At 35.9% G+C, this 144179-nt stretch overlaps 4 protein-coding genes across 10 annotated transcripts in view; 1 reads left to right on the top strand and 3 right to left on the bottom strand.

Annotated features, from left to right (window-relative positions):
• LOC131101788 (adhesion G protein-coupled receptor B1-like) overlaps positions 1–19072 on the bottom strand; it is a 75034-nt gene extending 55962 nt beyond the window's left edge. For 2 of the 3 annotated variants that reach the window (XM_058047140.1, XM_058047142.1), the window contains exons 1-3: positions 18247–19072; positions 17952–18080; positions 14378–14504 (exon numbers count right to left, since the gene is read on the bottom strand). The gene's annotated coding sequence lies outside the window, so the exon portion shown is untranslated. The remainder of the gene's footprint in view (positions 1–14377; positions 14505–17951; positions 18081–18246) is intronic. The other variant, XM_058047141.1, reaches the window with a different exon arrangement.
• A 26892-nt stretch (positions 19073–45964) lies between these two features.
• Positions 45965–55373, top strand: LOC131102321 (homocysteine-responsive endoplasmic reticulum-resident ubiquitin-like domain member 2 protein). The gene is made up of 9 exons (XM_058047890.1): positions 45965–46071; positions 46402–46601; positions 48573–48650; positions 50722–50835; positions 50975–51090; positions 52051–52152; positions 52243–52533; positions 53248–53362; positions 54784–55373. The coding sequence occupies exons 2-9, from the start codon at positions 46470–46472 to the stop codon at positions 54955–54957; spliced, it is 1122 nt and encodes a 373-aa protein (XP_057903873.1). The 5' UTR covers positions 45965–46071; positions 46402–46469; the 3' UTR covers positions 54958–55373.
• Positions 55374–59428: 4055 nt separating this feature from the next.
• Positions 59429–119460, bottom strand: LOC131102318 (sodium bicarbonate cotransporter 3-like). 3 transcript variants are annotated; one of them, XM_058047886.1, is made up of 25 exons: positions 119281–119460; positions 107083–107164; positions 103788–103937; positions 100220–100358; positions 96915–97075; positions 95840–96028; positions 91783–92175; positions 84446–84561; positions 81803–81960; positions 81488–81575; positions 81226–81372; positions 79593–79699; positions 79356–79530; positions 77408–77541; positions 75766–76011; positions 74214–74319; positions 73173–73334; positions 71518–71631; positions 71235–71396; positions 70911–71162; positions 69000–69068; positions 68761–68934; positions 67662–67799; positions 66032–66132; positions 59429–61957 (listed from the first exon to the last, which is right to left on the bottom strand). In XM_058047886.1, exons 1-25 carry the CDS (start codon positions 119320–119322, stop codon positions 61876–61878), a joined length of 3687 nt encoding a protein of 1228 aa, XP_057903869.1. In that variant the 5' UTR covers positions 119323–119460; the 3' UTR covers positions 59429–61875. The 3 variants fall into 3 exon arrangements, with proteins under 3 accessions (XP_057903869.1, XP_057903867.1, XP_057903868.1); XM_058047884.1 differs by having other exon boundaries at positions 84482–84561; XM_058047885.1 differs by lacking the exons at positions 59429–61957; positions 91783–92175 and adding an exon at positions 64123–64534.
• Positions 119461–131802: 12342 nt separating this feature from the next.
• eomesa (eomesodermin homolog a) lies at positions 131803–136429 on the bottom strand. 3 transcript variants are annotated; one of them, XM_058047888.1, is made up of 7 exons: positions 135609–136429; positions 135167–135482; positions 134809–134963; positions 133554–133675; positions 133285–133443; positions 133141–133202; positions 131803–133060 (listed from the first exon to the last, which is right to left on the bottom strand). In XM_058047888.1, the coding sequence occupies exons 1-7, from the start codon at positions 135850–135852 to the stop codon at positions 132280–132282; spliced, it is 1839 nt and encodes a 612-aa protein (XP_057903871.1). In that variant the 5' UTR covers positions 135853–136429; the 3' UTR covers positions 131803–132279. The 3 variants fall into 3 exon arrangements, with proteins under 3 accessions (XP_057903871.1, XP_057903872.1, XP_057903870.1); XM_058047889.1 differs by having other exon boundaries at positions 135167–135528; positions 135609–135735; XM_058047887.1 differs by having other exon boundaries at positions 135167–136429.
• Positions 136430–144179: the final 7750 nt, after the last annotated feature.

Genomic DNA, 144179 nt, shown 5'->3' with positions numbered 1-144179 from the left:
GGTAACCAGGATATCCCCTTATTGCCGTGACAACCGCACGACTCCAAGCACCTGCGTCGGAACGCGTCATCAAAGCTCCGAAGCTGACAGAAATATATATTTTTTTAACCCGATAATTGTAGAGAGAGGTTGCCATTTCAGATTGACTCACATGGTGGTCTCTCGCTCATGTCCTCCTTCACTACATCCATAAACCTCCTCTTTGGTCTTCCTTTACGCCTCCTACCTGGCAGAATCCTTCTACCAATATAGTCACTATCTCTCCTCTGGACATGTCCCAACCATCTCAGTCTGGCCTAAAGGACTTTATCTCCAAGGCCTTTAACATGTAATGTCCCGATGATCCTATCCATCCTGGTCACTCCCAATGAGAACCTCAGCATCCTCATCTCTGACATGTCCCAACCATCTCAGTCTGGCCTCTCTGATTTTATCTCCAAGGCCTCTAACATGTAATGTTCCTATGATCCTATCCATCCTGGTCACTCCCAATGAGAACCTCGGCATCCTCATCTCTGACATGTCCCAACCATCTCAGTCTGGCCTCTCTGACTTTATCTCCAAGGCCTCTAACATGTAATGTCCCTATGATCCTATCCATCCTGGTCACTCCCAATGAGAACCTCAGCATCTTCATCTCTGACATGTCCCAACCATCTCAGTCTGGCCTCTCTGACTTTATCTCCAAGGCCTCTAACATGTAATGTCCCTATGATCCTATCCATCCTGGTCACTCCCAATGAGAGCCTCAGCATCCTCATCTCTGACATGTCCCAACCATCTCAGTCTGGCCTCTTTAACTTTATCAACAAGGCCTCTAATGTGGAATGTCTATCTGATGTACTCGTTCCTGATCCTATCCATCCTGGTCACTCCCAATGAGAACCTCGGCATCCTCATCTCTGACATGTCCCAACCATCTCAGTCTGGCCTCTCTGACTTTATCTCCAAGGCCTCTAACATGTAATGTCCCTATGATCCTATCCATCCTGGTCACTCCCAATGAGAGCCTCAGCATCCTCATCTCTGACATGTCCCAACCATCTCAGTCTGGTCTCTCTGACTTTATCTCCAAGGCCTCTAACATGTAATGTAATGTAATGTTATGCAACTTTTTTTATGTAGCAACCAAAGCCTCCCTGACACTGTTCAGAGAGGTGTACCTCAGGGCCCCCCCAAGTACTCAGTCAGGTGAGCAAGGAGGTCATATCATTATTTCTCAAGACCTTTTTTAAGACCTTTCAGACCTTTGGCCATGCAGTGGAGTACTTGGATTCACGAGACAGAGCGTTGTCCTGCATGGAAATAACAGTCTTCTAAAAACATTTATACTTTTTCCTGTTCCACTGTGTGGAAAAAAAAGTGTCAGTAGGGTTGGGAATTGAGTTTGATGCCATAGTCACCCTAAAAAGGTCCAACAAGCTAACTTTTAAAACGAGACTTTCTATAGGAGTCCACAATTCAATACACTCCAGGTCCAGTACAGTTCTGGAATATCACAGCCCTGGAGGATCGGTTCCTGGGTTTAATTTGCAAGTTTTTTCTTCTCTTTCCATGTTTCTTGCAACCCTTTTGTTGCACTTGCAACAAAACATTTAATGGTTCTGTGGTCACGTCCTAATATCTTGGTCATTTCTGCCATTTCAGAGTCTGTTAAATCTATTTTCTGGCCCCTATTTTGCCAGAGGAAAAGACGATACTCAATAATTGTAATGGTAATGGTAATGGTTATATTTCATTTGAACATGCATCAGATTACAATTGAATGCATCCCATAATCAGTTCACAGTTCCACATGTCCAAAAGGAGTAGGAAGAAGCAAAGCTTATTAAATCCTACCCCTCCATCTGGTACTTTTACAATCAGTAACTGTTACATTTGTTCACTTCCTGCTTTCCTAATATAATTGGAGTTTGTTTTTTTGTTGTTTTTTAATTTTTTAATTTGAATTTTTACCTTAACATTTTCTTTAATTTTAATTTTAATTTTAATTTTAATTTTAATTTTAATTTTAATTTTAATTTTAATTTTAATTTTAATTTTAATTTTAATTTTAATTTTAATTTTAATTTTAATTTTAATTTTAATTTTAATTTTAACCATACAATGACATAATGGGTACCATAGTAACTGTCAATATAGTGATATATATACTTCATCCTTGTATTTAGCAAACATCAACTGTATTGGATGGAGTATTGGAGTATTGGATGACATTTTTAGGGAATTGGTTATTTTTAGCCTTATGCATTATTTTAGCTGTTTAATTTTAATTTTAATTGCCAGAAGGCATCTGGCGGTGAAACTTACCAAGGGACATTTGGTTTTACAATCAAGTGACTGTTACATTTGTTCACTTCCTGCTTTCCAAATATAATTTAAGCGTTTATTTTAATTTTTATCCTAAAATAATTTTAATTTTAATTTTAATTTTAATTTTAATTTTAATTTTAATTTTAATTTTAATTTTAATTTTAATTTTAATTTTAATTTTAATTTTAATTTTAATTTTAATTTTAATTTTAATTTTTCTTGAATTGGCTCATCGTTGTGCATTTTTTGAGGTCCTTCCTCAATCCATTCCATAGTTTGATTCCACATACTGAAATGCTATGGCTTTTTAACGTAGTCCTAGCATAGAAGTGTTTCAAATGTGCTTCTTCCCTGAGATCATATTTCTCCTATGCACACACTAAAGACCGCCCTCAGTAAACACATCACCTGGTATACGTAAACCCAATAGACATTCAAATTTATTCATCTTGGGGTTGGAAAATATGCATAAGAATGAGAATGGAAGACTGTCGATTGTCATGTATTTACTGATACCAAAAGGTGTAGTATTGCCCACTTTAAGTTTCCAGTGTCTGTTTCTTATGGTGCCTCAATTTTGAAGAAATTTTGAAAAAACCTCTATTGCCTCCACTGACCTAGTTTTCAACATAATATGCAATCATCTAATCATCTCAGCATTTCAACTGATGACATAGTCCTGTGTACTTTTGATAGTTGTCAAAATCCATGAATGTAATATAAGAGCCATTTTTTAGGAATTGCTGCAAAGTGTGATGGGTGTGTTTTTTTTTTGTGGGGAGTTTCTCACAGTAACATCTGGACACTCCTACAAGACCTTCACACGCCGCCTGGTACCATATTCACTGTTGGTACTCGTTAAAACCGACACCTTTTCCCACCCTCAGGCTGACACTTGAATGTCACATTCTGGATTCCCTTCATATCTGACATGATTACAGATTCTGTCATCTAGTTTGTCAGCTGCTGATGTCCTTGACCTCTGTGAATCAGTATGATGTGGCAAAATGGTAATGGTTTGATTTCATTTGAACATGCATCAGGTTACGATTGAATGCATCCCATAATCAGTTCACAGTTCCACATGTCCAAAAGGAGTAGGAAGAAGCAAAGCTTATTAAATCCTACCCCTTCATCTGGTACTTTTACAATCAGTAACTGTTACATTTGTTCACTTCCTGCTTTCATAATATAATTTAAGTGTGGTTTATTTATTTATTTTTTAAATTTTAATTTTTATCCTAATATAATTTAAGTATTTTTAAAAATTGGGAAGGACCTCAAAAAATGCACAACGATGAGCCAATTCAAGAAAAATTAAAATTAAAATTAAAATTAAAATTAAAATTAAAATTTAAATTTAAATTTAAATTTAAATTTAAATTTAAATTTAAATTAAAATTAAAATTAAAATTAAAATTAAAATTAAAATTAAAATTAAAATTAAAATTAAAATTAAAATTAAAATTAAAATTTAAATTTAAATTTAAATTTAAATTTAAATTTAAATTTAAATTTAAATTAAAATTAAAATTAAAATTAAAATTAAAATTAAAATTAAAATTAAAATTAAAATTAAAATTAAAATTAAAATTAAAATTAAAATTAAAATTAAAATTAAAAATAAAAATAAAAATAAAAATAAAAATAAAAATAAAAATAAAAATAAAAATAAAAATAAAAATAAAAATAAAAATAAAATTAAAATTAAAATTATTGTAAATAATTCTACCAAAAAGAAGACAAACCTGCCAGGAGTATGTTACTATGCGTTTTAAATTAAATTTACGTTTTAATCGTGTGTTTTATGAATTTTAAGGGTATTGGATAATTGGTAATTAAAATTAAAATTAGGTTAAAAAATTTAAATTGTTGTAAATAAAATGTAAGTTGTAAAATTAAAATTAAAATTAAAATTAAAATTAAAATTAAAATTAAAATTAAAATTAAAATTAAAATTAAAATTAAAATTAAAATTAAAATTAAAATTAAAATTAAAATTACTGTAAATAATTCCACCAAAAAGAAGACAAACCTGCCAGGAGTACCTTACTCTGTGTCTTAAATTAAATTTACGTTTCATCGTGTGTTTAATGATTTTTAAGCGTATTGGAGTAGGAGGTACATGTTTATGGTATATGAAAAGGTATGTTAACCACTGCTTTAGATCATGAAGCCATCATAAAGTCAAGACTCTCCTGCAGTCGGGCGCTCACACAAGCCAAACATATCATGCATTAGGTGTTAAGTGGGCCAGGGCATGGTGCGATTGGCCTTGTCATGTGTGAATACACCCGCAGTGGCTGAATATTTTCAATTATTATTCACTCCTGCAAAATGGACTCTGGTAATATCTTGACCTCTTGACGGCCACATGAATATGCATGAAGAAACGGACACTTATACACACACACGGGGCCATGTGATGTGTCAGAAATGAGGCGAATAATGTCTTCGTTTTGTATCTTGGAGAAAGAGCAGTGCAACAGGGCAAGAGAAGGAGGAGGAGGAGGAGGAGGAGGAGGTGCAGTGTCAAGTTGAAAGCAATGGAGAAAGTAATTATCATAAGCAATGGTTGGGTTTGGGCTGTGATATTAGCCATGCACATGGTATGCTATACTGTAGTTTCATATATTTCAGACTATTATGCTTATTTTTAATTAGAATGTTGTATTGTATCGTGTTAAATGATGATAAAATTTCAGATAAAGATGCGCATTTCGAAGTGAGCCCTGAAAAAAATTCGAGATGGCTCAAAACGCTCGGTTTCAGTGAGTTTTTTCTAACACTGTCTCTCTGTGATGTCACAGATTGCCGGGCTTCCTTATATGGGCATGCTCACAGCCGTCACCTAAGCACTGCTTCTCTGATAACGATGTTAGCAATGTATCCCAGGGAGTGTTTATTCGGCTGTAAGCTACATTTGTTTACAATTCCTAACGAGGCAAACATCAGGCAGAAGTGGTTGGAGTTTCTGATTCCCTACTAGCAAAATAAATATATTTGTCTGTGTAGCATTATAGAGTGTGCATACAGGGAACAGGATTGCCAATAGTTGTTTCCCACGACAATTAGTTTTTTTACACAACGTGTAATGACCACATGAAATGTTAGCGATGCTGTAGAAAACGCTAAAATGCTAAAGCTACGACGTCTTGAGAAACTTCGGACTGTCCAGTCGCTACTCAAGTATCGGATTCGGAATCAAACCCATGTACGTATCTTAAAAGACTGCCAGAAGTCCTCTTGAGCACTTAACAGTGTGACCAAGAAGCACGAAATCCATGAAAAATACAGCTGAATAGGTGCAGATTCTGGAAGATCGAGAAAGCTTTTTGTACGGGTTATTGTGTGTAGCTGCTCTACAGGAGTCCACAACTTTTACAATACTTGTTTTCTCCACGGCAAAATAAATTTGATTCGCTTTACAATAAACTATTGATTGATTCAACTGCAAAAATACATACTGTGTACCATAAGGATGGAGTTTTTCCCCACAACTTTAAGAAAACATCATACAAGTACACTAGCAAGTACACTGGCATCATACAAGATGGTATCTAATCGAACTAATTCCGGGATACCCTTTCTCCTCGTCTAGGGATTACTTCTATGGACAGTAATCCTCGGAACAAAGAAGGATTTTCCAGCCTCCTGGTAGTCCTGTCAGTTTGCCATGAAAACCCAAACACAGAAAGGAATACAAATCTAGCAAACTGTCTCCCTGTGACATCACAGGGAGCCGAATTTCCTTATATGGGAGCACCAGATTTCACCATTGCCAAAACTGTCGACCCGCACTCACGCCTGGCTTCTGAGCTCCACGACAACCCACTGGTGCTTCTGACAAAGTGTGTCTGACAATGAGTGATCCTCCTTGGGCAGGAAAAACACCCTCATGTCCGTCTTACACGGTAAACCAAGGGTTTCTTTTCGAGTAGCTCTCCAAAGGGTTCATTCATGGAATAAATTTAAACAAAATCTAAGGAAATACTGCTGGAATAGGTGCAGATTCTGGAAGATCTAGAAAGCTTACTGTGCCGGTTATTGTCTGTAACTGTTCTATAGTAGTACACATCTCAATACAAAGGGCCAAAAATGAGCTGGAGCCTATCCCAGCTGTCTTCAGGGCGAGAGGCGGGGTACCTCTCCCTGGACTGGTCGCCAGCCAATCACAGGGCACATAAAGGCAAACAACCATTCACACTCACATTCATACCTATGGACAATTTGGAGTTGCTAATTAACCTAGCATGTTTTTGGAATGTGGGAGGAAACCGGAGTACCCGGAGAAAACCCACGCATGCACGGGGAGAACATGCAAACTCCACACAGAGATGGCCGAGCGTGGAATTGAACTCGGGTCTCCCTAGCTGTGAGGTCTGCGCGCTAACCACTCGACCGCCGTGTAGCATAATAGGCCTCCTTTAAGAAAATAGTTAAAAACAGAAGGCAAAGCTCAGCACAAGAAGTAGCAACTGATGCTAAGTACAGTGGAACCTTGGTTAGTGTCATTAATTCATTTCACAGGGTCCGACTCCCATAAGAAAATAATGTAAATCCAATGAATCCAAATTAGAAATAACCATTTAGTGAGTCTTTCTAATGCCTGCCAAGACCATATTGGCTGTCTCCAAGGGAGCGTCTAATGTAGTAGCCCACGTTTTTGAATCATGTACGTCCAATCTTCTCACTTACGCACTTTGTCTGTGGTTTGTGGTTAAAAATAACATGTCATAAAAAAAAAAAAATATCAACCTTGGAAGCATGCTTCTTTTCCACCCCCCCATCAAGCTCACATGCGTCATTATCAGAGCTGGTACATGAGCAGACCAGAGAAATTGTCCCCCCCCCCCCATAAGAAAAGGAAAGGAAAAAACTTTAAAACCAAAATAATATAAAAAAATATATAATAATAATAATAATAATAATAATAATAATAATAATAATAATAATAATAATATATATAATATTATATATATAATATATGAATAAAATAATTGAAGACTGAAAAGCATTGTATTGTAATGCTGCTATATAATAATAAAATAATAATGTAAAATAATAATGTAATATATAATATGTATATAATATTATAATAATAAAATAATAATGTAAAATAATAATATAATATTATATATATATAAAATATCAATAAAACAATTGAAGACTGAAAAGCATTGTATTGTAATGCTGCTATATAATAATAAAATAATAATGTAATATATAATATGTATATAATATTATAATAATAAAATAATAATGTAAAATAATAATATAATATTATATATATATAAAATATCAATAAAACAATTGAAGACTGAAATGCATTGTATTGTAATGCTGCTATATAATAATAAGATAATAATAAAATAATAATATAATATTATATATATAATATATAAATAAAATAACTGAAGACTGAAAAGCATTGTATTGTAATGCTGCTATATAATAATAAAATAATAATATAATATAATATATATATGATATCATAATCATAATAAGTATAATATAATATTATATATACAATATTATATATATAATATATAAATAAAATAATTGATGACTGAAAAGCATTGTATTGTAATGCTGCTATATAATAATAAAATAATAATATAATATATATATGATATAATAATCATAATAAGTATAATATAATATTATATATACAATATTATATATATAATATATAAATAAAATAATTGATGACTGAAAAGCATTGTATTGTAGTGCTCTTGTTTACCTTCTAATCAAATGTATTGAGAGCCTTTGTAATTAGAGTCACTGCAGAAAGTACTGTACAGCACACAAAGTAAACAACTGTACATTATGTCTTATTTATGTCTTATTTTCTCTTTATTATGTCTACTACATTGGGTAATACGAGTGTAAAAAGTGACTATAGGGGTGCTATTTCATGTCTTGGGGGCTCTAATGTTAAAAAACTTATTTCAAAGGTTTGTACGATGCTGTAACTATAAAAATATCAGATTTATAAATAAAGAATCCTAGTTTGCGGAAAATGAAATGATCACTAATTAACCCCAATAAACAAGGGATTACTGTATGGAGAAGAAACGTGTCCTGTTAATTAAATGCTTCATCTCACTCTCGATGGGTTTTGTTTATGTTTGTTAAACTGTTCCCAACCGCTTTGACCACACGGACCACGTCATTAACCTAGAGTACATTAAATGGAACTTTATTGATCCCTTGGCTGTGTACCGTCAGTGTCTTTTTCAACCGGTACAGTGGTTGCTAACGAGTTGTTTTGGTGATGGTAATGGTTTGATTTCATTTGAACATGCATCAGATTACAATTGAATGCATCCCATAATCAGTTCACAGTTCCACATGTCCAAAAGGAGTAGGAAGAAGCAAAGCTTATTAAATCCTACCCCTCCATCTGGTACTTTTACAATCAGTAACTGTTAAATTTGTTCACTTCCTGCTTTCCTAGTATAATTAAAGTTTGGTTTATTCATTCATTCATTCATTTTCTACCGCTTTTTTCCTCACGAGGGTCGCGGGGGTGCTGGAGCCTATCCCAGCTGTCTTCGGGCGAGAGGCGGGGTACACCCTGGACTGGTCGCCAGCCAGTTTGGTTTATTTTGGTTTTAACATTTTTTAATTTTAATTTTAATTTTAATTTTAATTTTAATTTTAATTTTAATTTTAATTTTAATTTTAATTTTAATTTTAATTTTAATAATACTTAAATTATATTAAGATACAAATTAAAATTAAAAAATTACATTAAAAACAAACTTAAATTATATTAGGAAAGCAGGAAGTGGACAAATGTAACAATTTTAATTTTAATTTTAATTTTAATTTTAATTTTAATTTTAATTTTAATTTTAATTTTAATTTTAATTTTAATTTTAATTTTAATTTTAATTTTAATTTTAATTTTAATTTTAATTTTAATTTTAATTTTAATGCTTTCCTAATATAATTTAAGTTTTTTTTAATTTAAAAAAACTATTTTTTAAATATTTTAACATTTTTTAAATTTTTTGTCACGTACCGAAGCACGATCTTGTCCTTTCGGTCGATGAAGGTAGATGGTTCCGGTTCGGTTCTCTCTTCACCAGATTAGACCACCTGAGTACTCGAGTACTAGAACCCTTCCACTTGGGGGTGGAGCTCACCCCCAAACTGGAGATAGCACTACACCCTTTTTCTGGTTCAAGAACCATGGACTTCATGAACTTCAAGGTGGTGATTCTAATCCTGGCCTGCTGGGTGTAGTATCTGGTACTTTTAATAAAACTGCATTATTCATCATGTAATGATCGTACGGAGGTGGGAGGATGTATTGACTTCATGGTTTGCAGAACCATAAGTAACCAAAAGTGCTCCTGATCTGATCGGATCGGATCTAAGCCTTGATACTTGTTGCTTTGTTGAACAAAGTTTTCCGTGTATACTCTGTAGTTCTGCCTTTTTAAACATATTGTTTTCATCCTGGGAACATGCTGTTGTTGACGCAATTCCGTTATCGCCTCCTGAGCACCGCGGGCTTCAGCTTAAACGACTGACCTAATTCCCCCACGGCCTTCTGTCTGCTCGCAGCCTTCATTTATTATCTGGCCCTTCCACCTGGCTAATGGCCCGCTGTGATCACACTCTTTAGGCTGCTGGTTTACCGGTCTAGCTGGCTGCTTCAGAACGGAAACTGCTCATGGCAACTGTTAGTTGACGGATCCAAATTGCCAGGATGCGTGAACGCTTATCTTTTTTTCGAGGTGTCAGGCATGTAGTTGACTTGTACTGCGGTGGTGAAGATAGGATAGGAAGTGTCATGGATGGATAGGTATGCTATGTCAGTTCACCTATTTTTCTTGCAACCCTTTTGTTGCACTTGCAACAAAACATTTAATGGTTCTGTGGTCACGTCCTAATATCTTGGTCATTTCTGCCATCTCAGAGTCTGTTAAATCTATTTTCTGGCTCCTATTTTGCCAGAGGAAAAGACGATACTCAATAATTGTAATGGTAATGGTTTTATTTCATTTGAACATGCATCAGATTACAATTGAATGCATCCCATAATCAGTTCACAGTTCCACATGTCCAAAAGGAGTAGGAAGAAGCAAAGCTTATTAAATCCTACCCCTCCATCTGGTACTTTTACAATCAGTAACTGTTACATTTGTTCACTTCCTGCTTTCCTAATATAATTAAAGTTTGTTTTTTGTTTTTTTTTATTTTAAATTTTGATTAAAATTTTTATTCTAATACAAATTTAAATTTAAATCAAAATTAAAATCAAAAACAAAAACAAAAACAAACTTTAATTATTATTATTAAAAAAAAAACTTTAATTATATTAGGAAAGCAGGAAGTGAACAAATGTAACAGTTACTGATTGTAAAAGTACCAGATGGAGGGGTAGGAAATTTTTATTTTATTTGTACTCCGGTTTCCTCCCACATTCCAAATTTTAAAATTTTAATTTTAATTTTAATTTTAATTTTAATTTTAATTTTAATTTTAATTTTAATTTTAATTTTAATTTTAATTTTAATTTTAATTTTAATTTTAATTTTAAACAAAAAAATCAAAAAAAATTTAAATTAAATTTAAATTTAAATGATGTACCTTATCCTGGCGCCGTTTGGCTGTAGTGTTTTTGTATCCTTATTAAAACATAGTGTTTTACTCCTCTTCATAGTCCTCCATGAACCGAAGATGCACAAAGTCAGAAAACATGAGGGGGGGGGGGTCTGACTTAGCCAATCGGATTGTTGTGGCTGGCTACACGTACTGAAACATACGACATGAGTCGACAACACCATCTACTGGTATCAGTCGTAAATACAATATAAACACACATACAACAGAGCACCGATAGATCGCTCCAATTCACCACAAGGAGGCAGAACACTATGACCCTTCATATGCAGTTTTAAAAAATATGCAAAATTGCACTTAAAAAAAAAACAGTGAAGCGGCAAATCCGTGAAAGACAAACTACGATGTAGCACTTGGCTACCTTTGGAGTGTTAAGTTGCTGTGATGAATTTAATAAAGAATAATGTCAAAAAAAGAACTGCGGTTTATTTTAAATGTAATTAGAATGTTGCTAAATTTAGTGGGTGTGGCTTAAATACAACGATATCAGACATCCTTACCATTGATTTTTTTTTTTCTGGGACACACGTAAACTGACCCAAACAATTGATCATATGAGGGAGACACTATCTAGACCAGGGGTGGGCAAACTACGGCCCGGGGGCCACATCCGGCCCGCCAAGTGTTTGAATACGGCCCGCCCAATCTTTCAAAAGTATTTAATTTCAACTCAACATACAACCTGGCATCATGGCCTGAGCCAACCTTTTGATGGTTGTATCAATTTCGTTGTTTGACATGGTCTGTTGTTTACAAAGTGCTCCTGAAAAAAGAGACACAAGCACATGATAATAATAAAAAATTAAATAATAATTATTATATTATTATTATAACTATTATGATTATTATATTTATTATATTAATGCTAATTATTATATTAATTATATATAATAATATTGTTATATTTGCATATTTTACATAATAATAATTATTATTTTAATTTTATTTTAATTATTCTAATATTTTATTATTTTTAAAATATTTAAATATAAATATAAAATAATAAATAATAATAGCAGATTGCATGACAATTTTACAGATACAATAATACCAGGTGGACTGTTACGTGTAAAATATATAGTCTGCCCCCCCCCCCGGAAATTTTGTTATATCAATGCGGCCCGCGAGTCAAAAAGTTTGCCCACCCCTGATCTAGACTGTATGATTATTATTATGATTATGAACGGTCAAAGGAAATAAAAACCATGAAACAAAAAAAAACCCACATCATTCAGGTCAATATGTGGAAGTGTGAGTCATTCTTCATCACGAGTGGTCAAAAGAGGACTTAGTCAGACTTCCACCGTTGTCCGCATGTGGGTGTCCGACAATCGCTCGACGATCTGTGACATTTACAAAAGGCAAACCTTTTATCACGTAAATCTCACACATCAGCGTTTACATTAGCCATTTTGACCCGACTTCCTGTTTTCATTGAAGGGTAGCGGTAATGTTGACACCTGTGTTGTTGGATGACAGCTAAGAATGCTAATAAGCGACTTCATTTTACGGTTCGGTAGGTAAGTAGGTCGATACTTTATTCATCATTCAGTAATTTGACAGCGGAACCCCGGTTAGCATACGCCGCGGTTAGCCTGTTTTTCAGTTAGCATCGAAAAGTTAGCCTCTGTTTACATACGTATATTGCCCAGTAAGTATTTTCATCACAAATTAGCTTGCTAATGCAAAGTTTAAGTCAGCTCAGTCGCTCGTCTATGATGTCATTAGCGGTTGACTCGCTAGTAGTTTGCTAACACAGTTAGCTAACACAGTTACACCACAAATCTCTGCTTATTTTTTTTTTTAACCAGTGCTTCAAAATAGCACTGGTTAGCGTGCAGACCTCACAGCTCAGAGACCAGGGTTCAATTCCACCCTCGGCCATCTCTGTGTGGAGTTTGCATGTTCTCCCCGTGCATGCGTGGGTTTTTTTTCCGGGTACTCCGGTTTCCTCCCACATTCCAAAACCATGTCCATTATAGAAAACAACATGTCTATTAGTTTATTTAGCCATGTTTATGCTTGCAAAAAAACACTAAACTCATCACACAGTAACTTAACACTCTAAAGGTGTACCTAAAAATATACAAAGAAGTACCAATATGATTTTTGAAGTTTCCCATTCTGCATTGTGTCTGAGCAAAGCAGTTCATTGGAGGACATGCGGCATAGGAAGTGGTTAGTGCACAGGCCACACAGCTAAGAGACCCGAGTTCAATTCCACTCTCGGCCATCTCTGTGTGGAGTTTGCATGTTCTCCCCATGCATGCGTGGGTTTTCTCCAAGTACTCCGGTTTCCTCCCATGAGTTTATTTAGCCATGTTTATGCTTGCAAAAAACCACTAAACTCATCACACAGTAACTTAACACTCCAAAGGTGTACCTAAAAATATACAAAGAAGTACCAATATGAGTTTTGAAGTTTCCCATTCTGCATTGTGTCTGAGCAAAGCAGTTCATTGGAGGACATGCGGCATAGAAATTGGTTAGTGTGCAGGCCACACAGCTTGGAGACACAAGTTCAATTCCACCCTCCGCTATCTCTGTGTGGAGTTTGCATGTTCTCCCCGTGCATGCATGGGTTTTTTGCTGGTGCTCTGGTTTCCTCCCACATTCCAAAAACATGCTAGGTTAATTAGCGACTCCAAATTGTCCATAGGTATGAATGTGAGTGTGAATGGTTGTTTGTCTATATGTGCCCTGTGATTGGCTGGCGACAGCTGGGATAGGCTCCAGCACCTCCCCGCGACCCTCGTGAGAATAAGCGGTAGAAAATGAATGAATGAATGCTTCAAAATAAGCCAAAACGTAGCCAAAAAAAAAAGTTGCAAGTGGCAGAATTTTGATAAATAAGATGAGAAACAGTATTGAATTCAAGAAATATGACTAATGGCAAAATACAAAAAGTCCCAGTGGGTCACGTATGTCATCAAAACAGCAACAACAACAAAGGAGGACGGTAATCAAAGGTTCCCCTGTATTAGTTATTAGCGTGTCTTTGTTTTCATTTACCGACCATTTATAGAACTCTACGTAAGTGAAGCTAAGAAAAAGCCTTTTATTTTTAGCCTGTTATCTTAATTTTAGTCAGAAGTCTGAAATATTGAATGATAGCAATTAGGTGTTCCTGGAGTCTATTAATGGTTTCCCATTGCAGGTCTACCAGTTTGCCTTTGCCTTGCCCAGTCCATGGTGTACCCAAAGACAGCTGGGATAGGCTCCAGCATACTCCTGTGACCCCTAGTGAGTATTATGCCATGTAACAAAACTGTATTACAGTAAAATACAACAAAATGTATAAAAATCTAAACACAAAATGCAAAGTGGGGAAAACAATACTAAGCAACTAAACTGAAAGCGCTGATAGCAGGAAATGAAAACATAAACTACACAAAAAGTATGGAAATATGAAGTTACTCACGAGTTACTCAAGGCGCAGGAAACAGGCGTGGGTCAGGAAACAATCTGGCAACAGGTCTGTCACTAGTAGTCCAGGTGTAGTTGTAGCAGGTGTGTAATGAGCTCCTCCCAAGTAGGACGGCATAGTACTGCAACAAACGACAAATAAACGGCTAATAAATTAAGCGGCATAGAAAATGAATGAAAAAGTTAGAACATGAATGAAATGTGAAATGTGAATGAAATTATGTCATTGCAAGGAGGAACTACCAGGAAAACACATTGTGGAGGAAATACCAGGAAAAGGCTTAAAAGGTGTCATAAACTGGTAGCCGGAGTGCAAGGTCCCGGAATCAGACTGTGAGTCTTACAAGTGGGGCCCTCCTTCGAGCCTCATTTCCTGGATGATGAAGGCGTTATTGACACGATATTGACTGGTCTGGCCTTGAATCGATCAAGTGTGTCTGGGATATCAACATGGGATCCACAACTACGTCACTCGAACTCAGACTGTCCAAGAGACGACGATAAAGATTTTTAGATTAGACTGGTAGCCAGCCAATCACAGGGCACATATAGACAAACAACCATTCACACTCACATTCATACCTATGGACAATTTGGAGTCACCAATTAACCTAGCATGTTTTTGGAATGTGGGAGGAAACCGGAGTACTCAGAGAAAACATGCACGGGAAGAACATGCGAACTCCACACAGAGATGGCCGAGGGTGGAATTGAACTTGGGTCTCCAAGCTGTGTGGCCTGCGCACTAACCACTTTCTATGCTGCATGTCCTCCAATGAACTGCTTTGCTCAGACACAATGCAGAATGAGAAACTTCAAAACTCATATTGGTACTTCTTTGTATATTTTCAGGTACACCTTTGGAGTGTTAAGTTACTGTGTGATGAGTTTAGTGTTTTTTTGCAAGCATAAACATGGCTAAATAAACTAATAGACATGTTTGTGGAATGTGGGAGGAAACCGGAGTACCCGGAAGAAAAATCCACACATAGATGGCCGAATGGTGGGATTGAACTCAGGTCTCCAAGCTGTGTGGCCTGCGCACTAACCACTTTCTATGCCGCATGTCCTCCAATGAACTGCTTTGCTCAGACACAATACAGAATGGTAAACTCATATTGGTACTTCTTTGTATATTTTTAGGTACACCTTTGGAGTGTTAAGTTACTGTGTGATGAGTTTAGTGTTTTTTTACAAGCATAAATATGGCTAAATAAACAAATAGACATTGACATGTTGTTTTCTATAATAGACATGTTTTTGGAATGTGGGAGGAAACCGGAGTACCCGGAAGAAAAACCCACGCATGTACAAGGAGAACATGCAAACTCCACACAGAGATGGCTGAAGGTGGAATTGAACTCAGGTCTCCAAGCTGTGTGGCCTGCGCACTAACCACTTTCTATGCCGCATGTCCTCCAATAAACTGCTTTGCTCAGACACAATGCAGAATGGGAAACTTCAAAACTCATATTGGTACTTCTTTGTATATTTTTAGGTACACCTTTTGGAGTGTTAAGTTACTGTGTGATGAGTTTAGTGTTTTTTTGCAAGCATAAACATGGCTAAATAAACTAATAGACTTAGACATGTTGTTTTCTATAATAGACATCTTTAGTGTTAGACAATCTTTAGTGTTCCATAAGTTAAATTCCCGTTACATAACGACATACAAAATTTGCACACTTGAATTCTCTCACTGTCAGACATCCTGATGACCTGACCTTATTTATGTCTCATATGCAACAGCACAAGGTTGCTGTCAGAAAGAAGACGTCAATAAAGAGGCAAGATTATGTGAAGGAAGTTATAATATGTAAGAAAGAAATGGAAGAAATAATGGAAGAAAAGCAGAAACTGAAGAGCTGAACTGCCTGTGAGCGATCGGGCAAACAAGGAGGTCACCGAGAGCGAGCGGAAGTCGTGGGCGAGGATGATATTGTCTTGTGTGTGTGAGGAGGGTGAAACGTGAAGCATGTTAATGAAAATTTGCCAAAACAATGCTTGTCACAGATCACTGAGTAATACAACCGATGAGGGATGAGTCCGCACGTTTGACTTAATACAACCCATTGCTCTTTTTGTATTGAGAATATTTTACATTAACCGAATCAAGTCATTGCAATTGTCAATCATGGATACTAGTTCATGTTTATGGGATCAGCCACACCCTGGACTGGTGGCCAGCCAATCACAGGGCACATATAGACAAACAACCATTCACACTCACATTCATACCTATGGACAATTTGGAGTCGCTAATTAACCTAGCATGTTTTTGGAATGTGGGAGGAAACCGGAGTACCCGGAAAAAACCCACGCATGCACAAGGAGAACATGCAAACTCCACACAGAGATGGCCGAGGGTGGAATTGAACTCGGTTCTCCTAGCTGTGAGGTCTAATAGGATTTACAGAAAGTGTGCAAAACAAAAGTAAATATTGGGCACCCCAAGAAAAATATGCCGAAATTTTACATAAATGGTCAAGAGAATGGAATTGAACTCGGGTCTCCAAGCTGTGTGGCCTGCGCACTAACCACTTTTTATGTCGCATGTCCTCCAATGAACTGCTTTGCTCGGACACAATGCAGAATGGGAAATTTCAAAACTCATATTGGTACTTCTTTGTATATTTTTAGGTACACCTTTGGAGTGTTAAGTTACTGTGCGATGAGTTTAGTGTTTTTTTGCAAGCATAAACATGGCTAAATAAATTAATAGACATAGACATGTTTTTGGAATGTGGGAGGAAACCGGAGTACCCGGAAAAAACCCACGCATGCGCAAGGAGAACATGCAAACTCCACACAGAGATGGCCGAGAATGGAATTGAACTCGGGTCTCCTAGCTGTGTGGCCTGCGCACTAACCACTTTCTATGCCGCATGTCCTCCAATGAACTGCTTTGCTCAGACACAATGCAGAATGGGAAATTTCAAAACTCATATTGGTACTTCTTTGTATATTTTTAGGTACATCTTTGGAGTGTTAAGTTACTGCGTGATGAGTTTAGTGTTTTTTTGCAAGCATAAACATGGCTAAATAAACTAATAGACATAGACATGTTTTTGGAATGTGGGAGGAAACCGGAGTACCCGGAAAAAACCCACGCATGCACAAGGAGAACATGCAAACTCCACACAGAGATGGCAGAGGGTGGAATTGAACTCGGGTCTCCTAGCTGTGTGGCCAGCGCACTAACCACTTTCTATGCCGCATGTCCTCCAATGAACTGTTTTGCTCGGACACAATGTAGAATGGGAAACTTCAAAACTCATATTGGTACTTCTTTGTATATTTCTAGGTACACCTTTGGAGTGTTAAGTTACTGTGTGATGAGTTTAGTGTTTTTTTTACAAGTATAAATATGGCTAAATAAACTAATAGACATAGACATGTTGTTTTCTATAATAGACATGTTTTTGGAATGTGGGAGGAAACCAGAGCACCCGGAAAAAACCCAGAAAGAGTGCAATAATTATTTAAACAAAAGTAAATATTGGGCACCCCAAGAAAAAAAATGCAGGAATTTTCATAAATGGTCTAATGGCGGAGTCATGAACGCTGACCTTAAATGAGGCAAATGAAGCCTGCGGTTCTTCGGATGTTGTTGTGGGGTCTTTTGTGACTTCATTGTCTTGCTTTCGGTGTCATTTTGGCTGGATCGTCACTCCTGGGAAGGTTCACCGTGGCTCTCACTGTAGTTGGTTGGAGTCCCAAAGTTGATAGATCTCAATTTATCTTGGTTAAGTTACATTTTAAAAATGGTGGCAATCACTTTTTCACATAAGACAATTTATGGATAGTAACAAACTCCAGGCTTAAGGCCTAAATAAGACATTTTAATGTATAAAATGTACTCACCACTGATGAACCATGAACAGATGGATCTATCCTGCTGTGGCAGCGTTTGAAAAAAGTTAGACAGGATTATTCAAAAAAGAATGACCCGATTTCATGATGCATCGATTCAGTTCTCGAGCATCGTCACGGAATGAGTCAGCGATCACGTGAAAAAAAAAAAAAAACTTTTCTCAGTTTTGAATGGCCGTCACATTGTAGTCACGGCTCCAAGGACCAAGCTATCTCGATATGCTCCAAATCGGATGCTTCACTTCGCTTTAAGCCGGTTTGGATGACTTCATATTTCAACAAGATGGATCACCGCCCTATTGGCAGTTGACGGTTGGAGCTTTTTTTTTTTTTTAATGGAAAAGTGTCCCAGTGATGGATCGGTCGGATCCCCAAACCTCACCTTGTGTGAGTTTTTTTTTTGAGAGATTGTGTTTATGTTCCGCCAATATCCGCTAAGCCTTAGGACATGAAACATTGAATAACTATGAACCAAATATGGTGGCCACATTGGACACAAGACAGGAAATAGAAACTGATTATGAGTAGAATACCTGTGACTTGGTTGAAGTTTTTTTATTGCTTTTCCTTCATAAAATATTGCATAATTAATTTTGTCAATTTCTTTTTTCTGTTTTAACTGTGTCACTTTTAACGTAATTCAAGGACCGCCAAACAAAACTTAAACATATACAAATTGTGCTCTGTTACAATTTTACTCATATTATCACTTATTTTTAAACATTTCCCAAACATTTTAACCAACTTAAGTTGAATAAGATGTGTTTTCTGTGGAGAAAAACAATGAATTTACTATATGCTGCCTTATAACACAGAGGCGTGGCTTATCTCTTCAATAGCAGCAACCAGGAAGTGAACAGGAAGTTATGCATTGAAGAGAAATTTGTAAAGCATGTACACATGCATGCACACACACAGTTTAGTTGCAAATATAAAAAATGTACTACCTGGGCTACAAGAACCGTTTTAGGTGTTATTGATGAACTGCATGTTAGTTTGCTTCTGACTAGTTTTGCAATTTTTTTTGCAGGAAAGATGTGAAAGTCCACAGGATTCTGAAATGATTACACTCCTGTTTTTCTTCCTCCTTCTCTATCATAACAGGCTGCATGACTGTGGGGATGCTGCCTTATAACAGAGAGGCGTGGCTTATCTCTTCAATAGCAGCAACCAGGAAGTGAACAGGAAGTTATGCATCGAAGAGAAATTTGTAAAGCACGTACACATGCATGCACACACACAGTTTAGTTGTAAATATAAAAAATGTACTACCTGGGCTACAAGAACCGTTTTAGGTGTTATTGATGAATTGCATGTTAGTTTGCTTCTGACTAGTTTTGCATTTTTTTTTTGCAGGAAAGATGTGAAAGTCCACAGGATTCTGAAATGATTACATTTCTGTTTTTAATCCTCCTTTTCTATCATAACAGGCTGCATGACTGTAGGGATGCTTTCTTATAACAGAGAGGCGTGGCTTATCTCTTCAATAGCAGCAACCAGGAAGTGAACAGGAAGTTATGCATTGAAGAGAAATTTGTAAAGCATGTACACATGCATGCACACATGCAGTTCAGTTGCAAATATAAAAAATGTACTACCTGGGCTACAAGAACCGTTTTAGGTGTTATTGATGAATTGCATGTTAGTTTGCTTCTGACTAGTTTTGCAATTTTTTTTGCAGGAAAGATGTGAAAGTCGACAGGATTCTGAAATGATTACACTCCTGTTTTTCTTCCTCCTTCTCTATCATAACAGGTTGCATGACTGTGGGGATGCTTTCTTATAACAGAGAGGCGTGGCTAATTTCTTCAATAGCAGCAACCAGGAAGTGAACAGGAAGTTATGCATTGAAGAGAAATTTGTAAAGCATGTACACATGCATGCACACACACAGTTTAGTTGTAAATATAAAAAATGTACTACCTGGGCTACAAGAACCGTTTTAGGTGTTATTGATGAATTGCAAGTTAGTTTGCTTCTGACTAGTTTTGCATTTTTTTTGCAGGAAAGATGTGAAAGTCCACAGGATTCTGAAATGGTTACATTTCTGTTTTTCTTCCTCCTTTTCTATCATAATAGGCTGCATGACTGTAGGGATGCTTTCTTATAACAGAGAGGCGTGGCTTATCTCTTCAATAGCAGCAACCAGGAAGTGAACAGGAAGTTATGCATTGAAGAGAAATTTGTAAAGCATGTACGCATGCATGCACACACACAGTTTAGTTGTAAATATAAAAAATGTACTACCTGGGCTACAAGAACCGTTTTAGGTGTTATTGATGAATTGCATGTTAGTTTGCTTCTGACTAGTTTTACATTTGTTGGAGGAAAGATTCTGAAATGATTACACTCCTGTTTTTCTTCCTCCTTCTCAGGCTGGCTGAGGCTATCAACAGGCTGCTGTTGCTCATCGGGTTACCATGGGAACAGCAAACCATTTTGTAGGTAGGTGCCCAGCTGTCAAGGACTTGTATGTGTCACAGATTTTCCAAATACCAAAGGAACACGTGAAAGGGATACCATTTGTGTCGAGTCCCTGCATCAAGGTGACTCATATTGTCACAGAAGACAATAAGCTAGACCGTGTACTTTCTTAAGTAATCCCCAGATACGTATTATGCAAACGGCGAAATCTGCCGTACTTAAAAACCGGAAATCCGGTTGAGTGGACGCTGGCGCCCAAGAGTCTTAGCGATTATTACCATCCGACATCAGCAATATTGAGTCCCTACCTATCTTCATATCAAGACTCGAACTCACCTGTTCAAGATGGCATGCTCACTCTAGAGCAACAGGTACTTCTGGAGAACCTCGGAAGGTTTGGCCTCTGTGTGATTGCCACTTTATCGTACTATACGTATGCCAGCAAGAACCAGATTTGTCCGCCGAAGACCAGGTCGTCCAGGCACCCGACCTTGATGGCTACACAATGCACCGGACCCTTATGCTTGCCCCCGTAGGTGGTGGGTCTACGAGGGGGTGTGTTCTGGGCATGCCCAGCCGGGAAAAGGCCCTGTGGAAGACCTAGGACACGCTGGAGGGATTATGTCTCACAGTTGGCCTGGGAACGCCTTGGTGTCCTCCCGGGGGAGCTGGAGGAGGTGGCTGGGGACCGGGAAGTCTGGGCTTCCCTACTGAGACTGCTCTCAAGGAAGGAAGGATGGATGGATGGGTGGATGGATGGATGGATGGAAGGATGGATGGATGGCAGGAAGGAAGGATGGATGAAAGGAAGGAAGGAAGGAAGAAAGGAAGGAAGGAAGGATGGATGGAAGGATGGCAGGATGGAAGGAGGGAAGGTAGGCAGGAAGGAAGGATGAATAGATGGATGGAAGGAAGGAAGGAAGGAAGGAAGGAAGGAAGGATGGAAGGAAGAAAGGAAGGAAGGAAGGAAGGAAGGATGGAAGGAAAGAAGGATGGATGATGGATGGATGGAAGGAAGGAAGGATGGAAGGATGGAAGGAACGATGGAAGGATGGAAGAACGATGGAAGGATGGAAGGAAGGATGGGAGGAGGGAAGGAACGATCGAAGGATGGAAGAACGATGGAAGGATGGAAGGAAGGATGGGAGGAGGGAAGGGAGGAAGGAAGGATGATGGAACGATGGAAGGATGGAAGGAACGATGGAAGGATGGAGGGAAGGAAAGAAGGAAGGAAGGAAGGATGGAAGGAAGGAAGCGTGGATGGATGGATGGAAGGAAGGAAGGAAGGAAGGAAGGAAGGAAGGAAAGAAGGAAGGAAGGAAGGAAGGAAGGAAGGAAGGAAGGAAGGAAGGAAGGAAGGAAGGAAGGAAGGAAGGAAGGAAGGAAGGAAGGAAGGAAGGAAGGAAGGAAGGAAGGAAGGAAGGAAGGAAGGAAGGAAGGAAGGAAGAAAGGATGGATGGATGGAAGGAAGGATGGATTGAAGCAAGGGAGGAAGGCAGGATGGAAGGATGGAAGGAAGGATGGATGGAGGGATGAATGGATGGAGGGATGGATGGATACCAGAACGTACAATGGCCACTTCCTCCCCACGTTTTCCTAAAAAACATGGCGGCCGTTGTGACTGATGCTTTACTGAGCTGCCTTGCAACAATCTGGTTGCATGTGGTTCCAGCATCTGAATCCTTGTGCTCCACCTCGCATCGTATGGAAAAGGATCTGCAGAGGAAACAAAAGGGAAGCAGTTACAAAATAAAAGACAGGATATTAAAGCTGCATTCAATGGCTCTTTAAAACCTGCAGAACTTTTCTAAAGACTTTGTCCATGACAATAACGATTGACCCGCGGTTTGGCTTGACAATTTTACCAGCCAATTTGTCAGAGGTGGGCTCACTGAGGCCATTTTTGTGGAACTGGATGTGCTTGAAAAGCACTAAAAGAACGTATTTTTCGATTCCTGGTGAGCTATAGGCTTATTGACAATATGGAGTCCAACAAAGGATAATAACATAAGTGAAGTCATCCAGTGGCGCTGAAATTGTCTGCCTCATTGAATATTTGATTTCACACCACACATGGGAATTGACACATTACACATGCTGTCCACTGGATAGGGACATTAGCATTACACAGAGCACACACAATTGGAGTCAGCTTGGTCGCCAAAGTGCGGACCGGGGTCATTGGCGGCCAGCGGCTGTTATTTTCATTGGGCCTCGGCTGAGCCTATCATTGGTATATGAACTTTGCTCCTTTACCCTCCAAATATTTCATTAATTCATTCATTCATTTTCTACCGCTTTTCCCCACGAGTGTCGCGAAGGGTGCTGGAGCCTATCCCAGCTGTCTTCGGGCACATATAGACAAACAACCATTCACACTCACATTCATACCTATGGACAATTTGGAGTCGCTAACTAACCTAGCATGTTTTTGGACTGTGGGAGGAAACCGGAGTACCCGGAGAAAACCCACATATGCACGGGGAAAACGTGCAAACTCCACACAGAGATGGCCGAGGATGGAATCGAACTTGGATCTCCTCGTCGTGTGTCCTGCGCACTAACCAATTTCTATGCCGCATGTCCTCCAATGAACTGCTTTGCTCAGACACAATGCAGAATGGGAAACTTCCAAACTCATATTGGTACTTCTTTGTATATTTTTAGGTACACCTTTGGAGTGTTAAGTTACTGTGTGATGAGTTTAGTGTTTTTTTTGGCAAGCATAAACATGGCTAAATAAACTAATGGGAGGAAACCGGAGTACCCGGAGAAAACCCACGCATGCACGGGGAGAACATGCAAACTCCACACAGAGATGGCCGAGGGTGGAATTGAACTCGGGTCTCCTCGCTGTGTGGCCTGCGCACTAACCACTTTCTATGCCGCATGTCCTCCAATGAACTGCTTTGCTCAGACACAATGCAGGATGGGAAACTTCAAAACTCATATTGGTACTTCTTTGTATATTTTTAGGTACACCTTTGGAGTGTTAAGTTACTGTGTGATGAGTTTAGTGTTTTTTTTGCAAGCATAAACATGGCTAAATAAACTAATGGGAGGAAACCGGAGTACCCGGAGAAAACCCACGCATGCACGGGGAGAACATGCAAACTCCACACAGAGATGGCCGAGGGTGGAATTGAACTCGGGTCTCCTTGCTGTGTGGCCTGCGCACTAACCACTTTCTATGCCGCATGTCCTCCCATGAACTGCTTTGCTCAGACACAATGGTACTTCTTTGTATATTTTTAGGTACACCTTTGGAGTGTTAAGTTACTGTGTGATGAGTTTAGTGTTTTTTGCAAGCATAAACATGGCTAAATAAACTAATAGACATAGACATGTTGTTTTCTATAATGGACATGTTTTTTGGAATGTGGGAGGAAACCGGAGTACCCGGAGAAAACCCACGCATGCACGAGGAGAACATGCAAACTCCACACAGAGATGGCTGAGGATGGAATCGAACTCGGGTCTCCAAGCTGCGAGGCCCATGCGCTAACCACTCGACCAATGCGCAGCCGTCAGTATAAACCGTAAGACAGAAATAGGAACAAGACTATACTAAAACTGGACTGGATAGCCAACATTGAAAAGGATTCATTATTATTTTATTGTGTAAACAAATATCCAAATATAGCCCAATATGTATTCATGTTGGCTTCATGATTACGTACGTTTTTATCATGAGTCATCTAAGTCATCAGTCAAGATTTCAGATCAGTTCCTGCCAGGACTAAAGCAGGACTCAATAGCGTTTATTTTTCCTAGCGGGCTTGATTGGTTGTCAAATTTGACACCCAATTACCCCTCATAAAAGGGCGCCCCTGTTTGAAGAAAACAGTCTGAATATACCAACACTGTCATTTTAAAAAACAGATTGACTGAGCCATTTATAGAGACGGGGGGGGGGGGGCTGCTTGTTTTTATTTTGCACTGGACACCGTTAGCCAAAATACATGCAACAGTAATTGTTTGTATGTCTTGAAAATTGGACGACAAATTGGTGACTACAATTTAGGAACCCTCGTACTGGAGACGACTCTGGAAATCATATTTTTTATTATAATAATAATAACAACAACCAGCATGTATTTATAGAGCGCTTTCAATCAAAGTGCTGTACATTGAAGTAGACTTACAAAGCAAACACAGTCAAAACGGTTGAAGTATCAAATGAAACAGTAAACATGTCTTTAAAAAGATTTCTTGTATTCCGACAATTTATTTTCTACAGTACTTGTCCTCTATTCGGGTCAGGGTGACTTAATGGGTGGCAAGAACCCATTACGTTATGGCAAAAAAATGATTTTTTTTACCTATTTATTCGAAATAGCACACCTGCGCCTTGCATCTATAGCTTGGTATATCTATATATCTATATTGGTATACTATGGTACCCATTATGTCATTGTAAGGTCATATCACCTCGTACTTCGGTACGTGATAAAAAAAAGAAAAAGAAAAAAATGTTTTAACTATATTAGGAAAGCAGGAAGTGAACAAATGTAACAGTTACTGGTTGTGTTTTTGAAATGTGGGAGGAAACTGGAGTACAAATAAAATAAATAAAAATAGTAGTAAAAAAATTAAAAAAAAATTAAAAAATTAAAAAATTAAAAAATTAAAAAATTAAAAAAATAAAAAATTAAAAAATTAAAAAATTAAAAAATTAAAAAATTAAAAAATTAAAAAATTAAAAAGACAAAAAACAAAATAACTATAAACTATATTAGGAAAGCAGGAAGTGAACAAATGTAACAGTTACTGATTGTAAAAGTACCAGATGGAGGGGTAGGATTTAATAAGCTTTGCTTCTTCCTACTGCTTTTGGACATGTGGAACTGTGAACTGATTATGGGATGCATTCAATTGTAATCTGATGCATGTTCAAATGAAATTAAACCATTACCATTACCAAAAATAATATGCATACTGAAGCAAGTTTTATGTATTTTTGGCTGAAATTAAGAACCTTCAAGCATAAAAATGGCTAAATCAAACAAATCCAAGGAAATACAGCTGAAAAGGTGCAGATTCTGGAAGATCTAGAACGTTTTCTGTGGTGATTATTGGGTTTGGTTGCTGTAAAAAATAAAAAATAATAAAAATTAAACAAATAATTAATTAATAATATACAAAAAATAAAAATAAAAATAAAAATAAAAATAAAAATAAAAATAAAAATAAAAATAAAAATAAAAATAAAAATAAAAATAAAAATAAAAATAAAAATAAAAATAAAAATAATGTGTCTTTTTGATGTGCATTATTTCCATTATTTGCAGGCTTTTGCACCTATAGTCTACATGCATGATCTTGGTATCAGAATAAAGGGAAGCATTGATACTGTACCTCGGTTTTTGTTACTAACTAGCTATTGATATTGAGCAAGTACCATAGCAACATAGAACCCAGCATCCCCCCCAACGTTTTATGGCAGTTGAACCCTGGAAAACAATATTTATCACACAAAGACGTGGATATAAACCATAATTTTTTTATGATTTCTTTTAGCTATCACTGGATGCCATTGTTCCTCTATTGTTCCTCTATTGTTCCTGCAAACTTAGTATGAAAAGACAACCAATTTGCTATGGTTAGTATGCGTCCTAAAAAAAAAAAAAAAATATTTTTTTGTTCCCTGGTAAGTGTCTGTGTCGTGCTGTGTTAAAGCTCTAACTTTTTAATGAGCACATTGCCAAACAGCGATCTGTTCTGTAGAACTTGCTGAAAGAATACCAAAACTTATGAAGGATGATGATAGCATCTTTGAACGCGAGAAAGGAACTGGCTCTTATGAAATGGACAGTGATAACTAAGCAGTGTGGTGGTCTCATTATTGACGCTTTCTTTTCCCAATAAGCCTGTCTCTCCTTCATTTGCAACGCCACAACCACAGCGATAAAAATGATCTTTTTAAGAGCTCTTTCATTTAAGTTTTCTATTTGTGTTAGTCAGGAAAACAAGGTTTTGAATGGGTCCCAACCATCTCAGTCTGGTCTCTCTGGCCTTATCTACAAGGCCTCTAACATGTAATGTCCCTCTAATGTACTGATGTTCCTGATCCTATCCATCCTGGTCACTCCCAATGAGAACCTCAGCATCCTCGTCTCTGACATGTCCCAACCATCTCAGTCTGGCCTCTCTGACTTTATCTCCAAGGGCTCTAACATGTAATGTCCCATTCCTGATCCTATCCATCCTGGTCACTCCCACTGAGAACCTCAGCATCATCATCTCTGACATGTCCCAACCATCTCAGTCTGGCCTCTCTGACTTTATCTCCAAGGCCTCTAACATGTAATGTCCCGTTCCTGATCCTATCCATCCTGGTCACTCCCAATGAGAACCTCAGCATCCTAATCTCTGACATGTCCCAACCATCTCAGTCTGGCCTCTCTAACTTCTCCAAGGCCTCTAACGTGGACTGTCCCTCTGATGTACTCGTTTCTGATCCTATCCATCCTGGTCACTCCCAATGAGAACCTCAGCATCCTCGTCTCTGACATGTCCCAACCATCTCAGTCTGGCCTCTATGACTTTATCTCCAAGGCCTCTAACATGTAATGTCCCTATGATCCTATCCATCCTGGTCACTCCCAATGAGAACCTCAGCATCCTCGTCTCTGACATGTCCCAACCATCTCAGTCTGGCCTCACTGACTTTATCTCCAAGGCCTCTAACATGTAATGTCCGTCTGATGTACTGATGTTCCTGATCCTATCCATCCTGGTCACTCCCAATGAGAACCTCAGCATCCTCATATCTGCTTCCTGTCTTTTCCTCAGTGGCACTGTCCTGGGGCCAAACAACATGACTGGTCTCACTACAGTTTTGTATACCTTTCCTCTCTGATGAGACAAAATGTAATCTGGCATCCTGATGGCGCTAACCACTCGACCACCGTGCAGCCCCCATTCAGCATCATATGGCTAAATGTTATTTTGTGTGTTTCTAAGCCAGAGGAAATAAATGTAAATGTACGCCTTTGCAGCTGCATGACTAAACAACTGAGTCGTCCTGCTGTAACCTTCTCATCCGTACTGGCCAGTGTGCAAAAAAAAAAAACAGCCAGGAGACGGCATCCCCAGCTCTTCTCTGCCCCCCTCAGGTCAGACTGTGCACGGCAGGACTTCCGGTTTTCAAGGATATTAGTATTCCTGTTGCGGTGCAAACCTCCTCCCTTTTGTGCTGTGTTTTTATTGAGTCCTTTTCATTGAATCTCGGGGTTGTCGTGGCATGAAGCATTGGTTAAAGCTTTTACTTCAAAGTCTGAAAGAGGCTCGGCGTTAAATAGGGAATAGTGACGGGGGAAAAAAGTTCAGTTCTTTCAAATCTTATGTAAATAAAGTTCACATAAGACGGCGGATTACTTAATGACATCATACAATACGTGAACGTAGAGTCTTGAACCAGTCATGATGTTATATATATATCACTATATTGACACTTACTATGGTACCCATTATGACATTGGATGCTCATATCACCTCGTACTTCGGTACGTGACAACAAAAAAAAAATGTAAATAAAAAAAACAAAAAAACAAAACGAAACAAAACAAAAAAAACACCTTAAACTACATTAGGAAAGCAGGAAGTGAACAAATGTAACAATTATTGATTGTCAAAGTAATGTGGTATGTGGGAGGAAACCAGAGTACAAATAAAAATAAATAAAAATAGTAGTAAAAATAAAAATATAATAAAACAAAACAAAAAAAACTATATTATGAAAGCAGGAAGTGAACAAATGTAACAGTTATTGATTGTAAAAGTAATGTGGTATGTGGGAGGAAACCGGAGTACAAATAAAAAAAAATAAAATAAAAATGGTAGTAAAAATAAAAATAAAATCAAACAAAACAAAACAAACAAAAAACAACACAAAACAACAAAAAACAACAACTAAAACTACATTAGGAAAGCAGGAAGTGAACAAATGTAACAGTTATTGATTGTCAAAGTAATGTGGTATGTGGGAGGAAACCGGAGTACAAATAAAAATAAATTAAAATAGTAGTAAAAATAAAAACAAAACAAAACAAAACAAAAAACAAAACAAACAAACAAAAACAACTTAAACTACATTAGGAAAGCAGGAAGTGAACAAATGTAATGGTTATTGATTGTAAAAGTAATGTGGTATGTGGGAGGAAACCGGAGTACAAATAAAAATAAATAAAAATAGTAGTAAAAATAACAATAAAATAAAACAAAAAACAAACAAACAAACAAACAAAACAACTTAAACTACATTAGGAAAGCAGGAAGTGAACAAATGTAACAGTTATTGATTGTCAAAGTAATGTGGTATGTGGGAGGAAACCGGAGTACAAATAAAAATAAATATAAATAAAAATAGTAGTGAAAATACAATTAAAATTAAAAAATATATATATAAAAAAAAAACCAAAAAACAACTTAAACTATATTAGGAAAGCAGGAAGTGAACAAATGTAACAGTTATTATTGTCAAAGTAATGTGGTATGTGGGAGGAAACCGGAGTACAAATAAAAATAAATATAAATAAAAATAGTAGTAAAAATACAATTAAAATTAAAAAATATATATATATAAAAAAAACCAAACAACTTAAACTATATTAGGAAAGCAGGAAGTGAACAAATGTAACAGTTACTAATTGTAAAAGTACCAGATGGAGGGGTAGGATTTAATAAGCTTTGCTTCTTCCTACTCCTTTTGGACATGTGGAACTGTGAACTGATTATGGGATGCATTCAATTGTAATCTGATGCATGTTCAAATGAAATCAAACCATTACCATTACCATGGATGAAGGATGTGGATAAATACACAGTATAGGTCAGACAAACCCTTTCTACCGGATGTGTTGCATAATGTTATAACACAGGTTTTTGTCTAACACAACAGCCTCTCTGGTGCGGCGCTCTAGCAAAACCTTTGCAAGCAGATGTGAAATGAGGTGTGTGTGTGTCACTGCGACATTTATGTGCAATGCAGGTGCAAAATAATTGCTCTTTGCAGCAAGATAGGCTGACATACATACTGTACAGCAGAGGAAATATTCAACAAGTACTTCCACTTTTATGGACTATAAATGTAGTTAAAATGTTGTATTCTCCTGTTAAATTATACCATTGTTCTCTTTTGTACCTTCCAGTTTGCTTCTCTGCTTCACTTTTTATTGTTAATGTTAATGTTATTGATGATGATGACAGGTGTTCAATGCTGTTGACATTCACAGCCACCCCCATTGTTTGCATAAAGAGTACTACCTGGTACTCGGCCGAAGCAGCAACAACCTCCTCTGTTGCTAACTTATGCTAGCTAGTAGTGATGTTCTTGAATGCTTTGGTTGGAAAAAAAAGACTCAATAGCTTTTGAAACCGGGCTGCACGGTGGTTGAGTGGTTAGCGCGCAGACCTCACAGCTAGAAGACCGGGGGTTCAGTTCCACCCCGTGGGTTTACTCCGGTTTCCTCCCACATTCCAAAAACATGTCTATTATCGAAAACAACATGTCTATGTCTATTAGTTTATTTAGCCATGTTTATGCTTGCAAAAAAAACACACTAAACTCATCACACAGTAACTTAACACTCCAAAGGTGTACCTAAAAATATACAAAAAAGTACCAATATGAGTTTTGAAGTTTCCCATTCTGCATTGTGTCTGAGCAAAGCAGTTCATTGGAGGACATGCGGCATAGAAAGTGGTTAGTGCGCAGGCCACACAGCTAGGAGACCCGAGTTCAATTCCACCCTCGGCCATCACTGTGTGGAGTTTGCATGTTCTCGCCGTGCATGTGTGGGTTTTCTCAATTAAAATTAAAATTAAAATTAAAATTAAAATTAAAATTAAAATTAAAATTAAAATTAAAATTAAAATTAAAATTAAAATTAAAATTAAAATTAAAATTAAAATTAAAAAACTTAAATTATATTAAGTTAAAAATAAAAAATGAATGAATGAATGTAATCAGTATTGTGCATGGTGTTCGAGTGGTTAGTACGCAGACCTCACAGCTGGGAGACCAGGGTTCAATTCCTTTTTTTAAAAAATTAAAATTAAAAATTTAATTAAATTAAAAATAATTAAAAAATTAAAAAAGACAAACATACAAACTTAAATTATATTAGGAAAGCAGGAAGTGAACAAATGTAACAGTTACTGATTGTAAAAGTACCAGATGGAGGGGTAGGATTTAATAAGCTTTGCTTCTTCCTACTCCTTTTGGACATGTGGAACTGGGAACTGATTATGGGATGCATTCAATTGTAATCTGATGCATGTTCAAATGAAATAAAACCATTACCATTTATGCGATGGGCCGAGACTCTAATAAGGACGGATGAATGCTGGGATGCACCGCAAGCAAACCTACAGATGACATAGAGATGTTAGCAGATGGAATAATGAGACGATGCTGATGTGTGTTGTTATGGAAACAAGGCAGCTGCCACACTCTGGAGCCGCGAAATGTTAGACAGGAACTGTCCTGTAATTGCCTGCCATACAGGAAGTAGCAGGTAAGTAGCAGCGGTTAAAGTTAAGACGTGCAACAGCTTCCCAACTGGTATCATAATACTGCTGGCTGCTGTCAGGATGCTGTCAATGATGAAAAACACTTAGCCATTAAGCAAGAGTAAGGAGTAGCTCTCTCAGTGGCTGAGGCTCCAGGTGTACCAGGATACTACAAAATAAAAGAACGTGGAACGTGACGCATTAGGCCATTCGCCCCCAAAGAGTCAAATACCACTGCTAAATCTTGGTGAGCAAGGTCATGCTGGTAGTCATTTTGGAACCAGCGGGGTGTAGTGATGATGGACCACAATTACCAGGAGGCATAGCGTGTCCTCTTTACTCTCCCGACTGTCTGACTTTCACCTGTTTCCTCCCCATGAAGTCGTTTTGGAATTCCAAGCAACTCTCAGATGATCAAGCACTTATTTCCGAGGTCAAGGTGACGGAACCTGCAGACTATTGGTACGTGACTAAAATTAAAATTAAAATTAAAATTAAAATTAAAATTAAAATTAAAATTAAAATTAAAATTAAAATTAAAATTAAAATTAAAATTAAAATTAAAATTAAAATTAAAATTAAAATTAAAATTAAAATTAAAATTAAAATTAAAATTAAAATTAAAAAAAAAACTTAAATTATATTAGAATAAAAATTAAAAAATGAATGAATGTAACCTGTATTGTGCATGGTGTTTGAGTGGTTAGCGCGCAGACCTCACAGCTAGGAGACCAGGGTTCAATTCCACCCTCGGCCATCTCTGTGTGGAGTTTGCATGTTTCTTAAAATTAAAATTAAAATTAAAATTAAAATTAAAATTAAAATTAAAATTAAAATTAAAATTAAAATTAAAATTAAAATTAAAATTAAAATTAAAATTAAAATTAAAAACAAACAAATATTATATTATATATTAATATTATATACTAATAACATTATATTAGGAAAGCAGGACGTGAACATTAAAAACAACTTAAATTATATTAGGATGAAAATAAAAAATACAAAAACAAAAAAAAACAACTTAAATTATGTGTTACGTATATATATATATATATATATATATCACTATATTGACAGTTACTATGGTACCCATTATGCCATTGTATGGTCATATCACCTTGTACTTCGGTACGTGACTAAAATTAAAATTAAAATTAAAATTAAAATTAAAATTAAAATTAAAATTAAAATTAAAATTAAAATTAAAATTAAAATTAAAATTAAAATTAAAATTGGATAGAAATTTAAATAAAAAAAATACAATTACTAGGAGGCATAGCGTGTCCTCTTTACTCTCCTCTGACTTCCACCCATTCCCACCCATGAAGTCGTTTTGGAATTCCAAGCAACTCTCAGATAATAAAGCACTTATTTCCGAGGTCCAGGCATCAAACGGAACCTGCAGACTTCTTAAAGCCATGGGAGAAGTATGTCACCTCTGGTGTGTGCTTATGTAGAGAAAGACCACATAACCCACACAATAAGTGTCCCAAGTTCCGTTTGTCTCGGTCCATGGGAAGTGGGTCAGATCATAAAGGTGAACATCCAAGTGGGCTTCAGTTTATGAAGTTCCGTGGTTACGAACGCGCTTCTCTAAATTACACTGGTCTACAAGACAAAGGTCACTAAGGTCACTCATAGAGAAAGAGTAAGTCAGAAGTATCCAAGATACAGTATTTGGGGTCCAAATACTTGCAGAAAAGTGGACATGTAAACAAATTTTCATGAACAAAAATTTACTTTTTTGGAAGCTATAGTGCAGATCATTATAAGCAGCTGGTGGCAAATCTCCTGAAGTCCTACAAAACCTGATGTCTTAGGATATTTCTGGTTTATTTCTCGACACATTTTGAAACAGGTCGAGTCCGAATAGTTGTAGATTTGTGTTATTTACGACCTAATTTTGGTCTGAACGCACATTGTTGATTTGTTAATATTTGGTTGTTTATATTTCAATGTCAATATTATATTTAATATATATTAAATATAATATATATTAATATTTCAATGTCCCGTGTTTGATGCAAAGTCTAAACGGGCAATTTTGTGGCGTTGAAGGAGTTGAGACCTTCAAACGTAATTATTCTAGCAGTCACTTTTATTGCAAATGTTGATCTGAATTGGGGTTCGGACGGGGTAGTAGAGATATAATGCCTTCATCAAAGCAGTCAAAGGGTTATTGTTATTGTATGGCAGGAATGAGCCAATGAGGTCACTTCGGGTGCCTTGAAGGTAGAAATGTGTGAAATAAATGCAGGCATAACAGTACCCCCCCCATGGTTTTTGCTCTCACGAGAAAAAGAGAACGCAATTATACTCCAACGTCATCAGCAGTGCCGTAATTATTTTTTAAGGCTTTGTTCCAGTTGCCAGGAAACGCTGGAAAAAACATTCCTGAATATGATTACACAATGCTTGGTTGCTGTATATCTAATACAGTTTTATATGTTTTTTTTTGTTTGACAAACAACCATTCACACTCACATTCATACTTATGGACAATTTGGAGTCGCTAATTAACCTAGCATGTTTTTGGAATGTGGGAGGACTCACCACTTTCTATGCCGCATGTCCTCCAATGAACTGCTTTGCTCAGACACAATGCAGAATGGGAAACTTCAAAACTCATATTGGTACTTCTTTGTATATTTTTAGGTACACCTTTGGAGTGTTAAGTTACTGTGTGATGAATTTAGTGTTTTTTTTGCAAGCATAAACATGGCTAAATAAACTAATAGACATAGACATGTTTTTGGAATGTGGGAGGAAACCGGAGTACCCGGAGAAAACCCACACATGCACGGATAGAACATGGAAACTCTGAGGGTGGAATTGAACTCTTGGTCTCCTAGCTGTGAGGCATGCATGCTAACCACTCGATTGTATGCAATAGCATATTCCAAAATTTCAAAATGGTCCTTGCATCCTTTAATTTTTCCAGAATGTGGCCTTTGGACACTCCAGGCCTTACAACAAAGTTGAGAATCGAACCCATAAGAGCTTCATACATCTTTACATGCTTAAGTGATTATGACATCATTCATCTGAAGATAATCTTAGGTTCGCTGCCCACATACATGCTGTTTAAATGCACTCGAGTGAGTCATGTGTCACCCACATACATGTAGTACAGTACATGTGACGTCAGGCTGTGAGGCGCAGAAACCGTGTGCTGTTTTTAGCGACACAACATATTTGTTTTTACAAATATTCATCCACAAAAAAAGCTATGATTTATTTAATTTTGGGAAAACGTCCATAAAGTGAGGGACGACCATCGCGGTTTCCATAGTTTTTGTCGTTTGATGTCATAGGGTTTTATCAAGCGTTTATTCCCACTTTGTCAGTCCTTGAACGCACCATAGTTGCGTGCTTTGAGATAAAATAACTATAACTATATAACTACATAAAAAAATACTAAAATTAAAAAGAAAAATAAATAAATAAATAAATAAATATATAAATAAATAAATAAATAAATAAATAAATAAAAATAAAAAATAATAAAAAATAATAAAAAATAATAAAAAATAATAAAAAATAATAAAAAATAATAAAAACATAAAGAAATAATAAAAAAATAAAAATAAAGAAGTAATAAAAAAATAAAAAAATAACAAAAAAGAGATAAAATAACTTTCCACAAATAGACATATATGTGCACCTCTCTATATGAATGCATAAATGTTTAACTCTGAGGATGAGTCCGTCCACCCCACGGAAACTCCCAGAAACTGATTTTGTAATCAAAACCTAAAACCCATCAACTGGCTGGTAAATCAACAGTTTTGTCGCCAACGATCCGGTACAGCGTCCGCATGACGTCCGCAGCGCCATGCTGCGCCAATCTCCTGTCAATCAACCTTCCCTCACCCAAGATACCTGAACATAATAAACAAACCATATGTTTCCCTTACGGCCCACACATGCAGTCCCTCTGGTTCCTTTCACCATCAACGTCCAGTGACGTCATTCGCAGCTCAGGCCTTTCACGGCGTGTTAGTCATATTGTCATTGTGCGCGATAACTGCAATCAACCCACTTGACTTGCTTTCTCTCTGTGGACTGTGACAGTATGTGTGTGTATGTGTGTGTGTGTTTGCACGGTTAATTTGCGTCTGAGTCGGTATGAAAAAGGGTCTGAGAGTTCCTGTAGCGGCGGCTCCGGTGACGTCAATTACATTGTAAGTATGGCGACGGTTCAAGCGAACGCTGGTAGCAATCACTCGTCTGAGAGTTGCACCTCAGTCCAACAATGCGAGTACAGCATCGGCTCGCAATCATCATTCCGTATGTCGCACGCTGGGTCGTTCCTGAGAGGGAGCTATTGTTCAGTTATTAGCGTCACATGATACATGTTGTTCTGCTTTGATGGATTTGAAAGTTTACCTTGGGAAAATCATTACATCCCAGTCAGTTTTCTAAAGACAGCCTCTTCAGTACTGGAAATGTTGGATGAAAAAATATTGAAAAACCAAAACCTACCACCTACCAAAAGACAGATTAGACAAAAAATTTTGTTTCTACCTTTTTCCGTTCTTCAGTAATCAACATGGGTAAGTTTCAGGAAAATATCAGTTCCCAACTAAAAAGAAAAAAAAAAACAGCTTTTTGTGAAAAGATACATTTCAAGCATAACTCCATATTTTTCGCTCTTGTGACAGCTCAAGTATGTAAACTATTCCAACATAAACAACACAAAAAAATTAAAATTAAAATTAAAATTAAAATTAAAATTAAAATTAAAATTAAAATTAAAATTAAAATTAAACAAACTTAAAGTATATTAGGATAAAAATAAAAAATTAATGAATGTAACCAGTATTGCGCATGGTGTTCGAGTGGTTAGTGCACAGACCTCATAGCTAGGAGACCAGGGTTCAATTCCACCCTCGGCCATCTCTGTGTGGAGTTTGCATGTTCTGCCCATGCATGCGTGGGTTTTTTTTCCGGGTACTCCTCAACAACTCCAAAAACATATTATAGAAAACAACATGTCTATGTCTATTAGTTTATTTAGCCATGTTTATGCTTGCAAAAAAATACTAAACTCATCACACAATAACTTAACACTCCAAAGGTGTACCTAAAAATATACAAGGAAGTACCAATATGAGTTTTAAAGTTTCCCATTCTGCATTGTGCAGAATTAAAATTAAAATTAAAATTAAAATTAAAATTAAAATTAAAATTAAAATTAAAATTAAAATTAAAATTAAAATTAAAATTAAAATTAAAATTAAAATTAAAATTAAAATTAAAATTAAAATTAAAATTAAAATTAAAATTAAAAAACACTTAAATTATATTAGGAAAGCAGTAAGTGAACAAATGTAACAGTTTCTGATTGTAAAAGTACCAGATGGAGGGGTAGGATTTAATAAGCTTTGCTTCTTCCTACTCCTTTTGGACATGTGGAACTGTGAACTGATTATGGGATTCATTCAATTGTAATCTGATGCATGTTCAAATGAAATCAAACCATTATGTACGTATATCACGTTTTTATAGCACACCAGCTAACTGACCTAGTTGAGTCACTTCTGCTAGTACAATAAAAATGAATGAATGAATGAATGAAGAAGCATGACTCAACCGTCCCTCTATACATCTGGCACCTCAGCTTGCAGGGCATGAAGGCAATGCTCAAAATCAGACAAGGTCAATTGCATGCTCCTGAACCATAGAAAATCCTACCCACTGATGCTTTAAATGGGAGTGTTAATGACTATGTGGAAGACGGTTTCATTCACAGTGACGGTATTTAAGTCGCAACATCTCGCAGTGGGTCGTTAGTTCACATCAAAAGCAGCGTGAGACCTCAAGCCAAATCCGTACAAAGGAGCCATTACTGATGCATGTGCTGCACATGGGGGTGCGATATCGGGCTATTTCTGGTCACCTCCTAATGGCCCCTTACAGACAGCGTGTTCTTAGCGGGTTGTGGACATGTATTATTGAAACGGGAACATCTTGGAGGACACAAAATGGCTCTTACACAACTAAATGAGTGGATGCGTTCACTAAAAATAGAGTACTATATCGACTCCCAAACATTAACAATAAACAGTAAGGGGTGAGCAAACAGTGACTCATGTCTTAAGATAAATATTTATAATCTGATATAATAATAGAGAGCCAGAAATAGCTACTTTGCAAATGGAAAATATACAAATACTTAAAAGTAAAAAGGCCTGTGTATTACTGCTGGAACCTCGCTATCAATATCCATCCATTCATTTCTATGCTGCTTATCCTCACTACGGGGGTATGCTGGAGCCTATCCCAGCTGTCTTTGCATGAGAAGCAGGGTACAAACTGGACTGGTGGCCAGCCAATCACAGGGCACATATAGACAAACAACCATTCACACTCACATTCATACCTATGGACAATTTGGAGTCGCTAATTAACCTAGCATGTTTTTGGAATGTGGGAGGAAGTCTTCTAGGTCCTGAAGCACAGCAAAACAACCACAGACCATCACACTACCACCACCATATTTTACTGTTGCTATGATGTTCGAGGATTTTTTTTTTTGGTAGACAGTAGAATTCATGGTTCCATTTATCACAGCAAGTCTTCCAGGTCCTGAAGCAGCAAAACAACCCCAGACCATCACACTACCACCACCATATGTTACTGTTGCTTGTGGGATATTTTTGGTAGACAGCAGAATTCATGGTTCAATTTATGACAGCAAGTCTTCTAGGTCCTGAAGCAGCAAAACAACCCCAGACCATCACACTACCACCACCATATTTTACTGTTGGTATGATGTTCGAGGATTTTTTTTTTTGTAGACAGCAGAATTCATGGTTCCATTTATCACAGCAAGTCTTCCAGGTCCTGAAGCAGCAAAACAACCCCAGACCATCACACTACCACCACCATATTTTACTGTTGGTATGATGTTCGAGGATTTTTTTTTGTAGACAGCAGAATTCATGGTTCCATTTATCACAGCAAGTCTTCCAGGTCCTGAAGCAGCAAAACAACCCAGACCATCACACTACCACCACCATATTTTACTGTTGCTTGTGGGATATTTTTGGTAGACAGCAGAATTCATGGTTTCATTTATCACAGCAAGTCTTCTTCTCGGTCCTGAAGCAGCAAAACAACCCCAGACCATCACACTACCACCACCATATTTTACTGTTGCTTGTAGGATATTTTTGGTAGACAGTAGAATTCATGGTTCCATTTATCACAGCAAGTCTTCCAGGTCCTGAAGCGGCAAAACAACCCCAGACCGTCACACTACCACCACCATATTTTACTTTTGCTTGTGGGATATTTTTGGTAGACAGAATTCATGGTTCCATTTATCACAGCAAGTCTTCCAGGTCCTGAAGCAGCAAAACCACCCCAGACCATCACACTACCACCACCATATTTTACTGTTGCTATGATGTGCTTTTTAAAGCCACATGTAAAGGGAGACACACATTCCAAAAAGTTCAACTTTTGTCTCCTCGGACCTCAGAGTATTTTCCCAAAGGTCTTGGAGATCATCAAGCAAAATTGAGACGAGCCTTAATGTTCTTTTTGTTCATCAGTGGTTTTGGTCTTGGAACTCCGCCCTGCTATCCGTTTTTTCCAGTTCCTTAACTGAGGCAAGTGAGGCCTGCGGTTCTTTGGATGTTGTTGTGGGGTCTTTTGTGACCTGTTAGCTGAGTCGTCGCTGTGCTCTTGGGACCCTTTTGATTGGCCGACCACTCTTGTGAAGGTTCACCACTTTTTCATGTTATCCATTTGTAGATAATGACTCTCACTGTGGTTGGCTGGAGTCCCAATGCTTTAGAAATGCCTTTATAACCTTTTTCCAGACTGATAGATCTTAATTAATCTCATTAACCATCAACAGTCACCGCTAATACTTTGTATGGAAAATAAACAGTGGGTGACTGATGATGTGTCACATTAAATCCCACTCAAGTTCCTTCCCGATGCCTCAGTTGATTAAATGAATAATACTACCACAATTATTTTTTTTTAAAACGTCATTCCACTACCAAAAATAAAACAACATTTCACCAACAAAGTGTGTTGGTAGTGGGAAGCGTGACAGGTTGTAAACCTCCCACAGACGCCACTTTCAATGAGCGTCAATGTTTATTCACATACATGTCACACATGTTCAAACTTTCCTGAGGATGGACTATAATTATAATGTCAGTCATCATTGGGATAATGGGCGCAGATGGAGCCTATCCCAGCTGTCTTGGAGCGAGAGGCAGGGTACACCCTGGACTGGTGGCCAGCCAATCACAGGGCACATATAGACAAACAACCATTCACACTCACATTCATACCTATGGACAATTTGGAGTCGCTAATTAACCTAGCATGTTTTTTTTTGGAATGTGGGAGGAAACCGGAGTACCCGGAGAAAACCCATGCATGCACGGGGAGAACATGCAAACACCACACAGAGATGGCCGAGGGTGGAATTAAACTCGGGTCTCCAAGCTGTGTGGCCTGCGCACTAACCACTTTCTATGCCGCATGTCCTCCAATGAACTGCTTTGCTCAGACACAATGCAGAATGGGAAACTTCAAAACTCATATTGGTACTTTGTATATTTTTAGGTACACCTTTGGAGTGTTAAGTTACTGTCTGATGAGTTTAGTGGTTTTTTTGCAAGCATAAACATGGCTAAATAAACTAATAGACATAGACATGTTGTTTTCTATAATAGACATGGTAATGGTAATGGTTTTATTTCATTTGAACATGCATCAGATTACAATTGAATGCATCCCATAATCAGTTCACAGTTCCACATGTCCAAAAGGAGTAGGAAGAAGCAAAGCTTATTAAATCCTACCCCTCCATCTGGTACTTTTACAATCAGTAACTGTTACATTTGTTCACTTCCTGCTTTCCTAATATAATTTAAGTTTGTTTTTTATTTTTAAATTTTGATTTTAATTTCTATTCTATTTTAATTTTAATTTTAATTTTAATTTTAATTTTAATTTTAATTTTAATTTTAATTTTAATTTTAATTTTAATTTTAATTTTAATTTTAATTTTAATTTTAATTTTAATTTTAATTTTAATTTTAATTTTAAGTCATTCTCAAAACCTTAAACTGTAGTACCCATGACCCATGACTGTAGTACCGTTTTGTTTTTTTTTTTACATTATTAGTGGAACATTTTTCCCTTCATTACATGCATATCATCCTCTTCACGCCCTTTTCAAAAGAACCACGTTCAAAGTCTCTTATCTTATCTTATAAGGGACAAACCACTTCCTGTTGCTGGGTTACAATAATTCCGCCATTAGTATTCACTATTGAGCTGCAGCCGGAAGCAGAGGCTCCGCTAGACAATGACGGCCAATGCAGGTCATTGTAATTGCAACAGCAGAGATCCTCGACAGGAAGCTTTCGTTTCAGACCATTTCGCTGTAAAAAAAAAAAAAAATTGATGTGTATGGCGACGCACTGCAGCATGTTGTGTAGCGTTGCATTGCTAGTACGGTGTATGTCATATAAAAAAAATAAAGCATCTCATATTGCATTTTTCTTTTAATCACCATTTTTTTATGTTTGCACTGTTTTTCTGTGAGGCCGACCGAAAAGCGTCATTGCAGAAGTGCTCCATATGTCAAGTTCAGTTACCATGGTGATGTGTTTCATGGTTGAAGAGGAGTTCCCTGCGTGAGGGTGGCAAATACTCAGCATGAACATCAATTATCTTTTTGTATGTGTGTGAAATATATTTCTTGTTTTGGTTTTTACTTCCGTTTTGGGATTTGGGATCATCAAAATGAGGATGTGTTTCCTTCAAAAGATATCAATTCCCAATGTACATATATACATATATATACATATATACATATACATACGTACATATATACATACATATACATACGTACATATATACATATATACATATACACACATATAGATATACATATATACATATACACACATATACATATACATATATACCTATACACATATACACACATATAGATATACATATACACACATATACATATACATATATACCTATACACACATATACATACACATATACACACATATACATACATACATACATATATATACACACATATACATACATACATATACATATACACATATGTACATACATATACATATATACACATATGTACATATACATACATATATACACATATGTACATATACATATATACACATATATATACATATATACACATATATACATATATACACATATATACATATATACACATATATACGCACACATATATACACACACACATATATATATACATATACACACATATATATACATATACACACATATATATACATATACACACATATATATACATATACATATACACACATATATATATATACACATATATATATACATAGATACATATACATATATACATATACACATATATACATATATACATATATATACACATACATACATACATATACATATATATACATACATATATATACATATACACACATATATATATACATATACACACACATATATATACATATACATACATATATACATATACATACATATACATATATATATTGCTCCATGACTTACACAAAATAAACACAGTTATGACACTGATCAATTGTTACTTACTGCTTGCTCTTCTGATTCTTCCACACGACCAAGTAACATTGGAAAAAGGCATCGAACTTCAGCAAGTTTGTCAGCTAGTCCAGCTGCATACTGGTCCATGTTCATGAAACAGTCCTGTGTGAAATGCCGTTGACAGATTAAAATGGATTTCTTTTGCAGGAACTCCAACCAATTGTGCCTGATTTAGGGATTGTAAACAAATGTGGCTTTCCCTTAGAAGCCATTGCTAGCAACGTAAACAGAGAAGTAGAGCTAGGGGGAAGGGCAGAGAGTGTATCGCGCTTACAGCCACACCCATATAAGGAAGAATGCTCCTCTGTGACATCACAAAAGGAACAGTTTTGCAACGCCTTCTAAAACGAAGTGTTTTGAGCCATCCCTGACTTCTTTTAGGGTTCAATTCCAAATGTGTAAACCTCATTATCGAAAACTTTGGCATCGTTTAACATGAGAATACAACATTCTAATTACATTTATATTATTATTATATTACATATATATTATAATTATATTATAATACATTTATATTACTTTTTTTTTGCAGGGTGGAAAATGTATATCATTCTATGAATGAACAGGTAAGTTCCACATGGCGGACAAGGTTTACATCAAATTAAAAACAACCACAAGGCTCGGATTCAAACCCCCGGGGGCCTGAATGTGGCCAAGCCTGTATAACCTACAAACCTATTTTTTTAGACATCAAAAAATACCTATTATTTAATGTGTTGCATGGTCCAAAGTCCTGCCATGTCCTCTGCGATATAAATTCCCATAGTTTGGAAGTTGTTTGGAAGTGATGCACTGCTCACTTGTGAAAATGAATACACACTGCCACCTAGTGGGTAGGAAGGTTATGCATCTCATTGGGACAAGAAATGAAACCATATTTGCAGCATTTTGACACAAATAGGTAACACCTGAGACATATAAGATGTACAAATGACATTTGATTTATTGTTATATTTGTATTAGGGGTGTCCAACATATTGAATAGTTAAGAAAAAACTACGCTCTTACATTTTTCATTTCGTTTAAACAATTTTTTATATAGTCTTGTTCTCATAAAATGATGACTTTATTTCTATGATATTTTTTTCTACAACCTAACTTTATTTTATTCTTAATGTAATATTATGATTTTATTCCCTTACTTTATTCTTGTAATTTTTTTTTCCAACCTAATTTTCTAAACATTAAATTACAACTTTTTGTTTGTTTTTCATAATATTACGGCTTTAAAAATTGTATTAAAATTTAATTTAAATTTAACTTTATGCTACTTAAATGTTGTTATTTTTTTCTTCATAATAATAATGCAGTGTTATTCTCATAACATTATGACCTTTTGCTCATTAGATTCAAATTTTTTTTCAGAATATTTTTTCTTTATTCTGATTGTTTCACTTTTTATTTTATTTTGTTATGAGTTATTTTGTTTTTCTTGTATAATTGGGACTTTTTCTTATTAGAATATCACTTTACAAAGGTAATATTAGGACTTTTTTTCTCGTGAATGTACAACTTTATTTTCATAAATTTACGGCTTTATTCCAGTAAATTTACGTTTTTTGATCACTCTGAAATTTACAACATTTTTGTCTTAAATTACGACTTTATTCTTGTTCTGTAAACTTACAACTTTTTTTCTTGTAAATTTATGACTTCTTTTCTTATGAATTTATGACTTCATTCTATTAATGTAAATGTTAGACTTGTAAATTTTTTACTTTTTTTATTGTAAATGTACAACTTTATTTTTGTACATTTCCGACTTTATTCTTGTAATTTAAGATTTTTTTGGGGGGGGGGGGAATTTCCGACATTTTTTCTCTGAAAATTTTTATTCTGAAAAAGATTTTTTTCTCAAACGCTCAGATAATTTTTCATGGAAAGACTTTTGGCCTTGGGGAAAAAAAAAATTCTTGTGCATGTACGTATTTTCATACGACTTTATTCTTATAAATTTAAGACTTTTCTTGGAAATTTTTTTTTTTTTCCCCAGAAAATTCCAACTTTATTCTGGTAAATTATTGGAATATTTTAATACTCTGTTGTAACAGGAATTGCCTAAGACAGCTATGACATAGTGGGGATTTATGTGACTTTCGACAAAATTAAAAAACACAGAAAGGATATTCTTCACAAGATTTTTGGCTCGTCTTTGGCTCGACTTTATGAGAGGCCTCGACAGCATAGTTTGAGTTCGCTGTCAAAACGCGTAATACGACGCAGCGCTACAGTGAAGGACGTCATTGGAGTCGACTGTGCATCACCATTTTTTTTTTCATTGCGTTAAATACCGACATTGTTGTATAACTGTGATGAATGACTAAGCCACCATTCTGCAGGATGTGATTCATGAGGCTTTCAATGGGAAATGGTAAAAACACATTTCAAAGTGTTTTAATTACAGAGGAAGCAGACGCAGACATCGGTGAAATTACCACAAAATTCCGGCTCAAGGAAAATATCCTTGTACTTTATGGTTATGTAATGACGCCATGACAGACAGGCGGCCATTGTAGGGTAGTACCTTACCTTACCCATTAGGCGGCTGGGATAGGCTCTGGCTTAGGGTAAGTGGTAGATTTTCGGCGGGGTTCTGTTGCTTCTCTTTAATGCAGCGGCGTCCAAAGTTAGACCATTTGGGGGCCCCCATTTCTAAAAATAGAATTTAACAAAAAAAACCCCAGCAAAAATTAGAACATCAGCAGTGGTTTTTAGAGTTTTGTTCTCATAATATAATAACTTTATTTCTATGATATTTTTGTCCACAACCTAACTTTGTAGTTATTTTCTTTTATTCTTAATGTAAAATTATGACTTTATTCTTGTAATAGAATTTTTTTTCCCAACTTAATTTTCCAAACATTAAACTACAACTTTTTGTTTTTTTCTAAATATAATATTAAGGCTTTAAAAGTTGTATTAAATTTTAATTTTAACTTAACTTTATGCTATTTAAATGTTATTTTTTCCTTTATAATAATGCAGTGTTATTCTCATAAATTTATGCCTTTTTGCTCATTGGATTTTAAGTTTTTTTTTCTAGAATATTTTTCTTTATTCTGATTGTTTCAATTTTTCATTTTATTTAGTTATGAGTTATTTTGTTATTCTTGTAAAATTGGGATTTTTATAAGAATATCACTTTTTTCTTGTAGTATATTCTATTCTAGTTATATTTTGTTTCTCATAACATTAGGGCTTTAAAATTTTTATTAAAATTTAATTTTAATTTAACTTTATGCTACTTAAATGTTATTTTTTCCTTAATAATAATAATAATGCAGTTATTCTTATAAATTTATGACATTTTGCTCATTGGATTTTAACTTTTTTTCCAGAATATTTTTTCTTTATTCTGATTGTTTCAATTTTTTATTTTATTTAGTTAGTTATTGAGTTATTTTGTTATTCTTGTAAAATTGGGATTTTTATAAGAATATCACTTTTTTTCCTCGTAGTATATTCTATTCTATTCTATTTATATTTTGTTTCTCATAATATTAGGGCTTTAAAATTTGTATTTAAAATTAATTCTGAATTAACGTCATGCTACTTAAATGTTGTTATTTTGTTTTTTCTAACTATTCAGAACTCTTGTGACATTTCATGAGGACATTTATTTGTACTTAGTATAAATTCTAAAATTAGAATTTAACAAAAAAACAGCAAAAATTAGAACATCAGCAGTTGTTTTAGAGCAATGAAGTACATATATTAAGAGAAAAAAGTTGTACATAGTTTTGGAAAATTAGATTGGGGAAAGTTATAATATAAAAATAAAGTAATATAATTATGTAATATAATAAGTAACATTATGGAAATAAATTGTACAAAAAGCTGGCGTGTTTCTTTTAATTTTGTTTTATTTTGAAGGCCTAGTTGTACCGGCAACAGGATGTACTACGCCGGTTTTGCCCGAGTGATGCCGAACCCACCGGAAGCTGTGCTGTAAGGATTTTTTGTTCCCCCATGAAAATAAAAATATAACATGCTATTAAAACGGGAAAGCGCCCAGGAAAGCCGGGAAAAGTGCGATAATTTTGCCCAGCGAAAACGGGAATGTTTACAATCACGGAAGTACACAATGCATTAAATGAATTTAAACGCCTGTACACTAGGTGTCGCCATGTAGCTTAATGTTGCTTGCTAGCACGCTGTTAAGGCGGAGAAAGGAAGAACACAGCTGTGCTCGGTCACTGAGAGTAAACACATAAGGTAAACCCAATTTGTCCTTATTTTGTAGTATTAAGAAACTCGGTTTACATTTTATTTAACTTCTTAACTGTTAGTGGTAATGTCTGTATCTCTGTTTAACCTGACAAAATGCAACAATGTCGCTTCATGTCCGAGTGGGGCTAATGTTGGCATAGCTTCTTGGGTATTACATGAACGACTAAACCAGTGCTTTCTTTGCTAGCTAGGAGGTCAATTTTAACGCAGTGAGCATTTAATTTACATTTTTTTTCATATTTTTATATTGAATTCCGACTGTCAGTATAACTGAGCTTCTCAATAAAAATATGTCTCTTTTTTTTTACCTTACAGCCGGAGATGAACTTGACGTAGCGTTCAAGCGTACCACCTGTGTTTCCGGACCACGTGACCTCCTCGTGATGGCCAGTCCGGTTACCCTGGTCATCAGGGCGCCGAACCAGAAGTACGACGACCAGACTATTAACTGCTTCCAGAACTGGACCGTGGAGAAGCTGAAAGCACACTTGTCGGATGTGTACCCGAGTAAACCTGTGAGTATTCCACTTCCGGTATGATCCCAAACATCTCATCCGTACTGTAAAGGATTGTTGACACCATAATAAGAACAGCTATACAATAATAATTGATTGACATGTGGCGGCCATTAGGTCATTAGGTGCTAGGTGTCTATTTTGGGACACTTTTAATCCTGCTAGTGAGTCTCGTAAACAGAGATGAGGGTTGAATCCCTTGGCTTGAGATCAATGGCCATGTTCCAGAAGTCCACCGCGTATAGAAATTATAACATGATTGTGCGTCAGTGTTGTTTGTCATTGCTGTTTTATGGATGAATACAGCCTATTATTAGTAAAAAAATATGCATATTTAAGCAAATTGTATGTAGTTTTGGCCAAAATTTTAAGCATAAAAATTGCTAAATTGAACACACAACACAAACTGTTACTTACTAGTGCCGCAAAGCATGCTGAGTAGTGCACCGGTAACAACAATATGGGCTATAAACAATGCAACACTATGCTAATGACCCTCCTTGTTCACTTCCTTGACCTCCTCCACGTGGTAATGGTTTTATTTCATTTGAACATGCATCAGATTACAATTGAATGCATCCCATAATCAGTTCACAGTTCCACATGTCCGAAAAGGAGTAGGAAGAAGCAAAGCTTATTAAATCCTACCCCTCCATCTGGTACTTTTACAATCAGTAACTGTTACATTTGTTCACTTCCTGCTTTCCTAATATTGTTTAAGTTTTTTTTAATTTTATTTTTTATTCTAATATAATTCAAGTTTTTTTTTGTTTTTTAATTTTAATTTTTTAATATAATTTAAGTTTTTTTATTTTAATTTAAAATTAAAATAAAATTTTAACATTTTTAGATAATTGTTTATTTTTAGCCTTATGCATTATTTTTGCTGTTTTAAAGATTAACTCTCAACATATTTTGCAATCAAGCAATAATGGCACAAACTCTGCAAACAGTTGGCGGAGAGAATACGACCAGCTACCCAGCATGCCTTGCGGCAGGTACTGTATGAGTGTAATTTGACCATCCATTGGCGAATTTAACTAAAATATGAATAGTGTAATCAGAAGATGCATTCAAAGACATGTCGTGACATGTAGTACTCTACAAGACTGGTCGCTAGGTGTCAGTAATATTACATTGATGAGACAATGGCCGTCACAGGAAATACTGTACAGAAACCAGAAGTAAAATAGGCGAATGCTAATGTCTTATTTATGCCTTTATATGTCTACTATATTAGATAACAGGAGTGTAAAGGTGACTATAGGGGTGTTATTTCATGTCTAGAGGGCTCTAATAATGTTAACAGATTGTCTATGCTTAAGTATGAAAACATTCTGTTTATCAATAGGGAATTGTACATTACGGAAAATTCTCGGTTGGGTCTCGAACCATTTTTTTGGTCATGTCCAGCCGTCGGGGCAGATAGTATTGTTGATCGAAATGCTAAAAAGTTTGCTGTGCCAGGAAAAGATGTAAGCTAGTTCTCCCCTGTTATATAGATTTGATGTTTGTTGTTATGCAAATTTGAAGCGTCTGGACCAGAAAGAGCAGGAGGCGATGGAAAATGAAAACAGAGTACGGCAATACAAAGAGACAACAATTATAGATTTCCTATAAAATATACATTTTCTAAAGACCTTTTGTCATAAAGTACTTGCTAGTAGAAATGTCTGAAAGTATAAAATGAAGTAACTTTGCCGTGTTCTAAATACATGAGTTGAAAAAGCCACTGAGATTATGGCTGTGTTGTGCTGCTAATCTGACCGTGCCCCCTTTTCCGTTCCGTTTGCTCAGAACTGATGTAACCCATTATTAGACGTGCTTTGTTTGCGGAACGTAAGAACTGAAAGGTAGCTCTATAATATAATACCTGGATACATGCCGGCGTGTAGAAATGTATCAAACATAATGCTAATGCCGCTATACGACTTGAACAATAGATAGTCACACGTTCCAATGTGCTTTCAGAGCTCCAAAGACCAGAGACTAGTTTATTCCGGGAAGCTGCTTTTGGATCATCTGACTTTAAAAGACGTGCTCAGAAAGGTAAGCTTTTCTTCATCACATGAAAAACACAAGATATGGAGCTCTGATTTTAAAATGTTCCCACAAAATATAAAATATGTAGGTTTTTGTTCTCAAAAACTGATGACCACCACAAGGATCTTCTAGTCTATATATATTTCGAAATTTTTAGTCATATTGGAAATGGAACTTATAATGAATACCGTATTTTCCGGACTATAAGTGGGACTTTTTTTATAGGTTGGCTGTTCCTGTGACTTATACTCCAGAGCGACTTATAAATGAAAAAAAAATTTTTATGTTACATAAACACTGGACACCTTTTCTGTTTATGTTTATTTTTTGTGTAGCTGAATAAGCATTGTGTTAGCATATCTTACACCAATTCAGCCTGTTCTCTATTCTTTTATTAATGTTAGAACTTGCCTTTCCAGATGACGTAATGTGTGTTTTGGTCAAGTAGTTTGGAAAATACCGTATTTTCTGGACTATAAGTCGCTCCGGAGTCTAAGTCGCACAATGCCAAAACTGCATAATTAGGTTAAAAAAACATACATAAGTCACACTGGAGTATAAGTCACACAAGGCCAAAACTGCATAATTAGGTAGAAAAAAAAAATACATACGTCACACTGGAGTATAAGTCGCACAAGGCCAAAAATGCATAATTAGGTAGAAAAAAACATACATAAGTCGCACTGGAGTATAAGTCGCACAAGGCCAAAAATGCATAATTAGGTAGAAAAAAACCATATATAAGTCACACTGGAGTATAAGTTGTACAAGGCCAAAAACGCATAATTAGGTAGAAAAAAAACATATATAAGTCACACTGGAGTATAAGTAGCACAAGGCCAAAAATGCATAATTAGGTAGAAAAAAACATACATAAGTCATACTGGAGTATAAGTCGCACAAGGCAAAAAATGCATAATTAGCTATAAAAAACATACATAAGTCATACTGGAGTATAAGTCGCACAAGGCCAAAATGCATAATTAGGTAGAAAATAAACATACATAAGTCGCACTGGAGTATAAGTCGCACAAGGCCAAAAATGCATAATTAGGTAGAAAAAAACATACATAAGTCGCACTGGAGTATAAGTCGCACAAGGCCAAAAATGCATAATTAGGTAGAAAAAAACCATATATAAGTCACACTGGAGTATAAGTCGTACAAGGCCAAAAACGCATAATTAGGTAGAAAAAAACATATATAAGTCACACTGGAGTATAAGTAGCACAAGGCCAAAAATGCATAATTAGGTAGAAAAAAACATACATAAGTCATACTGGAGTATAAGTCGCACAAGGCCAAAAATGCATAATTAGGTAGAAAAAAACATACATAAGTCGCACTGGAGTATAAGTCGCACAAGGCCAAAAACGCATAATTAGGTAGAAAAAAACATATATAAGTCACACTGGAGTATAAGTAGCACAAGGCCAAAAACGCATAATTAGGTGTAAAAACATACATAAGTCACACTGGAGTATAAGTCGCACAAGGCCAAAAATGCATAATTAGCTATAAAAAAACATACATAAGTCGCACTGGAGTATAAGTCGCACAAGGCCAAAAATGCATAATTAGGTAGAAAAACATACATAAGTCACACAAGGCCAAAAATGCAAAATTATGTAGAAAAACATACATAAGTCACACAAGGCCAAAAATGCAAAATTATGTAGAAAAAAAACATACATAAGTCACACTGGAGAATAAGTCGCACAAGGCCAAAAATGCATAATTAGGTAGAAAAAAACATACATAAGTCGCACTGGAGTACGTGTCCAGTGTGACTTATGTATGTTTTTTCTACCTAATTATGCATTTTTGGCCTTGTGCGACTTATACTCCGGAGCGACTTATAGTCCAGAAAATACGGTATATTAATGGTATGGTGAGGATTAAATAAATCTTGGAAGTTAGAAAACACTCAAAATGGAAATCTGAGTGCAAGTGTTTATTTGCCACTTATTATTCGCCCTTATTATGTTCACAACTTGAATTACTAAGGTGAGGAATAAGGAAAAAATGCATGATTTGAATTGTCTGTAAATCTAATGTGTTCTAATGGCTTCCACAGCAGGATGAGTACCATATGCTTCATCTGGTCTGTCCCTCGCCGACTCCTCCCAGCTCCCCCAGCCCCGCCCCAAGACATATAACCAAGCCTCAGGGGGATGCAGCAGCACCTGCAGTGAGTCAAAAACAAAACAAAAAACAAAAAAAACCCATGCCTTTCCATTGTTTCATCATTGTGTCATCATGCTATCAAAACAATGATTACTCAACTGCATACAGAAGCTAATTGCTAACACGCACACCCCCGTTGACAGGTTGCTCCGACTACTAGTCCTTCCTTCTCCGGCCAATCAGAGGACAGCAGTGACGGACTCCGACAACAAGCTGGACCTTTCCCCTACCACCAGTTGCATCAGCAGTTTATTCACAGGTAAAATAGTGGTGGCCAGCCAATCACAGGGCACATATAGACAAACAACCATTCACACTCACATTCATACCTATGGACAATTTGGAGTCGCTAATTAACCTAGCATGTTTTTGGAATGTGGGAGGAAACCGGAGTACCCGGAAAGGAAAACCCACGCATGCACGGGGAGAACATGCAAACTCCACACAGAGATGGCCGAGGGTGGAATTGAACTCGGGTCTCTTAGCTGTGTGGCCTGCACACTAACCACTTTCTATGCCGCATGTCCTCCAATGAACTGCTTTGCTCAGACACAATGCAGAATAGGAAACTTCAAAACTCATATTGGTACTTCTTTGTATATTTTTAGGTACACCTTTGGAGTGTTAAGTTACTGTGTGATGAGTTTAGTGTTTTTTTTGCAAGCATAAACATGGCTAAATAAACTATTAGACATAGACATGTTTTTGGAATGTGGGAGGAAACCGGAGTACCTGGAGAAAACCCACATATGCACGGGGGAGAACATGCAAACTCCACACAGAGATGGCCGAGGGTGGAATTGAACCCTGGTCTCTTAGCTGTGAGGTCTGCGTGCTAACCACTGTCCCGCCATGCAGCCGAGTGGAAAATTAGTAAAGAAAAAACTTGGGATTTTTGCCCACAAAGTCCTCCTATGTCAGTTTTTTTTATACAGTTTTTAAACATTATTATTATTATTATAATTTTTACTCTGATTACCCAATACAGTAGACCTATAACTAAGACATAATATAGATCCTTTGTTTTCTTGTGGTTACTTCCTACTATGGTTATTGTCTCATTAATGTAACATTACTGACACCCAGTGGCCAGTGGAGGATACTACATCTCTTTGGTCATTTTTTTATGTTTAAAAATGCTGAATTTAGGCCTAAAAAAATATGGTTTTAGCATAAGAATAACGTTCTAATATGTTCTGGTATGTTCATCGTTTTCCAGCTGGAGCATGTCGACCCCGCCCACAAACGTGACCTCCTATTACAACATCATGACGCTAATGTGGTGGCAGCAGCTGTACGCCCGCCATTACCCCGTGCACTAGTACGCCTCTTCGACTGCTCACATTTCTCCAACTAGGTTGGACTCCACCCCCCCCCCCAACTCTGACATCTCTCCATTTTTCCCACTCAGTCAATTTCTGGCGACCTCCTCCCAAAACCTTAGACCGCATCTGCCGAGGAATCCCCCGGTCTCCCAGGTGGACCCGCAGAACCAGCGACCTCAGGCGGATCGCCGTGGCAACCCTGAAGTGGAAATGAACGCCCAAGGAGGGGAGATCCTGAACGAGGAGGAGCTAAACCGGGATTGGCTGGACTGGGTGTACACGTTCTCACGGGCGGCCATTTTACTCAGCATAGTGTACTTCTACTCCTCGTTCAGTCGCTTTCTCATGGTGATGACGGCCATGTTGGTGCTTTACTTGTGAGTACTTGATCATCTACTCATTTGGTGTACATGTCTGATAAACGCCAGGGGGGAGGCTGATGTCATTGCAGCATCCCAATGAATGCATTGCTTATACGCAATGACTGTTATGTGTAACTAGGTGTTAGCATACTCGTGTTCAGTTTATAGTTTTTTTTCCCTGACATGTTTGTAATAACACAGGACCCGGTGCCCAAAGCCAGGGGGGAGGCTGATGTCATTGCAGCATCCCAATGAATGTGTTGCTTAGACGCAATGCCTTTTATGTGTAACTAGGTGCTAGCATACTCGTGTTCAGTTTAGTTTTTTTCTGACATGTTTGTAATAACACAGGACCCAAGGCCCAAAGCCAAGGGGGAGGCTGATGTCATTGCAGCATCCCAATGAATGCGTTGTTTAGACGCAATGACTGTTATGTGTAACTAGGTGCTAGCATACTCATGTTCAGTTTAGTTTTTTTCCGACATGTTTGTAATAACACAGGACCCAAGGCCCAAAGCCAAGGGGGAGGCTGATGTCATTGCAGCATCCCAATGAATGCGTTGCTTAGACGCAATGACTGTTATATGTAACTAGGTGCTCAGTGCATGCGCACAAACTGTACAGCGCTCCCACGCCTCTCAGGTGTATATATTACAACTGGGGGGGGAGGCTGATGTCATTACAGCATCCCAATGAATGCATTTTTGTAATGGCAATGTTGTGTTGTAGGCACCAAGCCGGCTGGTTTCCCTTCAACTTAGAAAACGAACTCCAGCTTCCTGGAGACGGAGACAATCAGGAGGACATGGAGGCGGAGCTACAGAACAATGACCCCCATGAAATGGTACAGACCTGCCTTAACTTGAACTATTCCATATGCTAATTGGGATACTAACTAATAGCATGTTAGCTTTTAGCATTTATCGTCCATGTTAAATAGGATGTAAATACTCTATGGAACAAGCGTTAGCATGGTCAGCACTTAGAACCGTCTAGCTAGTTGCTACAATACTTTTGACATGATGTAATATCATGATGGAAGTGCCTTGGCACTTTTAGTAGCTGGTGCTGCTGAGCTAGGTGCTAGCACGTTGACTGTTAGCATGCTAGCATTTTAGCCATTTTACTAATTTATAAGAGTGTAAACCTACTTGACATGATGTAATATCATGATGGAAGTGCCTTGGCACTTTCAGTAGTTGGTGCTGCTGAGAGCTAGGTGCTAGCATGTTGACTGTTAGCATGTTGACTTTTAGCATGTTAGCATTTTACTAATTTATAAGAGTGTAAACGTACTTGACAGGATGTAATATCATGATGGAAGTGCCTTGGCACTTTCAGTAGTTGGTGCTGCTGGGCTAGGTGCTAGCATGTTGACTGTTAGCATGTCGACTGTTAGCATGTTGACGCTTAGCATGCTAGCATTTTCCTAATTTATAAGAGTGTAAATCTACTTGACATGATGTAATATCATGATGGAAGTGCCTTGGCACTTTCAGTAGCTGGTGCTGCTGAGCTAGGTGCTAGCATGTTGACTGTTAGCATGCTAGCATTTTAGCCATTTTACTAATTTATAAGAGTGTAAACCTACTTGACATGATGTAATATCATGATGGAAGTGCCTTGGCACTTTCAGTAGTTGATGCTGCTGCTGAGCTAGGTGTTAGCATGTTGACTGTTAGCATGTTGACGTTTAGCATGCTAGCATTTTAGCCATTTCACTAATTTCTAAGAGTGTAAACCTACTTGACATGATGTAATATCATGATGGCAGTAGTTGGTGCTGCCGAGCTAGGTGCTAGCATGTTGACGTTTAGCATGCTAGCATTTTAGCCATTTTACTAATTTCTAAGAGTGTAAACCTACTTGACATGATGTAATATCATGATGGCAGTAGTTGGTGCTGCTGAGCTAGGTGCTAGCATGTTGACGTTTAGCATGCTAGCATTTTAGCCATTTTACTAATTTATATGAGTGTCAACCTACTTGACATGATGTAATATTATGATGGAAGTGCCTTGGCACTTTCTGTAGTTGGTGCTGCTGAGCTAGGTGCTAGCATGTTGACTGTTAGCATGTTGACTTTTAGCATGTTAGCATTTTACTAATTTATAAGAGTGTAAACCTACTTGGAATGATGTACCATCATCATGGAACTGCGTCTGCGCCGTCTAGCTTGGTGCTAGCATGCTAACTGCTCGATACTGGCCTGTTAAACAGCATATACCTACACAGCACGGTTGAGTCGATATGGTTTGTCACCAGGAACGAGCGGCGGACGACAGCTCTGACGATGAAGGAGGAGAAAGCGGGGAGGAAGGAGCCGAAGATCCAAACAGCAACGTCCCCCAAACGGGCTTCCTGTCCTCCACGTGGTCTTTTATCATCACCTTCTTCATGTCGCTCATTCCGGAGGGTCCGCAGAATGCTGCCAACTGAGCCAAAAACATTCTTTAGCTTGTGTCAAAAGTCTTGTTTGAACACAGGACGTGTTCAGTTTTTCATTCTGTATTTTAAACTAAAAAAAAATGGCAAAGATGTGTCGGATTGGGAATTTGTTGCCATATTAGTTTATTCCTTATAGAAGGTATCTTAAATGAAATTATTATTAATGTTTAATCTATATTACGGTAATAGGAAAGTTAAAAGTAAGGGTAAAACACGTTCACAAATAGTGACTTAATATTGGGGTGTTTAACTTCATATCTAAAAATACATTTCATGAAATTATGGAAGTAAAATGTTAATTTACACTAAACAATGTGTGTGTTTTGTGAATGCATTATACCTCAATAGAACCGATGTACTCATGGGCCGTCTCAGTGTATTTGTGTGGATATATACTGTGTATACAGTGGTGTAAAAAGGTGTTTTCCCCCTTACAATTTTTTTTTTAAACATTTGATTCTTTAAATATTTCAGATCATACCATTAAAAAAAAATATATATAAGTCAATGACAACACAAAACAGTGATTGTCCCCTAAACCTTATAACTGGTTGGGCCACCTTGAGCAGCAACAACTGCAATCAAGACATCGTATTATCGTACCTGTCAACATTTGTACGGGAAAATAAGGTCAAATAAGATTAATAACAGATTTTTATTTCTTGAAAGAATAAATAAAAATGATGATATAATTAAAAAAAAAAATATGGAGTCCAGTAAAGGCAGGGAAAATGGGAGGCTTGACAGGTTTACACTAACAACAAACCACTTAAGTAGGTCAGGGGTGTCCAAATTGCGGCCCAAAATTCATATTTCATAAAAATCAATAATCATAATTTTGTCATATCGCTATCGAGAAAGTATCAATAACTACGATTTTGTCATAAACGTCATCAAATCAAAGTTTGAACATCTATTTGGTTGCAGAAGAATAGGAAATGGAAGCCCACAGTGCCCTCAAGTGGTCAAATGATGTAAAAGGCTTTTAAAGGGCCAGTACATACTAAGAGGAAGATTGATCCTGATATTTATATTCAGTTTTATTAAAGCCCACAAAAACAAAATAATCATAATTTTGTCATATCGCTATCGAGAAAGTATCAATAACTGGTTGGGCCACCCTGAGCAGCAAGAACTGCAAGCAAGCGAAGCAGCAAAACAGACCCAGATCACACTACCACCACCATATTTTACTGTTATTGATCTTTTTCTGAAATGCGTTACTTTTAAACCAGATGTAACAGGACACAAAAAAAACTTCCAAAAAGTTCAAGTTTTGAGTATTTCCCAAAGGTCTTGTGGATCATCAAGTTTTTGTTCAGTCGTGGTTTTGGTCTTGGAACCATGCTCAGTGTCTTTCTTATGTTGGAGTCATGATCACTGACCTGAGTTCTTTAGATGTTGTGGGGTCTTTTGTGACCCCTTGGATGAGTCGTCGCTGCATTCTTGGGGTTCATTTTAGTCGGTTTACCACTCCTGGGAAAGGTTCACCACCGCTCCCGTGTTTTCAACCGTTTGTGGATAATGACTCTCACTGTGGTTTGCTAGAGTCCCAAAGCTGCAAAATTGGCTACTCTTGTTAGTGAGGGAAATAATCAACACTTTGAATTTGAGAGAAATCGCGATGCGTGAAGAGTTGAAAAGCGATTCTGGACCAAAAAAAAAAAAAAAAAGATAGAACAATAACTGATAAAAGTTTATATTTCTTTATTGATTTGACTTTTTATTGCCTTTATCACCTTTTGGACACAAGTCGTCATTCACACGGGACAACAGGAGACTTCGCTTCGCCGATGCCCCCCCCCCGAGTACAACACTCTCCAGTCTCTCTTAACTGTACATGTGTACAAAATATTCACATTCAACAGTCACATGACCTGATTGGCGGATGCTCGCTTCCAGTTTGAAACCCCCCCGAGACTCATTTTTCCGACTTCTGATTTTTAAATTCCGTTTTTTTTTTTTCGTAAAAAGTCAGCGGTTACCACGGCTACCACGTGAACACGAGACGAGATCCAACGACGACACGCCAGGAAAAATAAATAATGCACTGGTCCACTCTATTAAACGTCTTTGGCATTTATATATATATATATATATATATATATATATATATATATATACACACACCGGATGATGATGATTATGATGATGATGAACACTTTATGATAAGTACGACACACACAAAAAAAGAGCTTCGACAAGGCACCGTACTGTACAGCGACACGCACAAAAAGATCCAAAGATCCAAACACCGCATGTTGAACCGTCATGAACGGACACAATTATTGCTAAAAAAAACAAGACTGCACGTAGCGAAAAACTACAACAGCTTTGTAGAATATTATAAATAAAGTTTTTTTTTTTTTGCATAAAATGTTGAGCATCACTAAAATACAATTATTTGTCCACCACACACACACACACAGGAATACAGACAGTATAAAAATAGATACAACTAAGTGGGGATCAATGTATTTTTTACCCACTCAATATTGGCTGGTGTTTTTTTTGTGTGTGGGTGTTTTTGCCACAATTAAAAAAATAATAATATTGTGGAACTTCAAAAAAAAATTTTTTTTGTTTTTTTTGGGCTTACCCCCCTCCAAAAAAATAAAAAAAAAGTCGACTATTAATGCTAGCAGCCAGCGCTAGCTGATGGGAGTACTTTACTGCATCGTATTATCGTATTAGTAACATTTGTACTGGAAAATAAGGTCAAATAAGATAATTTTTCGTAAATAAAAATGATGATATAATAAAAAAAATAAAAATACGGAGTCCAGTAAAGGCAGGGGAAATGGGAGGCTTGACAGGTTTACACTAACAACAAACCACTTAAGTAGGTCAGGGGTGTCCAAATTGCGGCCCCAAAATTCATAATTCAAAAAAATCAATAATCATAATTTTGGCATATCGCTATCGAGAAAGTATCAATAACTACGATTTTGTCATATAAACGTCGTCAAATCAAAGTTTGAACAGCTATTTGGTTGCAGAAGAACAGGAAATGGAAGCCCACAGTGCCCTCAAGTGGCCAAATGATGTAAAAGGCTTTTAAAGGGCCAGTACATACCAAGAGGAAGATTGATCCTGATATTTATATTGAGTTTTATTAAAGCACACAAAATCAATAATCATAATTTTGGCATATAGCTATCGTGAAAGTATCAATAACCGTGTTTTTGTCGTATAAACGTTGTTGAATCAAATTTTGAACAGCTATTTGGTTGCAGAAGAACAGGAAATGGAAGCCCACAGTGCCCTCAAGTGGCCAAATGATGTAAAAGGCTTTTAAAGGGCCAGTACATACCTAGAGGAAGATTATTACTGATATTATTTACTATATTCAGCTTTATTAAAGCCCTCAAAAAATACCCAAAGGATTAATGAGCTATGTTATTAGATATTACAATTGTGTACTTTCGGCATGGAACATTTGCTTTTCACAAAAAAAATAAATTTTCGGCTCGAGGTTCCGTTATTATCGTTATTATACAAGTCAAAATACCAATCAAAATTAGTCATTATTACTGATATGAGACTAATTAGCTTCATCAGCAATAACACCAAGCTAATGTGTGGGTGTTTAGTTAGCATAGTTAGCATATATTGGCCGACATTGGTTTGGTTTGGTTTCAGCATCTTGGTTTTGGCCCCCGTTTTGGGCACCCCTGCACCAGGAAAGCGATGTTTTTTTTTCCAGTCGTATCACTCGATATTGGTATCGATGATGTGCTCGCCCACTTCCGCATAATCCTGGTACTTTGTTGTGATGGTAATTGCTCAACGGCAATATCATATCAGCTAAAAGATTATTATGATGATGATTATTTGCATTGGCAAATGTTTTCACCACTAGTGATACTTATTAATCTGGGTGTCACGAGGCACACAGTTCACGAGACGAGACAATACACGAGATCGGGCCTAAGAGAACGAGACAAAAGCGGATTTTAAAATGACTTTTAAAACAAGAACAATGAAAAAATATTAAAAATATGACAAAATATTGCAATATATGAATTTAATTTTGACTTTGTTACACTCTGTGTGTATGCTCGTAGCCCCGCCTCCGCCCATCAAGACAAAGAGGCTGTGACGAGTGACGAGATTTGTTTGGAGCAAAATGATCCAGTTCATTTTTATTTATTGTGTAAATTTATTAATTTATTATTGCCCCATGTTTTTTTTTCTGAATGAGAAATTTTGTCACATTTTAATCTTGCAAGATCTACTTACTCACAATGAGCTTGTCAACCAAAAACACTTCACTAACACAAAATTCATCACGCAGCAACTTAACACCCCAAAGGTGTACCCGACAAATATACAAACATGTCCAAAAATTAGTTAAACATTTTAAGTTTAACATTTTAAAGTTTTCCCATAAAGCCTTTCATTGGAAGTCAGGACCCGGAGCCCATAGCCGGGGGGGGGGGGGGGGGGGGGGGGGGGGTTATGTTGATGTTAGGTGGCTGTGTGACGAATTTAAAAGTGTTCTTTGAAAGATGACTCACTAAAAAGTTTGTTTGCTTTCTAAACTCATATTGATGTTAGGTGGCTGTGTGACGAATTTAAAACGTTTTTTTAAAAGATGACTCACTAAAAACTTTGTTTTCATTCTAAACTCATATTGATGTTAGGTGGCTGTGTGACGAATTTAAAAGTGTTCTTTGAAAGATGACTCACTAAAAAGTTTGTTTTCATTCTAAACTCATATTGATGTTAGGTGGCTGTGTGATGAATTTAAAAGTGTTTTTGAAAGATGACTCACTGAAAAGTTTCATTCTAAACTCATATTGATGTTAGGTGGCTGTGTGACTAATTGAAAAGTGTTTTTTGAAAGATGACTCACTAAAAAGTGTTTTCATTCTAAACTCATATTGATGTTAGGTGGCTGTGTGACGAATTTAAAAGCGTTCTTTGAAAGATGACTCACTAAAAAGTTTGTTTTCATTCTAAACTCATTGATGTTAGGTGGCTGTGTGACGAATTGAAAAGTGTTTTTTGAAAGATGACTCACAAAAAAGTTTGTTTTCATTCTAAATTCATATTGATGTTAGGTGGCTGCGTGACGAATTTAAGTGTTCTTTGAAAGATGACTCACTAAAAAGTTTGTTTGCTTTCTAAACTCATATTGATGTTAGGTGGCTGTGTGACGAATTTAAAATGTTTTTTTAAAAGACGACTCACTAAAAAGTTAGTTTTCATTCTAAACTTATATTGATGTTAGGTGGCTGTGTGACGAATTTAAAAGTGTTTTTTTGAAAGATGACTCACTAAAAAGTTTGTTTTCATTCTAACCTCATTGATGTTAGGTGGTTGTGTGATGAATTTAAAAGTGTTCTTTGAAAGATGACTCACTAAAAAGTTTGTTTTCATTCTAAACTCATATTGATGTTAGGTGGCTGTGTGACGAATTTAAATTGTTTTTTGAAAGATGACTCACTAAAAAGTTTGTTTTCATTCTAAACTCATTGATGTTAGGTGGCTGTGTGACGAATTTAAATTGTTTTTTGAAAGATTTGCTCACTAAAAAGTTTGTTTTCATTCTAAACTCATATTGATGTTAGGTGGCTGTGTGATGAATGTAAGTGTTTTTGAAAGATGACTCACTAAAAAGTGTGTTTTCATTCTAAACTCATATTGATGTTAGGTGGCTGTGTGATGAATTTAAAAGTGTTTTTTTGGAAAGATGACTCACTAAAAAGTGTTTTCATTCTAAACTCATATTGATGTTAGGTGGCTGTGTGACGAATTTAAGTGTTTTTTGAAAGATGACACAGTGAGTCCATTGCCTTCCAATGCGTTGACAAGCTCATTGATAGCAAAAGATAGCAAAGAAAGTTTATCGTTTCATAAATTAGTATAAGCCACATGATTCAAAGTTTAATAAAAAAGTAGCGACTTACATACCGGAATTGACGTTATATTTCCATTCAAGGCTACGGCAAAATCAACCAGCGTCAAGAAATTAATTATGTGTCGTCTTTAAGATTCCACTGTGCTTGGCCAGGAGCGGAAAACATAAAAATATGCACGATCATAACTATTTTAATGTAGTTATGATGGGCTAAAAACACGCTAGTCGGCAACGCTGCCTTTTAAGAGAGCGTGACCACAGTCAGAAATCCTGAAAAGGTTCCTGAGTTATGTCATTTGAACAAGAACTTATTCGTTATTATTGGGCGAAAAAGCAACTTTTGAAATATAATAATAATAATAATAACGATAATAATAATAATAATAACAGTGATGATTTTAGGTAAGAAACTATGCTGGCAAAGTGCTTACTGTACAGTACAGACTTCATATGGCCTCTGTTGTCATTTATATATATATATATATATATATATTGTTACTTTAATGAAACAGTAGAAAAACATACATGCATTCATTTTTAACCTATATATATATTTTATATATATTTATATATACTGAATATATAAAAACGATTCTGAATTTTTAAGCAGCATTGTTCTCCCTAAAAGAGAGAACGCTACAAGGTGTCATTTTTAGTTCCATCAGTAGCTGGCATGGATGTTTTCCTGAACGGCGCTGGTACTTAAATTAAAGGTCATAATATGACCTTCAAATACTGTGCAGGGCTGCATTTTTAATAATACAGAGATTAAAAGGTGATTAAATTTTTTTTTTTTTTTTGCAATGACACTAAACATATCCCCGGCAGTGACGCCCATTCCTTTGGTGTCGGAGATTCAAATATTCAAAAAAAAACAAAAAAAAAAAACATTTCAATAAAGTCACCACAAGTGGCAGTAAGAGGAGTAACAAGATGGCAGTTTGCCATGGCAACCAGGCCCGGTGGAGCTCACCTGCTGCGGCAGGTCAAGCAGATGCGTTCGGCGACCCCCCCCCAATCAGCTATGGGAGGAGATGATGTTATCACAAGAAGGTCTCCACAGTGGAACTTTCTCCTGGGGTATCCGGGCTGACGTCCACTCTAACGCAGGCCGACTTCTCCCGGCTGTTCAAAGCAAAAACAGAAACAAGGCGAGTGTGAGAAGGTGAATAACCGTTTTTTATAGTGCGAGACAAGACGCCGATACACTTCTGGGCGAACGTTGTTTTCAGACATTTTTATGATAGGCAAAAATCTGAGATTGAGAATAAAGTTGTACATTTATGAGAATAAAGTCATATATTTACACTAAAAAAATTGTAAATTTATGAGAATAAACTCAAGGTCAACCTTCTGCACAAGGTCAAAGGTGAAATAAGCCCCCCCCCCTTTTTCTCAGCTGTCTCAGACAATGCCTGACACAACAAAAATAATCATCAATTTCAATAGTAAAGTCACAAATTTCCAGGAATAAAGCCGTAAATTTATGTGCAAAAAAAAGTCATAATATGCTCAAGGTCAAAGGTCACATAGATTTCCCCTTTTCATAGCCGTCAAGCTAGCAATGCCTGTTATGACGGCGTATTAAAATAATTTGCGATTTCAAAAATTAAGGCAGGCCAATATTGAAAAATAGTAGTCCCAAGATTGACCCCTGGGGAACACCACAGGTCATGGCCATTTGGTCGCACATTTCCACATATTATTTCCATAATATGTCCAAGGTCAAAGGTCACATAGATTTCCCCTTTTCATAGCCGTCAAGCTAGCAATGCCTGTTATGACGGCGTATTAAAATAATCTGTGATTTCAAATATTGAAAAATAGCAGTCCCAGGATTGACCCCTGGGGAACACCACAGGTCATGGCTATTTGGTCGCACATTTCCAGGAATAAAGCCGTAAATTTATGCGCAAAAAAGTCGTAATATGCCCAAGGCCAAAGGTCAAATAAATTTCCCCTTTTCATAGCCGTCAAGCTAGCAATGCCTGTTATGACAGCGTATTAAAATAATCGGTGATTTCAAAAATAAAGGCAAGGCAATATTGAAAAATAGTAGTCCCAGGATTGACCCCTGGGGAACGCCAAATGTCATGGCCATTTGGTCGCACATTTCCAGGAATAAAGCCATAAATTTATGCGCAAAAAAGTCTTAATATGTCCAAGGTCAAAGGTCACATAAATTTCCCCTTTTCATAGCTGTCAAGCTAGCAATGACTGTGATGACAGCGTATTAAAATAACCTGCGATTTCATGAATAAATAAGCTTATGAATAGAGCATCATTTGTACAATATTGAAAAATAGCAGTCCCAGGATTGACCCCTGGGGAACGCCACAGGTCATGGCCATTTGGTTGCACATTTACAGGAATAAAGCCGTAAATTAATGCGCAAAAAAAGTCATAATATGTCCAAGGTCAAAGGTCACATAGATTTCCCCTTTTCATAGCTGTCAAGCTAGCAATGCCTGTTACGACGGCGTATTAAAATAATCTGCGATTTCGTGAATAAACGCAAAGCAAGCTTATTTATAGAGCATCATTCGTACAATATTGAAAAATAGCAGTCTCAGGATTGACCCCTGGGGAACCCCACAGGTCATGGCTATTTGGTTGCACATTTACAGGAATAAAGCTGTAAATTTATGCGCAAAAAAGTCGTAATATGCCCAAGGCCAAAGGTCACATAAATTTCCCCTTTTCATAGCCGTCAAGCTAGCAATGCCCGTTATGACAGCGTATTAAAATAATCTACGATTTCGTAAATAAAGGCAAAGCAAGTTTATTTATAGAGCATCATTCGTACAATATTGAAAAATAGTAGTCCCAAGATTGACCCCTGGGGAACCCCACAGGTCATGGCCATTTGGTCGCACATTTCCAGGAATAAAGCCGTAAATTTATGCGCAAAAAAGTCATAAAATGCCCAAAGCCAAAGGTTTGTTGGGATGAGGTTGGAATTTGGGTGTTTAGGGGGGGTGGAACTAGATAAGTCTCGACTTCTTCCCACTCCTTTTCGAACATGTGTACATTTTTATATACATAGGTATTTTTATTTGTATTGATTTAGGTTGGTTTGTAGTGCTTTGGATGTTTTTCAAGTTTGAAATAAAGAAGACAAAAATAAAATAAAAAAATAATAAAAATAAAAATAATAAAATATAAACAATAAAAACATAAAAAATCAAAATATAAATAATAAAAAATAATAAAAAATAATAATATAAATAACAAAAATATAAATAATAAAAATAATAATAATGAAAAAAAGAATAATAATGATAATAATAATAATAATAATAATAATGGGCTGTATTCAACCACAAAACAGCAGTCTGACTCACAACCCCATGCCAAAATGCAAGCACACAAAAACAGTAAAGACAAGCAGGTGTGCATTAAATCACACAAACATGCCCATAAATGAGAAAACCACAAACTCCCAACACTGCAAAATCCATGTTTTCATGTTACCACATGGAAATTTTACTACTGTGACTTACATAATAATGCACACAGTGTTAGTGACATTATTTGTACATAAAAAAAAATGTACAGTATTTTTTAAAGTCTGTGTGACAGTTTAAGGCATGCTCTTTGTTCATTGTGAAAGGTTAGGACACAGGAAAGTGCCTCAAATGTTTTCCTGCTACCTCTTCTTCCTGATGGAGGCTGTGGGTCACTACTCCTACTCTGTACGATCTGTTCAAGATGGACATAAGAATGTTCTGACCTTGTTTTGCTCATTTCAGCTATAAAGGTACCAAATATAGGGAGGAATCATTTTGCCTCTTTAATATAAGACATTTTAGAAATACATAACAAAAACACAATAATTAGCCACGTATACATGGACCCAAATATTCCAATTCCAAACGATCCGAAAGAAAAGTGCCAATCCGAATTAATATATAATGGTATTCCCAGGGGTGGAATATTCCTTTCCCCAATCCGATTGAGGTATCTTGTACCCGCTCAAACGGACTGCGTTCTTCTTCGTGGTGTTTTTCTTCTTCTGTTGTTTATTTTTGCGGTTGGTAAGCAGCTTTCGTGTGCATTAGCGCCATCTGTGGAACAGAATCTAAACCCTTCTATACGCCATTCACAAGTCCGGTTTTATTAAAAAAAAGAAAATACATATCTATATAAAACATGTGCTGAGATTAATTATAAAAATATTAGCAAGATTGAACTTTATCTTTTCCTGTTCCCGGGTAGCGTTCTTTCAGCGAATGCTGAGATATGACGTAACACGCAGCTCCAGACGTTCTTCCATTAAAAAAATTTAAAAAAAATGGAGGCGAGCAATCGGCACTGGACTGCTGCGGAAAGTTTGTTTTTGATTCAAACTAAATTTCAAGACTGGACGAACAAAAAATTGGCAATACTATGAGGATATTATGGCGAGTAGAAATTTTTTTTTTATATATATTTTTTTAATATTTTTAATATGATTTTTTAAATTTTATAATTTTATTATTTATTTTATAATATTTATTATAGTCACATATATATATATACATATAATTTATTTATTTTATTTTTTATATGCTACTCATAATATTATGAGTTCATTCCCTTGTGAGGATAAGTGTTAGAAAATTAATAAAAGAATGAATGAAGATTATGAATACGAATTCCAACAAGTGAAAGAAAAACTGGAGGAAGTCGGTATCACGTGATACGCAATACTATGAGGATATTATGAGGAGTAAAAAAAATATTTTTTTATATATTTTTTGAAAATATTTTTGATATGATTTTTTAAATGTTATTATTTATTTTATAATTTATTTTATATTTTTTATTATAGTCACACTATATATATATATATATTTTTTTTTTTAATTTAATTTATTTTTTTTTAAATATGCTACTCATAATATTATGAGTTTATTCCCTTGTGAGGATAAGCGTTAGAAAATTAATGAATGAAGGAATATTATGAATACGGAGTTATTCCAATAAGTGAAAGAAAAACTGGAGGAAGTCGGTATCACGTGATGTTGGTGTTTACGTTTTACTGGGCATGCCCCATTGACTATTCCGGTTGATTATACCGCATGTAGACACGCCATTGGAATATTCCTTTCCATGGATACCATTGCTTTCGGAAAGAGGAAAAACCTCTCATGTAAACGTGGCTTATGATAACAGTTTACCTTTGTGTTGGATTTTAACAGGTTAAAGGTTACTCACCTCCCTGAAAGCGTCTTTTCTGGGAGGTTGAGCCGATTTGAGTTCTCGTAGCTGACCTGTAGTCCCAGCTGCTCTTGTTGATGTAGAAGAGACTCCTCTTCCTGAAACAAATGTCGGACATGTTTTCATTTAATCATATGTTTATAATGTAGTTGTATTGTGCAAAGATACTATGCACCAAAAAGTGCAATGAAATAACAGCCCCAGACCATCGCACTACCACCACCATATTTTACTGTTGCTTGTGGGATATTTTTGGTAGACAGCAGAATTCATGGTTCCATTTATCACAGGAAGTCTTCAAGGTCCTGAAGCAGCAAAATAGCCCCAGACCATCACACTACCACCACCATATTTTACTGTTGCTTATGGGATATTTTCAGTAGACAGCAGAATTCATGGTTCCATTTATCACAGGAAGTCTTCCAGGTCCTGAAGCAGCAAAACAGCCCCAGACCATCACACTACCACCACCATATTTTACTGATGCTTGTGGGATATTTTCGGTAGACAGCAGAATTCATGGTTCCATTTATCACAGCAAGTCTTCCAGGTCCAGAATCAGCAAAACAGCCTCAGACCATCACACTACCACCACCATATTTTACTGTTGCTATGATGTTGTGGGATATTTTTGGTAGACAGCAGAATTCATGGTTCCATTTATCACAGCAAGTCTTCCAGGTCCAGAATCAGCAAAACAGCCTCAGACCATCACACTACCGCCACCATATTTTATTGTTGCTTGTGGTATATTTTTGGTAGACAGCAGAATTCATGGTTCCATTTATCACAGGAAGTCTTGCAGGTCCTGAAGCAGCAAAACAGCCCCAAACCATCACACTACCGCCACCATATTTTACTGATGCTTGTGGGATATTTTCGGTAGACAGCAGAATTCATGGTTCCATTTATCACAGCAAGTCTTCCAGGTCCAGAATCAGCAAAACAGCCTCAGACCATCACACTACCGCCACCATATTTTATTGTTGCTTGTGGGATATTTTTGGTAGACAGCAGAATTCATGGTTCCATTTATCACAGCAAGTCTTCCAGATCCTGAAGCAGCAAAACAGCCCCAGTCCATCACACTTCCGCCACCATATTTTACTGTTGCTTGTGAAATATTTTTTGGTAGACAGCAGAATTCATGGTTCCATTTATCACAGGAAGTCTTCCAGGTCCTGAATCAGCAAAACAGCCCCACACTGCCACCACCATATTTTACTGTTGCTAAGATTTATTCTGAAATCTGGCGCTACTTTTACACCACATGTAATAGAACACACACCTTCCGAAGAGTTAAAATTTTGTCTCGTTTTTTTGTGGATAATGGCTCTCACTATGGTTGGTTGGAGTCCCATAGCTTTAGAAATGGATTTATAACATTTTGCAGATTGATAGATCTCAACTAATCTGTGGGACAGCAATCACTTTTCCACACAGGGCCATGTAGGTATGCACTTCTTTCTCCCTTAATAATAAAATGTTGCATTTAAGTATTGTCATTGACTAATATTTCAATTTGTTGATCTGAAACATTTAAGTGTGACAAGCATGTAAAACAAAATTTGTTCACACATCCAATCACAAGGACCAAATCTGAACGCAAATTAAAAAAAAAAAGTACCAGCTTTGCACGCGCTTTCTTTTTCTTGTCATCTTCTTTTTTCTTCTTGCTCTCTGGCATCAAATCATCCAGCCAGCTTAACTCTCTTTTCGTGAAAAAGAAATCCAGAAGCTTTCGGATGAAGACCAGCGCTAGAACCTGTAAAAAAAAATGAATAGTTGGACAAGGATGTTATAAAAACAGTCCTTGGACAAAAATAGTACTGATTATTTTGGTAAAATAATAGATATAAATTAAAATTTTGACCATTTAGAAATTTGACCAGTGTAAAGTAGTCCCTCATTTATCACTGTTAATCGTGAACTGTAAATTTTGTGTTATTCTTTACTTATAAATGGAATATTTTCCACACTTATAGCTATACAACCTTCTAAATACAATTTTTAACATTATTAGAGCCCTCTGGATATGATACAGCAACCCTATAGTCACCAGACATAAGATATAAATGACATAAATACGACCACATTGGTCTTGTGTGCTAGGAGAGCTGAGCTGAGTAACATGCGCCCGTGTTAGGAATTTTTGTGCTTTCATGGGGGCATATAAAATTTTAAATTAAATCTAATTAATGTAATTTAATGTAATTTAATTTTTAATTTTATTTTTAATTTTAAAATTTAATTTTAAAATTTATTTTTTTAATTTAATATTTAAATTACATTAAATTACATTAAATTAAAATTTAAATTAATTACAATAAATTACATTAAATTAAAATTTAAATTGATTATAATAAATTACATTAAATAAAAATTTAATTTAAATTAAATAAAAATGAAAAAAAATAAAAAAATAAATAAAAAATGTAAATATGCCCCTTATTAATTTATTTATTTAAATTAATTTTAATATTAAAATATTTAAAATTTTTCAATTTTGAAAATTTCAATAAAAGCTTGCCACTCTCCCGAACATGACATCTAGTGACCAACGCAGAGTACTACATATCATCACATCTTTGAAAGAGTCTTCGAATGCCTTATACTGTATTTATATTTCAGTTCATTTAACCATTGTTATGCTTCAATATGCAAAATCCGTGACGGAGTGAAACTGATTTTGAACGTATTTGTTGAGTAAATCGTGACTCCACTACCATCATGGGGAAGACGACCGCTGCAGCGGAGGCCTTGATGACCCAGAGAAGCACCAGACAGGTGAGCTGAACCAGGGTGAAGATATGGACTTTCCACAGAGGGACGTAGCGCAGGTAAATAAGATCGGGCTGGTGCTTGGCAGGCATGCCAAACAGTTTGATTCTGTCAAAGAACTGCACAGGACATGGAAACATTATTTGAATGTTTTTTTTTTGTTTTTTTTTGCATAAGCGCTTACCTGGATGCCTTTGAGAGAGGAGACGCCCATGTAGAGGAAGACCCCATACAGCACCGGCATCGGAATGAACTAAAACAAGCAAAAATTCAGTGCAAAATCAGTGCAACAAATCAAATCAAATCAAATCAAAAATAAAAAAAATAGGACTAAAAAGATAAAAACAAAACACTAAAGTTAAAAGCTGAAGACTAAGAGCATAAAAATAGGACTAAAAAGATAAAAACAAAACACTAAAGTTAAAAGCTGAAGACTAAGAGCAAAAAAATAGGACTAAAAAGATAAAAACACAACACTGGAGTTAAAAGCTGAAGACTAAGAGCAAACAAATAGGACTAAAAAGATAAAAACAAAACACTGGAGTTAAAAGCTGAAGACTAAGAGCAAACAAATAGGACTAAAAAGATTAAAACAAAACACTGGAGTTAAAAGCTGAAGACTAAGAGCATAAAATAGGACTAAAAAGATAAAAACAAAACACTAAAGTTAAAAGCTGAAGACTAAGAGCATAAAATAGGACTAAAAAGATAAAAACAAAACACTGGATAAAAGCTGAAGACTAAGAGCATAAAATAGGACTAAAAAGATAAAAACATAACACGGAGTTAAAAGCTGAAGACCAAGAGCAAAAAAATAGGACTAAAAAGATAAAAACAAAACACTGGAGTTAAAAGCTGAAGACTAAGAGCAAAAAAATAGGACTAAAAAGATAAAAACAAAACACTGGAGTTAAAAGCTGAAGACTAAGAGCAAACAAATAGGACTAAAAAGATTAAAACAAAACACTGGAGTTAAAAGCTGAAGACTAAGAGCATAAAATAGGACTAAAAAGATAAAAACAAAACACTAAAGTTAAAAGCTGAAGACTAAGAGCATAAAATAGGACTAAAAAGATAAAAACAAAACACTGGATAAAAGCTGAAGACTAAGAGCATAAAATAGGACTAAAAAGATAAAAACATAACACGGAGTTAAAAGCTGAAGACCAAGAGCAAAAAAATAGGACTAAAAAGATAAAAACAAAACACTAAAGTTAAAAGCTGAAGACTAAGAGCAAAAAAATAGGACTAAAAAGATTAAAACAAAACACTGGAGTTAAAAGCTGAAGACTAAGAGCATAAAATAGGACTAAAAAGATAAAAACAAAACACTAAAGTTAAAAGCTGAAGACTAAGAGCATAAAATAGGACTAAAAAGATAAAAACAAAACACTGGAGTTAAAAGCTGAAGACTAAGAGCATAAAATAGGACTAAAAAGATAAAAACATAACACGGAGTTAAAAGCTGAAGACCAAGAGCAAAAAAATAAGACTAAAAAGACAAAAACATAACACTGGAGTTAAAAGCTGAAGACTAAGAGCAAACAAATAGGACTAAAAAGATAAAAACACAACACTGGAGTTAAAAGCTGAAGACTAAGAGCAAAAAAATAGGACTAAGAAGATAAAAAAAAACACTGGAGTTAAAAGCTGAAGACTAAGAGCATAAAATAGGACTAAAAAGATAAAAACAAAACACTAAAGTTAAAAGCTGAAGACTAAGAGCATAAACTAGGACTAAAAAGATAAAAACAAAACACTGGAGTTAAAAGCTGAAGACCAAGAGCAAAAAAATAGGACTAAAAAGACAAAAACAAAACACTGGAGTTAAAAGCTGAAGACTAAGAGCATAAAATAGGACTAAAAAGATAAAAACAAAACACTGGAGTTAAAAGCTGAAGACTAAGAGCATAAAATAGGACTAAAAAGATAAAAACAAAACACTGGAGTTAAAAGCTGAAGACAAAGAGCAAACAAATAGGACTAAAAAGATAAAAACACAACACTGGAGTTAAAAGCTGAAGACTAAGAGCAAAAAAATATTTGGCAAACAGGCAAATAAATCCACGGTAGGACGGGTCCTTTTCCAACTCACCTTGAGCGCCGATGTCATGAAAACGGAACAACCCATAAGGACAAAGATCATGAAGCCAGTGACCCGTTGTTCCCGGATACCGAGAAACTTGGGCTGCTCCCCGGGAGCGGAGCACCCGGATTCCACCTTCAGGCTGTTGACGTGTGAAATGGAGAGGACGGTAGCGGCCACGAACCACGGCAGGCCCATAATAGAACACACGCCCAGCATGATTGCTACGATCAGCAAGTCCAGGTGATAGCCACAGCCTTTCTGAAAGTTAGCGAGATAAATGTGTAAATACGTTAAGTATGATAATTTCCGAAAAATATACCGTCGACAAACCTTCAGCTTGTGCTCTTTGCGGTTGATAATGACGGCAGTGATTTGTTGATCCATAAAGATGAGGATGGTGCACAGCAGGGCAGGAAGTGCTGCAATCAACATTGTCCACCAGGGGTTTCCTCCCAAGGGGTCCATCAGCCAACCTCTGTTCTTAGAAGTAGGCTTCACGGGAAAGAAGAAGTAGTGTGCTGAATTTGGTTTAGACAGCCTGGAAACTAGCTTACTTGGAAAGTAGGGTTTTGATTTTGGGAAGGCGTAGGTTCTAAATGGGAAGGACGCCTACCTCAAATCGATCGGGGACGTTCAGCTTAGGGGACGGGATCCCCATTAGGTAGTCCACCAACACCATGATCATGATGGTTATGAAGACAGCAAAGTCACTGATGGTGGAACGCACCTAGGACAAACACATGAAACAGGTTCTATGAAGACCATGTGTGGTTTCAGACCTGTTTTTTTTTTTATTGCCTTTTTTTATTACGAATAAAAATGTAAAAATTAGCAGTAATTAAAAAAAAATGAAGTGAAAATAGTTTGCAATTTTATTACAACAATGTAGTAATATGATAAAAAAAAAAATATTTAAAATTTATTTTTAGTCATTTTTTTGAAGATTTTTCTGCCCGAAATTTTGTAATGATACAAAAATAAATGTGGGAATAAAGTAAAAATTCTGAAAAAAATTTTTTTTAGGAAGAAGGCTGAAATAGTAATACAACACCAAAAAAAAAAATAGCTTACAACTTAGAACTTGGAAGAATAATCTTAATAGAAATAATAGAAAAAAATATACATAAATATATACACAACAGTGGTTAGCGCATAAGCTAGGACACCTGAGTTCGATTCCACCCTCGGCCATTTCTGTGTGGAGTTTGCAGTAATTTTAGGAAATTGAGGAAAAATGCATTTATTTTTAGTAATTTTTTGGAAAAATTTTCTGCCAAAAAATTGTAATAGTACAAAAATAAATATTATGGGAATAAAATAAAAATTCTGAAAAAAAATTTTTTGGGAAGAAACTTGGGAAGAAGGCTGAAATAGTAATAAAAAAAAAAAAAAAGAATTGTACAAGAATAAAGTCAATAGGACAACAAAAGTTGTATTTTAGCTTACAACTTAGAACTTGGAGGAATAAACTTTATATTAATAATATTGCATAAAGTGGAAATAAAAATAGAAAAAACATACATAAATATATACATAACATGGCTGCACGACAGCCGAGTGGTTAGCGCATAAGCTAGGAGACCCAAGTTCAATTCCTCCCTCGGCCATTTCTGTGTGGATTTTGCATGCGTGGGTTTTCTCCGTTTCCTCCCACATTCATTTTTCCACCCGCATTTATTTTTAGTCCTTTAAAAAAAAAAAAAAAATTCTGCCAAAAAATTTGTAATGGTACAAAAATAAATATTATGGGAATAAAGTAAAAATTCTGAAAAAAAAATTAGGAAGAAACTTAGGAAGAAGGCTGAAATAGTAATACAACAGCAAAAAAGTACAAAAAAAAAAAACAAAAAGTGGAATTTTACAAGAATAAAGTCAATAGGACAACAAAAGTTACTGACAACTTAGAACTTGGAGGAATAAACTTAAAAATAACTGGTAATATTGCATGAAGAGGAAATGTAAATATATAATATATTTACATAACATGGCTTCGTTAGCGCACAAGCTAGGAGACCCGAGTTCAATTCCACCCTCGGCCATTTCTGTGTGGGGTTTGCATGCGTGTGTTTTCATCCCAAAAACATGCTAGGTTAATTGGGGACTCCAAATTGTCCATAGGTATGAATGTGAGTGTGAATGGTTGTTTGTCTATATGTGCCCTGTGATTGGCTGGCCACCGGTCTCTGCTATCATGTGATCATCCATTCACAGCCATAGAAACAATGTGATTTTACACTAGAAAGCATCACAGTGGAAGTCGACCCAAACCTTGGTGGGGAAATATCTCTCCGTTTTGAACTGCTTGAGAAAAGAGGACAAGAAGAAGGTGGTGAAGAAGAGGATGATGGACCAGAAGAGGACATCCGGGATGTAGGGCCCGTGGTCACTGCAGGCTATGCCCACAAAATCCCCATGCAGCATTTTACACATCTGGAGGAAAGGAAACACAACGTGGAATGTCAATCTGTAACATGACGACTGCGTATCATTATTATTATTAATTATTATTACTACATTTGTTACAGTATATTATTGTATGTGTGATTTTGTGTGTATATGGTGGAAGAAATAATCAAAAGAAATAAAATATAATAATAATAATAATATTAGTAATAAAAATGTATTAACACAATCGCATTTATCACAATGTTATCTTTTTTAATTTAAAATAAATTATAATTTAATAATTAAAGTTTCCTTTAATGTATTCAAATGATACTCTTTTAATAATATTTTTTAAATAATAATATTTCTTTAATATTTTTAATAATAATATTTTTTGGACGTACATGTGCGTTTTAGTTGCAGTATATTATTGTATGTGTGATTTTGTGTGTATATGGGGAAGAAATAATCAAAAGAAATAATAAAATATAATAATTATTATTTTATTAAAACAATTGCAATCATCACAATTATGTTATCTTTTTTAATTTAAAATAAATTATAATTTAATAATTAAAGAGTCCTTTAATGTATTCAAATGATACTTTTTGAAGAATATTTTTAATAATAATATTTTAAAAATATTTTTAATAATATTTTGGACGTACATGTGCGTTTTAGTTACAGTATATTATTGTATGTGTGATTGTGTGTGTATATGGGGAAGAAATAATACAATATAATAATAATAATTTTATTAAAACAATTGCAATTATCACAATTGTGTAATTTTTAAAAAATGTAAAATAAATTATAATTTAATAATTAAAGATTCCTTTAATGTATTCAAATGATACTTTTTGAATAATATTTTTTTTCAAAAAAATTTTACAGACACTGGAGGTCACCGTGAGGCAGTCTCACCGAGACATTGAGGCTGCTCCAAGGGATGGAATCAGGGCTGTACCCCGTCTGGTTCCACGTCTGCAAGAGCTGAGATGAGGCATTAACCGGCTGAGCGCACTGACACCTGGGAGGCGGGAGAAGAAACACAAAAATAATAATTCATAAATCATCATTAATTTGATACTTCATTCGCTGCTGGGTTGAAAGCGGAACTGATATTAGCAAATCAAATCAAATCAAATCAACTTTATTTGTAGAGCACTTTTTCCTGCAAAGACATGCAACACAAAGTGCTTTACAGAATTAAAAACAATTACCACAATTAAAGGAAACGCCACCTTTGGGGCCGTCCACACTGGGAGGAGCACCCCCTGATGGGGGACTGGGCTCCTCCCAGTGTGGACGGCCCCAAAGGTGGCGTTTCCTTGATCCTAAGTGCCATGGGCACGGGACACCCGGGGCACCCGGGGCACCCGGGGCACCCGGGGCACCCGGGGCACCCGGGACACCCGGGACACCCGGGACACCCGGGACACCCGGGACACCCGGGACACCCGGGACACCCGGGTGCTGGTCGCCTGATGGGGGACTGGGCTCCTCCCAGTGTGGACGGCCCCAAAGGTGGCGTTTCCTTGATCCTAAGTGCCATGGGCACCCGGGGCACCCGGGGCACCCGGGGCACCCGGGACACCCGGGGCACCCGGGACACCCGGGACACCCGGGACACCCGGGACACCCGGGGCACCCGGGACACCCGGGGCACCCGGGACACCCGGGACACCCGGGGCACCCGGGACACCCGGGACACCCGGGTGCTGGTCGCCTGATGGGGGACTGGGCTCCTCCCAGTGTGCACGGCCCCAAAGGTGGCGTTTCCTTGATCCTCGGTGCCATGGGGGCACCCCCACCCCCCCACCCCTGACTCCAACAGACGGGCGGACCCCCACATTAAAGAGAGGAACCCCCAGCCGGCCGGGTCGAAGGGACGCAAGGATGGCACCCCCCTCAGCAGACCCGACACAGCCCCCAGTGTGGAGGACCACCCCCCCTGAGGAAACACTGGAGTTAAAAGCTAAAGACTAAGAGCTTAAAATAGGACTAAAAAGATAAAAACGTAAGAAAAGTTTACGTTTTTAAAAAAATATCAACAGTCTCCGCAGTTCTGAGGCTCTCCGGCAGGCTGTTCCACAGGTCGGGTGGCTAAATGCTGCCTCACCGTGGGTTTTTGTTCTTGGTTTTGGTCTTGTTAAAAGTCCAGTACCGGAGGACCGCAGAGGGTCCACGGGGGTTGGTAATGGTAAAAGCACATCAGATAAATAAGAAGGTGCAAGGCTGTTAAGATGTTTAAAAACCAGTAAAAGAATCTTAAAAATCGATCCTGAAGCGGACCAGGGAGTCAATGTAAGCAAGTATTTCACTCACAAGCACAGGCTCTCGGAACTTCCCGGGATCATGGAAAAATAAATTTTCCAAGTATTGTACAAACATACAAAGTGTGTATACAGTTGCAACCCAGCAATAGCGGAAAAAACCAAAACACAACATCAGGCTTCATCACTTCATGACTTACAGATACGACGTGAGGTTGTCCAGGCTGTTGTGACTGTTGACGGGGTAATGTTCTCCGAGGTGGAAAAGCTTCTCCAGAGCCTCATAGATGAAAATGATGCAGATAAGCGCCGCGAATGCTTCCTCGGTGAAGCGAGTGATGTAGCACACCAGGGAGCTTGCATCTGTGGCGACCAGGACAATACATAGGAAGGCTGTCCACAAACCAATGCTAGTTCGTAACGACAGGTAGGAGAGACCATAGTCGCTGGTGTGAAAGAAGGAGGAGGGGGGGGGGCATAAAGAAGAATAGATATAGATATACATGTAGAGTATATATACAATAACAATAACTCAATAAGGGAGTACTATATCAGTGATTCTCAACTTTGGGGTAGCGGTTCTTTTTTTTTTTTATTTAAAAAAAATAATAATAATTTTTTTTAAATTTTTGTTAACTCAATGCTGCCCACTCCTGGTCTAAATGAAGAATTTTCAAGCAAAAAAAATTGGCTACATGAACTAAAATACACATCAGAAAATGCATTCAAAATGACATATGTAGTGGTGCTTTGGTTAAAGTCATTAATCCCTTCCAGAAGGTCCGACTCAAACCAGAACAGACTCTTAACCAAAGCATCTGTTCCAATCTGCTCCAGACAACGCAAAACACATTATATAGACAATGATTATAGTTTTGCATGCCGTCACCTAGGAGACCCGGGTTCAATTCCACCCTCTGCCATCTCTGTGTGGAGTTAGCATGTTAGCTCCGCGGGCATACGTGGGATTTCTCCGGGTACTCCAGTTTCCTCCCACATTCCAAAAACATGTTTATGTCTATTAGTTTATTTAGCCATGTTTATGCTTGCAAAAAAACCAAACAAACGCTAAACTCATCACACAGTAACTTAACACTCCAAAAGGTGTACCTACAAATATACAAAGAAGTACCAATATGAGTTTTGAAGTTTCCCATTCTGCATTGTGTCTGAGCAAAGCAGTTCATTGGAGGACATGCGGAATAGAAAGTGGTTAGCGTGCAGGCCACACAGCTAGGATACCCGAGTTCGATTCCACACTCGGCTATCGCTGTGTGGAGTTAGCATTTTCTCCCTGTGCATGCGTGGTTTTTTTTTCCGGGTACTCCGGTTTCCTCCCACATTCCAAAAACATGCTAGGTTAATTAGCGACTCCAAATTGTCCATAGGTATGAATGTGAGTGTGAATGGTTGTTTGTCTATATGTGCCCTGTGATTGGCTGGCCACCAGTCCAGGGTGTACCCCGCCTATTGCCCGAAGACAACTGGGATAGAAAATGTAAGGATAGATGGGAATTAAATTAGAAAATTTCTGACTTGACACTAACGTGCATGCTAAATTGTACCCGCAAGTCATGCTGGGTATGCATGCAGTAGTTCCTCCCTTCCTCACACTCAAAAATGTCCATTGTACTTGTTTTGTGCATTTTCACTTCCTGGTTCCATTATTTAAATGGAAGAAATGTAGGCCGAGTTCTTATAAAGTTGCATCATCACCCAGCAAAAAAAAAAAAAAGTGGAAAAAAAATTAATCCGTTTGAGAAATGTGACTTTAAGAGATGATGGTGGGTTGAGAACCACTGTTGTTTGCTAGTAAAGCCAGTTCATATTTTTCCAACTTACGTGCAGAACTTAAAGAGGATCTTCTCAAAGACTAACACGGGCCCCGTGCTGCCAAGAATGGTAAGGGGCTGGCCGGCAAAGAGGGAGTACGCCACCCCGGTTAGGGACGCCCCAAACAGAGATTCAATGGCGCTCTGTAGAAAAAAAGAGAACCAGATATGAATAGATTGTCATACTTTTGCAATATACAGTTTACTGAGAACGTACACAGACTGTCGGCATTAAACACAACCCAGACTTGAGAACAAAAACAGACACATGCAAAGAGAAAAGGAATGACTAAGAGATTTGTAACATGAGGGACTGTTACACCCGCAAACGTAATTACATTTGCAGAAAAACACTAAACTCATCACACAGTAACTTAACACTTCAAAGGTGTACCTAAAAATATACAAAGAAGTACCAATATGAGTTTTGAAGTTTCCCATTCTGCATTGTGTCTGAGCAAAGCAGTTCATTGGAGGACACGCGGCATAGAAAGTGGTTAGTGCACAGGCCACACAGCTAGGAGACCAGGGTTCAATTCCACCCACAAATGTAATATGAGACAAAATAAGGATCTTTGTGGTTGTTCTTCTTTTAATGAGGGAGAAGGTGTAGATGTCATTTTGAGGATTTTAACAAGATAATTATTTTTTTTTTGTGGAAAAAATATTATTCAAAGAGTATCATTTGAATACATTAAATGAATCTTTAATTATTAAATTATAAATTATTCTAAATTTAAAAAAACAATTGTGATAATTGCAATTGTTTTAATAAAATTATTATTACTATTATTATTTATTATATTTTATTATTTCTTTTGATTATTTCTTCCCCATAAACACACAAAATCACACATACAATAATATACCATGTATGTCCAAAAATATTATTATTAAAAATATTAAATAAATATTATTATATTAAAAATATTATACAAAGAGTATCATTTGAATACATTAAATAAATCTTTAATTATTAAATTTTAAATTAAAATAGATAACATAACTGTGATAATTGAAATTGTTTTAATATGATTTTATTATTATTATAATATTTTATTATTTCTTTTGATTATTTCTTCCCCATATACACACAAAATCACACATACAATAATATACTGTAACTAAAACGCACATGTACAGTCACAAACAAAATGTAATAATTTCCTGTAAATGTAATAGTTATAATAATAAAAAAATAATAATAATATTATAATAATAATATAATTTTATTCAAACAATTGGAATTATCACAATTATATATATATTTTTTTTATTTAGGTTGCTTTAATGTATTCAAATGATACTCTTTGAATAATATTTTTTCCACAAAAAAAAAAAGAATTATCTTGTTAAAATCCTCAAAATGACATCTACACCTTCTCCATCATTAAAAGAAGAAAGAACAAACAACAACAACAACCACAAAGATCATTATTTTGTCTCATATTACATTTGTGGGTGGAATTGAACTCGGGTCTCCTAGCTGTGTGGCCTGCACACTAACCACTTTCTATGCCGCATGTCCTCCAATGAACTGCTTTGCTCAGACACAATGCAGAATGGGAAACTTCACAACTCATATTGGTACTTCTTTGTATATTTTTAGGTACACCTTTGGAGTGTTAAGTTGCTGTGTGATGAGTTTAGTGTTTTTTGCAAGCATAAAGGAAATTCAGTATTAAGTTTGCAGTAGGCAAATTTTATTACATTTGTGGGAAATGTATTACATTTGCGGGATTATTACATTCAAAGCTGCAGATTTGTATTACGTTTGCGGGTGTAACAGGAACTGAAAAAGCCTTAAGATGAACTCGATTGAAAATTAATTAAAAAGGTACCAGTGTGAATGGGGACAGACTCAATTCCCATGATCGGTATTCAACACATGACACTAATTGAATGTCATTATTAAAAATTCACAAGTACTGTTATTACATAATATCTATTCCACTCACTATATTGCCTTTGGTTGCCTCCCCAAGCAGCCCACCGAATGTAATGACAGGAGACATACAGGCACAATACAGGAAGAGGATGGACGCCAGACACTGGAGGCTAAAGGAGTCTCTGACGTCGCTCCAGTAAAACGGGGCCTTGCGTTTGATATCCAGTATCAGACCGCCGAATATCCTACAAAAAGGAGAGTAGTTGAAATCATTATTCTTAATATGACATGAATAAATTCTACTTGCCTTCCAGTTCTCTGAAGTTCTGGTCCCGCATTGTGGTCGTCTTCCTTTTCGAGTTCCCCTGCTGGAGACGGGGAGCCATTAGGATGGGATGGCCGTTTCCTTTTCAGCTGCAGGTCAGAACACATCAACAATGCCTTCAGTAATAGCAGACACCTCTCAGGTCGACTTCACACTAGGAAATCTATGTCATGTATTGGCATGCTTAAGGGGGAACAGGAAACCACGCTATGATAGAACCACACCAGTGGAAATAATTTTTGTAATATTATGAGGAAAAATTGTGTTACTTTTAGAAAATTAGGTTGCAGAAAAAGCTAGAATGTGAGGAGTATGAAGCAAAATTATTATGGAAATAACGTCATAATTACGAGAATAAAATCTACAAGTTGAAAGTTGTAAAATAAAAAAAAAACAGCTGTAATTTTATGAGAATAAAGTCAAAATATATATAAAAAAAAAAGTTGTATTGTAACCAAAAAAAAGGCATAATTTTCCAAGAATTAACTGGTAATATTATGTGGGGAAAAATAATGTAATTTTAGTAGAATGAAATATTAAAGATAAAATAATCTTTTGTGAAATATATAACTAAATAAACATTAGGTTGCAGAAAAAGCTAGAATGTGAGGAGTATGAAGCAAAAATATTATGGAAATAATGTCATAATTACAAGAACAAAATCTACAAGTTGAAAGTTGTCAAATAAAAAAAAAACAGCTGTAATTTTATGAGAATAAAGTCAAAATATAAAAAAAAAAGTTGTATTGTAACCAAAAAAAGGCATAATTTTCCAAGAATTAACCAGAATTAACTGGTAATATTATGTGGGGCAAAATAATGTAATTTTAGTAGAATTAAATATTAAAGATAAAATAATTTTTCATGAAATATATAACTAAATAAAAATTAGGTTGCAGAAAAAGCTACAATGTGAGGAGTATGAAGTAAAAATATTATGGAAATAACGTCATAACTACGCGAATAAAATCTACAAGTTGAAAGTTGTAAAAAAAAAAAACAGCTGTAATTTTATGAGAATAAAGTCAAAATATTAAAAAAAAGATAAAGATAAAAAAAAATTGTGAAATATATAATAAATACATAAATCTACGCCACCAAAAAAGGCATAATTTTCCAATAATTAACTGGTAATATTTTGTGGGGAAAAACAATGTAATTTTAGTAGAATGAAATATTAAAGATAAAATATTTTTTCGTCAAATATATAATAATAATAATACATTTTATTTGTATAGCGCTTTTCAAGATACTCAAAGACACTTTACAAAAGAATGAAGTTGAATAGAGCAAGTAAACAGAATAAAAGACACACCAAAATACAACATTCATTGGTTAGTACACAGTTAAAAAAGCGGGGCTATATAACTAAATAAATAAATATACGCCACCAAAAAAAGGCATAATTTTCCAATAATTAACTGGTAATATTATGTGGGGAAAAATAATGTAATTTATTAGAATGTAATATTAAAGATAAAATAATTTTTTGTGAAATATATAACTCAATAAATAAATATATGCCACTTTTTAGCATATGTTTATGTGTTGCTTTAAAAAAAAATGGCCCTCGCTGGAAAAAGTGTGGACCAACTTCAACTCGAGAAAAACTCACCTGGGATGGAACATTTTTGGGGGGCTCAATCCGGATGGTGGGGTCCCACTCTCCGGGCGGGAGGACCGTCACCTGATCAAGGAACTCATCGATTCCAGAGAGAAGGTCAGTTCGGTCTTTGGCCTTGTACGCCACGTCGTGGAAAATCTAAAAAGGACGCAGTAATAATAATACGCTCGTTTGTTTACATTATAAAGTAAACCAACCATCACTTAAGTCCAATTTGTATCAATTGTATGAATGAAAGCTTTGTGTATGGCACCTCATCTGTCATCAGAGTGGCCATGGATCTGCCAATCTCATGGTACTGAGGACCCTTTCCATGAGGACCCAAAAGCAGGAACAGAAACCTTTGGGAGAGAAACACATGCATTGTAAGAAAAAAATAACTCAAGTAATAACTAAAGAATAACTAAAGTTCATATTGGCTGCATTGCAGGCCACACAGCTAGGAGACCCGAGTTCGAATCTTATTTTCTAATATTGTGTCTACTATATTGAGCGACTATTATGGTGTTAATTCACATCTACAGGGCTCCAATAATAAAATTATGTTTTTATTATGCATTATTCCTACCTTGTGGGCACCGGAACCTCAGTAAGACCAGTGATGAGAACAGCAGGGGACAGGCGTACAAAAGCAATTATGGGTTTCTCTAAGAAATCCACCTCTCCCACCAGAACGTTGGACGCTTCGGCACCCGGGGGAATCTTTTTCATGAAATTCATGTCCACCTGAAAAGCAAGGAAAACAACAATAGTCAGGATTCATAATAATTTGACTAAAAACTGATGACTGTGAGGTTATGGGGATGTTAGGAGGAGAGTTAATATCTACAACCTTATAATCAGAAAAAGTTGGGACAGTAGGTTGAATTTTACATCATATACAATCGTGTATTGCTAGCTCGCGATTCGAACATTGCTCCCTTGCTGTATTGCGGTTTTAAATATGGACGTTAAAAGTATTTTTTTTGCATTTTCAAGCATAAAAATGTCAAATCCATATTCAGTATAAGTTGTTAGGTCAGGGTACATCGGTCAGTAATTTTTTATTGACAATTTTTTATATATTTTATAGACAAGCATTAGACTTGATAGCAGGAACAACAGGCTTTTATTGCAGGTCTATTATCGCACAAAATAACTAATACGAATCAGAACGTCTTCAATAATGATAAAAAGTGTCACAACTAGGAAAAAAAGAGGAAATCACGGAATCTAAAATTCTACTGCATACAGTTTTATAGGGGAGCTGATGTCAACCGCAGAAAGTTACACGTGTCTTTTGTATCTTGATTATATATTAATGATTATTAACGACGAGCTACAGTGGCGGTAAACAGAAAAATCACAGCTTTCTTTGATGTTTTGTAGTCAGTAATTTTTTATTTTTTATAGACAAGCATCAGACTTGATAGCAGGAACAACAGGCTTTTATTGCAGGTCTATTATCGCACTAAATAACTAATACGAATCAGAACATTTTCAATAATGATAAAAAGTGTTCTTAGAAGAACTATGCCACAACTAGGAAAATATTTCATTAGATTAAGAGGAAATCACGGAATCAACTATAACTACTGCATACATTTTTATAGGGGAGCTGAAGTCAACCGCAGAAAGTTACATGCCTCTTTTGTATCTTCTGAATGCAATGATTATAACGACGAGCTACAGTGGAGGTAAACAGAAAAATCACAGCTTTCTTTGATGTTTTGTAACCCAACTTTTTCCGATCACAGTTGTAGAGCAACACAACACCTACAGAGTACTGAGCAAAGATTGTCCAAAAACTGTGATGCGTTTCCTGTCATGGCGCTTAAACATCTTAAAAGTATTTTTTTGTATAAAAATAAGTCATTGGGTCAGGGTACATCGGTCAGTAGGTGTCAGTAATTTTTTATTGACATTTTTTTATTTTTTATAGACTATCATCAGACTTGATAGCAGGAACAACAGGCTTTTATTGCAGGTCTATTATCGCACTAAATAACTAATACGAATCAGAACATTTTCAATAATGATAAAAAGTGTTCTTAGAAGAACTATGCCACAACTAGGAAAATATTTCATTATATTAAGAGGAAATCAAGGAATCAACTATGACTACTGCATACATTTTTATAGGGGAGCTGATGTCAACCGCAGAAAGTTACATGCGTCTTTTGTATCTTCTGAATGCAATGATTATAACGACGAGCTACAGCGGCGGTAAACAGAAAAATCACAGCTTTCTTTGATGTTTTGTGACCCAACTTTTTCCGATCACAATTGTAGAGCAACACAACACCTACAGAGTACTGAGCAAAGATTGTCCAAAAGCTGTGAGGCATTTCCTGTCACGGCGCTTAAACATCTTAAAAGTATTTTCAAGCATAAAAATGTCAAATCCAAATTCAGTATTAGTCGTTGGGTCGAGGTACATTGGTCAGTAATTTTTTGTTGACAATTTTTTATATTTTATAGACAAGCATCAGACTTGATAGCAGGAACAACAGGCTTTTATTGCAGGTCTATTATCGCACAAAATAACTAATACGAATCAGAACGTCTTCAATAATGATAAAAGTGTCACAACTACGAAAATATTCCATTTATTAAGAGGAAATCACAGAATTAACTATGACTACTGCATATAGTTTTATAGGGGAGCTGATGTCAACCGCAGAAAGTTATATGCGTCTTTTGTATCTTTTGAATGCAATGATATGACGAGCTACAAACAGAAAAATCACAGCTTTCTTTTAATGTTTTGTAACCCAACTTTTTCCGACACAGTTGTAGAGCAACACAACACCTACAGAGTACTGAGCAAAGATTGTCCAAAAGCTGTGATGCGTTTCCTGTCACGGCGCTTAAACATCTCCTGTGTGCAAATGCCAAACAGATCCAAGCGTGTGGCTTCATCCCTCTTTTTTTGTACACGGTGACTCACATAAACAGTACACCTTATTTTTGGCAGACATAATGGGTGGTTTTATAAACCACTAATGGCAGCTTGTATGCAGGCTCGCCAGCTTTGTGGAGGAGGGATGGCGAGATGGAGAACATCTCCGAGACTTTTTTTACTTGGCCGTAGTAACGACTGCGTGATTGATGGTGGATTTTGACGTTCAGTCTTACTGAAGGAATTGTCAAACAGACAATGTCGTCACGGGGGCCCACCACCACCCACCATGATAGACCGTGTCTGTGCTCAGCACTGTGGTTAGGTTACCTTGCTGAAGTCCACACTGCTGCTTTCTCTACTGACCCCTACTTTGGAAGGCCGCCTCTCCACTCCTTTATCGCCGTCCAGGTAGTTTGGGACCGAGTTCGGATGCACCAGTGGTCCTGGTGGAGAAGAAAGACGGACATAAACAGGGAATCGAACTTAAGGCCTTTTGAGTATAGGTATTTGTAAATGTAAACACTTTGCTTATTATTCATTTCATCCATCCATCTTCTACCGCTTGGGTCACGAGGGGGGGTAGCAGGCTAAGTAAGGAAGCCCAGACAAGGAAGCCAATCCCCGGGCTACTTCACCCAGCTCATCCCGGTGGATCTCAAGGAGTTCCCAGGCCCGGTTGAAAGACTCTCCAAGTCTCTCCAACGTGTCAACCTGGGTCTTCCTCCAAGACTCCAACCGGTTAGATGTGCCCTGAACACCTCATGTGGCTCCTCTCTACTTGAAGGAGCAACGGTTCGACTCCCGGATGACAGTGCTTCTCAACTTCTATCACTGAAGGGAGAGAGCAGCCATCCTGAGGAGAAAACTAATTTTGTCCGCTTGTCCTCGCAATCTTATTCTTTTGGTCACTAATACATAATAAACAATTATAATTACTTTCAGAATAATTAATAATAATACCCCTAATTACAACTCATAATGATACATTATCATTATACCATGATTTGTGTAGATAACCCCCCCCCATTGGAAATAAGACAAATACAGTGCTAATTTGGTTTTGTCTCATAAATCGTTTGCACAAAAATACTTGCAAAAAATATATTTTATAATTAGATATATTCTAATAATATGTTATCATATTATATTAATATAATAATATTATAAGTGTAATAATAATAATAATAATATTAATATCATTTAATATACAAATAATATTATATATATTTTATAATAGAATAATTGTAGTTTTACATGGAAAAAAATATGAAATTACTACTCATAATGATACATTATTATTATTATAATACCATGATTTGTGTAAATAACCCACGCGCCATTGGGAATAACAGAAACACAAATACAGTGCTAACTAGGTTTTTGTCTCATAAATCGTTTGCACAAAAATACTTGCAAAAAATATATTTTATAATTAGATATAATATTTATATTTTTTAATATTATATTAATATAATAATATCAATATGCATAATATATTAATAATATTAATAAAAATAATATTATATATTATATACATTATAATTATATTTATATAATCTGAAATTATAATCTAAAATTATATTTATAATTATAATACAATTAATTTTATATAGAATTATTTACTATAATATATTATATTTATATAATCTCTGTTCTATATATTCTCTGTATTATATAATTACTATAATTAGTTTACATTATAGTTTTACATAAAAAAAATGAAATAGTTAGAAATTAGAAAAAAGTTGGAGCTCATTATTGATGCAGACTTGTCATACATCAAATTCAAATTCAATCAAACTTTATCAAAGTGCTGGTACTCCCAACTTGAATGATCATCCCAACGGAATGATACAGAAAAGGGCAAAGAGACTCGTTTGTTGCTAGCAATATTGTACAAAACACTAAGCTAAAATTTGACAAAAAACTAAATCATACAAAAAACAATAACAATCAAGCCTGTACGCAATGCTAAGGTAGTTAACCACTGTCATATTAACATAGGCTCCAGCATACCCAGCAACACTAGTGAGGACAAGCGGTATAGAAAACGGATGCATGGAATTCTCCTTTAACTTGAATCCCAAATGAAGGGCATTTTGTTAGCATTTTGTTAACTGCCGCAAAAAGGTTAAGGATGAACAAAAGTTCTGAGAATGACAGAAATATAAATTAAAAGGTCTGCTGCCTCTGTTTTTGTGAAAATGGTCATGAAAAAAAAAATTTCCACTGCATTTCAGCCCTGCCACAAAAAGGACCACCATGTTAGTGATTCTCTGGTTAACGTGGGTGAAAGTGCTGACAGGCAATTAAAATTGCAAATAAAATAAAAAGTTAAAATTAAAATTAAAATTACAAATAAAATTAAAAATTAAAAATTAAAATTAAAATTAAAATTAAAATTAAAATTAAAATTAAAATTAAAATTAAAATTAAAATTAAAATTAAAATTACAAATAAAAATTACAAATAAAATTAAAAAATGAAATTGAAAAATAAAAATGAAAAATAAAAAATGAAAAATGAAAAATAAAAAATAAAAAAAATAAAAAATAAGGAAAGCAGGAAGTGAACAAATGTAACAGTTACTGATTGTAAAAGTATCAGATGGAGGGCTATTATTTAAAAAGCTTTGCTTCTTCCGACTCCTTTTGGACATGTGGAACTGTGAACTGATTATGTGATCACTCAATAATCTGACACATATTCAAATGAAATAAAACCATAACCATAACCATAAAAACACAGAAGCAGCAAACGTTGTGAAAACCAATACTTGTGTCATTCTCAAAACCTTTGACCAAGACACGTACACGGCCATGATACCAAATGTGTGAGTTTTTTTTGGCACACTCCAATAAGTGTAATTTTCCCAAATGTAAGACACATAGCAATAACTACAGCCTCGTTGACATTGCATAAAATAATTGCATTGTATTAGAAAAGACATTTTGATTATTGGAACACTCTAAACTATGCTTTTGTGATATGAGATAGCAGACACAGGAAACGCTAGAACTTTTAGTCTTGAACATGCAACGTGAAATGAGGTCATGTATCTTCATCACAGAATAGAAACGCTATTCTGTGTGTGCTTTAGTAACAGTTCTTTTACCCACGATTCCTCGGTTATCGGCGCTCGTCGGTACGACACCGATGCCACCCGCGGCTCAATCAAAATTTACTACATTTATGCAAGTATGCAATTCATACCCTAATCATGGTGGTTCCCAGAAGTATGTAGATGCTTGGGAGATGTGACTAGTGAACAGGAGCCTGATTGCTCACATACCCGGGCAAAGCCTCTAGGAATAAGAGAGGGATTAGCCTAGGTTGCATCCGCTAAAAGGTCTTCATTCAGGAAGGCTAAACCCCGGAATGCTCACCCACAACAACCTTTTTTTCAACAGTGATGACTCAGCAGATGAGGATTAAAATACATAACTGAAATTGTATGACTGACCGCTCGGCGGAAAACGAGGGGTTGTCCCACAAAAAAGGTTTTGAAATGTTTATGATTGCGGTAACCATGAAATAGTCGCACTCCAATTAACCCTATGAAGCAAACTTATGATTTATCGCTCATCCAATAATGTGCAGGTAGATCCCGTGTGTCAAAAAAAGAGAAAATAGAAATTAGGAACATATACAGTGGAACCTCGGTCGAAAAAAGCCACACACCAAGCAGCTAGCATACAATAATACAGAGCATGTGTTGTTGTCGTGTTATTACTAAATTGTGTGAACCCAATGGTATTCTTAAAGTATTTTTAGTGCAAAAATTTTATATTTTATATATATATATATATATATATATATATATATATATATATATATATATATAAATATGTTTGTGTGTGTTTATGGTGTATTTATACCAAATTATATTTTATTTATTTATTTATTTATACATTTTTGTCCAAAAAATATATTTAAAAAAATATATATTTTGTATATATACTACTAGTATAAAATGTCCAGCTATTTAAGGACTTTAAATAGCATCATATATATATATATATATATTTTTTTTTTTTGTATAAAAAAATACATATATGAGATCGGGAGCTTGGTGAACTTGCTTGCTTGTTAATTTAGCCTATTCAGCGTCCTGGGTATGTTCTTGATGCTAATGTGTAGCTGAATAACTTGATGTGTAATATATATATATATATATATATATATATATATATATATATATATATTTTATTTTTTTTTAATTTATTGTATAAATACACCATATTTTATATGAGATCGGGAGCTTGGTGAACTTGCTTGCTTGTTAATTTAACCTATTCAGCGTCCTGGGTATGTTCTTGATGCTATTGTGTAGCTGAATAACTTGATGTGTAATATATATATATTTTTTTTTTATTTTTTTGTATAAATACACCATATTTTATATGAGATCAGGAGCTTGGTGAACTTGCTTGCTTGTTAATTTAACCTATTCAGCGTCCTGGGTATGTTCTTGATGCTATTGTGTAGCTGAATAACTTGATGTGTAATATATATATATATATATATATATATATATATATATATATATATATATATTTTTTTTTTTTTTTGTATAAATACACCATATTTTATATGAGATCAGGAGCTTGGTGAACTTGCTTGCTTGTTAATTTAACCTATTCAGCATCCTGGGTATGTTCTTGATGCTATTGTGTAGCTGAATAACTTGATGTGTAATATATATATATATATATATATTTTTTTTTTTTTTGTATAAATACACCATATTTTATATGAGATCAGGAGCTTGGTGAACTTGCTTGCTTGTTAATTTAACCTATTCAGCATCCTGGGTATGTTCTTGATGCTATTGTGTAGCTTAATAACTTGATGTGTTAGACACCTATCATTTCTAAACAATTGCGACTTATGGAATTTTTTTGATGTATTTTTTTTTTGTTTGTTTCTTTTGTCTTTTTTTCCTGGTACTGGTTTTTGGCTTGAGCCCTCTTTATTCCGGAATCCGAGGCCTCCACATGTTAAAAAAAAAAGTTAAAAAAAAACTAAACTACTACTAACAAGTCACCTCCACCATCCAGACAAATGAAAATGTATCCGACTGTCTAGTCTCTGCTAAACGTCCAGCTATTTAAGGACTTTCAACCTTTCACCAAGGCACACTAAGTAGACTAATGATCACAGCTTGATAATCCCATTCAAGTGAGGCAACCCCCCATGCTAAAGTCAAGCCACTTGGCTCTTGTGTGTGGAGGGGGGGGGGGGGTATAAAAAAAAAGTATACATCCTCCTTTGAAAGGGGATACAATTACAGAAGCTTAGCAGCTATAATAAGATGACCCTTTCACACAACCTCTCCGCTTCAACAAGTGATAGCCGGTTCTCATGTCCCACACGTTGATGTGGAGCCGTTCCCAGAATAAGACGCACGCAAACTCCCGTCTAATAATAAACCGACAGGAAGGAAATAAAAGACTCCCCGTGACTGCTCGTAAAGGACCGTCAAAGCCGGTCTCTGCCCTCGTATACATGCCAAGCTCTGTCGCTTGCGTACGTCAGTGCTAAGTTCAAACTCTGGGTAAAAGAATGTTGGAAGCCGATGAAGAGAATGTATGGGTACAAAATGATGCAAGAACCTTTACGGCTGCGGGGATTCTGAATAAAAAGGTGAGTAAACATGTTTAAAAGGAAAACTCGTGACACCCCTGTTAAATATGCCGACACCTCACACACATGATGATATACGACTGAAGCATTTCCAGAGGGCAGCCATGACACCTCAACCAAAAAGTGCATGAACATATTTTATAAGCAAGACTTGGAAGAATGCTTTGCCAAGGTGCGTTGGGGACAAAGCGCTTTAGATGGCAAAGGAGCAGAGGGGGATGTGTTGCACGTAAAAAGAGATTAAAAGCGTTGTAGAGAACAAGAGCCATGACAGGTACGGTACTGTGCAAAAAAAAAAATCTTAGGCCAACAGGGTTTAGGGATTGATGGATGGATGGGAAGTTGGCTTCTAACAAGTGTCTGTGGTGTTTTAATCAAGTTCTGATGCCATTATAGTCGTCATCATAATGGCCGCTGTGCTTGTTCATTAAATAGCATCTGAGTACTACACAAAAATATATTTTAAAAAAAATCATTCCTGCTTTGTGGTTGAAAGAGCTTATTATTTGTCAAAAAATATGCGTAAAATATATATATATAAAAATATATATATATATATATAATATTATAAAATATAAAAAAATATATAAAAACTATATATAAAATAAGAATTTTCATGCATAAAAAAGCATCTGAGTACTACACAAAAATATACACATTTTTTAAAAAAATCATTCCTGCTTTGTGGTTGAAAGAGCTTATTATTTGTCAAAAAATATGTGAAAATATATATAAAAATATGTATAGTATTTAATATATTATATAATATAAAATATATAAAATAAGAATTTTCATGCATAAAAAAGTATCTGACTATTACACGAAAATATACACATTTTTTAAAAATCATTCCTGCTTTGTGGTTGAAAGAGCTTATTATTTGTCAAAAAATATGCGTAAAATATATATAAAAATATTATATATATATTATTTTTTTATATATTATATATAATATATATATTATATATTTTTTTCCATGCATAAAAACGCTTTTGTGAACTAAAATGCAAATGTAATTGAAAGAGATCATTTGTCAAAAAATATGCATAAAATATATATGTACATATATATATATATATATATGATATATTATTTTATATAAAAAAATATATATAATAAGAATTTCCATGCATAAAAACGCTTACGTGAACTAAAATGCAAATGTAAGGCATTCAGAAGACTCATTCAAAGATATGCAGTATTCTACATTGGTCAGTGGGTGTCAGTTATGTTACACTGATGAGACAATAACCACTGCAGGAAGTACTTTACAAAACAGGAAGTAATAAAAAAAAGGTGTGCATCATAGGTCTCTAAATGACTCAAATATTGTTTTTAAAAAAACGTATCTAGAAGTTTATAAACTGTTTTTATTGAAAATAAGAAATCATACTTTGTGGAAATTCACTTATCATGGTTGGGTGTTGGGTATGTGCATATGGGATGCAGACGTGGAGTTTTATTTAATTTAAATTAAATTTTAATAATTAAATGAAATTTAATAATTGAATTTAAATGAAATTTAAATTAAATTATAAAATAAATAATAAATAAATAATAAACAAATTAATAATAATAATAATTAAATTTAAATAATAAAATGTAATTTAATAATTTAATTTAGAGTACAGAATAATCCGATTTTGTACTGTGTATTCCATATTTTTGTATTTCATCCATACAAATGATATTCATCATGTCCAATTATGCATATTAAACTATAATGTGTGGGGGGAAACGCGGTAATGGTATCATGCGCTTGCACACAGAAGCCATTTGCTTGACATCCGCAATCAGATGAGGCTTCCTAATTAGCAAACACACAATCAAAACACACGTTTTGGCAAATGGACCTTGACATGGAATTGTGGCGTATGACTTTTTGCACAGTACCGAAGTGGTTGCAAGGATGCTTCGGAGAGTGAGTGACGTGAGATGGCCACACGGCGCTTCCATGCTAGTCCTAGTGTTTTCTGCTCAAGCTGTGACTCACACTGGCAGGCTACACAGATAATTGCCTTCTAATGGCAGCCGCTCGGGCCCCTGGGATGCACAGGACGATTGCCGGCTGAGCTGCGGCGATACCGCCGCCGCCTCCTCTGCGGAATTTGCTGTCAATTCCTCGTCATTGGGCGGGGATACCACCACCTCCGGGATGCTATGAGGGCCGAAGCCCGCCGATCCACGGCTGCGGCGCGGGGACTCGGGGGATGCGCGTCTGAACGACGCGGGGGTACTTTGCGGCGAGGGAGCCGGGGAACGAGCGGTGTTGGAGGAGGAGGAGGCGGAGGAGGGCAGGAGCTGGTTGAGTAGGTTGGAAACTCGGGACTCTTGTCTCTGAGGCGGGTTGGAAGCAGAAGAGGATGCTCCTGGCTTGTGGAGGGAGAGACGCGAAGAGGACAGGCCCTCTCCTAATAGAGGAGACAATAGTAAAAAAGGCAGGGAAAAGGAGGAGGAGAAGAAGGAGGAAAAAAAAAGGGTGGAGCACATAGGAAAAACATACCAAACACGTCAAAGAGATGCCAGTCGGAAAGTGTGCGAAGCAGGAAATGGTGCAGAAACGTTCTCGAGATTCATGCATGCATCCAGTGAGCAAAAAGATGCAAGTTTAGTGCAGAAAACGGTAGGGGGGCGGGGGTTCGGGGGTGTCCACACAAGACTCAAAACCCCGTCTCAGTCAAGCTGGATCATGTGACCGGTTAGTCCAATCCTCAGTTTCTCATGCCAAATAATGCACTACACCAAATGCAAGTTTCACTCCCATGACAAGAGTTCATTAATCTAAACTGCAGCTATCGCCATCACCGCCGATCAATACGAGAACTCTATTTCAAGACTCAAAAACCCGTCTCAGTCAAGTCCAATCCGTTCATCAGTTTGCATGCCAAATAATGCACTACACCAAATGCAACTCACTCCCATGACAAGAGTTCATTCATCTAAACCGCAGCTATCGCCATCACCGCCGATCAATACGAGAACTCTATTTCGATCCCTATCTTAGCTTGCAGCCATGCGCAAGTTCAAAAGCAGGTAAAGCATAGTTTTCTGGGTGTCGATATATAAGAGTTCATTCATCTAAACTGCAGCTATCGCCATCACCGCCGATCAATACGAGAACTCTATTTCGATCCCAATCTTAGCTTGCAGTCATGCGCAAGTTCAAAAGCAGGTAAAGCATCGTTTTCTGGGTATCGATATATAAGAGTTCATTCATTTAAACGGCAGCTATCGCCATCACCGCCGATCAATACGAGAACTCTATTTCGATCCCAATCTTCGCGGCAGCCATGCGCAAGTTCAAAAGCAGGTAAAGCATCGTTTTCTGGGTATCGATATATGAGTTCATTCATCTAAACTGCAGCTATCGCCATCACCGCCGATCAATACGAGAACTCTATTTCAAGACTCAAAAACCCGTCTCAGTCAAGCTGGATCATGTGACCGGTTAGTCCAATCCTCAGTTTCTCATGCCAAATAATGCACGACACCAAATGCAAGTCTCACTCCCATGACAAGAGTTCATTCATCTAAACTGCAGCTATCGCCATCACCGCCGATCAATACGAGAACTCTATTTCAAGACTCAAAAACCTGTCTCAGTCAAGCTGGATCATGTGACCGGTTAGTCCATTCCTCAGTTTCTCATGCCAAATAATGCACTACACCAAATGCAAGTCTCACTCCCATGACAAGAGTTCATTCATCTAAACTGCAGCTATCGCCATCACCGCCGATCAATACGAGAACTCTATTTCAAGACTCAAAAACCCGTCTCAGTCAAGCTCGACCATGTGACCGGTTAGTCCAATCCTCAGTTTCTCATGCCAAATAATGCACTACACCAAATGCAAGTTTCACTCCCATGACAAGAGTTCATTCATCTAAACTGTAGCTATCGCCATCACCGCCGATCAATACGAGAACTCTATTTCAAGACTCAAAAACCCGTCTCAGTCAAGTCCAATCCGTTCATCAGTTTGCATGCCAAATAATGCACTACACCAAATGCAACTCACTCCCATGACAAGAGTTCATTCATCTAAACCGCAGCTATCGCCATCACCGTCGATCAATACGAGAACTCTATTTCGATCCCTATCTTAGCTTGCAGCCATGCGCAAGTTCAAAAGCAGGTAAAGCATAGTTTTCTGGGTGTCGATATATAAGAGTTCATTCATCTAAACTACAGCTATCGCCATCACCGCCGATCAATACGAGAACTCTATTTCGATCCCAATCTTAGCTTGCAGTCATGCGCAAGTTCAAAAGCAGGTAAAGCATCGTTTTCTGGGTATCGATATATAAGAGTTCATTCATTTAAACTGCAGCTATCGCCATCACCGCCGATCAATACGAGAACTCTATTTCGATCCCAATCTTCGCGGCAGCCATGCGCAAGTTACGAGAACTCTATTTCAAGACTCAAAAACCTGTCTCAGTCAAGCTCGACCATGTGACCGATTAGTCCAATCCTCAGTTTCTCATGTCATGGGAGTGAGTTTGCATTTGGTGTAGTGCATTATTTGGCAAGAGTTCATTCATCTAAACTGCAGCTATCGCCATCACCGCCGATCAATACGAGAACTCTATTTCAAGACTCAAAAACCCGTCTCAGTCAAGCTTGACCATGTGACCGGTTAGTCCAATCCTCAGTTTCTCATGCCAAATAATGCACTACACCAAATGCAAGTTTCACTCCCATGACAAGAGTTCATTCATCTAAACTGCAGCTATCGCCATCACCGTCGATCAATACGAGAACTCTATTTCAAGACTCAAAAACCCGTCTCAGTCAAGTCCAATCCGTTCATCAGTTTGCGTGCCAAATAATGCACTACACCAAATGCAAGTTTCACTCCCATGACAAGAGTTCATTCATCTAAACTGTAGCTATCGCCATCACCGTCGATCAATACGAGAACTCTATTTCAAGACTCAAAAAACCGTCTCAGTCAAGCTGGATCATGTGACCGGTTAGTCCAATCCTCAGTTTCTCATGCCAAATAATGCACTACACCAAATGCAAGTCTCACTCCCATGACAAGAGTTCATTCATCTAAACTGCAGCTATCGCCATCACCGTCGATCAATACGAGAACTCTATTTCAAGACTCAAAAACCCGTCTCAGTCAAGTCCAATCCGTTCATCAGTTTGCATGCCAAATAATGCACTACACCAAATGCAACTCACTCCCATGACAAGAGTTCATTCATCTAAACCGCAGCTATCGCCATCACCGCCGATCAATACGAGAACTCTATTTCGATCCCTATCTTAGCTTGCAGCCATGCGCAAGTTCAAAAGCAGGTAAAGCATCGTTTTCTGGGTATCGATATATAAGAGTTCATTCATTTAAACTGCAGCTATCGCCATCGCCGTCGATCAATACGAGAACTCTATTTCGATCCCAATCTTAGCTTGCAGTCATGTGCAAGTTCAAAAGCAGGTAAAGCATCGTTTTCTGGGTATCGATATATAAGAGTTCATTCATTTAAACTGCAGCTATCGCCATCGCCGTCGATCAATACGAGAACTCTATTTCAAGACTCAAAAACCCGTCTCAGTCAAGCTGGATCATGTGACCGGTTAGTCCAATCCTCAGTTTCTCATGCCAAATAATGCACTACACCAAATGCAAGTTTCACTCCCATGACAAGAGTTCATTCATCTAAACTGCAGCTATCGCCATCACCGCCAATCAATACGAGAACTCTATTTCGATCCCAATCTTAGCTTGCAGCCATGCGCAAGTTCAAAAGCAGGTAAAGCATCGTTTTCTGGGTATCAATATATATAACGAGAAGTATAAGTATTTCAAATCAAACCAAGCCAGCCATAAAAAAAAACCACACAATTATGAGCACCCATATTTCTCTTTCATTACGGTGGGACCGATTGCGTCACTGTTTGATCAATCTCTTAAAATAGTACTCACTTTTTACCATCCACCTTCTACGCACACATTGAAGGATATATATAATAAATGTTTTTTTAGAAAGATTTCCGTACGTTTTGAATAGCGTGGAAAGGGGGGAGGAAAAAGAAAAGTGAGTTGCGCCGCAGGGTCTCACCGTTTCTTTCAAGCAAGAGCGGGTCAGAGTGTTTCTTGCCTATGTCGGCGATGGAGCGCACCAGAGGGATGCGGTTGCTGAGCTTCCTCTCGTTCTGGTGGTGGTGTTTCTTCAACATGGCTTCCCGCACCTTCGCGCGGAGGTCCTCCTTGAGCTGGCCTGACGCCACCATGCTGTCGATGACCATGTCTGAATCGGACAAAGAAAATGGCATCAACTTGAAGTTACGATGTTTACGATGACTATAGGGGTGTTATTTCATGTCTGGAGGGCTCTAATAATGTTAAAAAAAAACATTTTATGTCTATTATAGAAAACAACATGTCTATGTCTATTAGTTTATTTAGCCATGTTTATGCTTGCAAAAAAAAAAACACTAAACTCATCACACAGTAACTTAACACTCCAAAGGTGTACCGAAAACTATACAATGAAGTACCAATATGAGTTTTGAAGTATCCCATTTTGCATTGTGTCTGAGCAAAGCAGTTCATTGGAGGACATGTGGCATAGAAAGTGGTTAGTGCGCAGGCCACACTGTTTGGAGACCCGAGTTCAATTCCACTCTCGGCCATCTCTGTGTGGAGTTTGCATGTTCTCCCCGTGCATGCGTGGGTTTTCTCCAGGTACTCCGGTTTCCTCCCACATTCCAAAACCATGTCTATTATTATTTAGCCATGTTTATGCTTGCAAAAAAAACACTAAACTCATCACACAGTAACTTAACACTGCAAAGGTGTACCTAAAAATATACAAAGAAGTACCAATATGAGTTTTGAAGTTTCCCATTCTGCATTGTGTCCGAGCAAAGCAGTTCATTGGAGGACATGCGGCATAGAAAGTGGTTAGTGCGCAGGTCACACAGCTAGGAGACCCAAGTTCAATTCCACCCTCGGCCATCTCTGTGTGGAATTTGCATGTTCTCCCCGTGCATGCGTGGATTTTCTCCGGGTAATCCGGTTTCCTCCCACATTCCAAAAACATGCTAGGTTAATTGGCGACTCCAAATTGTCCATGACATTAAATAGCAGGGCTGTGGAATCAAGATTTAAGAAATGCAATGAAAAAGACTCACCAGCGATTTCCTCAATACTGTTGGCCCTCATATCCAGCATGACTGTGCCGTTGAGGATGCAGCTACGCAATTCAAATAAACTGTGCAGTGACAGCGTAGCCACGTAGGGCTTGCTCCATCTTTCCCCTCCGTCCTCCACATCCTCTTCAAACTTAAGCCACCTGCAAACGCGCATAAGAGTTGTATGAAAACAGAGACTATTGAAGTGAATTATGTACTGAATTTCATATCATATAGTTCATGTTCTAATATTTATGGGTTAATATTGCTTCCTTACAACCCATCTTGGCACAAAATCACTTATGGTGGTCGGATTATTACAGTACCTCAGAGTGTAATTATGACTTTATCACCATCATGTTTTGACTTTATTCTTAATAATATTATATATGATATGTTATTACCCAACTGATGATTTTCTGTTGCAATAGTAATGCAACTTCATTTTGTTTGTCATCAAATGTATTTAATGATGTATATTTTTGGACAAATAATAAGCCGTTTCAACTAGTTTATTTTTTTATAATTAAAAAAATATTATGACCTTTCTCTTAATATTTTACTACAATATAATATATACTATAATATAATATTTGACTCTTGTAAAATGACTTTTAATTGTTTTTTTAATTTATTTTCCACCTATTTCATTTTTCTTCTTGAAAATTTTTACTTTTACTAATATTATTTTGACTTTATTCCCATAGTTTTACTTTACCAGTTTATTTTTTACAATTAAAAAAATTTAATAAATAATTAATATTTGAGACTATTCTTGTAAAATTACAAGAATAGAGTTTTTTTTTCATTTCTGCTGTTGTTTTTTGTAATTTTCCACCTATTTCATTTATCTTCTTGTAAATTTTTACTTTTACTAATATTATGACTTTATTCCAATATTATTTTGACTTTATTCCCATAATATTACTTTTCATTATGACCTCTCTTAATATTTGACTATATTCTTGTAAAATTACATCTGTTTTTTGTCATTTCTGTTGTTGTTGTTTTTTTTCATTTTTCTACTTGTAAATTTTTTACTTGAACTAATATGATGATTTTATTCCAATATTATTTTGACTTTATTTCCATAATATTACTTTTCATTTCTGCTGTTTTTTTTTTAATTTTCCACCTATTTCATTTTTCTTCTTGTAAATTTTTACATTTTTTCCATTTCTGCTGTTTTTTTCCCATAATATTACTTTGCATTATGACCTTTCTCTTACAATATATTTGACTATATTCTTGTAAAATTACATTTGTTTTTTTTTCGATTTCAGTTTTTATTGTAATTTTCCACCTATTTGTTTTTTCTTGCAAATTTTTTACTTTTAGTAATATTAGGACTTTATTCCAATATTATTTTGACTTTATTCCCATAATATTACTTTTCATGCCAACTCGTGTTACACAAATTACAACTTTGTTTTGTCTCATAATATTCAGACTTTAAAAAATAATGATTTTCTTAAATTTCTACTATATGCAACTTAAAATTTTCCCTTTTTTTGTTTTATTGTTCAATTATACTGACCTAACGTGACCTAAATGTTCTTACTGGAGCTTGCCTGCTTACCATTATGGCACGTGAACAATTGACAATATTGACAATATTGCTAAATGATTTAAGATTATCAGCTGGCTATCTTGTGTTTAGCTTGAACAGGTGTGCGGCACTATAGCATAATCCTTCAACTTATTTACAGGAGTTGGTGCCATACGCTTGGTATGTAGCCGGTGTTGGAATATTTGGAATATTTGTGCTTTGTCACCCATCTAGTGTATACAGCATAATACTCTCCACATCCTTTGAGTGTGAAGGAATTTCTCTGCATGAGTTGATATCGTTGTTAGCAAACATTTGATATAGTATTAGACTATATCCTTAACCCTTTTTGTTACCTCGTCATTCATACTTTATAAAACAACAATGCTGCAGTTCCGGTCTGAATTTTAAATTAATGTCTAAATTAATGTTGGTCCCAATACAGACTTTTATGATTTGCATTCATTCTAAATGGTCTTTAATTAACACAGGGTTGAAAATTTCACAAAAAAAATCACAAAAAACAGGGTTTATGCAAAATAAGATACTGTGGTGTGCAATTTAAGTTGTCGAAAAACTGCCATATTTTTGTCTCAATGCTAGCAACTACAAAATTTGGAAACCTGCACATTTCTATGTGGCAAAGACATCTGTATAAGTGCAAAGTATAAGTGTGATTTCAAAAATCACAAATACTTCTGAGGAAAAAATTGTGTTACGTTTAGAAAATTAGGTTTCAAAAAAAGCTAGAATGTGAGGAGTATGAAGCAAAAATATTATGCAAATAACGTCATAATTACGAGAATAAAATCTACAAGTTAAAAGTAGTAAAATAAAAAAAAACTTTAATTTTATGAGAATAAAGTCAAAATATTAGAAAAAAGTTGTATTGTAACAAAAAAAGGCATAATTTTACAAGAATTAACTGGTAATATTATGTGGGGAAAAAAATTGTAATTTTAGTAGCATGAAATATTTAAGATAAAATGGTTCTACCATATCTTACTTATTGTGTGGAAATATGGGCTAATAACTATAAAAGTAATCTTCACTCGCTAAATGTACTGCAAAAAAGGCCAGTAAGGATAATTCATAATGCCGCCTACAGAGAACATACTAACTCCTTATTTCTAAAATCGCAAATACTTCAACTTGCTGATATAGTTCATCTTCAAACAGCTAAAATAATGCATAAGGCTAAGAATAACCATTTTAATGGTAAAAAAAAAATTACCAATTAGCTAAAAATACTTCTCTACAAGAGAGGAGAAATATGTATAAAATTAAAAACAAACTTAAATTATATTAGGATAAAAATTAAAATCAAAATTTAAAAAACAAAAAATAAACTTAAATTATATTAGGAAAGCAGGAAGTGAACAAATGTAACAGTTACTGATTGTAAAAGGGTTTAAAATTTCACAAAAAAAACAGGGTTTGTGCAAAATAAGATAGTGTGATGTGCAATTTAAGTTGTCAAAAAACTGCCATATTTTGTCTAAAGTCATGAATTAAACACGTGAAAAATTTTAGCGACTACAAAATTTCAAAACCTGCACATTTCTATGTGGCACAAACATCTGTATAAGTGCAAAGTAAACATTGATCGATCGGTCAGCCATTTAATAGGCAAAAATGCGCACATTTAAGCAAATTGTACATATTTGCCTAAATGAGGCATAAAAATGGCTAAATTAGCTAAATAAGGAGACATACTGCCACCAAAGTTTTCATGACGTAGCGTATTTAGCCTGACCTGGCAGTTTCCCTCCATTCAGTGGCTCGGCCATCTCTGAAGGAGAGCTCATCCAACTCAGTGAAGAGGTCATGGGGGACATGCTCCAAGTCGTCGTCCTCCATGCCCAGAATGAACTGGACCCGCTGGGATGGAGTGTCTGTTGTAGAAAAGGAGAACTAGTGTGAAACAGTTGCTTCTACTTCAACCAAATAGTAGAGGGTATAATGGTAATTGGTAATGGTAATGGTTTCATTTTATTTGAACGTGCATCAGATTACAATTGAATGCATCCCATAATCAGTTCACAGTTCCACATGTCCAAAAGGAGTAGGAAGAAGCAAAGCTTATTAAATCCTGCCCCTCCATCTGGTACTTTTGCAATCAGTAACTGTTACATTTGTTCACCTCCTGCTTTCCTAATATAATTTAAGTTAATTTATTTTTAAAAAAGTAATTTTAATTTTTATCCTAATATAATTTAAGTATGTTTAATTTAAATTTTTATCCTAAAATAATTTAAGTTTAAGTTTACATTTTATCCTAAAATAATTTAAGTTTGTTTAAGTTTAAATTTAAATATTTATATAAAGGAATATAAAACGAATAATAGATGCGAATAAAGAGGACAGCAAGACGAATTTTTAAATTAAAATTTAAATATAATTTAAGTTTGTTTGATTTGTATCCTAAAATAATTTAAGTTCATTTAAATTTAAATTCAAACTTAAAATTAAAATTATATTTAAATTTTAATTTTAAAATTAAACAAACTTAAATTATATTTAAATTTTAATTTTAAAATTAAACAAACTTAAATTATATTTAAATTTTAAGTTTGAATTTAAATTTAAATGAACTTAAATTATTTTAGGATAAAAATCAAACAAACTTAAATTATATTTAAATTTTAATTTAAAAATTCGTCTTGCTGTCCTCTTTATTCGCATCTATTATTTGTTTTATATTCGTTTATATATATTTTAATTTGAATTTAAACAAACTTAAATTATTTTAGGATAAAAATTAAAATTAAACTTAAATTATATTTAAATTTTAATTTTAAAATTCGTCTTGCTGTCCTCTTTATTCGCATCTATTATTTGTTTTATATTCGTTTATATATATTTTAATTTGAATTTAAACAAACTTAAATTATTTTAGGATAAAAATTAAAATTAAACTTAAATTATATTTAAATTTTAATTTTAAAATTCGTCTTGCTGTCCTCTTTATTCGCATCTATTATTCGTTTTATATTCGCTTATATATATTTGAATTTGAATTTAAATTTGAAATCTCTGTATGTCTCACTGTCTTCTTTATTTTTTTTTTAGAAATAAGGAGTTAGTGTGTTCTCTGTAGGCGGCATTATGAATTATCCTTACTGACCTTTTTTTGCACCTTATATAATATGCAGCAAACATTTTAATATACAAAACAAAACCACAAAAAAGTACACATAGTTGATATAATTAAAAGTTTTCTTTCTGACATTTGGATCTGGACTTGTGCCAGAAGGCAGCGTTTTCCATACATACCACGTTTGACCGTGTGAACACGTTGTACTTTAATTCCATTCTCATGCCAACATGAGAATGGAATTAAGACTTCAGAAAGGTATTTGGGACTTAAGCCTTTCAGACTTATGTGCACAATACTTCATAAAAATGAAGTTGATTCTTAATGAAATAAATCTATGAACCGGGATTTGAACAAGCATTTTTAATGTATAAGCTTGATCCAACTTTTCTTTTCTGTAATCTCCTCCTGCCTGTCAGAGACAATTTAATTTAATCATTACTTTATTCCCATAATAATATACGTTTTTCTCAAACCAAATTTTCCCCCAAAAATAAAAAATATTTTTTTTTCCTTCATATTATTTGAAGTTAATGCTAATAAAATTGCAACCTTTTTCTTTTAATATTTTAGAAAGATGACAACTTCAGAGACAACTCCAGGGAGTGAATATTATTTAATTATTACATTTTATTTTAAATTCCCATAATAATATACATTTTTTTCTGCAACCTAATTTTCCAAAAATATATATATTTTTTTCTTCATATTATTTGAAGTTAATTCTCATAAAATTGCAACCTTTTTATTTTAATATTTTGATTTTATTCTTGTAAAAATCCATTTTTTTTTCTGCTGTCCCTCCCCACAACTATTCCAACTTCTCGGAAATATGACTTTATTCCCATAATATTTTGACTTTCTTCTCATAACATTATTATTACTTTGGCAATCTATATTTGTTTGTTTTTCATAATTCTACCAAAAAAATCCTTGTAATATTAATACTTCTCTTAATATATTAAAAATGACTGCTCAATTTTGCTGCTGATGTCTGTTCCTTATTTTAATATGGAATATGGTATATTATTTATTTTTTTAATTATAATTTTTTAATTTAAATTTAATTTATTTGTTTAATTTAATTTATTTGTTTAATTTAATTTATTTGTTTAATTTAATTTAATAATTTAATTTAATTATTCCCATAATAATATACATTTTACTCCAACATAATTTTCCAAAAAATGAAAACTTTATTTTATATCATTTCATTTTTTTTTCATATTATTTTAAGTTAATTCTCATAAAATTGCAACCTTTTTCTTTGACTATTTTGATTTTATTCTTGTAAAAATCTAAAAAAAAATTCCAACTTCTCGGAAATATTATTTCCATAATATTTTGACTTTCTTCTCATAACATTATTATTACTTTGGCAACCTATATTTGTTTTTCATAATTGTACCAAAAAATGTATATTTCTCTTAACATATTGAAAAATTACTGCTCAATTTTGCTGCTGATGTCTGTTCCTTATTTTAATATGGAAGGCATGTTTTCTGTAATCTCCTCCTGCCCGTCAGAGACAACTCCAGGGTGTGTATATTATTTAATTTTTTACTTATAATTTTTTAATTTAAATTTAATTTATTTGTTTAATTTAATTTATTTGTTTAATTTAATTTATTTGTTTAATTTAATTTATTTGTTTAATTTAATAATTTAATTTAATTATTCCCATAATAATATACATTTTACTCCAACATAATTTTCCAAAAAATGAAAACTATTTTATATCATTTCATTTTTTTCTTCTTTTTATTTTAAGTTAATTCTCATAAAATTGCAACCTTTTTCTTTGACTATTTTGATTTTATTCTTGTAAAAATCTTTAAAAAATTCCAACTTCTTGGAAATATTATTTCCATAATATTTTGACTTTCTTCTCATAACATTATTATTACTTTGGCAACCTATATTTGTTTTTCATAATTGTACCAAAAAATGTATATTTCTCTTAACATATTGAAAAATGACTGCTCAATTTTGCTGCTGATGTCTGTTCCTTATTTTAATATGGAAGGCATGTTTTCTGTAATCTCCTCCTGCCTGTCAGAGACAACTCCAGGGAGTATATAAACAAACATAATAAAAGGCTACTAAATATAAAAGTACCCACAGTGCAGGAAGTGTGAAATAAACTTGTGATACTGGTAATGACAGGAGTGAGTCGGGTGGGCCAAAGTGTTCGTGTAGAAATGACACATAAAGCTTTGGTTTTCACCATAAGTGGGAGATTCTCTGTCATTTTCCTTTCCGTCATCCGAATCTTTATCCCTTCGTTTTCTGTGGTGTTTGTGTCCTCGGTGACGATGCCTTCGCTTGTTTTCCCTTCCAAGAGGAACATGAACACCTACGTACACCGCTCTGTGGCCTGAGGGGAACAAAATGTAAAATAGCATGAAGGATCAACTATAGGAACAAAAAAAAAACGACATTTGCATCACAGGGAGGGGGGATTAGGTGTTGGACCATTATTCAAAAACCCAAAAGATGAACAAATAAGAAAAGGGTTTTGCCTTAAAGACACTGCACTTGAACGCCTCATCATGTAACCAGCACTTGTACAATGCAGGGAGTGTATTGCACAAGAAAGAAGACTGACACAACGTTGTTCATTGTCCCATTTGCGTTATATGAACAAATACACAAGCTACTACACTACTACTGCCACCGCAGATGGTTGGTTGTGGGTTTCCAAGGACAACGAGTCACGCTGGCGGGCGTTCATTTAAAAAAAAAAAAAAAATCGATGTAACTTGCACAAAGACTTTGTGCCTTCATAACATAACAGACAGTGAGGGAGATGTTATGAACATGAAGATGTTGTTCACTTCCTGCTTTCCTAATATAATTTTTTTATATAAGTTTTTTTTTGTTTTTTTTATTTTTATCCTAATATACTAATTATATATATATATATATATATATATATATATATATATATATATATATATATATATATATATATATATATATATACACTACCGTTCAAAAGTTTGGGGTCACTTAGAAATTTCCTTATTTTTTTAAGAAAAGCACTGTTTTTTTCAACGAAGATAACTTTAAACTAATCAGAAATACACTCTATACATTGTTAATGTGGTAAATGACTATTCTAGCTGCAAATGTCTGGTTTTTAGTGTAATATCTACATAGGTGTATAGAGGCCTATTTCCAGCAACTATCACTCCAGTGTTCTAATGGTACAATGTGTTTGCTCATTGCGTCAAAAGGCTAATGGATGATTAGAAAACCCTTGTGCAATCATGTTGGCACAGCTGAAAACAGTTTAGCTGGTTAGAGACTCTATGAAACTGACCTTCCTTTGAGCAGGTTGAGTATCTGGAGCATCACGTTTGTGGGGTCGATTAAACGCTCAAAATGACCAGAAAAAGAGAACTTTCATGTGAAACTCGACAGTCTATTCTTGTTCTTAGAAATGAAGGCTATTCCATGCAAGAAATTGCCAAGAAACTGAAGATTTCCTACAACGGTGTGTACTACTCCCTTCAGAGAACAGCACAAACAGGCTCTAACCAGAGTAGAAAGAGAAGTGGGAGGCCCCGCTGCACATCTAAGCAAGAAGATAAGTACATTAGAGTCTCTAGTTTGAGAAATAGACGCCTCACAGGTCCTCAACTGGCAGCTTCATTAAATAGTACCCGCAAAACGCCAGTGTCAACATCTACAGTGAAGAGGCGACTCCGGGATGCTGGCCTTCAGGGCAGAGTGGCAAAGAAAAAACCATATCTGAGACTGGCCAATAAAAGAAAAAGATTAATATGGGCAAAAGAACACAGACATTGGACAGAGGAAGATTGGAAAAAAGTGTTATGGACGGACGAATCAAAGTTTGAGGTGTTTGGATCACACAGAAGAACATTTGTGAGACGCAGAACAACTGAAAAGATGCTGGAAGAGTGCCTGACACCATCTGTCAAGCAAGGTGGGGGTAACGTGATGGTCTGGGGTTGCTCTGGTGCTGGTAAGGTGGGAGATTTGTTCAAGGTAAAAGGGATTTTGAATAAGGAAGGCTATCACTCCATTTTGCAACGCCATGCCATACCCTGTGGACAGCGCTTGATTGGAGCCAATTTCATCCTACAACAGGACAATGACCCAAAGCACACCTCCAAATTGTGCAAGAACTATTTAGAGAAGAAGCAGGCAGCTGGTATTCTATCTGTAATGGAGTGGCCAGCGCAGTCACCAGATCTAAACCCCATTGAGCTGTTGTGGGAGCAGCTTGACCGTATGGTACGCAAGAAGTGCCCATCCAGCCAATCCAACTTGTGGGAGGTGCTTCTAGAAGTGTGGGGTGAAATTTCTCCAGATTACCTCAACAAATTAACAGCTAGAATGCCAAAGGTCTGCAATGCTGTCATTGCTGCAAATGGAGGATTCTTTGACGAAAGCAAAGTTTGCAAAGTTTAAAACTCATGTGGTAAATAAAAGTGTGACTTTTCATGGAAAACACAAAATTGTCTGGGTGACCCCAAACTTTTGAACGGTAGTGTATATATATATACTAATATACAAGTTTGTTTATTTAATTTTAATTCATTCATTTTCTACCAATTTGTATTTATTCATTCATTTTCTACCAATTTTAATTAATTAATTCATTGTCTACCAATTTTAATTCATTAATTGTCTACCAATTTTAATTTTAATTCATTCATTAATTTTCTACAATTTTAATTTTAATTCATTCATTCATTTTCTACAATTTTAATTTTAATTCATTCATTCATTCACTACCAATTATAATTTTAATTCATTCATTCATTCACTACCAATTTTAATTGTAATTTTAATTCATTAATTCGTTCACTACCAATTTTAATTTTAATTTATTCATTCATTCACTACCAATTTTAATTCATTCATTCATTCACTCACTACCAATTTTAATTTTAATTCATTCATTCATTCACTCACTACCAATTTTAATTCATTCATTCACTACCAATTTTAATTGTTATTCATTCATTCATTCTCTACCAATTTTAATTTTAATTTTAATTCATTCATTCATTCTCTACCAATTTTAATTTTAATTCATTCATGTTCTACCAATTTTAATTTTAATTTTGTCACGTACCGAAGTACAAGGTGATATTTTAGCTAATTGGTTATTTTTAGCCTTATGCATTATTTTAGCTGTTTGAAGATGAACTATATCAGCAAGTTGAAGTATTAGTGATTTTAGAAATAAGGAGTTAGTATGTTCTCTGTAGGCGGCATGATGAATTATCCTTACTGACCTTTTTTTGCAGTACATTTAGCGAGTGAAGATTGCTTTTATAGTTATTAGCCCATATTTCCACACAATAAGTAAGATGTGGTAGAACCAGAAGAGCGTGGAGAGTGATTCCTGATTGTGAAATAGTTTCGCCACGTCATATGAACATCAGTGATGCCATGGAATAAAAACAAAATCATAATGATAAAACGACTGTAATATCCAGAACTCATAGTCAACAAAAAGGATGCCATTGTGGCTTAAGACTTACTTTCTAACTCGTCCTTTTCATAGTTTGTGTGAGTGGAGAAGCTGGTCTTTCCATGGTCCACTATCGCCTCCTCGTCTAGACCCTGGGAAAGACAGGAATTTTAAGAAATGCCATTGTTGTCATAGTAACGGCTTGGATGAGATTGGATGCATTGGTGACAAAACAACATGGGCGGCAAAGGAATGGAGCATCATTCGAATAAACTCAAGAGCAGGAACATGTTCTCACCAAGCAGGATATTACAGTATTTTGAGAGAAGATGGTACAGAAACGTAGCGGCAAAGTCTGTGTCGGTCCAAATGTATTTGTGGCGGGCCACCATGAACACTGTAGATGCATAATGAACCTCAGTAACGTCATGGCACTGATGTAAACAAACGGTAGGAACAACACTGATAAGCTAAGTAGCTATAGGCTAAATTCACGCACACTCGGCAAGTACCTGAAGGGGATTTCGTTCAAGCCTTAGCACACCAACAGCAGTGCTCAATTCAAAACACGGTAAACTCTCCGACACCGCTATTCTGAACTTGAACGTTACGTCACGGTATGTCGGTAGAATGGCGTATCGATTATAGGGCTGCAACTAATGATTATTTGATGCGTTGATTAAATCAGAGACTTCCTGTAATCAGTTCGGACCTAGGTCAGGGATGTCCTAACTTTTTCAAACAAGTGTGAGACAGTGAAAAATGAATAGATTGCTACAAAGTGAAAAAGCCTATTGTTTTTTTTCCCGGTTTTCAACATATTTCAACTTTATCTTTGTTCATTTTCTTTTCGCAATATTATGACCTTATTCCCATAATAATATACATTTTCCTCCAACTAAAATTTTCCAGAAAAAAACTTTATTTCATATCATTTAATTTTTCTTCATATTATTTAAAAAATGTATTCTCATAAAATTGCAACCTTTTTCTTTTTATAATTTACATTTTATTCTTGTAAAAATCCAATATTTTTATTCATGTCTGCTGTCCCCCCAAAACTATTCTAACTTCTCAGAAATATCACTTTATTCTCATAATATTTTGACTTTATTTGCATAACATTATTATTACTTTGGCAACCTATATTTGTTTGTTTTTTATAATTGTACCAAAAAATTCCTTGTAGTATTAATATTTCTCTTAATATATTGAAAAATTACTACTCAATTTTGCTGCTGATGTCTGTGTGCGATGGGTCAACTAATACTTTGGACATCCCTGCCTTGGATGGACCCAATCCATATCAACCAAACACCCACAAGAGGCAAAAATGACCATCGCCGTTTTCCGAAGTCTGAGCTCAGTGTCAGCTCTTAAGCATTCACGCCTAATTATTCGTGGCGTCTTGACTCCCTGCCCTTAAGTATCACAACATTTCAGACGGCTGCAGAAAACCCTATTTAGTTACCGGCGGCATGCGCTGCTGCTAAAGCCACCACAGGAATATAAATGATGTTATACACATCGTAACTTTACATCCCTTAAATCAGCACAACAGCCTAGGGTTGTAAGAAAATATAGTTTCGGCGCTATATCGCGATATTTCGTTCCACGATACTGTATCGATATTAAAAAGTATGATATGGATAGGGTGGCACGGCGGTCGAGTGGTTAGCGCGAAGACCTCACAGCTTAGGAGACCAGGGTTCAAATTCCACCCTCGGCCATCTCTGTGTGGAGTTTGCATGTTCTCCCCGTGCATGCGTGGGTTTTCTCCGGGTACTCCGGTTTCCTCCCACATTCCAAAAACATGCTAGGTTAATTGGCGACTAAAGCTAGATGGGATAGGCTCCAGCACCCCCTGCAACCCTCGTGAGGAAAAAGCGGTAGACTTTTTACTGATGTTAGTTACTTTGTTCCACAAAAATATTCTTCTGATGGTGGATAAGTCAGGGACTGTATACTCTGCATTTTTTCACAGCTAATAGAATGTGAACATTTGAGCAGGATCTTGAGACATAATTAAATTTATTTTTTTTATGTTTTTTTTTTGTAAATTTAAAGCTGGATGTTAAAGCTTTATTTATCCAAATTTATTTTATTTTATTTAGTTATTTTTATTTATTTTTATTTTTTTTAAATTTTTTATTTTGAGTTTTTTACAGAGGAAAGTTTGTGATACAGCATAACATACTGTTCTAATGGAATAAAAATGTGTTTAGTAAGTGCATATTGCTGGTGTAATTCAAGTTTTTCCAGTTTTTCATGATATATCGTATCGTGAGCCTAGTATCGTGATACATATCGTATCGCCAGATTTTTGCCAATACACACCCCTACAACAGCCCGACAAAATAACACCAAGGATTAATAAAAACGAACGCTTCTAAACTTATACACCACTGAAATAATCTCAGGTGTACATTTGTCAGCCTAAAACTAAAAAAAAAAATTAAAAAAAAGTGTTCCTTGTATGATCAATACATGTTACTGCAAAGCATGATGTATTGAGACCAGCGAGGAAAAGCCTATTTGAGACACGGTCACACGGGTTTATAAATACCACAGGCTGACAGTGACCTAACGTTGGCACAGACCGCTGGTTGATAAGAATGGACTGAATTAAGAATACACGCGGCAAGTCGTTTACGAGGACCTAAACACACCAACAGCAGTGCCACACACACATATTTCTCCATTGCTTCTCGGTATTACGCTTATATCCGCTCACATACGCGCAAATCCACCAATCACTCTGACGGCAAGGTGCTTTCATGAAGATGGGAATTGTCAACATCAACAAGACGCCATCGTAACTCCAACTCCGTAACACACGTCATACACACGTGATCTGGAAAAGAATAAGTAGAAAGGATCGGTGTTGCTAACTTTGCGACTTTGCCGCTATAGTTGTATTCAGATCCACCTAGATACTATTTTTCAAAAAGGTGACTTTTTATGGTCTAAAATATACTTCCGACGACAGGGAGGACAAGTCAATAGCCACGTTTACATGGAACCAAATATTCCAATTCCATTCGGGTTATTTGTTCAAACGGAAAGAAGCTAACCTTTCCGAAAGAAAAGTGCCAATCCGAATGAATATATAATGGGATTCCCAGGAGTGGAATATTCCTTTTCCCCAATCCGATTGAGGTATCTTGTACCCGCTCAAACGGAAAGTTGTCAGACTGCGTTCTTCTTCGTGGTGTTTTTCTTCTTCTGTTGCTTATTGGCGGTTGGCAAGCAGCTTTCGTGTGCATTAGCGCCATCTGTGGAACAGAATCTAAACCCTTCTATACGCCATTCACAAGTCCAGTTTTATTTAAAAAAAGAAAATACATATCTATATAAAACATGTGCCGAGCTTAATTATAAAATATTAGCAAGATTGAACTTTATCTTTTCCTGTTCCCGGGTAGCGTTCTTTCAGCGAATGCTGAGATATGACGTAACACGCAGCTCCAGACGTTCTTCCGTTTAAAAAAATGGAGGTGAGCAATCGGCACTGGACTGCTGCGGAGAAGTTTGTTTTTGATCACCAATTAACCTAGCATGTTTTTGGAATGTGGGAGGAAAACCGGAGTACCCGGAGAAAACCCACGCATGCACGGGGAGAACATGCGAACTCCACACAGAGATGGCCGAGGGTGGAATTGAACTCGGGTCTCCTAGCTGTAAGGCCTGCGTGCTAACCACTTTCTATGTCGCTGTGCAGCCCTTTTTAAAACCAGTTGTTCAAAATACATGTTTAGAGTTAATAATTGTTACGTGTTAAGTTGCTGCGTGATGATTATGGCCACGTTCAGTAATGACCTCCTGTCTTTTTCGATGTCTCGTCAATTGAGTTTTGTTTTGGCTGTTTGTTTCTAGCCGTGAGGTCTGCGCGCTAACCACTTGTGCCGCCGTATAAATATATGTACATCAAAAACAATAATCTATGCAGTAACAAAATGTAGAATTGCAGTAACCAAAATGTGGAATTTCAGTAAACAAAATGTAGTATTGCACATATTGAAACTTTTTAAAACCAGTTGTTCAAAATACACATTTAGAGTTAATAATTCTTACGTGTTAAGTTGCTGCGTGATGATTATGGCCACGTTCAATAATGACCTCCTGTCTTTTTCGATGTCTCGTCAATTGAGTTTTGTTTTGGCTGTTTGTTTCTCGCCGTGAGGTCTGAGCGCTAACCACTCAACCGCCGTGCAGCCCTTTTTTAAAACCAGTTGTTTAAAATACATGTTTAGAGGTAATAATTGTTACATGTTAAGTTGCTGCGTGATGATTATGGCCACGTTCAGTAATGACCTCCTGTCTTTTTCGATGTCTCGTCAATTGAGTTTTGTTTTGGCTGTTTGTTTCTAGCCGTGAGGTCTGCGCGCTAACCACTTGTGCCGCCGTATAAATATATGTACATCAAAAACAATAATCTATGCAGTAACAAAATGTAGAATTGCAGTAACCAAAATGTGGAATTTCAGTAAACAAAATATAGTATTGCACATACTGAAATGTTTTAAAACCAGTTGTTCAAAATACACATTTAGAGTTAATAATTCTCACGTGTTAAGTTGCTGCGTGATGATTATGGCCACGTTCAGTAATGACCTCCTGTCTTTTTCGATGTCTCGTCAATTGAGTTTTGTTTTGGCTGTTTGTTTCTAGCTGTGAGGTCTGCGCGCTAACCACTCAACCGCCGTGCAGCCCTTTTTTAAAACCAGTTGTTCAAAATACACATTTAGAGTTAATAATTCTTACGTGTTAAGTTGCTGCGTGATGATTATGGCCACGTTCAGTAATGACCTCCTGTCTTTTCCGATGTCTCCTCAATTGAGTTTTGTTTTTGCTAGCCGTGAGGTCTGCACGCTAACCACTTGTGCCGCCGTATAAATACATGTACATCAAAAACAATAACCTATGCAGTAACAAAATGTAGAATTGCAGTAACCAAAATGTGGAATTTCAGTCAACAAAATGTAGTATTGCACATATTGTACCACTTGAATGAATAAGTCCAGTATTGCGCAATTGAAGCTTATTGTACACAACAGTGAGGTGTGTGTTTTTGTACTGCAAAAATAAGTAATGTTCATTTATGATTGTTCATTGCGATGATGGCTTTGGGAAATGCGCTAGCATCTAGCCTAACTGACCAACCGTGTTCAGCGAATATATGAATCCTTTCTGTTCCTGCCGTCCGTCACAAAGGAGTATTTGTGCCTGACGGAAAGGTGGGTCAAAGAAAAGGTGATGAAGGAACATACTGAAAAGATACATGATACATTCATGACATCACCTCGCCTCGTGTCGTGTCTTGGCCTCCCCAAGCGAGTCACCTTCACTGACAACTTGGATATTTTAGCGTAATGGAAAAGCATGTCTTGCTTCCCGTGTTTCCTTCCTGATCGTGAACATGCCTTCAATGACTTTGAGATGGCCACATATATTACCATAATCACTCTATTGTTAGATTAGGCCATCTGGATGGGGACGCGTGTGTGTGTGTGTGTGTGTGTGTGTGTGTGTGTGTGTGTGTGTGTGTATATTTGCATTTCTCAGATGAAAGTGGACACTGTTTCTTTCACAACTGGTGTTATTACTCGACTAGTGAAAGCCAACCTGACTAATGGAGACTAAAAGTTACCTCATCTGTTCCTATTCAATAAAAAAACATTGTGAAATAGAGTGACTTTTAGTCTCAAAGCACAAAAATAGATATTATGTGTATGTATGTGTATCTAGAACTACATTTTAAACACTTGTATGCTAGGACTACGTTAAAAAAAAAACAACCTTAAACTGTATTATGGAAAGCAGGAAGTGAACAAATGTAACAGTTACTGATTGTAAAAGTACCAGATGGAGGGGTAGGATTTAATAAGCTTTGCTTCTTCCTACTCCTTTTGGACATGTGGAACTGTGAACTGATTATGGGATGCATTCAATTGTAATCTGATGCATGTTCAAATGAAATTAAACCATTAGCATTACCATTACCAAAGAACATAGCATGTTTTTGGAATGTGGGAGGAAACCGGAGTAAGAATAAAAATAAATAAAAATAGTAGTAAAAATTTTAAAAAATCACAATAAAACAAAAAAAAAAACGAAAAAAAAACAAACAAACAAAAACAACTTGAACTATATTGGGAAAGCAGGAAGTGAACAAATATAACAGTTACTGATTGTAAAAGTACCAGATGGAGGGGTAGGATTTAATAAGCTTTGCTTCTTCCTACTCCTTTTGGACATGTGGAACTGTGAACTGATTATGGGATGCATTCAATTGTAATCTGATGCATGTTCAAATGAAATAAAACCATGACCATTACCATATGTGTAACACTACTAAGGGGAAAAAGTTCCTGTAAGTTTGTCAACCCCCCCCATTGTTGTATTTTTCCTATGTCAAAATCACATGAAACAAATGCTTACTAACAGAACATAAAGCTTGGCAAGAAAAACATCTGAGGTCTTATTTTTAATCTTCTTAGAATGTTATTTTGTACACATACTAACAATGTATAGTGTGTATTTTTTTTGTTAATGACGCACTTGTCTAAGTACAAGTATGCTGGTAACTCTTTGTGCAAGGTACTCATAAAGACGCACTCGAAGTGGGTGGCTACACTGTTGCTGTGCTACAGGAAGGGGTGAAGTCGAAATGAATAGAAGTAGCAATTCACGTCTAATACAGAATTAATTCATTTTCTATTCCATTTGTCTTCATTAGGGTAACGGGGTGAGTCGGAGCAATACAAGAATAATGTTTCTTACAACTTGTGGAGCAAGAATGATCGTGAGAAAGGTGAGGGACACATCCAGAATTACGATGAGGATTTGGTTAGTGATCTCAAGGGAGTTGGGAGCACCACTTGTAACCCACTACACTGAAATTGGTGGAAGTACACATCCTGTCTTAAAAAATAAAGTCAAAAACAAACAACAGAATCACATGACGAATGTATTGTCTGGATGGATATTTTTGTGTTTGATTGTATGTCTATAAAATATACCAATAAAAAACAGACGTGTTAGCCTTCACTCCAATCAATATAAAAGAGAAATAGTGAAAAGCCCTCATAATAATGAATAATGGCAAAAAATATGTCCAAGCAAATGTATGTAATTAAATCTTTCTGCCACATGGATGCAATGAAAAGAGCTGTGTTATCTTGGAAAAGTAAACAAACCCGTAATCAAAAGGTTAGCATGTAATATTTCAGCCTGAGCACAGTGTTAAAATTAAAATAGAAATTAAAATACTTAATTTTTAGGTTAAAAATTAAAATTAAAAAAAAACAAAAAAACCCAAACTTAAAGTATATTAGGAAAGCAGGAAGTGAACAAATGCAATGCTATATATACATATCACTATATTGATAGTTACTATAGTACCCATTATGTCATTGTATGGTCATATCACCTCGTACTTCGGTACGTGACAAAAAAAAATGTAAAAAAAAAAAAAAATTGACTAATTTTTTATGCCACAAAAAAAATGTTAAATAAAAAATAACTTAACCAATTACCTAAAAATGTTAAACTTTTATTTTAATTTAAACTTAAATTATATTAAGATAAAAATTAAAAAAAAAAAAAAAACTTACATTATATTTTTTAAATTTTAAAAATAAATTCACTTAAACTATATTAGGAAAGCAGGAAGTGAACAAATGTAACAGTTACTGATTGTAAAAGTACCAGATGGAGGGGTAGAATTTAATAAGCTTTGCTTCTACCTACTCCTTTTGGACATGTGGAACTGTGAACTGATTATGGGATGCATTCAATTGTAATCTGATGCATGTTCAAATGAAATATAACCATTACCACACCATGATGAAAGTTCCTCTGGAAGGTGGACAATTCCAACCATCAATGCTCATAGTAGGCCTGAAGACTACTACCCCAGACAGTTCAAACACCCTGCACCACCTTCATTGTATTCAGCTACTTTGGGGGGGACCCATTTTCGCCCACCTCTATACCCTGACAACTCTGCTCTATTTCCTCCCTTTTCTCCTTGTCCCGCTGCTTCAAGCAGCCATGACCGTCTCTGCTGGTTTCTTATCTTCACTCCTTGAGATTAAAAAAAAAAAATGCTCCCATTTCAGGGTGCAATGAATGACTGAGGCAACAGACTAATCGCCCTCTCTTTCACCTTGGATTTGACTTTCTAAAACCTCCCTTTTTCTTCTTCTACCACACACCGCAATGAATGAGCAGCTGCTCCGTTAAATAGCGAGGAACGCTCTGTTCTATGTTAGGATGAGAAAAAAAAACAAAACTCAAAACACTGCATGTACCATGACATGATATGATATGGGATATATTGTTGACATACGTACAAAACACAGGAACCTACCGTGAGCGCATGTTTCCCTTCGCTCGGTTTGTCCATTTAGATCCTAAGAAAAGACAGGCAAGGACATTTGCCAGTTTCCGTTTTTTTCCCTAACCTCACGTGAAAAAAACGTGCCGAGCACCAAGCGGAGACACAATCACATCACAGTCTGTTCCCTCTCTTCTTTCCTCTGCTGGTGTCTTTATACGGCGAGAAAAAAGGGAAGGGAGGGAACGACGGCTCTACCCCCGTTGTCAGCGCGCTCTTTGCTTCGCCAGCCAATCCCACCATGGCACCATGAATATTTTATTTGCACCGGCCAAGAGCTATAAAAACGCACAACACATGGAAGGCATATACACACACACACACACAGGTTGGGGGCATGGCGCACATGTAAATGTTCACCCGCTGAGGTATTCAGGTCACAAATGAAAACCAATCCCCCCACCCAACAACACAGATAAATGGAAACAAGCACACGTGTTAGCTTGGCATTCTTCGGACAGGGGGGGCTTTGAACTGAAGATAGGAATGTATTCATGAAGATACTACCACCGGAAGGCGACAACCTGCTAGCATTGACATTCAAATGTGTCGCCTGGAATTCAATGAAAAGCTTCCTCTCTCTTTGTACATTTTTAAACGACAAAAGGTTTATACAAGCGGCGATGACGAAAGAGGAGTCTCTAGGGTTCATAATGGATACCTTATACCAAAAACACAGTATGCACTTACTGTACGTCACTGGTTCATTCATTCATTTTCTATTGCTTTTCCTCACAAGGGTCGCGGGGGTGCTGGAGCCTATCCCAGCTCTCTTCGGGCGAGAGGCGGGGTACACCCCGGACTGGTGGCCAGCCAATCACAGGGCATATATAGACAAACAACCATTCACATTTTCACAAAATTAAAATTAAAATTAAAATTAAAATTAAAATTAAAATTAAAATTAAAATTAAAATTAAAATTAAAATTAAAAAGGATAACAATAAAAAAACTTAAACTATATTAGGAAAGCAGGAAGTGAACAAATGTAAGAGTGACTGATTGTAGTACCAGATGAAGGGGTAGGATTTAATAAGCTTTGCTTCTTCCTACTCCTTTCGGACATGTGGAACTGTGAACTGATTATGGGATACATTCAATTGTAATCTGATGCATGTTCAAATGAAATAAAACTATTACCATTACCATAATATTTCATTTTTATTCCACTAAAATGACTATTTTATGGGATTTCTTCTTTTAATATTTAGTTTTTGTTGTAAAATTACTAGTCTCACAGGGATATGGAAGGATTGGGTTTCAGATTCCTCGTTTCAATTCCCGGTTCCGGTTCCATTTTCTGTGCCGCTTATCCTCACTAGGATAGGCTCCAGCACCCCCGCAACCCTTGTGAGGATAAGCGGTAGAAAATGAACGAATGAATTATTGTGTAGTTGATACATCCACATTGTTTCACTTTGAATCTGAATATGGATATACGTATATTCTGATGCTGATGCAATTCCGATACCAGAGCTCTGTTTACTTTAACATGCAATCACAAAATAATAATATCTGCAAATGAGGCTAGAAAAATATCAGCAATCTACGGAATACGAGTTACGCTAGCATTGGAACCCGATACCTACTTGCTAGTTGGAAAGTTCAAACATAATTATGATTATGCTGCCTGATACGGTAAATCATAACCAACAAGATGTTAATAACGTTGTCCAAGTTAAAAGACATTCTGGAACCTGCAATCTGTATGAATAATTCTGCCCAAAATAAACTCAAAATTATTTAGCATCCGATTCCGGCAGTAAACCCTTCGACTTCCATGGCTGTGGGGAATACGTAGGAAGTGATGTCGTGGTCGCCTTTCATTGAGCGGCAAAGGATCGCGTTTCCTCAGCAGTAAGCACATGCACAAATAAGTAGGTAGCGTCATAGACGGGACACATAGCAGCGGGCAACCCAACACTAAGCATTTAGATCCAGTCGAGCGCTTTAAACTTAGCACTGCAACCGGTTTCTTTTTTGGATTTGTTTGACGGAGCTCCATGTTTGACGGACATGAGCCCAATATGATACTTACGGTTAACTGCTGGGAGAGGTCACCGGGTTCAAGAAGGGGTTGGTTGTTCACGCTTAAGTTCACCATGCTCTTCTGCGTGTGTGTATCATTTTTAATTTTTCTCCTCGCAAATTTTATTAACATTCCGACAAGCTAGCAGACCTACCTGGTGTGTGTATTTTATGACTTGGATATAATGAAACAGTATATAGCCAATGTACTGACAGACGTGCTTTATGTGCATCGCAAGTTTTCTCCACTGCCCTGCGGAACAACGTCAATAACGCTACTGCACCTTAGCTATCACGCTAACATATGCCAGTCGGTTATTTTTTGCAGTGCATCAAGGAAAAGCCTGGTTCTGTAATGACAAATTTACGTATTTCAAATCATGCAACTTTTTACGACATACACACCTCAGTTAGCATACGTCCTGGTTAGTGTGTTTTTTTTCGTGAATCTTCCCAATTTTTTTCCTCGGTTTGCGGACATTTTCTAGTTAGTGTATATTAGCAATAAGTCAAAGACAGACACAAGTCGGCAGGAACCAGTCAGATTCCGAGCCGTGATGCAGCGAGCTTGCAATCTTTTATATCCAAAACGCAAATGTTTCTTAATCTTCTGTAAGCCTGTATAAAAATGGATGTGTGTTTATATTTCATCGTTAGTCTATTGCTACTCTTTATTAGGTAATGCTAATAGTTTTATTTCATTTGAACATGCATCAGATTACAATTGAATGCATCACATAATTAGTTCACAGTTCAACATGTCCAAAAAGGAGTAGGAAGAAGCAAAGTTTATTAAATCCTACCCCTCCATCAGGTACTTTTACAATCAGTAACTGTTACATTTGTTCACTTCCTGCTTTCCTAATATAGGTTTTAAGTTTGTTTTTTTATTTTTTAATTTTTATCCTAATATAATTTAAGTTTTTTAATTTTAATTAATGTAAAAATTCTCATTTGCCAAAGTGTGATGGGAGAATATCAATAAATCAATAATTCTGACGGTAATTAGGTGTTTTTATTCACTTGTTTTGTCTCTCGTACAGGTTGTGTTTTTTTCCGACAGCATTTAACTACATCATATGCAAATTAGACTATGACGTAATACAGCCACGTCTACGACATCCAATAACTAATTTTCTTACTGAAAAGTTGACAACAGTGTAGGCAATGCCTTGGTGGAGAGTTTAATCATCATCTCATTTTGGCTTTCGCCAAAAAACCAAACAATAAACAGTTATCGGCGGTTAAAGGTTATCGATTTAATCTATTTAATCCTGTTTAAGTCATGTCTTGAATGCCGCTATTTAACGTTAAATGACCATAACATATCATATAGGAAAATGTCCACGTTGAATAGTGAGCGTATAGTACAATTTAAATGTAGCTAGCTCTCCTTTCTTTTACTCAAAAGTAGCTCTAATAGCGATAAAAGTTAAAGAAGAGCGCCGGTACTTTTAATAAACCTTTCAATAGCACAGAATGAACAAACAAACAATTCGTGTTTAACATCTGAAACGACTTTTTAAATGTCAAACACAACCTAAACTAGCTTATCATTCTCGGCTAACTATTAGCTACTCGCTGATGGAAAAAAAGACCATTTTATAATGAAAAACACAACTCTCGTTAACAGAGCAGCGTTAAAAAATAAAAATAAATAACTTTTGAAACCATGCCACGCTTCAAAACAAGAAACTTTTAGCCGGCTAGCAAAAAAAAAAAACCTCGTTGAATTTGGACTCCAAAGCATCCCTTGTGCTTAACCAGCTGCCGGACAAAGAAACAGACAAACGTGCCGATAAGTTAGCAGTTTTCCATGCAGTGTGTGCGGGTGCTTACCGTTCTCAAAAAAGGCCGCGTTTGCTCCGATGAATCATCCATTTCGGTCCCCGCTAGACTTTTGTGTCACCGGTGAAGTTTTTTTTTTTTAACCGGTAATATACAAGAGAGGAAACCGGCTCGGTTGACACTTCACTGAACTGAGGACCAAGGACTGCCTGTGCGTTTCTCCGTGACGTAACAAGGCCACGCCTTTAAAATGACTGGCAGTGATTGTTTGCCAATAAGAGACGACTATTAAGGCTTTCGGCCAATCAAAATTCAAGACGTCATGTGAGGTTGTATTTTGGGTAGTGGTCGAAAGTCAAAGCGGGATTTTTGCAGACCTGGGCCAAGGCCATGTTGATATTTTAGTAAATCAACAAAATTAGATGTGCTAAAAAGTTATATAGATTTTAAAAGACTGCATCTCAGTAACACAATAATATATCAGCACTACTTTGATGGTGAATCTTACAATATGGGGCACTTTTGGGCAACAATATATATATATACATTATAACTATATATATATATATATATATATATATATATATATATATATATATATATATATATATATATATATATATATATATATATATATATATATATATATATATATATATATATATATATATATATATATATATATATATATATATATATATATATATACATATTTTTTTATTTTTATTTTTATTTTTATTTTTATTTTTATTTTTATTTTTATTTTTATTTTTATTTTTATTTTATATATTAGAGACAATTTTTTAATTTGTTTATTTATGTATATATAAATATATAAAAATATATTATAAACAATAATATATATTAGAGATGATTTTTTTCTCTTATTTATATATATATGTATGCATATATTTATATATATATTAGAGACAATTTTTTAAAATTTGTTTATTTAAAAATAAACAAATTAAATATATATATATATATACATATATATATTTGAGACTATTTTTTTATTTGTTTATTAATTTGTTTTTTTTAATAGCCACCGCAGAAAGAACAATAGAGAAACGATAGAGAAGAAATAACAACAAGGAATGTTAACACTTTATCCTATACTATGTCTTATTTATTTCTTATATGTCTTATTTTTTGCCACGTCTAGGCCCAGATATGTTGTAAGTTGGGACCCGATTGCAGGTAAAAGGTATTTATTAAATAGTATATGCGGCAGGGATTCAATTTTGAGCAGTATGAACATAAACAATAATATTAATAAACACCAGGCAGACGCTAAAGGCTTAACTAAATAAACAAACAAAAATGATAGGCATGTGTGTAGGAACATAAATGTAAAGCAGGAAGAAAACAGCACAGGCGAAACAGGAAACACGTAAAAATAAGAGCATCATAACAGGAATAAGGGTACATTGGTTACTACAAGTGTAAAAGTGGCTATAGGGGTGTTATTTCATGTGTGGAGGGCTCTAATTATGTTAAAAAAACATATTAAAAAGGTTGTAAATATTTTTTTTATGCTCTAAAATAAAAATATTCCATTTATAAACACAGAATCCTACTTTCACTTATTACTGTCGGGTCTGGAATCGATTAATCGCAATAAAGGAAGAATTTCTATACTGCAATGTACATACTTTTTAAAAATTTCCCAGGTGATATACTTTAAATCAGATAATCCATATGTCACTATTTTATGACTGTAGTGTTGACACTTTCAGTGCTCTGAGAATGAATTGTCTATATATTTCTAACCAGCAGATGGCAGTATTGTATTAACATCTTCTCTGCTGCCGTGCAGGGCAGCAGATACTCAGAATCGAACGGTCAGTTTCCTGCCTGCTGATAATTCAGTGCTAAATAATTAGTCTGATGATATCCCCCGTGTAAGATTGTCTCACCTCACTGACTTTTCCAATTCTGAATGAAGTAAATATTTGTTCAATTTAAAAGCGACATAAAAATAAAAAATATTATTCAAAGAAACATATATTTTTAATATATAATATTTTCTTTTGTTTATTTATTTTTTATTATTTTATACATGTATTTATTTTTTATAAATAAACAAAAAATAATATATTTAAACTTTATTTATATTCAAACAAAAGATAATATTTTATTTTGTTTCTTTATTTAGTTGTTTATAAATGTATTTATTTTTTATAAAGAAAAAAATAAAATATTCTATATAAAAATATATTTTCTTAATAATATTTTTAATAATATCTTTAATTTATAAATAAAAATATTATATATCAAATATATATATATATAATATTATTTGTATTTTATACATAATATTTTCTTTAGTTTATTTATTTATTTTTTAATAAATGTATTTATTTATTATAAATACACAAAAGAAAATATTATATGCACAAAAAAATATATATATTTGAATAATATTTCATATTTGTTTGTTTATTTTTATGTCACAAAAATATAAAAAATATATTTTTTAATAATATTTTTTATTTGTTTATATATATAAATAAACATTTTTTTAAAAATCGTCTCTAATATATATATATATAATAAAGACGATTCAATAAATATATATTTTTATACATAATATTTTCTTTTGTTTATTTATTTTTATTATTTTTTTAATAAATGTATTTATTTATTATAAATAAACAAAAGAAAATATTATATGCACAAAATATATATATATATATTTGAATAATATTTTTTATTTGTTTATATATATAAATAAACACATTTTAACATAATCTCTAATATATATGTATAAATATAAATATATATTAGAGACGATGTAAAGTTCACAGCAAACAGTATAAACCCCCATGTAACAGTAACAACTTTATGGGCATCTTACTGGAAATAGAGCTCATTTCTCACCCGCCCATCAACCCCCGGCATAATCACTCGGCAGCTCCGAAATAGAACTGCAAAGGTGGGAGATCAAACTATCACCTCTTAATTGTACCCACTGTCTTAAAGATGCTGAGAGCCTATTAGCGCACAAAGTGTGCCGTGCACCAACCCCTCTGAAACGTGCATCTAAATAATACAGTTGGGAGATGAGTCACAATTTAGACAAGAGGAAGTCAGCACCACGTTGGCATCCACCTGTGAAGGGATTATGGGATGGCGTATAAAGTTCTTCTAGACGCCAAGGTGTTGTGATGATGTGAGAAAAACTTTCGCTTCCGAAGCTGAAGACGAAAAGAAGGTTCGAAAAAAGAAGTTTGTACCAAACTTTCTGTGACTGCAGTCATGGTTAGATTTCCATCTGTACATTTCCGGTAGCGGCTATCCCAAGGGGTGTCCAAGGTGTGGCTCGGGGCTCTTTTTTTTAATTAGCCCGAGGAATATTCTAAAAATATAATTTAACAATAATAAAAAAAACCTGCAAAAACTGAAAAATCAGCAATAATTTTACCAGAATAAGGTAAAAATATGAAGATAAAAATATATAATAACATCATAACATTATGAGGAAAAATAACATAATTTTAGCAGCATAAAGTTTAAATATTTATTTATGTTTACATTTTAAAAAAATTATCTTAAGGAATTAGGTGAAAATATTATGGGAATAAAGTCATAATATTACAAACATTTTTGTTGTTATTTTAAAAATCTGCATTAATTTTACAAAAATAAATACAAATATGAAAAGAGTGTAATGAGAAAAGGTTTAGTAGCATAAAGTTTAAATATTTATTTATATTAATATGAGCTATATGAGCTATGCTATTATGTTTAATATAATTCAAAGTGTAATATAATTTAAAGTAAACTAAAAAAACAACCGCAAAAAAATATTTTACATCAATAAAGTCAAAATATTAAGAGCAAAAGTTGTAATCTAATTTTTGACAATAACATAATACTTTGAGGAATTTTTGTAGTATGAAGTTGAAATATTAAAAAATCCCCCCAAAATTTTTTAAGTCCTAGCATTATAAGAAATTAGCCCCCCCCCAAAAAAAAATTAATTTTTGAAAAATTGGGTTCCAGAAAAGTTATTATGCTAGTCCAAATATTATGGGAATAAAGTCATAATTAACACAATCAGAAGTTTGAAAAATGTTAAAGCGGACCTATTGCTATTGTGCTAATTTTCCATCCCTTTGTACAGAGTTGTGGACTCCTATAGAGTAGCTAAACACAATAACTAGCACAGAAAGCTTTCTAGTTTTTCCAGAATATGCACCTATTCATCTGGATTTCTTTGTATTTCATGATTCCGCTAAATATATCCACATTTAATATACAGTCATATGTGTTGAATCCCGAATCCGATCTGGACAGTTCGAAGAGTTTTTTTTTTCAAGACGTATCACAATAATACTTAGCTTTAGCAGTAGCAAATGAAAGGCAGAAATGAACATTTAAGGTTAGCTTTTACCGTCATTGAAGACGTACAAAACAGATGAACAAAACGGACACCACCTGTGGGTTTTGCCATGAGTTATTAGGACCAAACAATCAGATTCCGAACACATATACATATATCCGATATATTCCTAGTAACTAGCTGAAATGACTACAACGTGAACATATTGACTGGATCCATGCTAATGTTCAGCAAATAGAAAATGCTAATTTTGTATCGGAAAGTCCAAAAATGTATATATCCGGTCCAAAAGAATCCAAGATCCGCAGTGTAATTCCCATCCTTAGACTCAAGCCATCAAGGCAAAGAGGTTCAGGACCAAACAATCAGATTCCGAACACATATACATATATCCGATATATTCCTAGTAACTAGCTAAAATGACTACAACGTGAACATATTGACCGGATCCATGCTACCGTTCAAATACAAAAATGCTAATTTTGTATCGGAAAGTCCAAAAATGTATATATGCAGTCCAAAAAAATCCAAGATCTGCAGTGTAATTCCCAGTCTTAGACTCAAGCCATCAAGGCAAAGAGGTTCAGGACCGGACCAAACAATCAGATTCCGAACACATATATATCCGATATATTCCGAGTAACTATCTGAAGTGACTACAGCGTGAACATATTGACCGGATCCATGCTACCGTTCAAATACGAAAATGCTAATTTTGTATCGGAAAGTCCAAAAATGTATATATGCGGTCCAAAAAAATCCAAGATCTGCAGTGTAATTCCCAGCCTTAGACTCAAGCCATCAAGGCAAAGAGGTTCAGGACCAAACAATCAGATTCCGAACACATATACATATATCCGATATATTCCTAGTAACTAGCTAAAATGACTACAACGTGAACATATTGACCGAATCCATGCTACCGTTCAAATACAAAAATGCTAATTTTGTATCGGAAAGTCCAAAAATTGATATATCCGGTCCAAAAGAATCCAAGATCCGCAGTGTAATTCCCAGTCTTCCCAGACTCAAGCCACCAAATAAATATTGACAGTTCCATGTTTGGGCCTGCAAAGCTCTCCAGTCCTTCTGTCCCACTGGGTTCACTCGAGGTTGTTTTGTCTCGAGTGGCCAGGCTTTTGAGGGTGCCAAGAGAGAGAGATCTGTTGGAGCCCCTCCGTCCCCGTCCCCCCCTCCCCGTCAAAGTGCCAATGCATTGATTTTGACCCCATATCTTTTCCATGCGGCTGCCTCTTCATGTCCTACCCCAAAGAACACTCTGGAAACTGGGATCTTATGGGAACCTTAGTGCCCCCCCCCCCCCCCCCCCACCTGAATTCAGTTCAACTCCTCGGGGAAGCTGAAAGGGAAGGGGGGGTCGTAGAGTCCAATGATCAGCATGGTGTATCCGAATCAACACAGGGTTGGGGGTAGACGGTGGGTAAATGGTGGCGGGTGGTGGGTCGGAAGGGTTAGAAGAGGTAGGCTGTGCCCCCCCCCCAACCCCCCCCCCCCCCCCCCTCCCCGCTAGCCTCCAAAGGGAACACAGGGGTTTGAAATCAATATGCTGTTAAGTGCACCTTAGCTGCGGGATACCTTCGCCAAATATTAGGCATACGCCAGTGAGTCAAGGCCCCCCGGTTCGAGTCCTATGCATTCAGTCAATTATTAAAGTTGTCAACTAAGGTTTGCCACCAGCTGCTTATTATTATCTGCTTTGTCATTTCCATACATTTATTTTAACATAATTAGAGCCCTTGAGACATTAAATAACACCCCTATAGTTACATTTGCACTCTGATTACATGATATAGTTGTGTGTGTGTAGCTATATGTGTGTTCTGGTGCTTAGGGGAACGTGTTTAGAGACGGACAGGAAGTGGCAACCGAGATTCAGTGTTATTATTATTATTATTATCAACTTATGCTGAATTAGATGTGTTTTCTGCAGAAAAATAACCATCAAGTCAGTGAAATTTTGGGTCCGTGCATGCCCAACGGGGGACCACGCGGGACTCGAACGTACACCATTCCCATCGACACAAACCCTGACACTGGTGTCTCTCACCTCTGGGGTCTCTCTGCCAACACAATGGTTTCCTCAAAACAGTTGTGGCCCTGCTAACTTGGGGATCATCTCACACCGTGGTCTCACTCCAACAGACTTGTGAGCGGCGTGATTTCAACTGGGAACCTCTGCCAGCATCATCAGTCATTTTGAGGGATGTCAAAAATTCAGTTTCCTGATTCACTAAATAAATATAAATATTAGTCCAACAACACTATTGAACACAAAATTCAGTTTTGTAATGATTTTTTTTGTTATTAAAGGGGAAAAAAATCCAAACCTTTCGTTTATCACAGCAAGAAGCAGCAAAACAACGTCGGACCGTCACACTACCGCCACCATATTTTACTGTTGTTTTTTTTAATGTCCCATTACATGTGGTGTAAACTTTTACACACCTTACAAAAGTTCACATTTTCAGTATTTTCTGTATTTTCTGTATTTTCAGTATTTTCAGCATTTTCTGTATTTTCTGTATTTTCTGTATTTTCAGTATTTTCTGTATTTTCTGTATTTTCAGTATTTTCTGTATTTTCTGTATTTTCTGTATTTTCAGTATTTTCTGTATTTTCTGTATTTTCTGTATTTTCTGTATTTTCTGTATTTTCTGTATTTTCTGTATGTTCAGTATTTTGAACATTTTCAGTATCTTCAGCATTTTCAGTATTTTCTGTATTTTCTGTATTTTCTGTATTTTCTGTATTTTCTGTATTTTCTGTATTTTCTGTACTTTGAACATTTTCAGCATATTTTCTGTACTTTGGACATTTTCAGTATATTTTCTGTATTTTCAGTATTTTCAGTATTTTCAGTATTTTCAGCATTTTCTGTATTTTCTGTATTTTCAGTATTTTCTGTATTTTCTTTATTTTCTGTATTTTCTTTATTTTCAGTATTTTGAACATTTTCAGTATTTTCTGTATTTTCTGTATTTTCTGTATGTTCAGTATTTTGAACATTTTCAGTATTTTCAGTATTTTCAGTATTTTCAGTATTTCTGTATTTTCTGTATTTTCTGTATTTTTTGTATTTTGAACATTTTCAGTATCTTCAGCATTTTCAGTATTTTCTGAATTTTCTGAATTTTCTGTATTTTCTGTATTTTCTGTATTTTCTGTATTTTCTGTATTTTCTGTATTTTCAGCATTTTCTGTATTTTCTGTATTTTCTGTATTTTCTGTATTTTCTTTATTTTCTGTATTTTCTTTATTTTCAGTATTTTGAACATTTTCTGTATTTTCTGTATTTTCTGTATTTTCTGTATTTTCTGTATTTTCAGCATTTTCTGTATTTTCTGTATTTTCTGTATTTTCTGTATTTTCTTTATTTTCTGTATTTTCTTTATTTTCAGTATTTTGAACATTTTCAGTATTTTCAGTATTTTCAGTATTTTGAACATTTTCAGTATTTTCAGTATTTTCAGTATTTTCAGTATTTTCAGTATTTTTTGTATTTTCTGTATTTTCTGTATTTTCTGTATTTTCTGTATTTTGAGCATTTTCAGTATTTTCAGTATTTTCAGCATTTTCAGTATTTTCAGCATTTTCTGTATTTTCAGTATTTTCTGTATTTTGATTTGAACATCATCATGCTTTCCATAATGCAGTTTAAGGTTGTTTTTTTGTTTTAAATAATGTACCTCGTACTGAAGTACAAGGTGATATGAGCATCCAATGACATAATGGGTACCATAGTAAGTATCAATATAGTGATATATATAGCACATCATGACTGGTTCAAGACTCTTCATCCTTGTATTTAGCAGTAAATAAACTAACAATACACTGAGCGATTATAGTCTTAAAGTATCATAATAATAAAATCAAACAATACTATAAACAATAAAACTCAAACTGGACATGGCCCCAGTAGGCTTTTATTATTGACATGACACAGACCGGTATCGAACATAGTACATTTTTCAGGACTTATGTTAATGTGTCAGATCATGTCAATTATTTCTCAACATGATCTGAATTTGTGGATGCATGCTGTGCGAGGTGTCTATTGATTACACACTATTGATTACTCTACTACTTGCATGGATGGTTTAGAGAGAGAAATCTATCGATTCGAGTCTGTGCTTTTGACAATCGAGTGTTGTCGCATTTTTGTTGTCATGTCTATGAAAGAAAATTGGGAAATATTATTTAAAAAAATATGATTACTATTACGCGATTTGTATTAAAATGTAACGACTTTGTGTAATTGGCGTTGTCAAACAGTCTGAGCCATGAAATAAGTTTTATAAAGCCACTAAATGGCTATTAGCACCCCACTTCCTGTTTGCACACTCTATAATGCTACACAGACAACCACTTTTGTTCCATGACTTACACAAAGCCAGAGTTTATTGGTATCCGATCCGAAACAAGAGACTGGACAGTCCGATGTTTTCTTAAGAAAAGAGGTTACTTCAAGTTGTCTCTCAATGGTTATTAGCTTTAGCATATTAGCGTTGGGATTTTTCTACAGCATTGGAAACATGTAATTAGTTTTACGGGACTACCAAAAAGTCTTGTAGAGACACTAATTGTGGTGGGAAACGGCTATTAGCACCCCACTTCCTGTTTGCACACTCTATAATGCTACACAGACAACCACTTTTGTTCCATGACTTAAAATAAACGCTGGCTTTGTGTAAGTCAAGGAACAAAAGTCCTGAATCCTAAATCCGATCCACAAAACCAGCGTTTATTTTAAGTCATGGCAAAAAAGTGGTTGTCTGTGTAGCATTATAGAGTGTGCAAACAGGAAGTGGGGTGCTAATAGCTGATTCCCACCCCAATCAGTGGCTCTACAAGATTTTTTGGTAGTCTCGCAAAAATAATTACATGTTCTCGATGCTGTAGAAAGCCTAAAGCTAAAAGCTAAAATGCTAAAGCTAATAACCATTGCGAGACGACTTGAAGTAACTATTTTCTTAAGAAAACATCGGACTGTCCAGTTTCTACTTTTGGCTCGGATTTAGGATCCAACACATATGGTTGTATGGTATAGCTAAATCGCTAATCGCTAATCGCTTTACCGTTTATAAGTTCGTGGCAGCTAGCCGCACAACATCGGAAGTCCTTCTAAGCACTTGGGAGTGTGACCAACCACAACGGAGTGGGCGTGCCTGGAGGCGGGACATGGTTGGAATACATTAAAACAGATTGTTTTCACAAGAATCACAGAATCCATAAAAATACAGCTGAATAGGTGTAGATTCTGGAAGAACTAGAAAGCTATCTGTGCTGGTTATTGTGTGTAGCTGTTTTATTTTTATTTTTATTTTTATTTTTATTTTTATTTTTATTTTTATTTTTATTTTTATTTTTATTTTTATTTTTATTTTTATTTTTATTTTTATTTTTATTTTTTTACAATACAATAGAAAGGAAACCATCCTCTAACATACGATTTGCTGACATCAGTGCAAACATTTTTTTATACTGCAGGCGGCAAAACCCCAAGAGCCTTTTTTTTTTTTTTTTTTTTTTTTTTTACAGCTTTTCCTGAGAGGCGGGGACAATCTACCTTACAGGAGGAGGTGTTAATTGCACTTAGGCTCTTCCTCTTGTTAAGGAGTCTGACAACAGAATTAATTAGAATTCCAGCATGCAAATTAAGTCAAACTGAGTTTCATTTATGGGGAGATGATTGGATGTTAGCATTTCAATATATTTGTTGAATATTAATATTAAAACTACTATTACATGTTTGTCACTTGCTGTGTTTGACATGTAACTGGTTACCAATGTTATTAATAGTAAAAGAAAATTGTTTTATATTGTAGTAGTAAAGTTAAAAGAAATAATAATTTTATTAGTAATGTAGGAAAAAAAAATACATGGCCCTGTGTTTGGGACTCCAGCAAACCACAGTGAGAGCCATTATCCATGAATGGCATGTGAATGTTTCCCATTACATCTAGTGTAAAAGTAACATTTCAGAAAAAAAGAACATCCTAGCCGCAGTAAAATATGGTGGTGGTAGTGTAATGTCTGGTGCTGTTTTAGTGATTCAGGACCTGGAAGACTTGTTATGATTAATGGAACCATGAATTCTGCTGTCTACCAAAAAATTCCAGAACATCATAGCAACAGTAAAATATGGTGGTGGTAGTATGATGGTCTGGGGCTGTTTTGCTGCTTCAGAACCTGCAAGACTTGCTGTGATAAATGGAACCAGTAATTTTGCTGTCTATCAAAAAAAAATCCAGAACATCATACCAACAGTAAAATATGGTGGTGGTAGTGTGATGGTTTGGGGCTGTTTGGCTGCTTCAAGACCTGGAAGACTTTCTGTAATAAATGGAACCAGGAATTTTGCTGTCTACCAAAAAAAATTGAGAACATCATACCAACAGTAAAATATGGTGGTGGTAGTGTGATGGTCTGGGGCTGTTTTGCTGCTTCAGAACCTGCAAGACTTGCTGTGATAAATGGAACCAGTAATTTTGCTGTGTATAAAAAAAAATCCAGAACATCATACCAACAGTAAAATATGGTGGTGGTAGTCTGATGGTTTGGGCCTGTTTGGCTGCTTCAAGACCTGGAAGACTTTCTGTAATAAATGGAACCAGGAATTTTGCTGTCTACCAAAAAAATTGAGAACATCATACCAACAGTAAAATATGGTGGTGGTAGTGTGATGGTCTGGTGCTGTTTTGCTGCTTCAGAACCTGGAAAACTTGCTGTGATAAATGGAACCATAAATTCTGCTGTCTACCAAAAAAATCCCACAATATTATAACAACAGTAAAATATGGTGGTGGTAGTGTGATGGTCTGAGGGTGTTTTTTATGCTTCAGGACCTGGAAGACTTGCTGTGATAAATGGAACCAGGAATGTTGCTGTCTACCAAAAAATTCCAGAACATCATAGCAACAGTAAAATATGGTGGTGGTAGTGTGATGGTCTGGGGCTGTTTTGGTCTCAAGGTCGATAAAAAAACGAGCCGCGGGCCACACTTTGGAGGGCTCTGCTCTACCTGGTTGTTGTCCTTAAAAGCATGATGTCTCGATCTCGATCGCACAAAATGCTAACAAAATTTTTCGCTATCTTTCTATCATTCTTGGCTTTTCCAAAAAAAAATAACTTTGACTATAATTTCAATAGTCTCATTGAAATGAATAGCAATTTCTTGACTCAGGAGATAGAATGGATGTTTCTCAGCATGATGGTTGCTGGTTCGATCCTTGATTTTGCTGTAAGCATTCAACTAATTTTATGAAAAAGATTTTTTAATTTTTTTTACATTTAACGTAACATCTAAAATTCTTCTCATTCTGTGCACGGTGGCTTGGCTCCAGTGGTGGAGTGATTGCTTGTTCGATCCTCAGTTGATGAGTAGATTTCAACATTCGTTCTACATTTCAGTCAGCCCAGTTCAAAGTACTTAAATAAATGAATTTATGCATACTTAAAAAGTTCTTTAAAAAGTCCTAATAACATAATTATTTCAAGGTCATTTAACATGTTGTTCCATTTTAAGTTCTTTTAACTAATATGCTTTGATTAAATTGAACTATGGCTATATTAAGTAAGATTAACTTAAAAACATACAACTTAAGACAGTGTAAATCCAAATGCTAAAAATAATTAATTGGTATAAGTATAGTTAACTTTTTAAATTTTTTTAATTTTTTTTAAATTTTTTTAAAGTTCTACTTATAAATGGTGATTATCTGTTATTATCTGTCTTTTCAGTTTATTTAACTTGTAATTTTTGATTAATTTTTGCAAATTTGTGTAGCCTACTTAAAATAATTCATAGTTACTTATACAAAAAAAAAGTCTATTAAAGATGAATAAATAAAAACCAAGAATAAATTAAATTTAATTAAATCAACTCTAAATATTAAAATCAAAATGTTTGAGTTTGTGAACTAAAAAATTTTTTTATTTAATTTTGCTAACTTATTCGGGTTTACAGTGCACGGAATTAACATATAAAAAATATGCTAAAAAAATAAATAGTTAATATTCGCATCTTTATTCAAGCCTAAGTCCCCTTTAATTTGAGTCATGAATGCGTTTAATAACAACCAGTACCAATTCATTCCAAATATGGTCAATACAGCATCACGTTATGCAAGACTCCCAACTGCTCTTTTTTTTTAATTTTTTATTTTTTTAAAGATGCGTTATATGAAAAAAAAAAATCATCCAGATGCTTTACAAAAAGCGTCTTTATTTATCCATTTAATAACACCTCCATGAAGACAATTTGTACAAGATACATCACATTCTAAAGTGCACAAATACTGTACAACGGAAAACGACTTAAATACGCAAGAAGGTTTCGAGGGGGGGTCAGGTTGAGTAAAGAAGAAATCACAATTTTTTTTTTTGTTTTTTTTTTAAAAGGAAAAATGTATTTAAAAAAAACAAAAACAAAAAAAACGGACATGTTTGTTCAAAAGCCAACAATCCGATCACTATGCATGTTTCTGTTCAGGTATGTGAGAAGCCTGGGGAAAATAACGTTGTGCAGCTTGCTTGGGGAGAATGGGGGGGGGGGGGGGGTGAGGGGGGGCGCAACACTAAGCTTTGGCACCTTTAGAGAAAAAAAAAGAGAAAAAAAAAAGACATTAACAAGGAATGAAGAGCAATTATTGATAGATTAGTAAATAAAAAAAATGGCAGTCTTAGGGGCTTGTGTAGAAAGCGTAATAACCCATGCCTTTTGGGTTGTCCTTATTGTAATCCTCCGAAGTCAAGTCTTCGCACTTGATGGTCGGAGAATTCTCCGTGCTCGATCCCCCGGGGGACATCCTGCGTCTCTTACACACCATGGAATACACGCCGGAATCGCTGGAATCCACCGATTTCAGCGATTGTGACGTCTCGATCCAAGTTGACGCAGATGCGGCGGTTTCTTCCTGGAGTTTGTCTTTCGCGGTCGGTATCTGGTCCTCCGGGAATGTCGGCGGACTCGGACGAGGGGACCACGGAAGCCCCGTGGTCATTTTACGTTGGTATGAGCTTCTGGTGCCCCATCCGGCCGCCATGGAAGCGAAAGCCGAATCCGGGTAGTAGCTTAGAGCGTGGGACGTCTGTAGGGAAAGTGGTTTGATCCCGTAGGATAGAAGACTACTGGTTGAATAGTCGTTCTCGTAGGAGAGATCCAGCTTATTGGAGCCGGGTTGTTGAACCGGGGGGACGAACCAGCGTTGGGCGGCGGAGGCGGCGGCGGCGGCAGCGGCGGCTGCGGCACCGGCGGAGTCGTCGCTCTGCGGGGACAGTAAGGTGTTGGTTTGGGGGACTGCGCGTTCGCTGCTGTAGAAGCGGTTCTGCGGCAGGTTGTTGACAAACTGGTCCTGGAAGAACGGCTGCATGGCGTAGCGAGCGCCGGGAACAATTTGGGTGGATCGGGGCGAGTCTGTCGGGGACGGGGTCAACCTATCACTCTCGGGGGCCGTGTACATTCTGCGGGAAAATGAAAAACCGAATTTAAAATCAGAATTCCAAACTCAAATTAAAAACAAACTCACTGAGGAAAAACCTACGAGTCATAATTATCCCGAAATCCTTTGGCGAAGGGATTGTGATCGATCTTCAGTTGTGTGATCTGGCGGGAAAAAAAAACAACATTCCGAGATCAACCACACACAATTCCATTAAAATCATTTAAGCAACTAAAAAACTCTTACATCCGTGTTCTGGTAGGCAGTAACCGCTATAAACTGGTTTTCCGGGAACGTGAAGGTTTGGGTTCGAGCCTCGTTGCTCATGTCCTCCACCCCGTCCTCCGTCACCTCCACAATGTGGAGTCGCGGTTGGTATTTATGAAGAGACTGCAAGACTATCATCTGGAAAAAAGGAAATTAAAACTTTATTTAAGGATGGAGTTGAAAAAAACATTTTTTTAAATTATTATTATTATTATTTTTCTTAGAATAAACAAAAACCAGCATCGCACCTGTGTGTTGTTGTTGTTGGCACCTTTGTTGTTGGTTAGCTTCAATTTCCCGAAAGAGATTTCTTGTCTCATCCAGTGAGCGCCCGTGTTTGGGGATTCGGGGTGAACGTACATTTTGTTACCTGCAAAATGCATGGTTTTTAATTATTATTATTATTATTTTTCATTGATTTAATGCATCATGAAATAATGCATTTAATTATACATTTTAGTCATAAAACAAAACCAAAAAAAAGTAGATTTTGGCAATTCATGCACCACTATCATTTTGGTAATATAATAATAATAATAATAATAATAAATATTGGCAATTCATGCACCACTATCATTTTAGTGCAATTTAATTTGCACGTTTTTTTTATTTTTTATTGATTTAATACATCATGAAATATTGTATTTAATTCAACATTTTAGTCATAAAAATAAAAATAAAGTAAATATTGGCAATTCATGCACCACTATCATTTTGGTAATATAATAATAATAATTATTATTATTATTATTATTATTAATGCATTTGATTCTACATTTTAGTCATAAAACTAAAAAAAAGTAAATTTTGGCATAATAATAATAATAATAATAATAATAATAATAATAATAATAAATATTGGTAATTCATGCACCACTATCATTTTAATACAATTTAATTTGCACGGTTTTTATTTTTTATTGATTTTATTTCATTGATATAATGCATTTAATTCTACATTTTAGTCATAAAACAAACAAAAAAGTAAATATTGGCAATTAATGCACCACTATCATCTTGGTAATATAATAATCATAATAATAATAAATATTGGCAATTCATGCACCAGTATCATTTTGGTAATATAATAATAATAAATATTGGCAATTCATGCACCACTATCATTTTAGTACAATTTAATTTGCACGGTTTTTATTTTTTATTGATTTTTTCATTGATTGAATGCATCATGGAATAATGCATTTAATTCTACATTTTTGTCATAAAACTTGGTAATATAATAATAATAAATATTGGCAATTCATGCACCACTGTCATTCTAGTACAATTAAATTCTCTAATAATTATGTTTTCTATTACTGTTTTCTATTTTAATGTTTAAATTCGTTGAATCTTAACATTAATTAACATTTTTTAAATTAATTTAATTGAATTAAATTTAATTAATTCACTCTTTGTTAAAAAAAAAACGCTCCCCACAAATAAATATCGATTAAAATACTCGTATATATGGAAAAATATATATCGAATATTCATGCCTACCTTGCATATTATTGTCCGCTTTCCCGCAAGTGACCCACTTTCCTCCTTGAAAGCGCCAGTGGTTCGGGTCGGCCAGAACTATTTCTACAAAGACGTTGTAATGGGCCGTGAGGTTGAGTCCGGTGATGTTGAAGCTCAGGAACGGGAACATCCGTCTGGCAAATCAAATCAAATAAAAAAATAATTAAATTAACAGTTAATAAATACATATTAATAATTTTCTGAAGTAATTTATTAAGATGCGACTGCTGTCATAACGAAATGTATCGAATTTCGCGTAATTATGTGTGCGTAATTATGTGCGTAATTATGTGGCCCGTGCGTAAAAGTACAGGAATATTAAAACGGTTTCGCTCACCTGCCCTGTTTGGTGATAATCATCTCGGTTTGATGCCGGTGGAACTTGAGCCACAGAGGCCGGTTACAAAGATACACTTGCGCCCTGGGGCCTGCGCCGGAACCGGGAAGACCCATGGAACCGATTCCGGTGCCGGGATAGGACGGATACAAGCACCCGGGCCCTTGACCGAACTGGTACCCGCCGCTGCTGAACTGACTCCGGGCGGTGCACACAGCGGGAGAGGAGAAGCCGGTGGGCGGGAGTACGGATCCGTAATGAAGCGAAGCCGGATACCTTGACCCGGTGGTTCCGGTGTACACGGATCCGGTTTGCCCTGCGTACGGAAACAGTGAACACGGACTCGCCATGTCGGAACTCGCCTGAGAAGACGAGATGAAATACCGATCAGAACCGAGTTCGTCTAAGTTGTACCGACGCCCGGTACTCAGCTCGTCCTCACCGAGCACCGGGGAGCCTTTTCTCCCGTCGGGCCCGGTTTTTGCGAAGGTGTCCCCGTCTGGGTCACCCAGCATCCCGTTCCCTAGGTACTTTTTAGGCGCGCTGTTGGACTCCGATTCAGTCCGGTCCACTTCTTGGTACTCGAGTTGCGACGCCGGCCTCGGGCTGTCGTTGACGCTGTCCGAGGTGGAGAGATTGTAGAAGGTTTTGGGTAGCGAACTCGGGAGGATGTTCTCCAACTGCATGGTTCCACAATAATTTAAGAGTCCGGTGGGTCAAAGCGAGGCGCCTTGCTCGGTTGCCTCCCTCCGGAGTCAGTGATGGGAGGGGTTTGAACACCTTTCTTCTCTCTGGTGATCTGACGGGATGGACATCTGACTCTCAGAGGCTCTTATAAGATGAAGTCCTCTGCACGGCTAAAAAGGTTGGAAGCGTGATGGGAGGAGCTTGAGGGGGACTCGAACCCTCTTCCCCAGCCAATGGCTGCGCTTCTTGAGCCCGATTCAATTTAAAATCAACACTCGTTCCTTTTTGGTTTTTCGCATCCTTATTTTCAATAAAATGCGCATCATGCAGGAGTTCACATTCAGAATTCCGTTAAAATTTACTATAAAATAAACAAACCCGAAAATTGCGTTAAAATGGAAGCGCTTTTAAAAGATTTAACTTCACCACTTTTCTCTAATACTTTCACACTCAAGTTCGGCTTACACTCGGGGGGCCACATAGTCCACGCAGTGACACTTTACACCCACTCCAAATGGAACCACACACAGCAAACACTGAGACAATTACGCACACACACACATACAAATCACCACATGTGCACCTTGTTGCGCATAATTGCAACAGGTATTTCCGTTGATTTCGGCTTTAAAAAAAGTAATTTAAATTACATTTTTATTTTTTGTAGCATACGGCAGAATTAATACATTTTTGTATTTGAATTAATTTTATTTAAAAAGCATATTAAAATACTCACATACGCATTTTTTTAGTCGGAATAATTTGTAACTCCAACAATATGTTATAAATGTTATTTTATATTGATTTCATTAAGCCTGTTCGTATTAATAAAGAAAAATGACAAAAATGACAATTTTAATTTTAAAATAAATGAATGATGCTAAATTAAAACTGAACATAATTGAGTTCTATTTTAAATTCCAAACTGATTTAATCGAGTTAATACAAACATTTGAGATATTTGTCACAGGAAAATATATTAAAGACAGAAACAGGTCAATATAGTTAAAATGTAATTGTTATTTTATAAAGTTTTTGTGTATTTGCATTATAAAACAATATATATATATTACGGTAATTTCCTACCTTAAATGGCTCTGATTGCATACCACCTCGAAAAGGGAAAACAGCGACCTCCAGCGGTTGCTTAAGGTAACTGCAGTCATTATATATATACCAGAGTAGCTGTATCTCACTTTGCGTCATTTTAAAATTATTATTATTATTAAAATAGGAAGAATTAATTTAGGATAGGGGATGAATTTAGGGAAAACTGGGAGAGAGAGAGAGAAATCTGTGAAAAGCAGAGAGAAGGATCTCGGCTGGAAGCAGATTGGCTCCTGCCGTAAACGGGACTTGAAAGCCGGCTGCAGGGACCGTCAAGGGACCGGAGCTAATTGCACAGCACACGGACTGTCAATCAAAAACGGAGACCCCCCCCCCCCCCCGACCCCCCTCTTCCCGAACGTTCAACAACCGAGACAAAGCATCGTCTCCGATCCAATTTGAATGTTTTGACTGGTCTCTCGGCACAATGTCTCACTTCTGTACAGATGTGTGTTGATTTTTTTTTTCTCCCAAAATTATTATCTCGCCTCCATTTTTTTTTGCAAAACAAGATTTCCTCAGAGAATCAATACGATTATCTGCACACATTTATTTTGAAGTTATTATACTATATGAAAAGATTACAATGAGTCTCTTATACGCCACAATAAATAAACAAGACATCCATCTGGAAAGAATAACATCATAATATTATGAGGAAACTAAAAAGAAAAGCTATTATGTAAAAATAATAAATTGAAGTTTAAGTATAGAAAATAAAAACCCACCAGAAATTGGCAAAAAATGTTGTAATTTTATGACAATAATGTGTTGCATGAGAAAAAAAGTCACGATTTTATAACAATAAATTCGTAATATTATATTTTTATTTTTATTTTTATTTTTATTTTTATTTTTATTTTTATTTTTATTTTTATTTTTATTTTTATTTTTATTTTTATTTTTATTTTTATTTTTATTTTTATTTTTATTTTTATTTTTATTTTTATTACATATTTTGTGATTATGGTAACACTACTTTCCCCCTGATTTTTCCAAAGTAAAGCAAAGTAAATTTCCCATTCTGCAGCAAAGCAGTTCATTGGCGGACATGCGGCATAGAAAGTGGTTAGTGCGCAGGCCACACAGCTTGGAGACCCGAGTTTGATTCCACCCTCAGCCATCTCTGTGTGGAGTTTGCATGTTCTCCCCGTGCATGCGTGGGTTTTCGCCATGTTCGTGCTTGCAAAAAACACTAAACTCATCACACAGTAACTTAACACTCCAAAGGTGTACCTAAAAATATACAAAGAAGTACCAATTTGAGTTTTGAAGTTTCCCATTCTGCATTGTGTCTGAGCAAAGCAGTTCATTGGAGGACATGTGGCATAGAAAGTGGTTAGTGCACAGGCCACACAGCTAGGAGACCCGAGTTCGATTCCACTCTCGGCCATCTCTGTGTGGAGTTTGCATGTTATCCCCGTGCATGCGTGGGTTTTCTCCTGGTACTCCGGTTTCACGTTCCAAAACCATGTCTATTATAGAAAACAACATGTCTATTAGTATATTTATCCAAAACACTAAACTCATCACACAGTAACTTAACACTTTTAATTTTAACAATTTTAATTTTAATTACATATTTTGTGATTATGATAACACTACTTTTACCCCAGTTTTTCCAAAAACGAATTGAAAACGGTAAAAAACGAATGAATGAAAAAAGTCGTATTAGCACTTGTTTGTATATTTCTTAGTTAACTTTCACTCACATGGAAATTTGGCACCTTTTCGAGTACTTGTGTTGCATAATGCACGATTTGTCTTATTTTGCACAAACACTTTCATTTGTGAAAATGTATCCAGTGGTAGGAAAAAGGTAGGAAAGCCATCATTAGGTACAACGATGCTACCTAAGTATCTTACATATCTTTTATTTGTCTTATGTTGTTAGAAAAAAGTCAAAAAAAAAAAAAGTCAAAGGTGAAAAAGGTGAAAAGAAGACAAAATGCGTGTGTAACAGAGTGAAGCATTTCAAAACATGGCGCCCCCCCCACCCCCCCTCACTTATCAACACTATACAACCGATGACTGATGTGAACTTAACATCTGGCTTTCATGACCCGCCTTTGCGACGTGTCGTGTAAAAAAAAAAAAACCCGCTACTGTATACTTGCTGATTATTTTTCACGAGCGATTATCACGCTCCGGCACATGATTCGCCGAGCAGAACGCACAACGCTAGCAACATGTGCTAATACGAGCTATTTTTTCCAAAACTGACCCCCCCCAAAAAAACGAAATAAATGTGATTTACAGGCCGCCTATAAATAAACTAATTCCAAATGAGGTGGATGTTTAAGTCCGACTCATAAAGGAGCTCCCACTTGTGACCTGTCAGCGTGTTTCTTGACCGCCTATAAAAGTCCTAGTGGGTCTGAGATGACCCTCTCTGGCCCCTGGGCCAGGGCCCTCGCGACAGGGGAAGGGAAGTCCAACCATATTGTTGTCAGAGTAGATCATCAACAGAACACATGAAAGGAATACATTCCAGGGTTTATGGGCCAAGGTGGCCGCCGAAGCCTTTGCTCAGGACAGAATTCATGTACCCCATTGCAAGGATTAATAACGCGAGTCTCATTAGAGATCCTTGCCACCGAGACCCCTGGAGGGAGCGGTGCTGGGAAAAGAACCAAGAGCAAATGTGCGCCACGCCAGACCTGAGCTCCTCAGCAAATCATCATCCCCGGGAGAACGTTTTTATTGGAGAGAATTTATCTCACGAGTTCATCAAAGATGGCCTCTTGTATGTGTGGGAGGATGGCTGGCATTTCAGGAAAACCAAAAAGGCATCTTGTTGCCATCCATGAAGATGGAAAAGCCATTGATTTTTATTTTTGGGGTACATATTGTTCATTTGCAGCGTGTTCTCTTATTGCTTATGCTGATATATAAAAATATCAATAAATAATATTTGGTCGCTTCCAAATTTCTCATTTGTTGCACTAAAAAAAAAAAAAAATCCCACAACATTTCAGATTATCAAGTGAATTTAAATATGAACCAATGACAACCCGGCTGAATACAAAAATTTTGTTTTTAAATGACATTTTTTATTTTTAAGAAAAAAAAAGACTTCCTGTGATAAATGGATCCATGAATTCTACTGTCTACCACAAAAAAATTCCACAACATCATAGTAAAATATGGCGGTGGTAGTGTGATGGTCTGGGCCTGTTTTGCCGTTTCAGGAAATTGAAGACTTACTGTGATGGAACTATGAATTCTGCTGTCTACCAAAAAAATCCCTCAATATCATACCAACAGTAAAATATTGTGGCGGTAGTGTGATGATTTCAGGGTGTTTTGTCGTTTCAGGACCTGGAAGACTTGCTGTGATAAATGGAACCATGAATTCTACTGTCTACCAAAAAACATTCCACAACATCATACCAACGGTAAGATATGGTGGTAGTAGTGTGATGTTTGGGGTTATTTTGCCATTTCAGAACCTGGAAGACTTGCTGTGATGAATGGAACCATGAATTCTACTATGTACCAAAAAAATTCCACAACATCATACCAACAGTAAAATATGGTGGTGGTAGTGTGATGGTTTGGGGCTATTTTGCGGTTTCAGGACCTGGAAGACTTCCTGTGATAAATGGAACCATGAATTCTGCTGTCTACCAAAAAAAATTCCACAACATCATACCAACAGTAAAATATAGTGGTAGTAGTGTGATGGTTTGGGCCTGTTTTGCCGTTTCAGGACCTGGAAGACTTGCTGTGATAAATGGAACCATGAATTCTGCTGTCTACCAAAAAAAAACCCAATCCCACAACATCCTAGCAACAGTCAAATATGGTGGAGGTAGTGTGATGGTCTGGGGCTATTTTGCCGTTTCAGAACCTGGAAGACTTCCTGTGATAAATGGATCCATGAATTCTACTATCTACCAAAAAAAAATTCCACAACATCATACCAACGGTAAAATATGGTGGTGGTAGTGTAATGGTCTGGGGCTGTTTTGATGCTTTAGGAACTTGAAGACTTGCTGTGATAAATGGAACCAGGAATTTTGTTGTCTTCCAAAAACAATCCCACAACATCATTGCAACAGCAAAATATGGTGATGGTAGTGTGATGGTCTGGGGCTATTTTGCCGTTTGAGAACCTGGAAGACTTGTTGTGATAAATGGAACTATGAATTCTGCTGTCTACCAAAAAAAATCCCACAACATAATAGTAACAGTAAAATATGGTGGTGGTAGTGTGATGGTCTGGGGCAGTTTTGCTGATTCAGGACCTGGAAGACTTGCTGTGATAAATGGAACCATGAATTCTACTGTCTGCCAAAAAAAAAAATTCCACAACATCATACCAACAGTACAATATGGTGGTAGTAGTGTGATGGTCTGGGGCTGTTTTGCCATTTTTGGACCAGGGAGACTTGCTGTGATAAATGGAACCATGAATTCCACTGTCTACCAAAAATATCCCACAAGCAACAGTAAAATATGGTGGCGGTAGTGTGATGGTCTGGGGCTGTTTTGCTTGTTCAGGACCTGGAAGGCTTCCTGTGGAACCAGGAACCATGAATTCTGCTGTATACCAAAAAAAAAACCCCACAACATCATTCCAACAGTAAAATATGGTGGTGGTAGTGTTATGGTTTTTTTTTTATGTTTCAGGACCTGGAAGACTTGCTGTGATAAATTAAACCATAAATTCTGCTGTCTACCAAAAAATCCTGAAGGAAAATGTCCGGCCATTTGTTAGTGACCTCAAACACACCACCAAGTCCGACTCTGAATGGCTGAAGAAAAACAAAATGAAGACTTTGGAGTGGCCTGGTTCAAATTCCCGACCATTCCCATTACATACATCGAGTCTATTTCTTTTATCATCATTTTCAAGTCACCCCTTTTCGGGAATTGTGTAATATCGAACAGGAGCTTAAGATTTCCTCTCAAAGAATGCAAAATATATTCATGTTTGATGTCTTATGTGGGTTATTTTCCATTTCATTCCCACAGAGCAAATTATCATGAAATAGGAATCTTCTCCATCTGCAACCAGTCAGTGAGTGAGACCCACGGGAATGCTCTTTCTATATGTTTGGATTCATGGAAATCCATGGAAATACACACGGATTGAATATTTGCGTCATATTGATATGTGAATACTAGCGTGTCTCGATGCATTGCATTGCATATCAGCGAATCCGGGGATGGCGGATTATGGCAAATATGTATCTTGGGAATATGAGGCTGGATGATTTTGTGATGCGTATATGTTTCAGGGGGCAGTGATAATCCACTGTGTTAAGACAAAAAACAGGGAAAAGGAAAAGGAAGCCACATCGGATGCATTCATGGAAAATCCGATTGAAGCTGCACTCACTGTGTTTGAATCCCCAAGGCAGGATAACATGATTTGTGGATTACTGCATTAGAAAGTGCCACCCAGGACCAAAGGGGGAAAATGGAGTTCTATGATTTTTATTGGATAGTAATACACATCATTGTAATATATCTCCACATGTTAGTAGTAGTTTTGAAGCAAGTACCTTGATTTTTATGTTATTCCAAAAGTTTTAATAAAAAAAACAAAATCAATATTCCATATTTCTGATTAAGACACCAAAATATATGAACAAAAAGTACATTTCATCAACAATAATTATAGTTTTTCATGCAAAAAACAAAGAAAACGGGCGGCACGGCGGTATAGTGGTTAGCGCGCAGACCTCACAGCGAGGAGACAAAGGTTCAATTCCACCGTCTGCCATCTCTGTGTGGAGTTTGCATGTTCTCCCCGTGCATGCGTGGGTTTTCTCCGGGTACTCCGGTTTCCTCCCACATTCCAAAAACATGCTAGGTTAATTAGCGACTCCAAATTGCCCGTAGGTATGAATGTGTTTACTGTTTACTTTCAGAAACACCGTTGTCGTGTGTTTAAACTCATAGGCCCGCCTCTGACCCCCCCACCCCCCACCCCCCATTTTAGCATCAACCTTGGTGGACACACTTCCCTTAAGTCCATCCTCTCTGAACAGCATCGGGATTGACATAAGGGACCGGAGCAAACTAGCAGGTGCTAAAAGTTTGCCTGTGTAGACCGGATGTATGTGTTCTGGGGCGTGTGAGGTGTAAGTCTCGTATCGACTCGGCATTGAGAAAACACAGATTTGGACTGAAAGAGAGTGTGTGAGGAGGGGGGGGGGTCTCATATTTGTAACGTCCAACCCCTTGCTTCTGTGTGCTTTCCCCACAGCAACAATTACCGCCAAACAAGCCGGGGCTTTTATCACATTGCTCTACCTGACTCAGAAACTGCATTTCAAGAACACTTGATGTGTTTCTTTTCTTTATTTTGGACGGTGGGAACACAAACAGATTTTTCCACCGCCAGGAGTATTTTGAGGACGCTCCTCCTTCAATGTGGTTAAAATCAGTGAGTCAGAAGTGAGAATGTCGAATTTTAACACATCTTTCTTGCGGTATGAAACCTTCTACCAACAGTAAAATATGGTGGTGGTAGTGTGATGGTTTGGGTTTTTTTTCCGTTTCAGGACCTGGAAGACTTGCTGTGATAAATGGAACCATAAATTCTGCTGTCTACCAAAAAAAAACCCCAATCCCACAACATCATACCAACAGTAAAATATGGTGGTGGTAGTGTGATGGTTTGTTTTTTTTTTCGTTTCAGGACCTGGAAGACTTGCTGTGATAAATGGAACCATAAATTCTGCTTTTTACCCCCCAAAAATCCCACAATATCATAGCAACAGTAAAATATGGTGGTGGTAGTGTGATGGTTTGGGGCTGTTTTGCCATTTCAGGAACTTGAAGACTTGCTGTGATAAATGGAACCATAAATTCTGCTTTTTACCCCCCAAAAATCCCACAATATCAGAGCAACAGTAAAATATGGTGGTGGTAGTGTGATGGTTTGGGGCTGTTTTGCCATTTCAGGAACTTGAAGACTTGCTGTGATAAATGGAACCATAAATTCTGCTGTCTACCAAAAAAAGCCCAATCCCACAACATCATACCAACAGTAAAATATGGTGGTGGTAGTATGATGTTTTTTTTTTCATTTCAGGACCTGGAAGACTTGCTGTGATAAATGGAACCATAAATTCTGCAGTCTACCAAAAAAAATCCCACAACATCATACCAACAGTAAAATATGGTGGTGGTAGTGTGATGGTTTGGGGCTGTTTTGCCATTTCAGGAACTTGAAGACTTGCTGTGATAAATGGAACCATAA

The sequence above is a fragment of the Doryrhamphus excisus genome, chromosome 14 (assembly GCF_030265055.1).
Source record: "Doryrhamphus excisus isolate RoL2022-K1 chromosome 14, RoL_Dexc_1.0, whole genome shotgun sequence".
In the NCBI taxonomy this organism is placed as follows: domain Eukaryota; kingdom Metazoa; phylum Chordata; class Actinopteri; order Syngnathiformes; family Syngnathidae; genus Doryrhamphus; species Doryrhamphus excisus.
This window is presented reverse-complemented; position numbering and strand designations above follow the sequence as displayed.

What these genes read in the sequence shown, in the direction of transcription:
- LOC131102321 (XM_058047890.1), top strand. Translation starts at nt 46,470, where the DNA reads ATGGCCAGTCCGGTTACCCTGGTCATCAGGGCGCCGAACCAGAAGTAC. An exon ending in TAAAAGACGTGCTCAGAAAG is followed by an intron (nt 48,651 to 50,721) that starts GTAAGCTTTTCT and finishes TGGCTTCCACAG; the next exon opens with CAGGATGAGTACCATATGCT. An exon ending in GCCATGTTGGTGCTTTACTT is followed by an intron (nt 52,534 to 53,247) that starts GTGAGTACTTGA and finishes GTTGTGTTGTAG; the next exon opens with GCACCAAGCCGGCTGGTTTC.
- LOC131102318 (XM_058047886.1), bottom strand. Translation starts at nt 119,322, where the DNA reads ATGGATGATTCATCGGAGCAAACGCGGCCTTTTTTGAGAACG. An exon ending in CAGTATTGAGGAAATCGCTG is followed by an intron (nt 96,029 to 96,914) that starts GTGAGTCTTTTT and finishes TGTCCGATTCAG; the next exon opens with ACATGGTCATCGACAGCATG. An exon ending in CGGTCGTCTTCCCCATGATG is followed by an intron (nt 67,800 to 68,760) that starts GTAGTGGAGTCA and finishes TTTTTTTTACAG; the next exon opens with GTTCTAGCGCTGGTCTTCAT.
- eomesa (XM_058047887.1), bottom strand. Translation starts at nt 135,852, where the DNA reads ATGCAGTTGGAGAACATCCTCCCGAGTTCGCTACCCAAAACCTTCTAC. An exon ending in ATTATCACCAAACAGGGCAG is followed by an intron (nt 134,964 to 135,166) that starts GTGAGCGAAACC and finishes TTGATTTGCCAG; the next exon opens with ACGGATGTTCCCGTTCCTGA. An exon ending in CTGCCTACCAGAACACGGAT is followed by an intron (nt 133,203 to 133,284) that starts GTAAGAGTTTTT and finishes TTTTCCCGCCAG; the next exon opens with ATCACACAACTGAAGATCGA.